Source organism: Orcinus orca, chromosome 5 (genome assembly GCF_937001465.1).
Source record: "Orcinus orca chromosome 5, mOrcOrc1.1, whole genome shotgun sequence".
Taxonomy (NCBI): domain Eukaryota; kingdom Metazoa; phylum Chordata; class Mammalia; order Artiodactyla; family Delphinidae; genus Orcinus; species Orcinus orca.
In genome coordinates, this window is record NC_064563.1 from 69,039,948 (window position 1) to 69,182,416 (window position 142,469).

Sequence of the window (142,469 nt, forward strand, 5' to 3'; positions counted from 1 at the left end):
CTGTCTGTCCCCCAGCTCCTTCCCTGCTTCCTCTGCCCTCTCCTGTCTTTCCCTCTCTCTACAAAACTAGACAACAGAGGAGGAGAGAGATTCTAGACGAGGAGAGCTGTGGGGAGGGCTGAGTAAGTCAGATCTTGTAGCTTGGCTGAGGGTAGAGAAGTGGGAATAAACACGCAGTAGACACAAGTGAGTGCTGAACATCATTGAACTTAAACACTCAAGGCTTCAGAAAACTAATCTAACTCTTAAAACCGTGGGCAGTAATCCATCTATTTACTTACATTCTAAAAAAGCCAGAAATGTCTTTGCTCCCTTCTGCTCTCCCTGCCGGCTCCTCCCCTCTCTTTGCTTCTCTTCTGATGCGTTCTTTTCTGGGTCCTCCCTGCTTTTCTATGCCTTTCACAATTCTCTCTCTCTCTCTCTCTCTGTCTCGTCTCATGCCCCACCAGTTTCTCTTCCTCTGGTTGTATTTGTTTCATTTTCCCCTTAATTTCTCTTCACTTCCCTCTCTAGTTCTCTCATATGCCCTCTGTCTCTTTCTCTATCTTTGTCCTTGTCCTTCTAAGCCCTCTCTCTGTCTCTCTGCCCCTTCTCATTCTTGGTCCTCTCCCCTGCCTGCTCCCCACTGGGCTCCCCTTTAACCTGTGCTCACTCTCTGTGCCCCTTTGGGAGGCTCCATAGGGGAGACCACTCATCTTTGTGTTTGTAGGAATATAAGGATCAAACCCTCTGCTGGGTTACCATTCCACACACCTCGGGGATGTCCAGACTGCAGTCTCACCAGAGCCTGCACCTCCCCTCGGGGATCCCAGTCGGGGAGTTGTCCTCACCTGAGTGTACCCTGGAGGAGGAGGGTGGGTCAGCGCGAGGCGAGACCGGCAGCCCCAGAGCTGCCCAGGCAGAAGTGGACCCATCCATGCCTTCTTCCTCTGTGATAGGGTTAGAGGGACTCTAGATTGCTATTAATTTTTATTATGATGTCAGAGCTGGGATGGACCTTAGGTCATTTGGACTAAACTGGCAGGAAGAGCCATCAGTCATTTCTTCCCTGCCTTTGCTCCCACTGCCAATCACATTCAGTCCATTACAAAATTCTCACAATCTTATTTCTCAATGGCTTTGAATCGGCCTGGTTTCTATTCCTCAGCCCCTGTCCTTTTTTTGAGGCTAATGACTTCCCTCCCCACTATTGCACTATAGCTGCCTCACTGGACTCTTGGCTTCCAGATTCACCCTTCTTTCAATCCATGCTGTCTCAGGAGAGAACTTTCCAGAACATGCTTATAAACCTGGAGCAGCATTCAGGAAAAGATCTAAATTCCCAAGCATGGCACTCAAGGCTTTGTAAATCTCCCTTCTCTGACTCCTCTAGTGTGGGTTTCCTGGTTCCCCCTGGTCCCACGGTGCTGGCACACCCTCACTTTGAGCCGCATGTAAGTGCCTTGTGTTGTAATCCATGTTTAAGGGTCTGACTCCCTCACCCTTCTCAGTGCCAGAGAATGACCAGGGCTCGGGCAGTGTTGTTGGCTGAAGGAGCCAGCTAGAACAGAACACGTGTCTCCTGGCTCCAGCTAAGGTTTCTTTCTGCCACTTTGTACTTCTGGGCCCCGCTACTACTGTGGAAGATTCTCAGTGAAGAAATCTTGTCAGTCTCCAGGAAGAGGGTCAGGTCCCTTTCCTTCTACCCTAACCTCTAATCCTGGGTCCCCCATCCCTTCCACCTTCAACTTACCTAAAAGGGAGCCCCCGCAGAAGGGCTGCCCGTTCAGGTGTGACAGCATGGCAATCCATGGGGTGGTGCCCTTCTGGGCTGGGCGTCCACTGAAGATCCTGGCCATCAGATTCCGGGAGAACTTGGGGATCCCACACACTGCAGCCAAGGGAGGGAGGACAGATCACACTCTGGGCTCCATCTTGCCCTTTGCCAGAGCTACTAGCACATCACCCTCTGTTAGGAACATCTGTTATTTTTGATATCCCAGCATCCATTGCTCCTTTCAGTAACAGCACCCCAATTTTCCTCTGGGGCCCACTCTTCCCCCATTTCTTGTCCATATAGCCTGAGTTGCAGTGATCTTACCTCTGGTTCTAGGGGTAGGAATGTGACCCAGACCTGACTAATGAAAGCCTCTTATACTCTGGTCACAGCGATTGCTCAGAGATGGGAATGTAACCCTGGCCAGGCCAATGAAAGCCTGCCTTGGGAATTTTGCTAGAAGGTCCTTCTCTGCTGGGTTGCTAAGCTGCTGGCTAAAAGCCCAGATTTGCCAGAGATCACTTCATGGAAAGTTTGTAGAAAAACTTGCTACTAATGGAAAAACCAAACCAAACCAAACCAAAAAACATCCTCCTCTCCATCTGCTCCCTCTGTAAACTTTCTTCTCTTCAGAACGAATTCTGCGCTTCCAAACTTTTGGGGACCTGGCTTTGAGGATTTGCACCCCTCTCCTCTGTCTTGCATCTCTCCTTTGTCTATGCCTCCAAAACATGATCCAGACCTCTCATCCTAAAAATCAAATTTCCATTTTCCCTGATTCTCACTCATTCCACAGTCTCTCCCTCCCCTCTCTTCCATAGTCAAGCTTCTGGAAAGAGGAGATGACACCCAGTATCTGCATCCCTCCCTGTCCTTTGGAGGTGGATGCCACGCTCCACACAAACTTGGACATAAAGTGGCCATTTGAATATTTAATAGATCTGTAATCATGGATGGACACAGAATGACTCTGGGCCCATAGCTGGAACTTCAAAGATGATATTTACATGTATAGGAGAACACTATTTCTGAAATTTTATCTCACGTATTCTTCAGCTCTAGGAAATCTCCTCGCCTTGTGGCTGCTGGAGGTTTTTAGGTTTCAAGGAAGCAAAACCTGGAGAACTGAGCATATAAACCAAGAGAAGGGAGGATGTAAGGGCAGTGTGCTATCTCAGGAAACAGATAAAAACCTAGGAGAAGCCTGAAGAGAGAAAGAGAAGGAGGGAGGGTGTGGGAGGGAGGGGGAAAGAGAGAGAGAGAAGAGGGAAAGAAGAAGGAGGAGAAAGAGGTGGTGGAGGAGGAAGAGGAGGAGGATAAAGGACGAGGAGGATAAAGTAAGAGGGAGGAAGGGTTAAGGACTTCAACATGAGCGCGGGCCTGCTCCCTGGATCCTCTCTCAGAGTTGACGGTAGAGACTGGGTCCCAGCACCCGGGAAAGTCCAGCCTGGAAGCGTCCTCTGGACTGTCCTGGGTCATTTGCACTGTTGATCACTTTATCCTTCTTGACACTTTCCCTCCTTGGCTTCTGAAGCTCCTCTCTTCCTGTGTTTCTGATTCCTCTTCCTTGTCTCTTTCTTGGGGTTTCTCTTCTTCTCTCCATGCCATCAATGCTTGTCTTTCCCTTTTTGAGTCCTCAGCCCCCTTTTCTTTTCTCTTCCAGTAGATAATGCCATCTCCTCCCATGCCATCATACTATTTAGACCCTGATGAATTTCAGATCAGTATCTCTAATCTGCCCTTTCCTCTGAACCGATCCTGAAATCTCCAGCTGGATTGCACATAAACTCCTCAAGCACAGAAAACCCAAGTCCTGGTCTCCACCCTTCACCACCCATCTGTCTCCCCTTTGTTATTCCAGATGTCTGTCAATGTCTGCACGGACTGCATCCTCGTTGCCTCCCTCTTCTTCAACACCCGTATTTAATCAGCCACTAAGCTGGTAAAAAAAGTCACCAGAAGAAGCAGAGAGTAATGTCACAATGTGCTCTCCATGCAACCTCGTGACACCTGTGTCTCAATATGTCACAACATAAAGTCCAAATATCTAGAGGAAAGTAAAACTCTGAAATGTAATAGAATACAAGACATGATAATCTTTGAAATCAGCTACATATAAAGTATAAGGCATAATGTAAGATTCTTTTAGCTCTCAATAGTGTAAAAAGCATGACAGTTTCATTATGATACAAATCCCAAACAAAGGCAAACCAGGAGTACCTTGTATGGGGAGCTCTCACTAACAGATTAGCTTGTGTTACTCCACATCTCTGTGTCTGCACTATTCACACGATGCCTCTACACCAAGCCCTGCCCAATACACTACTTAGATGTTTTCAAACTCCCTCACACCCACATCTGCAGTGTCACACCCTAGGTCCAGGGGGTTTTCACCACCTCTCTCCAGAATGGTTGTTGTAATTTCCCAACCGCTCTCTCTAGCTTGGTCCTTCCCCGACCCCTCCACTTTTCACAGCATGTTGCTCACGCTCTAACCTGCTGACTCAGAATTTCCCATGGGTGATACCCAGGAATCTGCATTCCTAACAAGCACTCCAGGTGATTCTGATATACCCCAAACTAGAGAATCACTGGTTACAGGACAGAGCACATAGAATAACATAGAATGATCTTCGAGACTCTGTCCACCTTCCCCTCATCCCCTCTGCCTCCACTCTACTCAGGGCACACTTTCCTGCTTCATCTTTGTCCCCTCTTCCCTTGTCTCCCATCTCCCAGTGCGTTCTTTTTTTTTTTTTTTTTTCCTTAAGCTTTCCTCTAAGATCCTGGGGAGGGGTATTCAATTAAGAGATCACACACACAGGCTTCCAAGAAAAGGCCTTCGCCGGTCCGATTCCTGGCCTCCTCAGTCCACAAAAGGAGGAAATGATCAGTACCTTGAAGGACTGAAGGGAGGGCTAAGCTTAAATTTAGGGATGAGCAATGTCTGTCCTTCCCTAAATCCAGTATTCCCAAAGTACACAGCAAAAGGGGATTGACTTCAACCTCCGACCTCGTGAAGATTACTTTTTGGGTGGGGTGGGAACCGATGACCTCGGAGACTCTGAGCATGACCCAGGCGAGTTCCAAGCCTAAGCCTCACGCCCGCCGAACCCCAAACCTCGCCCAGTCTCCCTCGTTCCCACACGTCCCCTTTCTAGATTCCCCCTCAGCTCAGCCTCCACTCCTTCCACCTTCTCTTTCCGCTCCCCGCCCCCATTTCCGTCCCCCTACGCCCGCCTCCTCCTTGCTCCCGGCCCTGACCCCCGCCCTCCCCCGGCCGCAGCATCCCAGCTCCCCAGTGTGTTCTTTGTAACCTCTCTGCAAATGTATCCAGATCCTCTTCAGCTGTATGAACCTCCCCCTCCTTAAGTTCCCATAATACTGCAATCTCCACTCCTCTAATGACGTTAATTCCCTTCGCCTTTGTGAGACCTAGGTGCACACGGTCTTGCCTTGCGTGCTCATTTGAGCTCTTTGAACTCAAGGAATTAAACGGCAGGCACTTCCGTGATGGAATGGGCAGCCTTCGAGAGGACACATGTCCATAACCGACTCCATTCCTCAACACCCTTTCTTGGATGATGTCCAGGTGACAAAAATTGTACTGTTTCTGCAATGGGAGAGATTTTGGCTTCGTGAGGGGCCAGGTTTTCTTCAAAAAGTCAAAACAGGGCTTCCCTGGTGGAGCAGTGGCTGAGAGTCTGCCTGCCGATGCAGGGGACATGGGTTCATGCCCTGGTTCGGGAAGATCCCACGTGCCGCGGAGCAGCTGGGCCCGTGAGCCATGGCTGCTGAGCCTGTGCGTCTGGAGCCTGTGCTCCGCAACGGGAGAGGCCACAACAGTGAGAGGCCCGCGTACCGCAAAAAAAAAAAAAAGTCAAAACAAACGAACATCAACAATAACCAAACCCCAAAACAAAGGCTGTTGGTTATCCACAGAGGGTTTATTTCCACTTTAGTCCCCTGATGGGAGAAACGGAGTGCAGAGGAAACTTACAGAGGAGTGAAGCTTGTGATATAAAGTAAACAAAATATAGTATCCTCTACATGCACTGTTCATACACATGGGAGTATGCTCCCAGGACCCGACTGGAAAAGCGGATGCTTCCCAACTGCTCTCTTGGAATCCCTCTCAGGGCTTCTTCTTTCTCTGATGGAGAGTCCCCAGGAGAGCGAGCCTGGGGAGAAGGAAGATGATCAGCCCTGTGAGGGCCAGGGAGAGACTGCTGGCATTGGAAGCACCGAACGCTGGAGCTGGAAGGACCCTGAGGGGGATCTGATGCCTTCCTTTTACAGATGGGGAAACTGAGGCCCAGCTGGGGGCAGAGCTGGGGCTAGAACCCAGGACTCTGGGCTCTCCCTCTCTTCTCACTGTCTTTCACGGGCAAGTCCCTGCTTCTCTGGAAGCTGGAGGACTGGATCCCTCTCAACACCCACGCTGGGTGTGTTCTCTGTAGAGCTCAGACCACAGACACGCCGGGCAGTCTGGTGGCACTGGGTCACTCCTATGCCCTGAGCCCTCCTTCTTCTGTTTCCCTGTCCAGAGGCACAGCGGAGCATGGTGTGAGCCTTCTCTCTCTCCAAACAGTCCAGTTGAGGCTGAGGCTTTTCAGATGACACAGTTCAAGGCTGGAAGGTTGCTTCGTGCTCGTCTGGAGTGCCGGGTGTGGACACCCGTGTGGTCAGCTGGTATTCGGGAGTGACGTGTGGGTCCAAATGATGTGCTCTGAGTGGTTGGTGGGAATTTAACGGGCTTGGGGAGCCTCCCACTGCTCTCCTCCTCCCCCCAGTCACCACAGAGCTTCCCAACTTTCTCTTTGTCCTTGAAATTCCTTTAACAGGGAACAGAAGGGATAAGGCTTGGACTGCAAGAGGTTTTGGGAGAGAAAACCCAGGGACAAAAGTACTACAAGGCATTACACTCGGAGAGAGGGGCCTCAGGCTGTCATCCCTGTCTCCCCAAACCTGAGGAGTTTTCGGCCAGAATGTACCCAGAGGGCAAAGCTGGGAGAACACAAGGACTTAGCTCACGGCAAGGAAACATTTTCTAACAGTCAGGTCCAAGCTCAGTTACGCCAAGAGTGAGAGCAGGGCCACTGGGTTTGACAAATAACTAGCAGTGAACGAGGCCCCTGGGGTGAGTACTCGGGAGAGGAGTGGGGGGTACTGGCCCCAGTCTAGCTCCCTCACTGTACTGCGGGGAGAAGGAGGCCTGGAGAGGGGAGGGGACTCGCCCAGGGCCAGAGACCCAGGCCTCCTGTGTAGGGCCTTTTACCTGTACCACACTGCTGCCTCTCAGGGTCCCAGGGGCTGTCTTGGGAGGGTGGGAGCAGCGTGGTCCATCCCACTGGTCACGTGAGTAACATGGAGTGTGCCGTCTTTGGGAGTGTGTGGTGCAGCCTCACTCGGGCTGGCCAGGGCAGGCGCCCCGAGGACGTAACGCAGCTCACCGCTCCACCTGGAGCTCCCCCAGGCCCCGCGGGGAGCCTATCTGCTCCCACACCCAGTCCACGTAGTTGGAGACCTTGGTGTAGACCCCATACACCTGCTTGCTGCCACATTCTTCGGGGCCCCCCCAGGACACCAGGCCTTGGGCCACCCAGCGCTGGCTCGAGTCGTCGAGGATGACAAAGGCGCCGCCGCTGTCCCCCAGGCACGTGTCCTTGCCACCCTCGTAGTAGCCGGCACAGAACATGTTCTCTGTGACGCTGTAGTTGCCTGACCGGGACTCGTAGCTAGTCTTGCACTCGGCGTGCGGCACCACGGGTAACTTGACGTACTGCAGGACGTCTGACAAGGTCCGCGTGCCACTGCTGATGATCTCGTCCACCGTCACGTTAGGATTGGAGATGCCCCAACCAGCTACCAGCCCCAGCATGTGGGGCGCTGGGCCTTCGGGCTCGGGTCGCGGCAGGCAGACGGGCATGATATGAGGCCCCAGGGGCACGGGCTCCCGCAGCTGCACCAGAGCGATGTCGTGGTTGTAGTTCTGGATGTCGAAGTCTGGGTGGAGCACCACTCGGGCGGCCGAGCTGTTGACAGCCCCCGATTTGTCCCGCACGTCATGCAGGCCCAGGTAGACGGTGACGTGCTCCTTGGAGACCGGTGTCACCGTGTTGTCTCTGCGCTGGGAGCGCAGCACGTGGGCTGCCGTGAGGATCCAGGACTCAGAGAGCAGGGCCCCGCTCCCAAACCACTTGTCATTGGGCACCCTTGAGGTGTCCTCCACCACGATCAGGGCCTGCCACGGGAAGAGGCCGGGCTCAGCATTCCGGCCCCCGATGATCCGCTTGACCAGGTTTGGCAGGGAGCGCGAGGGCTGGCCACACGCTGCAAGGAGAAGGAGGGAGCAGGGACAAGGGACAGAGACACGTCAGGTCAGCCAGGTGGAGGACCTCTGAAAGAAATGCACGTCTCACCCACTGTAGATTATGCCACCACGGCCCCTACTCTGCATCACAGAGCCATGCTAGCCTGGGAAAGCTGTGAGTGCGCTCACCTTTGGCCTAAGTCTTTCTAGTCTGGCCCATCTGTAGTTGGACCCTTCTGTAGCCAGGGCTGTCTATGGACCAGACCTTTTTATATGTGGGCCTTCACCATCCTGAACCATTCCAGCCAAGATCACTTGTGGCCTGGATCATCTTTAGCCAGGACTATCTCTAGCAGTGGTCACTTTGCCCCTTTCTTCCCTAGAAAGGCATCTCAGAACCCAGACGTGGTCCATGCCGTAGGTACTTAGAAAACTTCTGAAAACCACAGATCAATGGCTTTGAGAGATGGAAGGAAATTAAAATACTGTCTAGCAAGTCACAGCAAACACTGGACTGGGAACTGAGACACCTGGGGACTTGAACTGGCTTTTCTCTCCTCTGTCCTGTGTGACTCTGGGTTAGGATATTTCCTTCTCTGGATTTCAATTTTTGATCTGCTAAATGAGGCAGTTGGTCAAGATGATCTCCAAGGATCCTTTAAATTCCAAATTCCTTTGATTTTTATTTCATCTGCCCTGGTCACCCCCATTTTATAGGTGAGTAGAACTCTCCAGAGGTTAAATGACTAGCCCAAGGTCACATTGCTATTAAGTTGAGTAGCAGGGGCTTAACTAGATTCTAAGATGAATGTCTTGTCCTTGTGTTCCACAGTGCCTCATTACATATAAAGGACCTTTTCTTCTCTGGACTAAAGGACACATGATGTGAAGGGATGCCCAGGGCATCCAAGGTTAGGGGAAGGTGGCATAATCTACAAGCAATGATGCATAGGCTCTCCTCTACCCATCATTGCACCTGGGAACCCCGTAGTACCTTCAGGGAAAGAAGAAAGGTCTGATCAAACTTCGTTCTACCGAGTTGTACCCCGAGCATGCACATGCACCACCAGCCTCCTGTAGCCAAACGCCTTTGGCCCGTGAGCAGAGGGTCTTCAGAACCAGCCCCCCGCTGCCTAAGAACAAGCTCCCAGGGGCCCCTCCAAGCAGGGTGCTTGGGTCTGGGGGCTAAGCCTGGTATGAGCGTGGACCTCCTCTGGGTTGTGAATTGCCGGGCTACACCCCTTGGCCTGCAATACTTTCAGCAGTCCTTTAAAGACCAAGGAGTATCTGAGTTTTCTTGGCAACTCTGAGAGGTCAGGCTTCCAGCAGCCTAATGCTTTTCAGATGCTCTTCTTCTGGACGCCAGATGCTTCTTACGTGATCCCGAGGCACCCTGCTGTGCACCCCAGGCCAGACGTGAGGTGGTTTTCGCTAATTGTCTGTGGCAGGCCTTTCGGAGCTGAAGGCCAGACTCCCGATTATAAGCGGCAGCCTACCAAGTGGCTTCTCCAGGCAGGTCTGCGACTGGCCCTGCAGAACAGCGCACTGAGCGCTCATAGGCCCTCATCTGGTGAGGGACGCTTCTGTGGCTCAGGCCACGGTCACAGCAAAGCCGGCACTGAATGGTGCCTTTTTCCCACGAAGGTGCCAGTGGCATACTCCGGGTCACAGAGTGTCTGAGCGGGGGAAGCTTGGAGAACAGCTCACTTACAGATGGAAAACTTGAGGTTCAAAGAAGGCAAGTGACACACTCAAAGTTATTGGTGGCAGAGCCAGAAATGGAGCCTGTTTCTTTGGACACTGGCTTCATTTTTTCCCACTAAAGTCTGTTTTTCTTCTTGATACGCTCTTGTCCTTTCAAGAGGTTGAATGACGCAGCAAGCCTTTGAGAGTGCTCATTGAAATGGGGCCATTCTTTTAGGCTGCTACCGTTCTCCATCCAGTCTTTCCTGAGGCAAAGGATTCACCTTGAAATACTAGAGCTGCAGCTGTGCTGAAGTCAGATTTGGGCTCTAGAAGACTGGAGGTACTGAGGGAGGGCCCTAAAAACAGAAATGTGATATTCGAGAATTCGGGGTTCATGAGGATGGCAGAGTCAAGAATGGCTCAGCATTGCTGGTGTTGACATCAAAAGTCTTGGGTCCATCTTCCAGTTCTGCCTCTAACTTTCTGTAGGTAACCCTGGATGAATCATTACACCTCCCTGATCCTTAGTTTTCTCATGTGTCAAATAAGGGGCAAATAATATTTTCTTAACAGTTTCCTTGGAAAGGTGGGATATTATGATGCCAGATGAAATGGCTTTCTCCATTCTGGCTTGCCTTTGGGTTCAATCTTGGTGTTTTAGTGGGGGAGAATTTAGAATTCTCTGGCCTGGTTCAATGATACACGATGTTCTGCTCGATACCAGGTGTTAAAAGAATTTCATGACTCATTGCAAGATGCTTTGTATGAATCTAGAGGACGATGACCATTAAGAGTCATAGAATGTCAGGGATCACCTGGTACTTCTCCTTCACTTCTGAGGTACAAAATCCTAGCCCCAGAGACGTGAGGTTACCTACCAAAGCTTGCAATTAGGAAAAGACAACAGTGGGACCAAGACCCAGGCCCATGACTCCCAGCTCAGTGCCTCCTCCCCTTCTAGACACCGCAACATGGCTGCCTGGGATGGAAGCCACCTGCAGTGCCGTCTTTGGTCCACCTAGTATTTTAGCAAAATGGGGGTTTGGCCTCCAGTTTGCCACAGCTCCACCATTCCCCATCTTCTCTGAGGCTTCTCCAGCCGTGGCCCTTGGGTGTGCTCCTGGCTAAGCCTAACTGAGATGATGGGGGTCAGCAGAGTGTGGATGGGTTGGCCTTTCCCCTGTTTCAGCTCCTCACGAATTCTTTGTGTTCTTTCTTAGACTTAAAGCCCTCTTAAGTGAAGTCTTCCTAACCAGTCCCCATCCCTTTACTCCCAGACAACTACATGCAGGAATTTCCTCCTTCTCTGGGAACTCGTAGCAGCTGCGATGGCCAGGGACGTTTCCTATTACCACAACATTCTTTGTTCATTTTAAAGTGGGGTCAGTAGACAGGCTTGGGGGAGGTAGCAGTCACTAAGACTTGAACGCATTGCTCTTTGGAAGAGCTTGTTGCTCTGTCCTATGGTCATTTGGTATTTGTCTGATTTCCACCTCCTCTGAAACACAGTGAGTGCTTGAGGACGAGGTGTCTACTTTCTCACTTTTCCTGGTGCACAGCCAGGGCAAACACCAACTCTGTGGGATGAAAAACCTGGTGGGAAGGGTGCAGAACTGCAGAGAGAAGAGGCAAGAAGGCTCCTGGTGTGACAGAACAGGTTGAACATAGAGGCTGGCTGGTTTGAGAAGATGTGAGGCTAGGCCTTTCTGACCTTTGCCCTTCTGACGTTATCTCTTAAAAATCAGTCGAAGCATCGTGACCTCCCCACCCCTTACTCCATCAGCAGGCAGAGCACCTGCGGCCCGAGGGCCTGGCATGGGAGACCCTGAGGCAGAGAGCTTGAGGGGGAGGTACCTGGCAGGCAGGTGGGCTGGCTTCTCCCCAGGACTTCATTCATCCAGACTCCTTGGGCAGAACACGTATATACATCTGGGAGAGGGAGAAAAGGTTGAAGAAGAAGGAGAACATAGGTGATTTATAGCACATGGAAAATAGATCTGCGTTTTTAACTCCTCTGTTGTGGATCATCGCAAGCCTTCCAAAGTCTTTCTGCTGCCGTTCTCTCTGAACCAGTCCTGTCTGCAACTTGAAACATCTTTCTAAACTGGGAATCGTTTCATCTCTGCTCAAAATCACAATAGCTCCCCACTGGCCTCAAAAATAAACAGGATGCTCTTCAGTATGGTGTCCAAGGCTCTGAGCAATCTGACTCCTGCCTGTCGGGGCCCCGCCCAGCCCCTGGGAGGCACCTCTCATCATTAGTCACACAGCTCTCTGTGACGCACTTCCTCTGCCCCCGCTTCTCCACTTAACAAACCCTTTCATAAACCACACTTGTGCCCACCATCTCATGAGACTTACGCTGGCTCTGTGAGCGCTATCACTATTCCCTTTCTGGAAGGAGGACTTGGAGGCTTTGAGAAATTAGGAGAATTTTCTTAGTGCTAGTCTGTGGTGGAAGCAGAACTGACTGGCCTTCACATCTCCTTGAGGGTTCCTTCTCTGCCAGAGGCTGTATGTCTGTGTGGGTACGGGGATGTCATGCAGCTTAACTCGGGGTGCAGGCCTGAGGCAGGGAGAGGTGAGGCATGTCTCCAAGGGTTTCTCTTCCCAATTCCTCCCAAACCGTGGCCAACAGACTGGCTGTTTCAGCCCCCAGCCTAACCCTGAGACCCAGAGCGTGTGAGTACGGAGTGCGCTGGTTTAGCGTGGAAGGCTCACCTGTGATACTGTGCAGCATCTTGTAGTAGGGCTGCTGGCAGGAGTATCTGATCTCAGATTTGTATGTGGTAAGGTTGTTTCTGGTGGAAAATGTGACCAGTCCGTTTTCCAGCTCTGCCGGGGCTCCACAGTCCACAACTGAGAGAGAAGAGAGTGAGACCCCTCAATGACCCCTTCCTCTTCTTCCTGGGGCCATCTGGTGCGTGTCTCATACGATGTGCGGCTTGTACACTGCACACAACTCCAGAGAGCAACGTTATAGTCTATGCACATGGTGGCCCTGCATTTGGGGTGTCTCCCATCTATGACTGCTGTGTGGTCAACTCACCTGGCCTGGTGTCAATTCCAGGGCAGGGGCAGGTCTGCTGAGACTCAAGGAGATCCCAGTCTTCTCCCCACCAGGGCCCTTTCCTTGACTTCCAGTTCTATTGTGCAATCCTCTTCTGTCCAAGCATGAAGCCCATGTCCCAGTGAGAAAATTCTGGCTCACATGAACCAAAGAACCTTCAGTTCTTCCAGACCCAACCACATGCTGAGTAAGAGCAATTATTGTGCTCACTTTGGAGCTTGGCATAAAAAAGTACAAACAAAAAGAAACCCAGCTCCTGCATGAGTACACGGCCGCACCCTGCTGGCTCTCTGCAGGCACAGAAGGCAGAAGGGGGGTCAGGAGGGACCAACTTTTAGTCTTCACCTACTCATTTTCTCTGGTTGTTGGTGGCTGGACGTTGGGGCTGGCTGTAGGACAAGACCAAAGATGCCTGCTCCTCAGAGGTGATCTTAGGAGAGCTTGCCAGTCCAGCCAAGTCGAGTGTGCCAGGAGCCAGGTCAGGGGCTGAGGACCCAATTTGTCAATGTCTCTTCAGGGGCCTTTGTTAGAAGATGGTGCTCATGTCTAAGGAAATCCTAATCTTAGTTCAAACAGTCTCTGCCAGAAATGAAGAATCCCAGAGGACTCAGAACTTCGCAGGTGGAAAGGAACCTGAAGTCAGGCAACCTAGAACACCATCTTTACTTACAGATGAGCCCAGGGGGGAGACTTGACTGGTCTAAGGTCACATAGTGAATTACAGTCAGAGAACCACACCTGACCTTAAACTCAGTGTTTTTTTAAGTAAACCAGACTCACAGTTCTTAGGATCTGTTTTCTAGTGAAAACGGCCTGTAATCAATATTAGCTGGGTAATGGTGGACATTAGCTATCCATCTTCTGATAATTCCAGAGGATCATATTCTAAAGCCAGAGTTTCCCTCCTCCTGAATTTCACCTGGTCACCTCGGGAAACAGAGATAGGGGCAATTTAGCCCTGAGACGCTATTCAGAAATTGTGATTTTTAACTTTAGGACTCCAAATTTATATTTTTGATTGAACAGAGAGTTATCTAACTGAAAATACAGATGATTCTAAGACCCTTCAGGGTGGAGGAGAAGGATGAAGCATGGGAGTAAAAGCAGGTAGGTACCTCCTATCTACAAGGAAGGCAAACGCCAAGAGACCTTGTTAGTGTTGTTTCCTGGCCTCCAATCCCCCTGGACAAATCACTCTCATTTGTTTTGATCTCCCAAAGGTAGAGACACCTTTCTACTCTGAGGAGAAAGCATGTAAGGGTCAGCACTATGATAACAAGAGGCAATAATATTTACTATCTAAAGCTATAAACAATTTTAAAAGAATTTTCCTGCAGAGTCTCTAAGCAGATTTTTCTTCCTTTTTTAAGAAATACCATTGATTAGTGCCTGGATCTTTGTATTACTCTTGAGTCCCTTAACTTCGGTCTAGCAATTTATTTTGCCCAAATTATCCTCAAGACCTAATACCTAGTTCTGGGTGGAGGATTCCAGAGTCAGTCATAGACATGGCTAGGTGGTCAGGCCGTTGAGAGCCTGTACGCAGCCAGCACTGGTGCAGAGAGATTGTCTGGACGGACAGCCTGCTTTCACTTTACTCCAGAGAAGTAACTTTGCCCACTGATGAAGCTGGTTTTACAACCAGACAGAGGGGGTGACAGACAGTGGAAAACAGAGGGTCATTTCAGCTTGGGTATAGTGAGTGGGGAAGAGGTGAACCTTCTCCCCAAGTCTACACTGGCAGGCAAAGAGCCATGCGTCTCTGGGACCTAGAGACAGCTTCCCGTTCCGAAGGCCCTTTGAGTTTTGCCTGCCACAATCCAAGATGCTAGATCCAGACCCTGCTTCCTCAGTTAGTCCATCTTCTTTGCTTGGGAAAGGGTCTCATCATCTTCTCTAAAGTGTGTCTGGCCACTTCCACACTCTGGGATCAAAACGCTCTTTCTTTCCCCTTTCCTTTGGCCTCCCATTCTCATCAGTCTCTGGGTTGGGTTGTGCCACCCACACCCTGTCTCCACTGTCACTCTTCCTGCCATTTACTTTCCTTCAGACATGTCTTTCTTGCCCTGCCGCCCTGAGGATACACTGACACAGTCTTGGGGCTTCCTAGGGAACCACAAACAATCAGTTCACCTGGCCCTCAGGTCCCAGGGATGCCCCTGACCTGCCCCACCCCACTTTCATCTTCGTCCCTCCTGCCGTGCCCTTGCATTCCAGTGTCACACACCCCTCACTGTGCTGCTGCTTTCCCTACACAGGAAACCCTGTGGTTCATGCTCTGGCCACCCTCCAGGCCTTGATCGAACATCGCTGCTTCTTGAAAGGCTTTTCTCATTCTTCTAATTGGATAGGGCGGCTTCCTCATTTCTCCTTGCATGGCCCTTTATTCACTGCTCTCTGAGGCATGTACCTTAAGTTGCCTGGTATTGCAATTATTTGGTTTTATATCATATCTTCCATCTAAATTACGATCCCCTCTCTCACACCAAGACCTGTTATACTTTGTGGTCTTAAAAATATTGATCCAACTGATGCTTATCTTTAGTGATTGCCCCATCTCCTCTCTCAAGGGTGCCCTTGACCTAGGATGGCGCTGCAGTCTCCGGACCATTCATTGTCCGACTTTGCAGGATTCTACCTTCATCAAGAGGCCATTCAATCAGCAAATAGACTGAGCAGTCATAATGTAATGCAGGGGTGCTCTGATATGTCTACCCAGATTTTGTTCAGGCTGAAGCAGAGATTCCCACCCTCCACAGCCCTTTCTTTATCATTATTTATGACCCACTGATGTCCCATGGCACCAGAGCTGAGGACTGCTGCTTTCAAGCATGATGCCTATCTTTTGAAAAACTTTAATTAGGGAATTTTCAGAAATGCAAACTTTGTAAACCCCAGAGGAAAGATCTTCTGATGATGGAATTTCAGCCCTGTGTTAGGTACAGGTGGAAGAGAAACTCTTGGGCATGAGAATAGGTCTAGGTTTCCTAAAAATCCATGCTATGAGTTATTGTTAGTTTCACCTACTCATGGTTGCTAAGAAAGTAGCAATGGGGACAAATATTAAAGTCATAAAGTCACAGGCATTTTGGCCCATTTAAACTTGAAGTGTGGAGTGGAAATCAGGGCCCACTTTGACCTGGTCTACCTAAGACCATGTGAATGTCTCTAGAATGAAAGCCATTTTTCCTTTGATAAGAGTATAGTTCACAAAGAAGTGCTAAAAAAAAATCCCCCATTATCTTTTCATTATCTTTTCGGCATAATGTTTGTATGATAGGTGAACCCTCAAAAGGAGAGTTGTTATATATACGCCGTGGTTTCAACTGCTTAGGCCTGTGTTGCCTTGTTCAGCATCCATTCTAATCCGCACTGAAATGGGAAATGGGGTGTTGGCAGGATGGGGAGGGATGGAGGAGCTCTGGGACCCAGGGGTCTTGTGAGTGGTCCATTCCTGGATGTCTGCACTGTGTGGGGTCCCGCCATTCACTCTGCCACTTGCTCTGACTCAGGTTCGCTCTCCACATCCATTTCCGTTTCTGCCACCATGATGAAGATCAAAGAGGGGTCAGGAGGTAAAGAGAAAGGAAGCGGAGAGAAGGAGGGAGAGAGAGAAAGAAGAGAAAGAAAAATTAGCAAGCAAAGCAGAAACAGTTGCTGCAGGAAATACAGAAATCACTCCACCAGAATCGATTAAGAATGCATAGTGTAGGTACAGCCAGTGTGAAGGACAGCTTGGGATTGTGGAATGCGTACCATTCTGAGAATTTGCACAGTCATAAATCCTAGCTCATGGCAATGATAACATTCTGCCCGTGCAGCAAGCTTTGCATTCATCTGGTCCAAACCCTCATTTGGCAGATGGAATCAGAGTAGAGCAGGACTTGTTTGGGGTCACCCAGCAAGGTGGACGCAGGGCCAGAACCACAGCCCATAATTCCCACTTCCTGTTTTGGTGCAAGTTTCTTCACTGTACACACACACTTCTGTCTGTTCCCAACTGCTTTCCCCACAGTCCCTGGGGACTCACAACTTCTCAGTCTTTTTTGTCTTTTTTGCATCTCCCCTAGGACCCAGCACATGCCTGGGACAAAAGTACTCAATGAATACCTACTCAGTGAACAAGCAGAGATGCCGGGTGTGTCTGAGTGGGGAGTCTAATAGTCCTGATTCAGGCTATGCTGGGAGAACCAGGCCATATTAGGGAGGAAAAATTCCTCTTTTCTTTAGTACAAAATGACAGCATACCTTTGTATACTAGCATACGTCACATAAAAGAGCACCAGCAGATACATTAGTGCCTTACTCTATCAATACTTCTGTGACAATAAAAAGTGTGTGTTTCGGGCTTCCCTGGTGGCGCAGTGGTTGAGAGTCCGCCTGCCGATGCAGGGGACACGGGTTCGTGCCCTGGTCTGGGAAGATCCCACGTGCCGTGGAGCAGCTGGGCCCGTGAGTCACAGCCGCTGAGCCTGCGCGTCCGGAGCCTGTGCTCCGCAACGGGAGAGGCCACAACAGTGAGAGGCCCGCGTACCGCAAAAAAAAGAAAAAAAAGTGTGTGTTTCATCAGGGACAAAAAATTATTACCGTTTCCTACTTTCCAAGAGTATGAATGAGAGAAACCAAACCTCTTCCTACGAGGGGGTTGGGTAGGAGAAAGAAACAAGCTTCTGCAGAGCTTTTACTTATTCCTGGTGCTCCATGGGTGTGATACGAACATTAACTCAGTCCACAGAACAATCAAGAATGCAGGAAACTCAGGCCAAATCAGTCTCAGTCAAGTGTTCATGCATATTTAACTGGTGGGGTCTGGATTTGAATCTAGAAATTCCTGTCTCCAAAGCACCACCCTGTCCTCTCTACCCCTCATCCTCTGCCTCGTCCTTCAGACCGCCTCCTTGCCCTGTTCTGCAAAGTGCTTCACACAGAACTTAGTCACCGCACCACACACGAGCCACGTGTTGCAGGAGGTGGCAGATGTATCTGTTGGCATTTAGTTCTTCAATGCCTGGGCCTTGTCTTTTCCATCTGAATTCCCTGTGGACCTCTGCACAGGCATCCAGTAAGTGTGGAGACTTTTTGTTGCAGCCATAAAGTGCACCCATTTCCCACACTGGGCTGACTCCAGCCTCATCATCATATAGAAAAGAAAATTGAAAACAAGCACTTTCTGCTCCAAAATTATGCCTGGGATTTGCCTCAGGGGAGCCCCACCCTGACAGTGTCCCCCTGGGGCAGTGGGAGTGGATCTGCCTGCCTACTGGACCCAAGCCGTTTATTAGAAGGGAAGAGGACAACACTCTAAAGTTTATATGAGGTCATGAAATGGGGCTGGGCAGGACCCACCCTAATTCTCAACTCCGCACCTCTCCATTCGAAAATATATTCTCCTTCCCTCCCTCCCTCTTTTCTCTTCCCTTTCTGTCGCCAGGCCTCCTCTCATCACTGTTGCCACAGATAAGTTTTCTAAAATTGTGGTCCTTACACGTCTTGCACTGAAATCACCCGGTCAGGGGCAGAGGGCGTGGTGGCCGGTGATTTGTATTTTTACAAGCTCACTAGGCGATTTATAGGGATGACATTATTTCCGAACCAGTGGGATATATTCTAGAGCTAATCCAAAATCTTTACAGCTGAGGTGAAGGATCTTGTCCCTGGTCACAGCGTGGCTTAGGAGCAGAGCCAAGGCAAGAACTCTGGGTCCCAAGAACCAGTGCAGAACTGGACCCCCTGCTTCACTGGGTTGACCGCACAGCCCTTCCTGCACAGCCCCAGCTCATGAGCTGTCCCAGGAGACAGTGGATATAGCTGATGGCCACGTAAAGGCTGGCAAGGTCACTGGGCTCTGGGCACCAGTGTCAAAATAGTTTCCTGAATTAGCAATCGCCAGAGCTAGTTTCGAACCTGGAAACAAGCTATTCCTTTAGCAAATCTGGCAACCTGCCTGCAGGCAGAGGTAAAATTAGTATTTAGAAAACAAACTGGGACCCACAAGGTCCTTTCGGAATTCTAACATCTTATTGCTGAAAGAAACATTAATAAACTTTTGTCCAACCCCGATGTGCCTGTGGAATTCCTGCCCTAACCCGCTCAGACTGTACCTGCCAGGTTTCCCCCCTTGTGTGGGCTCTGCTCGGACCCCACCAGTGCTGGGGAGCTCATGAGCCTTAGAATCAACCGATTGTGTTTTCTTACTTTTACAGGTGGGAATCTTGTTACTCCACGTCCCATCCTTCAGACACTCGATCTGGAACGTGTCCATCTCCACATTATCCTGGGAAGAAACATGAAGGAGGTATGGGAAGAAGGAGGAACGGTGGGGTCTGTGGTTTTTCCCAGTGAAAGCAGCTCGAACAGCAAAGGTGGCTGCCCTCCCCCAAGCTTTCCCAACTGTGGGCCTCCAAGGGCTTGAAGCTAAGGGGAAGACAGATGCTGAATTCGTATCCCCCCGCTCCTACTCTGGAGACAGGCCAGGACTGTGTGCAAGAAGGGGTCCGGGAGGCTGTCTCTGAAGGGAAACCTGGACCCATGACTCCTTCAGAGCAGCGGCTCTCAAACCTGAGTGAGCGGCAGCAACCCTGAGCCCCTGAGGGCTTTTGCACAGGTCACTGGGCCCTTCTGAATCAGTGGGTCTGGCCTGGGGACCACAGCTTTGCATTTCTAACAAGTGATGTGCTGATGTCGTGGGGCCCTCACTTGGATGATCGTTCCCTGAGAGCAGCGGTCCACTAGCTTGGCTCACATCAGACTCACCTGGGCAACTTAACGGAGAACAGTCACTGGGACCCCCCTGCCCCAGAGATTCTGCTTGAATTGATCTCAGGTGGGGTTGGGAGGTGATTTTGTTTTTGTTGTTGTTTTTAAGTTAACCATGGGGTTCCTAGGAGAACGACTGTTTCAGAGAGCAAGCAATGCCTACCTGCCACCTTCAAAATCTCTACTTCTATCCCAGGTCCCCCCCAAAAGCCTGACAAACTTTGTTAATGTTGTTTGTACTGGTTATCGGGCTGCATGGATTTGATTTGCTCTGACTTTTGTGTCACCTTCAGAAATGAGAGTCTGGGACACACACTTTGAATTTTCACAAGACTGGAATCTCTGATGCATTTTGGAGGTTTATGGAGAAGGTAGGAAATACTGTGGCGGGACCAGGACAAACTCTAGAAGCCCGCCTGCCCTGGGAGGCTCTGGAGAACTTCTCTGGCCTGGATGACCTCCCTCCCCCGGCAGGACCCTGTACCTTCAGCACTTTGTGGCCTGTGTCACAGCTGATGAGCACCTGGTCTTTGAAAAAGTACTTGGCTTGCAAGGGCTCGATATTCCCATGGACAGGAGGCTGCAGCTTGGGGCACTCATTCCCTGGTGGGGAACAATGAAAGGAGAAGGTGAGAAAACAAAGAAAAGTCTGGTCACGAGAGGCCATTCCTTAGAATGCAAGGCCTGATGAAGGTGGAAAAGCCACACAAAAACCATACCCCCGGGCTGTGGGGGCCTGGACCTACCAGGCCCTGAAGAAGGCTTATTTTGGAAACTTGAGCAGGTCACTTTCCAACATGGACCTCTATTTCCTCATTTGTAAAATGAAGTGGTTGGCCAGATGATTTCATCAAAACTCAGGGTTGGAAAAGATATTAAATGTCACTGAGTGCAACTCCTGTCTCATGTTCCCTTTACATCTTCTATAGTAGACCTCAGACATCTATTTGCATTCCTACAGGGACAGGGAGCTCGATACCTCCCAACCTGTACCTTTCATACTAGGCTCCTTTGATTAAAGGAACAGAATTTTCATATTCAACTGAAATTTATACCCTTGTAATTTTTACTCAGTGGGCATAGTTTGCTCTTTTGGGTCACGCACGATGACCCCACTCTTTCTTCCCAAGACCATTCTTCAAAGTGTTAGAGAGACTGTGATTATATGCCCCTGAGCCCTCTCTTCAAAAGGCTAAATTGGCTAGGATTCCTCCTTCCTGGACAAACTCTCCTTTGTTAATATCCTCTTCCTGCCTCTCCCCACAAGCAGGCACTAAATGTGATGATGCAGGCAAGTCCACGATAGTCTCTCAACTGGATTAGTCACACACAGCTGTGGTCTTGTCACTGATGTCTACCCACTTCTTCCTCGAGTTACTGCAGGCCCATTGGATCAAATACCTCCAGCAGGGTATGGACCAGGACTGAGTGCCTTGAGGTACTGGGGAATGAGGCTTGTGGGCTTTGTCAGTCTGGGGGACACATGGAGGCAGACGGCCATGGTGAAACATTTTGAGCTACAGACTCTCACCCAAATTCCTGCCCCAGACGTGAGGAGGGCTGGCACTGGAGGGGTCCTCCCCACGCCCAGTGAATCACAGCGTGAAGGGGTGAAGTTCAGGAAACAGGTTTTTTTTTTTTTAAATCTCCTCATGTGATTCTGAAGTGCAGCCAGTTTTGAAATCTACATCTAGTCCAAACCCACCATCATTGCTGCCCTTGCACCCATTTTACAGATGGGAAACTGAGTCAGTAAAGAGAATTTGCCTCGGTCCCAAGCTGCTCACTGGCAGAGTTGGGAGTTCTGCCACATCCCAGGAGGAGCCCCAGGCCTGCTCCCCCTCACCACGTGGCCACTGCCCCATGAGGGCTGAGCATGGGAGCCAAGTGTGACCCAGGAGGGGAGAGGCCGTGTTACCTGTTGCCCTGTACAACAGCCTCCAGCCCCGGTTCTCGCCTGAGTTGTCACTGCGGAACAGGATCTGAACGCTGTGGCTCTGGGTATTGATGGGTTCTGGGGCTTTCTCTCCACAGAAGGGCCCCAGAACTTTTGGACCGGTTTTAATCTGTGAGGGGCAAGACAGAGAAAAAGCAGGGTCACACCTGAGTGGCAGAGGCTGCTGCAGGGATTGTCTCTACACTGCACCCGGGGTTTTCTGGAAGCTTCAATGTGAGCCCATGGTGTTCACTCACATTTTTAGTGGGCATTACCATTCACCAAAGGGTTCCATCTCCACTCTCCCATTTACAATTTACAATGACCCTGGAAGTGGACAAGGCAGGCTGATAATCCTCTGCTCATAGATGAATCTATTATGGCTCAGAAGGGAGAAGAGCCCTGTCCAGGTGCACAGGACAGAAAAGGCCTCTGTTCTCAAAGACCCTGCAGCCTAGTCGGGGCAGACTAATGGATAATAAACAAAATAATTACGGGCTTTGGTAAGCATTATAAAAATAATCAGGATGATGTATAGATATAATATAAATATATGCTATACGTTTATGTAGTAAAATCTATGTAGTTTGTATAATTCATCATTAATATAATAGATAATAACTTTAAATAGGAAGTCAGGGAAGGCCTCTTTGAGGAGGTGACATTGGATTTGAAACATGTAGGATGAGAAGGAGCTTCTCATTGGAAGAGGAGGGAAGAATACTTTCCAGGCAGCGAAAACAACTTATATGAAGGTTGAGGCCAAAGGTGGGAAAGAGCCTGGCAAGTATCAAGAACAGGAAGGATTTGCATTTCTCTAATGATTAGTGATGTTGAGCATCCTTTCATGTGTTTGTTGGCAATCTGTACAGAATATAAATGCTGGAGAGGTTGTGGAGAAAAGGGAACCCTCCTGCACTGTTTGTGGGAATGTAAATTGATACAGCCACTATCGAGTACAGTATGGAGGTTCCTTAAAAAACTAAAAATAGAACTACCATACGACCCAGCAATCCCACTACTGGGCATACACCCAGAGAAAACCATAATTCAAAAAGAGTCATGTATCACAATGTTCATTGCAGCTGTATTTACAATAGCCAGGACATGGAAGCAACCTAAGTGTCCATCGACAGATGAATGGATAAAGAAGATGTGGCACATATATACAATGGAATATTACTCAGCCATAAAAGAAACGAAATTGAGTTATTTGTAGTGAGGCGGATGGACCTAGAGTCTGTCATACAGAGGGGAGTAAGTCAGAAAGAGAAAAATAAATACCATATGCTAACACATATATACGAAATCTTAAAAAAAAAAATGGTTCTGAAGAACCCAGGGGCAGGACAGGAATAAAGACGCAGAGTAGAGAATGGACTTGAGGCCACGGGGAGGGGGAAGGGTAAGCTGGGACGAAGTGAGAGAGTGGCATGGACATATATACACTACCAAATGTAAAATAGATAGCCAGTGGGAAGCAGCCACATAGCACAGGGAGATCAGCTCGGTGCTTTGTGACCACCTAGAGGGGTGGGATAGGGAGGGTGGGAGGGAGACGCAAGAGGGAGAAGGTATGGGGATATATATATACATATAGCTGATTCACTTTGTTATACAGCAGAAACTAACACACCCTTGTAAAGCAATTATACCCCAATAAAGATGTTAAAAAAAAATTAAAAATAAATAAATAAATAAAAAAACGGGAAGGAAGCCAGTGGGGCTGGAACAGAGGGAATGCCCTGGCTTGAGGTTGGAAAGGCAGACAAGGGCCATATTGTGTTGAGGAATTTATGTTTACTCCAAATACAATCTTGATGTAACCTGGCTTTCATAGCGTTTACCCTGGATTCTATGTGAGAGCAGACCGTGTAGAGCAAGAGTGGAAGCCAGCAAACCCGCCAGGTAGCTTTGCAGTTGACCGGAAGAGAGCAGGGTTTACACTCGGATGGAGGCATCGGGGATGGAGAGACGGGAAGACGCACTCTGGGCTGGTCCGGATTTCCCAGCTCCCAGGCCCGGTCCTGCCTATGCCTTTAACTCTTTCTCCTTCTACCTCTGAGGACCAGCACTCTTTAACCCTCATTTGATGAATTCTATAATCCTGGGTACATCTTCATCTTGTCAGCCTTACTGTGGCAAGGGGGCAAAGTGAAGCCCCAAGAGGTTACGTGCCTGGATAAGGCTCATAGCATAGCTCCCAGGATGTGCTGTGTGGTAGAGTTCTAAGACGGTCCCCATGACCTTCAGCCTGGTGTTACTTCATGATGATGTTATGTTACCTGGCAGAAGGGATTTTGCAGGTGGGCAAAGGGCTAGTTTGGGAACAGGGCAGATCCCTAGACTGGATCCAATTAAGCTGGTAGATGTTATTTTAAATAATTATTTTTAGGAAGAAACCTGCTTGGCCCCCTCTCCTGGAAGAAGGGAGGGCCAAGAATGTCAATTTTCCCAATTCATCCAAGATTTTCAGCATTCCCAGGGCTTATGCCCACTGTCTTCTTACCTTGATGTAGTCATAGGGGCAGGACACCTCAGGATGGTCCTCAATGTCGAAAATGTCCTCAAACTGCAGAGTGATCATGAAACCCTCCTCCAGCTCAATGGTGTAGACGCATTCGGAGCTCTTAGGGTAAGGGCTGGGGAAGTCGGGGCTGGTGATCACGCCAGTCCTCTGCGTGAAGAGGTTGTCACTGCACTCCACTGTGGGAAACACACCGGAGCAAAGTGGCACACCACACCCATGGCCACAGCAACCACTTTCTTATTGGCTACTGTACAATTTTCCCAGTGGTCCTGAGACGCAAGTGGGGAAGGAGTCATTATCCCCATTTTACAGATGGAGAAGCTGCAGTTTAGTGAGGGGAAGTGATTTAACCAAGGTCACACACCCAGTAATTTGCAGAGTCAATACTCAAAGGCAGTGAGTGTGATAAACTTTCTTGGCAAATTCTCTGGTCTTTGTCGGGGGCTGGAGGGGTCTGAGATGGAGTGGTCTGGTAGAAAGTCTGGTCTTCTTTTGTCCTGCTCTCCCCTCAGCCCAGGACTCCCTGGGGTCTCTGCTCAAAGCCTTCCTGGATCCCTCATATAACACAGGACCTTCACATGTACCCTCACTCTCTGGCCCTGGTCTTGCTTTTGTTTCTCTTCATGCTGCTGACCACTGCTTGCCAGTATGAAATATATTTGTCAGTGGATTTTCCTGTCTCCACTAGACTGTAAGTTCCCTGAGCTCAGGGATTCTGCTCTGTTCCTCACCACAGCTGCAACCCAGCACCCAGGGTCCTGGATCCTGGCCATGGCTGAGCCCTGCCAAGGCCCTGTTGTTTGCCACTGAACCATTGTCCTTGGGCTGACCCATCCTGGATCTGGCATGACAATTCTTCCTAAGCCTTTGTTTATCCTGCTTATTTGTAAACGAGAAAACTGTGGCCAGAAAGGGGGCGTGACTAACCTGAAGTCCCACAGCTATGAGCTGCAGAACAAGGTTTAGAGTGGCTTCTGAATCCCGAAGCTTTCATTTTTCTACACCAACCACTTTCATGGGGAGAATACCGCCCCTAAGGGGGCCAAAATTGGTTCTTTGGGAGGGGGAGTTGTTACTCTTTTTATGCATAATACACAGATAGACATACAGTGCATAAGCATATATACAGTATGTCTGTGGTATTAAAATTTCATGGGTGAGGCAATTAGGAAGAGAATGTTTAAAAAGGCTCCTGGGGGCAGAAGTGAAAATGAAAAACAGGATTGGGAAACATTGCTCATTCTTAGCCCCTCTGTACTCAGCACATAGTAGATACTCAATAAATACTTACTGAATGAAAACCATGGAAAATACAACCCTGTTCAAGAAAAGTCCTGTTATGTGCCTGCTTTGTACTGATGGGTCCTATAGAGTTTTATCTGGAAGTAAGTAGAAGTTTTTGAAGGAGAAAGGAAAAAAAATTCTTGTTTCCAGCCTTTCCCTCCTCCAATGATCCCTCACTCAGCTTCCAAGTGATCTTTCTAAAACGCAGATCCTTACCCTGAAGTCATACTAATCTACTGGCAATTCCCCAAACATTCCAAATTCTGTCATGCTTCTGTATGTTTGCAGAAGCTGTTCTCTCTGCCTGGAGTGCCCTCCTTTCCTTGTTATTTCTCCTTCATCAAGGGCACCATCTCTGAGAAGTGCTTGCTCACTGCTCTGTGCAGACTCAGGTCTGATGGTACCATGTCCACACTTCTTTTACAGCACTTACTACATTTTACCATTTTCCTATGTGGCTATTACCTGCTACCCAGGAGGTCCTCATGGAAAGTGGCCGAGTCCTCCTATTTCTCCACCCCTGCCTCAGCCTGGAGACTGTGGCAGAGAAGGCACACTGATGAGAGGTGAAAGCAAAGGGAGCTAGAAGGAATGGGACGTTTTCTTGCCACCTCTGTCTTTGCCTCTCTCTTCCCTCTTCTCTCCCTTGCACTGAGGTTCTCTCTATCAACAGAGGAACTTGAGGGGCCATGAAAGAGCAGGAAAAAAGGACCTGGTGGGTGAAGCCTAGTTTATGGTTCAGGAATGGGAAACCTGGGTTTTCCCTTGACTTGGCCAGTTACAGTAGAAGAGGAAATAGGGACTAAGGAGCAGAAATTCCTGCTGCCCAGGAAGAAAGATGGACTAGAGCCTAGGGCTTCTGAAATGCGGTCCTCTGAGAACCTGAACCCGACTTCCAGGCTGGTGGGCATTTCAGCATCTTTATCCCCGTGGTATCTGAGGCACAGCTCTCTGATTTCATTTTAAATCATCCCTACTGCACATCTGTCCTTCCTCTGAGCCTCCCCTAATCTTATCGGAAAATATGGCGCATAATGGTGATGCACAGAATCATCGCTGGGCCCCACCTCGGCAGGTCCTGTTGTCTGTGTGGAGGATGTAGCCGAAGCGGCAGGAGCAGTAGTAGCCGCCGATGTAGTTATGGCAGTAGTGGTCACAGGACAGCTCCTCGTCTTCCCGCTCCATGCACTCGTCCACATCTGCGGGGCAGGTAGAGCCTCTCAGTCAACCAGTTCATGTGTGATGGTGAAGACAACAGCCAACATCTACAGAGCACTCAGTATGGGCCACTCACTGTGTTGGGAGGTTCCTGCATCCCTCATTTAAGCCTCTCTGAAGGCCCATAAGTAGCCACTATCTCCATTTACAAATGAAGAGACTTACCCAAGATCACAGAGAGCCTGGTTGAAACCCAGGCAACCTGACTCCTGGTGGTGCCACTGTTCTCTAACAGTTGTGATAACAGTAAGCAGGACCATTATGATCCCCTTTCTATAGATGATGAAGCTGAGACTTAGAGCCATTAAAGAACTTACTCCGAGTCACACCAAGAGTTAAGTGGTGGAGTCGGCATTCAAATCAAGGTGGGCTGGCTCTAGAATCCAGGCTCTTAACCTCTCCTCCATGCTGCTTCTCTCTTTCTAAGTCCCTATGGGGGTCAAGCCCTATCCTAGGCGTTGGAAATATAAGGATAAAAAGATGTATGTTCTCAACCCAGTTTAAAAATTGGAACATGTATTTCTTCCCAAAAGATACAGGAATGGCCACGAAGCACATGAAAAGATGCTCAGCATCACTAGGCACCAGGGAAATGCAAATTAAAACCATAACGAAGTACCACTACATACCCCACGGAATGGTTAAACATTTTTCAATTGATAACATCAAATGTTGGTGAGGATAAGGAGCAGCCAGAACTCTCATACGTTGGTGGAGAGATACAAAATGGTGCAGACACTTTGGAAAAAGTTTGACAATTTCTTATAGAACTAAACATACACCTACCCTATGACTCAGCAATTCTGCTCCTAGATCTATACCCTGCAGAAGTGAAAACATGTTTGCAAAATGGCTTGTACAAAAAGGTTCATAGAAATTTTATTGAGAGCCCAAATATGGATAGAATCCAGGTGTCCAACAATAGGAGCATGGATAAATAGATTGCAGTATATTCATACAATGGAAAATTACTCTGCTAGGAAAAGAAACAATTACTGATGCATTGCAAAAACATGAATGAATATCAAAAACTTTATGCTGAGTAAAAAAATCCTCACCTCACAAAATATATTCTGTATGTGTTCCTTTATATGTAGTTTTGGAAGTGGCAAAGCTAATCTATGGTGGAAAAAAAATCAGGACTCTAAAGGAGGTGGGAGTGGGTTGCAGTTGGGAAGGAGTACAAGGGAACTTTTTGGGTTGGTGATAAAGCTCAACATCTTTTTAGGGGTTTGTGTTAGACACAAATATAAATTTTTGAAAATTTAAATGTACTTAAGATTTGTGCATTTCATTGAATGTAAATTTTACATTAAAAGGAAAAAATGTGAATAGATTAGATAAACAATATACATGCTAAAGTATTTAGGAAGAAGAGTACTGATGTCTGTAATTTATTTTGAAATGCATCAAAAAAGATGAATTAATGGATAGAGGATAGATAGATGGATAGATAAGTGATAGAGCAAATGCAGTAAGACATTACTGGTAGAATCTATGTGGTGAGTATAAGGTGTTCATTTTTTTTTTTTTTTTTAACATCTTTATTGGAGTATAATTGCTTTACAATGGTATGTTAGTTTCAGCTTCACAACAAAATGAATCAGTTATATATACACATATATTCCCATATCTCTTCCCGCTTGCGTCTCCCTCCCTCCCACCCTCCCTATCCCACCCCTCCAGGCGGTCACAAAGCACCGAGCTGATCTCCCTGTGCTATGCGGCTGCTTCCCACTAGCTAACTGCCTTACGTTTGGTAGTGTATATATGTCCATGCCTCTTTATCGCTTTGTCACAGTTTACCCTTCCCCCTCCCCATAGCCTCAAGTCCATTCTCTAGTAGGTCTGTGTCTTTATTCCTGTTTCACCCCTAGGTTCTTCATGACATTTTTTTTTTTAAATTCCATATATATGTGTTAGCATACGGTATTTGTCTCTCTCTTTCTGACTTACTTCACTCTGTATGACAGACTCTAGGTGTTCATTTTAAAGAAGAGAGCACAAGGCACTTTTAATCTTGATAGAGAAAGGGAGACCCGGGGATGAGCCACCCACTTCTCTAACTTACCCACAGCCATGTAGTGGGCCTCAAAGCCTGTGAATCGCTCCTCGTTGGAGAAATCTGAACGGAAAGTGATAGACATGAAGGAGCCAGGGGAGAGGACCACTTCCTGGCCAGGGGTCTGTTCTGTGTCTGTGGTCTCCCTGCCACAGAAGGTTGCCAGCACCTGCTCCTCAGTTTCTACCTTTAGGGTCAAAGAGAAAGGGAACAAGATGAGCACCTTCCCAAATTAGCTCTTCTCTGCTGGTCTCCAGGAGAAAGGACGGAGGGGCTGCCCACAAGTAGACCAGGCAGCCTGGGAAAGCCAGAGAAAGGGGTTTAGGGATTCTGGGATTTGAGGAAAGACACATTACAGGTTATGTCAATGTGGCCGTCCAGCCACTGTTTCACTTGTTTTGTTTAGGTCCATCAAAAGTAGCTTGGCATTTGTTATTCCTGTTGACAACAAAATGGCTTATTTGTTAAAAATAGCTCAATGTTAAAATAAATACATTTTAACATTGGATAACAGAATAAATAAGAGCTAGATAATCTCACAGATTCTATACGCAACAGGAACTTACATTTCCAGGAAAAGAAAGTTTATACACAATATAAGTCATTCATTGAACATTCAGTGTGTGCCTGCCACAGGGCAAAGCGTGGGGTGGGGATGATGGGAGATGAGTAAGACACAGAGCTATCATGGGGAGGCAGTGTTCAGGGGGAGAAAAACAGAGACAGAGCTATCATACAGTGTGACAAGTGTCTCATTGAGGATGCACTCAGAAGGAGGTGAAGGATCCCCGTTAGAATGTATGCTGCAAGAGAGTGAGACTTTAATTAATTACTTGATTACTTAATTAATTACTTATTGATATATCTGAGTTTTATTTATAAAATGATACAATATCTGTATCAGAAGTGGAAGTTTTAAAAAAATTGCATACGCTTTTCATTATTTTTATTGAAGTATAGTTGCTTAATAGTGTGTTATTTTCAGGTGTACAACAAAGTGATTCAGTTATACATATGTATGCATCTATTCTTTTTCAGATTCTTTTCTTCATAGATGTATCTTCAGTGCATGGTGCAGGACCTAGAACATAGCAGTTACCCAATAAATATTTGTCATTAAGAACTAAAAGTGCAAGACATATTCTGAGAACAATGAGATGCCAGGGAGTCTGTGGGGATTGTAGGAGGAGATATATTTGGAGGAATAAGTTGAAACTAGATTACAGTTGACCTTGAATGACATAATAACAAGTGACTCAATTCTGTGAGTAAAGGGAAGACGTAATCAGAACTGTATTTAATAGGTAGTCTTAATAATACAGAAACTACTGGAGTCACCCAGAAATAGGTGCCTTTGTGTTAAGACTCAGATGCAAATATTGCCTATTTGCTAAAGAATTCCTACTTTGCAAGAGTCTGAGGCCCTGGGTAAATTCAGAGACCCAAGGAGAGATTCTAAACAAGATTCTAAATCCTAAGGCAGAATTTATGTGTTTGGTTTGGGAAGCACAGTGTTGTAGCTGGTTGGTATATTTATTTGACTACCAATACTTGGCCTACCTACCACTCTATCATTTACACCTACCGCGATCCTTTTAAAGTAGTGTTTCTGTTTGCAACCTCTAGACTGGTATTTTAACCAAGATGCGAGAGAAAAATCTCTGACCAAGAATGATTTCTGCTGCCTTTCAAAGTCATTAAAGAAAGTTCTCAAAGGCTGCCTATCTCTAGTAGCTTCTAATGAATTCATTGTTTTGTTCATTAGTTTAGTATGTCAGAAGTATCTTAACATTTGACACTTCTGTTTTGAAACTAATGATTTATTTATTTAAAATAAGTGGGAGTTTTAAAGAAAAACAATTTGCCCTGGCAACAAAACACAAGGACAATTAATCACTAACTTTGGGAACTGAAGTGTAAACAGAAAATGAGATCATAGCTTTGCTATTTTTTCCTCTTCTCTGCAGATACTAGCCCAACTCACACCAGCCTTATTGCTATAGAATGTGCCTATCTGCACACAGTTGAAATGTCACTTCCTTGAACATCACAGCTGTTTTGCTGTTTTGCTGATCTGAGTTTTCCAGGTAGCTGAAGTTTTTACCTAGCTATGACTAGAAAAATTTTTTCCGGGGTAGCGGGGTATAATGCTTTTTAAAGTGCTTTATTCAAATCCCTGCTTTCTCAGGTAAAACATGCTAATCCTTCTTGGTGATCCAGGGACATTGTTATGAACATCAACTATCTTAGGGATATTGAGTTATGTAAAGTTGCTTGCCCTGCTTTGAAGGTCCCCAGACTATTATGCCTTTGCAATTCTTACGTCTTCTTTATGTAATGTTTTATTCACTGTTTTAAAATCAGTTTATTAGCTGAAATATGTTGTAAAATAGAAACCAGTTAAGCTGCTATCATTAGAACTTAATAAAAATAAGACAAAACAGATTTAGAGTGAGGGCCTGGGAGAAGGCTTCTTCTATGAGTAACTGCACAAGCTGGAATGCACTATCTTGGTGACCTCTGCTTTGGAGTGTATGGACCTGGCATTTAGAGGTCCTGAGTATTCCTGAGGACCATACTCAGAGGTCCTGAGTATTCCTGACTCCACCATAAACTGTTATGTGGCTGACTCCTGTAGGTATCCACCTGGTAAACTAGGGGTTTCAACTTGCTGAGCTCTACACTCTCTTCCAGTCCTGACATACTAGTATTCTAACAAGTCATCATATCCATACATTAAATAAACCAACTAGAGGATGGTGAGTGGGAATTTCAGCACACAGATTACTTCCTGCTGAAGAACTTGATGAACTTGAACTTGTTTGTGGTCTATAACCATGTGATACAGAATCAATTACTAATGAAGAGTCATGCCTTGAGCATTAACACTTCCAGGCACAGCAGCCTCCTTCCTAATTCGGTATTCCCAAGGTCTCTGGGATTCCATAGTACCTGTAGCATGGACACTTTCAAGTGAAATCAGCCAGAGATAATTTGGATTAGGGAGAGACCTAATGAAAGTCTGTGATAAACAACCTCCCTCCTTGTAACTTCCAGGCTTAAGGACCGTTTATGATGGCAGGTAAACGATCATCACCTGCAGGGCCTCACTATTCCAGAGGACAGGTAAGCACGCCCCAGCTGAGACCCATGGGGAAATCTGAGCCAGATATACCTTTAGAAGCAGGGAAGAAAAGGCCCCAGGGCCCTGGGAATTCAGCCTGCCGCTCCGAATAGAGTCCTGGAATATCAGAGCGTGGAAGGAGGGACCCTTAAGAGCTGTTTCGATCCCCATCCTTCTAGAGGAAACTGAGGTCCAGAGAGGGGCAGTGACTTGCTCAAGAGTAGAGAGATAATCATGATTCCCTGATACTTGTTTTGTTTTTGGAACTGTTTTGACCCTGGTGAAAGGAACCCACCAACCCAGAGAGTGCAAGGCAAAAGACATAGGCACTCTGCCAAACAACTTTTCTGGCTCAAGGGCCTCTTGAAACTTTATCTTGGGTGCATGGACTGTCTCCCAGAGAGGATGTGGCTCAGTGACAGCTCCGGCCATAACCTAAATAGAGGGGGTCACTGGCCCTACTTAATATCTTCAGCCCTTGCTATGATTGTAAAAATCTACAAAAACCATTGACTTCTGAGTACAGATGGAGGATTGAGCTCTGGCTTCTGTTCAGACTACCCCATTTCTAGGGTCATCGTATTAACATGATGGAGGGAAATACCTTATCAAATGAAAACACAAAATTCGTAATATTAGAGAACCATCTGGCTGGGGATCACAGACTCTTCATTTTTCTACTTCTTATGGGCAGCCATGTCCTTTCAGACTATTGTGATTTAGGGCACCAACACATGGATGCATGTCCTCAATTTGCTTTCTTTCAACTCAACTCAGCAAATATTTATATAGCAAGTTCTGTCTGCATTATAATGTGAAGGATGTCAAAAATTACTTATTTGTTGCACGTGCTTAATAAGGAAGTCCCCTGCCTCTGCGAATGTAAAATTTAGTAGGAGAATAAGTACTCAAATGTGTATGTGTTAGGGAATCACCAGATTGTAGTTATTGCAATGAAAGCTAGGAAGCCCCTGGGCTTATAAGATGGGAAAATATTGCATCCAGCTGAGAGGAGTCAGAGAACACTTAAGAAGAAGTGAATGTTCTTTGATCTGGGGACTGAAAGGTGAGTAGAATTTAGGCAGGTAGAAATAGTAGGTGGAGGGTTTGGGGGGCAGAGGGGAGGACATCCAGGCAGAGGGAATAGCGAAGTCCCAGGGGCATTAGGAGTCTCAACTGCCCCTCCCTTCCCACCACCACCTAGGAAAGGGGTTCTGTTGATGTAGGAAAGGGGTTCTATTGAGGACAGGGAACAGGGGAGAGAGATCTAAGGAAAAGAAGCCAGAGCCTGTTTTCTATGAATTTTCTACCTTAGTAGAGACAGCACAAACCTCCTAGGCAAAGCTAAGGCAGAGCAGCAGAAAACTTGGTCAAATTTCTGTGGGAGGACAGCTATGGCTGCTTTCCACATGTCCATAAGGTTACCTCACCAGAGCTTAACAAATACACTGACAGCCACCCAATGAGAAACTTGAAGCCCAGATGATTTAAATGAATCAAGCAAGGTCATGATCTAGTGAGTGGTGGCTTCAGGTTCACAATGCAGCATCCTGACTCCCTAGTCAATAATGCTCATGCTCCTTTAAGACAGGAGGCAAACAAAAAATGCTGTCCTCTACTATATGATATCACTTATATATGGAATCTAAAAAATAATGTGAACTAGTGAATATAACAGAAAAGAAACAGACTCACAGATACAGAGAACAAACTAGTGGTTACCAGTGGGGGAGGGGGCAACAAAGGAGTAGGGGATTAAGAGGTACAAACTATTATGTATAAATAAATAAGCTACAAGGATATATGTACAGCACAGGGAATATAGCCAATATTTTACAATAACTAAATGGATTTTAACCTTTAAAAATTGTGAATCACTGTGTTGTACACCTGTAACTTATATGATATTGTACATCAACTATACCCCAATTTAAAAAAAAAGAGGCCATCCTATAAGCCCAAATGCCTGAGAGCTCTGCTAGTCCATGTTCCCAAGCTTCATCCTGGAGCCCCACTGACATCTTCTCTGGGCCCTTGAAGAGCTTTTCAGATTTAATTTAGGCATTCAGGGAGTGTGCTGAATTGTCCTGCTGTCAATTTAGTTAACCTCGGAACCATGTTCCCCAGAATCTCCTCTCTCTAGTTCCAGGTTACTGTTGGCCAAAACAGGAACTTGTGTGGGTTTGGAAGGCAATAGTCCTTACTCTCTGGAGGTTGTTTTATGATCAGATACAGAGATGGACAGATGTAGATGTGCCAATAGGTTCTAATTGTCTTCACTCTCCTCCTCTCTGCATACAGCTCTTCTTTCCTGCTTCTGGCTCTGATGACTAAGAGTGGCCCAGGCCCATCAGAGGCTTGCAGGTGTCCCCACAGGCGTAGTAGCTTCTCAGAGCCAACAGCTTCTCATAGACTTCTCTCCATGAGCTCCCTCTTCATGACCCAACTTTGGCTTCTTCAATAGGCTTGAATTCTCAGCTTTCTCTGAAGATACCAATATTTCCACCCATGCCAGGGCTTCACGAAAATGGATAAGTGAACTGTCTGTGGTCCTCCAACTCTCTGTCTAGGAGAAGCTGGGATCTTTACTTTCCTAGCCTCTCCTATAATTACATGAGTTCTAATGCCCATAAATAGCTTTTATCTCATAATACTCACAGAGGCTCTGCTTTTCTGACTGAACTCTGACTGATACAGCCTGGAGCCACAGAAATGACCTCAGGCAAATCCAGCAAAAGGACCATCCTGCCAAGTCTAGCCTAAACTTCTGACCACAGAATCAAGAGCAAATAAAATGGATATTGTTTTGGCTACTAAATTTTGGAGTGGTTTGTTACACAGCACTAGACATGTTATAGGGAGTAAGGAAGTAATCTGGGATAAAGAGAGACATTGACCTTTGTGAACTGAAATTTTGAGAATTACAGTCTCATGCCCTCTTAGGGCCTTGAAATTTACCTCATTTAACCTCTTATTTTTCTACCACACCCTTGAAAAATTCACACCACCTTTTCACAATCAGTTGCAGAGATGAAAAACTCACTACCTTCTAAGATAGATGAGGCCATTTTGGATTATCTTTGGCTTAGAAAGTTCTTCCCTGGCCCCATAACTGGGAATATAATTGAGGGGAAGATATTCCAATTGTGGAAAAAATTTATGAACAATGATGTTTCTAGCAGTTATATATAATAATAGAAAACTGGAAACAATGTAAATACCCAATTCTAGGGGAAGTGTTGCATTAGCATTAGCTTAGTTAAGCAGCTATTAGTTATTGCATTAATGGAGAATTTTCAGTGATCTGGAAACATTCTTAGTAGGTTATACTAAGTGAAAAAGCAGGACAAATTGTATATTCAATGTAATTATAACTATGTTGAAAGTATACATTGAAAATAAAAAGTGGAAGGAATTAGAGCAAACAACAATGGCTAGTGAAATGATAGGTAATTTTTCTTTTTCCTGTTTTTCTATTTTAAAAGTATTTTAAAAAGAAATTTGGGCCCACAGCTACTTCCCTCTAGCTTCTACCCAATGGCATAAAATCAGTTGGTTCAGGTCAACCAACAAAGGGAGCACACAGGTGGGGCAGCTGAACCAGCCTGGAAGTTCAGGGTTGGTTTCCAGTCTCTCCATCTCTTATAACCACCTGAGTCTTCCCTTCCTCATGGTCATGTATGGAGACCCCCTCATCACTATTTCACTTCCTTCTCTCATTTTTTTCTAGCCCTTGGGTCCCAACAAAGCTGAAAAAGAGGTGAAAATTTTTGATTTAATTCCACACAAACAATACGGTGAAAAATAAAATTCTGAGAAAACAATCAAGAAACTCGGAACAACTAAAATTCACATATGGCAGGGAGGGTCTCATGTCAGGGAACAGTTTTTGTGATTGTCAAGTCCAAGAGGGACCCAGAGGATGGGGTGTAAGTGGAGGTATGAGGGGAGATAGAAGACATCCTTGGTGTGAAATTCCTGAAGACTTTAGGGGAAAGAAGAGGAGAGGGAGAGAGGGGGCATGGAGGATTGAACATTTAAGAATGTTTGTGATAAGAACATCTCTGCCCTTTTTTGGTTCTCAAGAGAGTGAGTCAAATTGTGAATTGCTTTCAATTGTGTAAGTTTTCTGTTTTTTTGGATGTAACCCCTTACTGAGACTGGATCATGTGGGACCTCATCTTTATATAAGTTGCACATGAGTCTTCACCAATTAGTATATGTTAGGAAAATTATTTAAATTCTCTATGTTTTAGGTTAAATTGTATTCCCTAAAAGATATGTTCAAGTCCTAACTCTTGGACTTGATTTTATATGGAAATAGTTCTTTGCCTATGAAATTATGTTAAGATGACATCATACTGGATTAGGGTGGACCCTAACCCAATGACTGGTGTCCTTATAAGAAATGGGAAACTTGGACACAGAGACATACACAGAGGGAAGTGTGAAGACAGAGGCAGAGACTGGAGATACGTGGCCGTAGCCAGGAATGCCAAGGACTGGCAAACAACCACCAGGCAGCTAGAAGAGGCAAAGAAGGATCCTTCCCTAGAGCCTTCAGAGGAAGCATGGCCCCACCAACACCTTGATTTCAGACTTCTGGCCTCCAGAACTGTGACAGAAGAAGCTGCTGTTATAAACCACCAGGTTAATGGCAATCTGTTATGGCAGCCCTAGGAATTGAATACACTCTGTATATAGGTTTTTCTCATTTGTAAAATAGTGAAAATAATAGTATTTATAAATCATAGGACTTTGTGAATATGACATGAGTTAATATATGTAAAATATTCAGAAAGTTACCTGAAATATAGTCAGCACTCAGTAAATCAGTGAGAAAAACAGGACCACTGAGATTCAGCCAACCTTTCTGGACTCCCAGCTAAGTGGGGCATGGGTAATTTCACATATTCAAAGAAGAATTAAGAGACTGAAATCGTCCCTAGATATTCTCTTGTTTCCTGGTTCCACTCTTTCATTCCTAATCTCACTGGGGTCATCAGCACAGACATCTCTTTTTATGAGTCCCCCCAGATCCCAGGCTGATGGGGCAGGCAGGGAACCCAGGGAGACCTTGCAACCTGGCCTCCTCATTTGGCAGGTGGCATCTTAGGTCCCTTTGGCTCTCTGAACTTTACAAGTCTCCTATCAGTCCTGGGTGGTGGGTGACATGGAAAAGATATTATCCTAATTTTATAAGAGAGGACCAGAGTAATTTAAGGGATCTCTGAAAGCTTCCATCCACAAGAGAATAGTAGCAAGTCCAGGAATCCCTTTACTTTCCTGTGTGTCAAAGGATTTCTCTAGGTGTGTGAATTTAGGCCAGTGATTCAGTGACAGCCCTGGGCCCAGGACCCCTGACTCACAAGTGAGTGCTCTGTGCTCCTGTGGTCGCCTTCACCACAAGTCTGTCACCCTCCAGGGACTGGGCCAGGGGTTAACAGCTCAAACTGCTACTTTATCCAGGTGCCCAAACTGCAGTTAAATATCATGAGAAGGAGCAAAGTAAAGGTACCAGATGCCAGACAAGAACCTGGGTCTAGAAAAAAAAGGAGACGTCTGTGTGTGTGTGTGTGTGTGTGTGTGTGTGTGTGTGTGTGTGTGTGTGTATGTGTGTGTGTGTATTGCATTTCAGAAGCTCTTGAAAGCCATGTAAGTAAAAATAGCACAGCTAGTGGGGTTAAGACTCAAGTTGGCCACATTTGTGAGGGGCTGCAGGTTGTTGCTTCAGTCCTGGATCAAGTCGTTTGGCCATAAAATAATAATGATGATAATAATAATAATAACAATAATAATAATAATTGTAGTAGTAGTGGTAGTAATAGTAATAATTCCCACTCCCCCCCCATGTGGAATTTCCAGTTGACAAGGTGTTTTCACCTTCTTTATTTGTTTCTGACGGCTGTCTTGTAATGATTGCACTTCAGGTAGACACTGTGATTCCCTGACCAGAGAGGTGACATGAATTTCCAAGGTCACATAGCCTAGGAGTAGCTGACCTGAGATAAAAATCCAGATGTTCTGACTTCCAGCCTTGTTCAGTAACTGGAATTACAAGACCATAGAAGGTCTGAGATAGAAAGGACATTAAAGGCTACCTATCATTTTCCTCTCTTAGATGGGGAAACTGAGGCTCAGAGAAGTGAAGTAACTGGTTGAAAGTCACATGGCCAGATAATGGCAGAGCTACCATCAGGGCCCAGATATACTGACAGTCCCAGCAAAGTGTTCTTATACATTTGTTAGTCGGAGTAAAAACCTCCTAACAGAGCTGGGTAAGCCCCTAGGAAGGTATGTATCGTGTACATGCAAATGCTAGATGCCATTAACAGTGTGAGGACCTGAGACCCAGCTGGCAGGTGTTAGAGTCCCCGAATCCCTCTGCTACCAGGAGGATTGCCCAGTCGCTAGGAGGGCTCCGGGCAGAAAAGGAGACGGTCTCTAGGCAGCAGAGCACGGGGAGAAGAAAGAGCTGGTTGGGGAGGGGTGGCCCCGAGCTTGGGAAGCAAGCATCCCGCAGGTGGGAAACTGGAGGCGCCTGGCATCTCAGTGCGGCAGGGCTGGGGGGGCGTGGGTGGGAGCGTCTGGGAATCATGGCTGGGAAGGGGGGCCAGGAAGGGCTTTACTCTCATTGGCCTGTGAATGGCTTAAACTCCCCATCCACCCCTTCTGTGACTTCAGAGCCAGGCCCATTCACATGCAAATACCCTCTGGGACCGGGAAGCTGAGCCCCAGAAGGTTCAGGACAGGAAAATAGCCTGGGGACAGGCAAAAACAAAGCCTTGTTGTGTTCTTCTCCTGCAGAGGCAGCCTGGCTCCAGGTCGGTCACAGTCAGCACTGGGGTGAAAGCAGTGATTAAGTAAGTGCTGAGCGGAGAGAAGGGACCCGCCACAGGCCAGCGGCTCCAGGCACTTTCCAGGAATGTGCAAGCCGGTATGTCCCTCCGCCACTGCCCAGGACCCTGCCCTCCCCAGCCCGAATGCACATCCTCAAATCTTGGAAAATTTTCAAGAGAGCTAGAATAGGGACCAAAAGACCTGGCTTCTGGTTACCGCCCTGCCACTCACATGTGTCACTTTAACCTCCCCAGGCACTGATGCCCTGGAGCTGGCTCTTACCAACTTACAGGGGCCAGTTGTCAACTTTTCAGGGATTTTTGCGATGCTGTTGTTAAACATAGCCATCGTGAAAAACTGTTTCATAAATTTACAATTAAATAAATTATATCAAAAAGAAATAAATTATATAAAAACTCATCATCTCCTAACTATTCTATCATTTTACTATTATCTCAGCACTTGAGTTTACTAATGTCTAGAATATCTGAGTGGTGAATAGAGAGCTACCGAGGTATCTCTTCTCTGCCCTCCCAACCCACCCCCCAGTCCAGACCAGGTTGTTGATCATTGATAAGTGCACCACTGGTTCAGCCTCAGTTTTCACAAACATACTCGGTGGACCTTAATTCTATCCTCTAAGAGTCAGGAGGTCAAATGACACTTGGGTGGGAAAGCAGCTTGTAAAGTCTGCCATTGCCTGTGCGCATTAGGCAGGGACCCTATTTCCCAGGCCCCCTGGTGATGGGGCTCCCACCTGTACCTCTGTCTTCATCTCCCATCCCTGTCCCTCCTGCTCCAGCCACACTGCCAACCTTGCTCTTCTTCAAACACACCAGGTACATTCCCACTAAGGTCTTGGCTGTTCTTTCTGGTTGGGATGCTTTTCCCCAGAAAGCTACATGACTGACTTTCTCAACTTCTTCAAGTCTTTGCTCAAATGTCACCCTTTCAACAAGGACCACCTTGATCAACATATTTCAGTGGTAACATGCACCCCACCTCACGTGGACCCTCTTTACCCTGCTCTGTTTCACTTCTTTGCCTATCACCTTACTACTCATTATATAATTAACCTGTGGATTGTGTTTAGTGTTTATTGTCTGTTCCCCCCAGTGTCATGTAAGCACCCAGCCGACCGGCACTTCTGTCTTGATTACCACTATACCCCAAGCTCTAGTAAATGGTAGGCATTCAATGAATATTTGTTGAATAAATGAATACCTCCCCTTCCCTACTTTTTCTTCTATGAGCACATCAAAGCAAACTCAAGCCCTGCTTTTTACTAAGGTGTGTCTGAGAGTGGCCTGTGTACACATAAGCACACAGATTTGCACACCGGGGCACCTATTCCCCAGAGCACTCCCACCTCACACTCACCCACACTTGCCCACATTCTCTGCCCCAGCGCTGGGAACCTTCCTTCTGTTTTCCATCACCCCAGAGCCTGTGCTGTTTGTACTTCCTTCATAAAATAAGCTTTTGTCACGCTTTTTCTGAAGCTCATTTTCACTTCCTGATTCTTCTGAATCAGCTAGAATGGATTTGGAAACCTGGTATCTCTGGAGAGAAGAATTCCACTAGGGAATACAATTGAAATTCATGAGAAATATTTACCCATTCCTCTTTTCCCTCAGGGGCAAGGCCTCCTGTCTACTCCCAGAGAATGAACAGAGCTTCGGCACTAGTTGAAGGTCGAGGGCACGTTCAGAGTAAACACAGAGCACTGCACAGAAATTAGGAGTCCGGGTTCAGAGGAGTCAGTCTTTGAGCAGGGCCATGGGAGGGACTTATCTGTCAATTACACAGCAGGATGAAGACTGACCCAACGAGGCCTGGGAAGGGAGCATCAGGGCTGGAAGGGCTTAGAGAGGCCAGCCAGTCCAATTTCCTCATTGGGCAGATGGAGAAACTGAGGCCCAGAGCAGACAAGTGACTTGCCCAATGTCTCAACAGGAGTCAGTGGCTGATCTCTAGACCAGAGCCCTTTCCTTTATGCTTACCACCAGGAGATTTTTGCTTTTTCCTGTTCTGCCCCCAGGGCTGTGCTCACTACTAGAAATAAACACAGACATAGGCCCTGAACTCCTGGGGCTGACAGTCTAGTGCAATGTCCTTGAGTTCACCATTAGACATGTGTACCACAAACAGATAAATTGAGCACTTTCCCAACCTTCATAGCTCAGACTCCAATTTTTATTTATTTATTTATTTTTTCGGTACGCGGGCCTCTCACTGTTGTGGCCTCTCCCGTTGCGGAGCACAGGCTCCGGATGCGCAGGCTCAGCGGCCATGGCTCACGGGCCCAGCCGCTCTGCGGCATGTGGGATCTTCTCGGACCGGGGCACGAACCCGTGTCCCCTGCATCGGCAGGCGGACTCTCAACCACTCTGCCACCAGGGAAGCCTGTTCAGACTCCATTTTTATAAATTTTTTTTTTCTCTCAATGTCAGAATAAAAGAGAAAGTTCTTTAACAAAATCTAGACAACACAGGAACCCTCAAGGTCCTTCAGTTTTACAAGATTTTACTAAATTTCTCTTATAGCCAGGAAGCATATCAAAATCCTGAAATCCCTACCAGGATAAAACTTGTTCTGAGAAGGGCCAAATGGAGAAACACAATCATGACTTAGGGGTAAGAAGAACAAGGATTGAAACCTGGCTTTGCTCTAAAGTCCTGGACCACAAATGCACTTAAGCTCTTGATGCTCAGTATCCTTTCCTGTAAATTAGATGTAGTAATCCCGGCTCTCCCTAGTCCATGAGAATCAAAGGAGGCAATACATCAGAAAGTGCCACAAACTTGTGTCACAACAAATGAATACACAGGAGAAATAAACAGCCTCTTGCATTTGATTAGTCCTTTCAGAGTACTTTTCCATAAATTGCCTGAAAAACTGAGTGATATGTGCAAGGTCATAGGCAGCCAGTTAGTGGTAAAGTCAGAGCAGATGAGAAAACGGACACTCATTGAGCATCTGGTGATACCAGCAAGCACTTTAGTGCTCATACCCTTGCCATCATTACCACTCTAATAATGCTTACTGAACTAATTACATAGGTGTTGGGCATATGTCAATACAGCATTTACCTCACTTGACATTCACAATAAGCCCAAGAGATAGGCATTACTGTTATCCCTATTTTACAATAAATAGTGGAGGCAGGACCTGACTCTAGGTCTGAGTGGCTCTAGAGGCTGAACTCCAAACCATTGAACATGTTTGCCTTTTGCAGTACTGATTTCACTCATAGCCATCATTTCATTTAAACTCTTGCATAAACTGCAAGGAAGGTACTGTATCATTAAGTCTTTTTTTTTTTTTTTGGTACCAATCACAAAACCGATGCTTAGGGAGATCAAGAAGTTTAGGGAATTACACTGTTAAATTCCTCTTTACCCTTCAAGACTTATCTCAGACATTAATTATTTCCAAAGCTTTTCTTGAACACCCAGAAATGATCACTCTACAACTTATATACTGCCCCATACTCTTGTGTTACTCTGCCCAGTTTTAGCTTATTAATTATGTACTTGTCTTATGACACACTATGAAATCATGAGTTCTTGGAGGGCAGGTACTGTCTTACTCATCTTCATGGGGCCTGTCTTTGGTGTAGTGTCCAACTTATGGTAGATTTTCAATAAAATTCTTAGACTTCATTCCATAGACAGCGGAGAACAATTGAAAGGTTTTGAGAGTTGCACAATCAAAGCAATGTTTAAGAAGATCTCTCTGGACACATGTAGAGGGTGGACCGGTTGGGGAGAGACCCACAGCTGGTAGACATTTAGGATGGTATTGCAATAAACTAGGCGAGAGGAATAAGAACTGGAACTAAAGGGCTAAAGTGGAGAGAATGGAAGAAATGTTTAATGTATCAAGAATATAAGAGGAGAAAAGTGATGTTATGTCATATGAGCATTTAACAGATGCCAGTTGAGCTATATGCACTCAATAAAAGAAGGGGAAAGAGAGAAAGAGAAAAAAGCCAAATGCAGGCTTTTATTATCTCCTTTTCCAATGAACAGATACCATGAAGTGGACTTGACAATAAGATGTGTGAATCTGCTGCTCCCTTGGTGGTTCTGGTTTCTGAGTACCTTTTTCAGTAACTATAGCTCCAGGGCTCATTTCTCAGCACAAGTCAAACTACTTCATCTGATGCTCAACTAAAGGAACTATATAATTTGTTGCATTTCTGGGAAAAGAAGTCTCTTCTGGACATTCTAAAAGACAGTGCTCTACTATATTTAAGAGAGTAAGTTTGACTATAGACAGTATTTGCCTTACATTACACTTAAAAACCTAGGCATCCGTAAGGTGGGGGACTCCACTGTCACTTAATATTTTTAAAAGAAGAAAAGAAAAGACTGAGAGTTTTGAGATATAAATTCTGGTCCCCGTGTGACCTTGGCCAATGAATTGCCCTTTCCAGGGCTTCAGCATGATGATCATGAAGTTGAATCATGATTCCTGAGGTCTTAGATACATAGAATATCAGGGCTAGGTGGACCTTAGAGAACATCTGGTTCAACTCCCTGTATCTGAGACAGGAGGAAAGAGTCCACTCTAAAAGCAATCACTTGCCCAGGGTTACTTAGTTAGTAGAGAATGGCCACAAGAATCTAGGCCTCCAGTTTCCTGGCCAGTGTCTGTGCTCTGCCCCTCGCCTACAGCATTAACCAGCTGTGATTCATATGTCTCATCTGTGCACTGTAGGAATCCACACATTGCAGCCACATTCCAAGGAAGCAAATCCTGTCGTGCAGATGTGCATGTGCCTTGAAGACCAAAGACTGCGGGAAGTCAGGCTGGAGAGGAATTTTCATAAAATGAGAGCATCCAGACCACAGCCTTGGGGTCCTGCCCTTCTTCAAGCTGCTGATGTGCAGTGTCAGCAATTCCGTCATCATCACCCTGATGGGCCAGGGTGGGAAGGGCAGTCTGTGGACTGGGGCTGGGCTGAAAGGATTCCTGTGAACTGGACGGTCCTTTAAACCCACTCCCAGGCCTGCCAGGGGAGTTCAGTCACAGAATGAAAGAGCCTCAAAACAGGGGATATTATCCCATCAGACGGAAATGAGTGATATTCCAAGTTCCTTGGAAAAGGACAGCACTGGCATGATATATTTACAAGTTTTCTTCAAATGACATGTCACTAAGGCAACTCCAGCAGACTATAGTCTCTTACTGGAGTGCTTATGGCCACGGAACTTCAAGAAGAGGCCGCTGTGACATATTATTACCGTTCTCTGGCATTATCCTAACTAGGATAATGAGGGTTTGGGGGGTCATCTGGAAAGCTCTGGCAAGGAGAATGAAGATTAAAATTCTGGAATTTAAGGGACCTTAGCGATCATCTCATTCTACTCCTCATGGAACAGATGAAAAGACAGAATTTTGTAGCGGGGTATTGACTTATCCAAGGGTGGCATGGCTGGCATGCTCATGCTTCATTCAGATGAAAAGGGAAGAGCCTCCTTCTCATTCATAGCCAGGAAAGCCACATATTCTGGGGGTGGAAGGTTAGGGAGAGAACACAATTAGGAAAAGTCAACGGGTTTCGACTATATGTTGAAGGCGTCTGGGTTTTAGGGTTCACAGGTGAGAGTACTAGTCTTGTCCCTGAATTGGGAACTTAAGGAGTATTCAAGCTGTAATTCCTGCAAGGTGTGACCTTCAGGGGGACCAAGAAGGTTGAGTGAGCAGAGTGAGCTTCTGAGCCACCTTCAACCCTAGCAGCCTCACTTCTGTTTCCTATATCAGGACTACTGGAAGATTTTTAATAAGAAAATGTCCACTAGGGAGAAAATATTTGAAAAACAACAATAACAACAATGACATGGGACTAGGTGGGTCTCCAGAGGGCCCCTGTGGCCTGACATCCTATGAGTTCTTGAGTCCAGGAGGGGAACTCTGCCGGGCACATGTGGGCAAGGACACAGGGCCTGTCTCCACATGAGCACTAGTCATCAGCTGAGCAGGGTGCAGCGTCCTGTGAAGGAAGGCCTGCTCAGGCCCCATGGCTGCTAGAACCTCTGCAGGGAGGCCAATGCTAGTGCTGGGATGGCATTCTGGAAGGAAGTGGGCTGTGCAAGCCCAAGCAAAGTAATACCTCTCTGTCCAACATGCTAATCTCTTCTTCTAAAGGAACTGGAAAAATGTATTGGAATCAGAGAAGCAAGGACTGTCGGGCACTTCAGGTAGGCAGCTCAGTCTCTGTGTTGCCTCACACAGACTGTTTCTTTGCTATGCTCAGAGGTCATAAGTCTAATTTTGGAGCAGAGAGAGTGCTAAAAGATTGCCTTTTCTACTCCAGATCATTTGGGAGTTAGTGGCAGATCTGGGACTAGAACAGGCATTTCCTGAATCCCAGTCAAGAAACCAGGATGATGCTGCCCTTCCAGAGGGCCTAGTCCCATCTCCTTGGGCTTTCAGGAAGGTATCTCACCACCCTAGATAGAAACCATCAATCAATTTCCAAAATATTCTCCAACCAGAAAGGCCAAACTTTGGGTAGAAATTTCAGTGTCCTTAATTCAGTGTCGGAAGAGGTCTTCACAGTCTATTGTTGCCCTTGAAAAGTATCATTTTTTTCCGCTACAAAGTGTAGCTGATGTCAACTCTTTAATCTGCCTTGCCAGGAGACTCAATTTATTTGGGGGCAAAGGAATGAGTTAAATCCTCTATTGTGTGTTTATCATCTCGATAAAGGAGTCCTAACAAGGTCAAACCTGGCATCCATATAAATAAGAGGAAAACTTGTGAGAAATGATTGAATATGAATTGAGAGTGAATTCTTAGGGTGGAGGCAGGGAGGAATAATGAAAATAAGTCATTGTCACAGCTAAAGAAAAAAATTCTAATTTCTGTGGTCTTGAGGCCTCAGCTACTAATAAAGGCAAGTGTTTCTGCTGGCAAAATTTCTAGATGATTGACGTATTTGAAAGTAGAGAAAAAAGCAGTTAGGAAGTTCACATCTAGCCTTGTCTAAATCTATGGAATTTACTCTTCTATTAAGTCACTGTTTGGTCATTTTCCTTATGCTAAGTTCACTCTCCAACCTAAATATTTGAGAATACCATGGTTGTACGGTGAGCATCAGCTAGGGGAATGGGCTGGGGGATTCTGCTAACCTAATGTCCCCTACCCATAATGCATCTGGGATCCTGGAGTTTGGTTCTGCCAGAGGCTAGATTATGTCCTAGAAGACATAACTAACCTGTTCGTTAGAAATTTCAATTTAGGATGATAAACACTTTGGATCTTGGTGAATACTCTCTGCTTGATCCTTGCGAGTCTGAGAAGTTGACTCCATTTTCAATGAATTTACAGAAACTGTCTGTCAATCTAGATTACCAAGCCACATCATCTCTTAGAGCAGCCAGTTTTACCTTTTCTCATTCTTTTTGTCAATCTTTTATTGTCATTACTCTTTTTCATCTTGTGCAATTGCTATTTTTCTAGGCTCATCTCTCTTTTTAAGGGACTAGATTTTTGTGTCCTTAAATTCTCACAGTTTCTAGCACAGGGCATTCAAAGATGGGCAGCATCACACAGAGAGAGCAATGGTTCTCAAATGGAGAGATTTTGCTCCCCTGGGGGTATTGATAACTGCTGGAGACATTTCTGGTTGTCACAACTGGAGTGGGAGTGCTACTGGCATCTAGTGAGTAGAAGCCAGGGATGCTGCTAAAGACCCTACCATTCGTAAAACAGCTTTCTTCAGCAAGTAATTGTCTGGCTCAAAATGTCAACAGTGTTAAAATTGAAAAACTGTCACGGAGCACCAATTTTAGAAAGTTTTCAGTCACAGAAAATGTGCTTTAAATGGGATACTTGATGCATATCCAACATATATAATTAGCAACACCCACCATTTAAAATGAATTAATCAGGGTAGGGGTTCACAGCCCCACTTACCAGGCCTCCGCCCCACCCCATCCCACTGTTCTTTTCAGCCCCTGCAGTATCCTAGGGCTCAGTGTAGTACAGCTTGCGAGCAGTTTGGTGGAGCCAAAAGAACATGGTATTGAAAGTCACAAGACGGGTTTGGAACCCTGATCCATCACTTACTAGCTGTACAACGTTGGGTGAGTTGCTTCACCTTCTTGGGGTTGTTTCTTTGTCTGTAAATGGGACAGTAGTACCTGTCTCACAGGATTGTTTTAAAGGTTGAATGAGATTTTAAGTGTAAATCACCTTGTCAACTCACTTCTTTGCTGTTGATCAAACATTCTGGTAAATACAAGGTTAACTCTTGTTGAATTACAGGCTGTGGAAAAATGAGACTATACTAATACCAAAAATATAGAAAGCCAACTCTAGGGTGGTTTGATGAGAACTTCTTCCAGGAAACCAGAGAGAGTTTATAAAGTAGGTTCTTAGGTCTTCACATCTTTTTGAACCAGATACAACCTTAATAAGTGTCATCTCTCAGAAGTACTTTAACCTTTCTTAGCTCCACTTTTAAAAGAGAACAGCTCCCCACCCATGGCATTGTTTGTGGGCTCTCCTTAAATTCTGGGAAATGTTGTTTTGATGTTGTAATCATTTTCTGCTCCTCTTCCATTTGTCTTTGACATCCATCTGTGTAGTGACCCCCCACTGTTGCCCATACTCTTTGTTGATAAAATCCAAACTCTTTAGCATCATATTCAAGGCCCTTCAGAATCTCATCCCAATCCAACCTTCCAACTTCACCTCCTACTCTCCGCTGCAGCATACTCTACACTTCCCAAACACTTGATCATTACCTAGGGAACAGGGCAACGCTTTCTAATGCCTCAGCTTTGGATATAATGCTAGCTTACTCTGATTAATGCTGACTCTGGCGTATCTGCCCTTTTCTGCTTGTTGAATTAAAGGTGACATTGGAGCAGAGGTTAGTGGAAACGTTAAAGACTTTGAGATCAGAAAGGAAAAGGCAAGGCTGTGTTTGGCTGAGTCACACTTTGCCAGTTTCAGTTTCCCTCAAGGTCTTTTCTAGATCTTCCTACTCAGCCTGCACCTAGCATGCCACCCCCAACCCTCCTTCATAATGTTATAACACTGTAATGTCTCCCTCACTGGACTGCCAGCCTGGGTGGTAAACACAGCATCTAATTCATCTAAGCTCCTCTAACTCCCAGCAGATTCTCCCATAGAGAACCTGGCCCAGTTAGGGAACATTAAGGGTCTCACCTTCACATAGTCGTATTCACAAAGGTAAGAGGATTCCAAGTTGAAGTGCATGAAGTAAAGCTTGATCCGAAATCCCTCTGGGACAGTGATATTCCACGTCACCTCTGAATCACTGGGATAAGAGTCTGGATAGCCAGGCGACTGAATCTGGCCAAACATATTGTTAAGCTCCACTATGTGGGCCAAAGCCTTCAACAAGGAGAAGCACAGAGCATGAGAGAGAAGGAGCCACCTGAAAGACATGAATGGATTCACTTACATTCACAGACACTGGTCCTTGCCATTTAGCTAAATCAACAGCCAGGAGAACAAGTTCCCAGCATGTCTCTGCCACTGACCTGCTGTAATTACTTCGTCCTTATGGGTCTTGCTTACCCAGCCTATAATACTGGAGGGCGGTAACTTGATTTTAAAGGTTGCTTCCAGTTGTGCTCTTTTTAAAGATTTGATAATAGTATTAAACTTTCCCAGAAAATACCACATTTGGGACTCTGAGGCATATCATTTTTTGATTGAAAATATAAATTTCATAGTTAGGTAAAAGCTGATATCATTTCTTTAGCTTAGCTTCATTTAAGAATCATAAACTCTTGATTCAATTTTCTAAAAAGTAAGTAATAGTAACATGGTAATACTGAGATAAGACTTATACTCAATGATGGGATCTGTAGTACCTAAAACAAATTTAACAAAATCAATCAAGAAATGCAAAATTTTGAATTAAGAAGGAATGAGCAAAACAAGGTTTTTCCTTTTGGCAAGTGTTTTTATAAAAGGATCAAAAACATACAGTTTATTTCCAGCTGCAGGAATGAGAGATGATAGACTGTGAAAAGAGTTGCATAAGGGGCACGGGAAATTCAACAAAACTTGCAGAATACACCCAAAGTGGCTGATGCAATAATGAGGCAGAATGTCCAAGGCTTGTCAAAAACCTAATGGTCGGGCTTCCCTGGTGGCGCAGTGGTTGAGAGTCCGCCTGCCGATGCAGGGGACACGGGTTCGTGCCCCGGTCCGGGAAGATCCCACATGCCGCGGAGCGGCTAGGCCCGTGAGCCATGGCCGCTGAGCCTGCACATCCGGAGCCTGTGCTCCGCAACGGGAGAGGCCACAGCAGTGAGAGGCCCGCGTACCGCAAAAAAACAAAAACAAAAACAAACAAACAAAAAACCTAATGGTCAGTACACAGGACAACCAAGGCATCTACTAGATTGCTCCCCCTGTGAGACTCAAGGACCTTGAACTCAAACATCCCAATCCTGGCTCATCGACTTCTCCCTTAAATACTATATGTTCTGCTTCCTATGTCTTGGGAACCCCTCTGCTTCTCTCCAGCCAATTAATTTAAATGTTCTTATCTGGACGGTTGCTATTTCACCCTAACTGATCTCCCTGGCTACCACTTCATACCATTCAGCAATCTTCCGCCAAATTTGATTTTCTAAAACACAGATGTGTCCACACTGCTCCACTGTGCCTGCAGGGCAAAGCATCTGCTACCGGGATGGCTGATAAGCCCTTTTTACTCTAGTGCTGATTTACCTGTCCAACTTCATCTCATAGCAGCCATGCCGAGGCAGATCATTCTGGGAGCATGCCATGCCCATCCAGGCCTTGGTCCCACTGCACATGCCCTGCTCATTCCTCACCTGGTTGTCTTATTTATCCTCCACCATCCAACTCAAAGCTTCCCAAGATACCACAGAGTATCCTTCACTCCAGATTCCAGCTCCCTGTACATGCTTCCAATTAGAGCACTGTTTTAGGCACAGTCCCTGAAGTTAGGTGTATTTGGGGTCAAATCCCAGTTCTCTTACTTACTGGCTGTGAAACCTTGGGTAATTAGTCTCTGAGCTCAGGTTTCCTCAAATGTAAAATGAAGATTATAATCTCTAATTTACAGAGCTCACATGAACATTGGAGATGATGTATGTGAAAGACCTAATATAAAGCCTGGTATATAAGAGATGATGAATGAATGAACGAATGAATGAACGAAAGCATGAAAGTGGGGCCGGAGTCTTGTATAGCCTAAAAAGTAACTTCTGGGAAATTATACCAGCGTCTTAAGATTAAGATACAATTTGGCTAATCAGGAAGTTGTTTCTCCCCAAGCTGCCCCACGCTGCTCGGTAAACAGATGCACATATGTTTATATATGCACACATATGAATTTTTGAGTGTGTAAACACAATGAGATAACTACAATGAGATTATCTAGCTGTCATATAATATTTACATAAAAGGTAAATACGTAAGTGCAAAATGGCCTACAAGGGTGTCAGTAGGATATTAACAGTAGTTATCTCTGAAGTGGTAATATGAGTGTTTTTAATTTTACTTTTGTGTATATAAAATGTTCAGATGTGTCTGGAAGGGCCTAGTGCTATTTTTTCAATTAAAAAAAATAGTTATTTAAATTTTTTCCAAGGCCCCTGCAATAGCAACATGTGAGATGCAACTAAGGAAACAAAATGTTTTAATCCAATTGCCAGGGTCAATATTTTTATAAACCAATCTGTGGAGGAGAGAGAAGGGGAGGCACAGGTCCAAGCTCTCTCGTGAACTAGTAGGAAAGCTTGAGTCTAGAAACCCTGGCTTGCAGGGCTCAGGCAGCCCCACTTTCAAGTGAGGAAATATACTGATGGTACCCGGGCTAGGAGTTCTGGTTCAGTTCCGCTTGGGGAGGGGAGAGCACTGGTCTTAGGTTGGAATAGCTGGATTCAAGTCCAGACTTTGACTTTATTTATCTGACCCATCTTGGGGAAGTCACGTAAGGTCTCCCTCTCAGTTTCTTCATTCTTTAATTGGTGACAATAATGACATCCCCCGGGGCTGCTATCAGAATAAAGGACGATTGGAAAATAAGTACTTTGTTAACTGTCCAGCCCTAGGCAAACATTAGTTATGATTACTCCATCATGCTGCTTCCCGAAAAGCAGGGGTTAGGAATGAGCTTTGGATCCCCCAACTGGACCTCCCTGCAATAGCGACACCCAGATTATGTAAGGCTGAAAGGTCAACTTTCTCCATATCTGCTTTTTCCAGACCACATGGAGGAGACTCTGAGCTTCCTAATGCTGCTTCTGTCAAGGGCTGGCCCAGGCTAACGGCTCCATCTATCCTCAGAGGCCTAGGACCATGTGTAGTAGGCAACTGGTCATCGTGGGAGGAAGGCCTGTGAAGCTTTCTGTTCTATTTTGTTTGCATCTCAAAACAGTTTTAAACATATGAAACAAATCTCTCTTTTCACATAATAAGCCTGAGCATATGCTTGCTTGCTTGCTTTCAGGGCTGCAAATTAAAGAATGTAAGTGGCAGCTTTCATTTCCCATCACACTCTCTGAATGTTTTTGGCTTCTTATCCACCAGGCACCGGCTGTACAAATTCTGACACCTGCTATCTATTCTCCAACTAATCAAAAAGTTTAATTACATTTGCTTGAAATGTCAAAAGTAATATATAATGCCAGGATTTCCTAAGCTCTACTGTAGGAGCAAGCTCTCAGGAATGCCTTATAAAATGCCGGCATATATCCAGGGTTGTGGAATGAGTAGCACTTTCTATCCTTTCCATTCACTCCTCACTTCAACCTACACTACACCCAGACTGTTTTGGGGTAGAAGAGTTGAAATGGACTATATGGATCCCTTTGACAACACCCGTACTTGACAGATGACGAAAAGGATACCCCAAGAGGTGACATGTCATGCCCAATACCATATGGTGAATTAGCTTCAACAGAAGAAAGGAATAACAAAAGCTCACAGAGGATGCTGGGTCCATGCCCATATCATGCCCAAGCATCTGGCCAAAGCAATTAATCCTGTGAAAAATAATTTAAAAACCCGTAGCTTTATGTGAAAATTAAAAAAAAAAAAAAAACTAATACCAAAGCTCCTCCCCTGCAGATTTTAGTTTAATTGGTCTGGAGTGAGGCCTGGTCACTGACATTTTTTTTTGTTGTACACGGGCCTCTCACTGTTGTGGCCTCTCCCGTTGCGGAGCACAGGCTCCGGACGCGCAGGCTCAGCGGCCATGGCTCACGGGCCCAGCCGCTCTGTGGCATGTGGAATCCTCCCGGACCTGGGCACGAACCCGTGTCCCCTGCATTGGCAGGCGGACTCTCAACCACTGCACCACCAGGGAAGCCCTGCCATTTTTTAAAGCACCGCAGATGCTTCTAATGTGCAGCTAGGATTGAGAGCCGCTGGTGCAGAATAATATACTTGGTTGAGAGTCTGGCAAAATACAGTAGAAAAACATGCTGAACTTGGAGCCTAAAGATCCAAATTTGGGTCTGGGCTTTTTCAACATCATCAGTGTGGCTCTGGGCAAGTTGCTAAACTCTTTTATCCTCACTTCTCCATAAATCCTACCTCATCCAAAATCTGAAGACCAGATGAGACAGTGCCTATGAAAGGGCTTTGCAAACTCTGAACTGTTGTGTCTATGTGAGGGAAGACCTTTTATAGACTTCTAGTGGAGCACTTTTCCAGTAGTAGTTTTGCTATTGAACAACTGAATTCAATTCAGCTAATATTTATTGCATGCCTAATAGGAAACAGACATTATGCTAGGTACTAGGCATACAAAGATGAACATGCCATAGATCCTATTCCTTAAGGAACACTCAGTCTTGGAAGAGGAGGTGGACATTTCAACAAAGAGGTATTAAGAAAGGTAGCTCCCAAGGACAGAGATATCACAAAGGAGAAGATGCTGACTCTGGGGATACTGGGCAGGGAAGAGGAGGTGATGTATGAGCCAGCTTGAACAATCGGGTCCTCTAGAAATAGGAGAAATAAGAGGGAGAGCTATTCTGGCTTAAGGGATCAGCAAACACCAAGATACAGAACTGATCGTCGGCCTTGTAGTTTGTTATGGCTGGGGCACTGGGTGGTAGGGTGAGATTTGAATAGTGGACAGATCAATCAAATTGTCATTCCATGTAGATGGGCATAAATCTCCTCTCTTTTAGGAGAAAGGAAAATGAAGTTAGATAGCAGATTTAACATTACAATGGATTTAGAAAGAAGAGAATGATTGGATTAACCTTAAAGACCTGATTATCTCTCTAAACCACAGGTAATCTGAGTTCAAAGAGTTAACATAGCCTGAAGCCCCTCATTGGCCCCAGACCCTGAAAAGTTGCTAGGTGACTTTGCAGAAGAGAAACAAATAGAAACCCTTTTCCAATTGAGAAGAAAATTAACGGGAAAAGATGTTTAGAGGCAACACATCTGCAGAGTGTTTTTTTTTTTCTTTTTTGTATTTTTAACAGTATTAACACTTATAAGTAGTAAAAGTAATTATGGTGGTCGGATTTTGACACTTGGAGAGAAAAACTTACAAGAAATGTCTGGTAACAAGCATCAAGTAACTCTAAGTCTAGGCTGAGGAATGGGGAATATTGAAGAGCTTGGAAACAATTAGAATTTAAAGTCCTAGTTTCAGAACTCCAAAGACTCTTTTTTTTTTTTTTTAATTTCAATTTGTAATATTCCTTTAAGAGCCATTTGGTGCAATTCATAGCCTGATTCACGCCACTGGCGGCCTCTGATTTCAGTAAGAAATGCAGAAATTTATAGTGGAATGTAAAACGGGGACAGGTTTTTAGTTTTCTAAATTGAGGTTTTAAACAAGCAAACTTCTGAAGGTTTAAGAAGCCACATAGCTGAGCTACGGGAATCTGGTTTCTTTTCCGGTCAGAACAAATAAACACACAAACACATATCTAACTCACAAAGTGTTGGAAGAGATAAAGCAATGCTCTTTACAAAGGAGGAAAACAAAAACTCAGCCTTGTGGGCAACAGAAGAAAAGTCACATTGGCCAGCAGACAGCACCCTACGCTGGCAGAGGGAGAAATCTGAGTTCCAGCGGCGTCAGGGGCATTTGCACACAGCCTCCCGTTTCAAGTTGCATGTCTCCGGAGTCCCAGGGAAGGCCCCAGCCTGTCTCCCTTCTCAGAGCCTCAGGGAGTGATGAAAAGCCCCTGAACCAGCCACAGGACTCGCAGGTGAGTCAGCCCAGAGACAAGGTCAGACCTTCCAGGGCTACTTGGCACCTGGTCCCTGGAAGGACCCCCTGTGCCCACTCCTGCCCTGGCACTCACCTCATTTTCCTGCCTTGGGTGCTCCTGGCTGCCTGGTCCCCCCGGCCTGACTTGTCTGCGAGCTCGTCCCCGGTGTGGTGTCAGCGATGCCTTATCTTTGTTCTGAGGTCCCTGTGTGTCTCTGGAATTGGCTGGCATTCTCCATTCAGGTCACGCCTTCCCCTGCCTGCAACAGATCCCCTCTCCCCCTCTCTCCCTCTGCCTTTTCCTCTCTCTCTCCTCTCTGACTTGCTCGTACACACACTCAGAGGAACCTGACAGAACAGAATCTGTCTTCTTCCTTAAAAGATCTGCTTCTCCAGGTCCCTCCTTCATCCCATACGGCTGCTTCCAGCTCCTGAGAGACAATAACTGAGCAGCTCAAATAGGTATTTGTATCACCATGTGTGTGTGTGTGTGTGTGTGTATGTGTGTGGATATATGTGTGTGTGTATGTGTGTGTATATGTGTGTGTGTGTGTGTGTGTGTGTGTGTGTGTGTAAAGGGTGGAGGGGGACAAAGTCTGATCTCTCTGTCTCCCTTGCCAGATGGCTATAGTTTTCTGCTCGTGTTCAGGACACTGGCAAAGGACACCAATTAAACAGGATGATCAACTAAGAGGGCAATTCTAACATCTACACTAGGCAAGAAAATAGAACCAAATCCCAAAGCTTGTCTGTCTGCAAACAACTACAGGCTTTCCTGTGAACAGAGCGGCTGGCCCAGTATGTGAGGGGAGCAGTCAGTCCTGCAGTTGGTTAGTTGTTCTTCGTCACTTAAAAGCAAGGCTTGTGCTGTTTACCAACTCAGAGCATTCAGAGGCCTGATACAGCTCGGGGAGGACCCACTACAGACAGAAAGCCCCGCATCCCATGGTTGTAGAGAAATCTGGGCCTGTAAAGGTGGCTAGACCTGGAGTTTGTGGAGAAAAGCAGCATCAGATATAAGCCAAGCTGAATAAGAAGAAAATTCCTTTCTTCACAACAATGACCACCAGTCCTGAATAGGGAGAGAGACATCTGGGTGTAACAAGTAGATTTTACCGAGAACCTTTTCTGTGTTAGGCACATGGCTAGGTGCAAACATCATCTCAATTACTCCCACAAACCTGTGAGGATCATACTATTATACTCATTTTACAAATAAGAAAACTGAAGCATAGAGAGGTACACAATCTGCCTGGGTCATCCAGCCCTTTATTACTCCTTACTGCTACCACGGCAAACGCAAACAGTTAACATTTACTGAGCACTGTGTGTCAGGTACTGCTCTAGTAATGTATTGATTGCTTTCGATCATCTTTACATTTTGTGTATCTGGGTAGTAATATTATCCCCATTTTCCCGATGAGGAAACTGCCCAGAGAGTTTAAGTAAGTTACCCAAGATCACACAGCTAGAAAGTGATAGGGGAAGAATTTGAGTTCTTACCCACAATATTGTACTGCTTCTCACTAGAATATTATAGTACATATGGCATTTCAAATACACACCACATTCACAAAGAAACTCAATTTGGGGCATTTTGAAAAGAGCAATTAGACTCAGCATCAGAGTTGGCTATAATCTTCCCTTTCTATCCAAGCTGGCTGTGCACTTTGGCCCCAATTGTTAACATCTCTGATCCTGTTTTCTCATCTGGAAAATGGGGGTTGCTTTGAGACTTAAAGGAAATTATCCTTGCCATTTTTTTAGCTGTTCAGTGTACCCAAGAGAGGGCTCCCACCCATTCTAACCAAGGTGGCAAACACATGCATTCTCCACCCTCTGATAACACTGCTTTAGCACATTTGGGGGAACAATGCCTTGCATCTTGCTGAAATTCTCCTGGCTCCATTTTCTCTCCAGTTTCTCTATTTTATCACTTTTAAAGGTCAGCTTTGCTAATCTGGGCATTATTAAGAGGCTGTGTTTGATAATGTGAGTGCAAGTATATGAGATGAGAGAATATGTGTGAACCTAGGCACCATTCTGGCTAAACAGCCTAAAAATTTCTGTGTTAGGCAGGATAGAAAAAATCCCTTTAAAAGTCCCATTAAGAAGACTCACAGCCTCCTCAAACATCAAATAACTCTCACACAACATTTTAATGATTTAAGTGCAAATGAATCAGAAACACATGGACTACATTTCTCTTGGAATATACAAGGGTTTTAAAACCAAGGGATAAAGAACTTGGCACGAAGCATCCTGCACCATGCAGAGGGCCCTGCCCACTAAAGACATTCCCTCCATCAACACTGCAGCTGAGCTGACCCTCTCCTAATTTAGGGCACATCCAGGGAAATGCAGTCATTTGTTATGGGCACAGAGGGGAGAGCTTGGGAGGGAAAGCCATCAGCTTCTCCTTGCAAAGTGTCATAGAGTAACTGAGCCTCCTGGAATAATTTCGTGGCCATGTTTCTTTAAGGCTGCCAGTGCTCAATGGGAGGCATTTGAAATACGTTCTGAGCCAAAGTTCTGCCAATATACAGCAGAGCTGATATGTGCTTCCCTGGGAGTTAGCCAAGGCTCAGATGGAATCTGCATGATAACGGGAACTATGTGGCTCAGGACTGATCTGGGTGGGATTCAGAGCTGTTTCCCATCGTGTTGGGCTGCATTGGTGATACCTTCCTGACCTCTTGATAAAAACTTCCTGGGGTGTCATGAATAGATCACGGGGAGTGGGAAGAATGGAAAAGACAGTGGTTTAGGAATAGACTCAACATGAGTAGGCTAACTCATGGGACCTTGGGCAAGTCACCTACTTTCTCTGCTGGAGGAGGGGAGGGAGTGACACCAGTTTGCTCCGCTATAAAATCAGGGGAGAGGAGTCCATTGAGATCATGGAGTGAGGACTAGGAAATTGCAGTGGAGGTGGGGAGGTGAATTGCTAATGATCTGTAAAGAGAGTCAAGGAGTCCTGAGTGACCTTCTAATCTTGACACTTGTTTTATCTGTGGTCACAATAGCATTACATTACTCAGGATTCAATCATAGGTATTCAGAAAGATAATTTTTAAGAAGGTTCAACTCGTTTTTTAAAATGTTGATGAAAAGGTTAACATATGAGTATAAGGAACTAACAGTATGTCAATTAGAATCACAGAAGTGTAGAATGACGGATGTGGGCTCAACATCTCGTTTATAGTCAGGGAAAGGGATCAGAAAGCTACTACTAAGAAAGTAAATACTACAGCACTCCTACAACTAGAACTGGGCTTGGTTTACATGTTCTACCAAAGTATTTATTACATGCAACTCCTGAGCCCAGACTTTCTGGAATTCCATGAATGCGCTGGAAAATGTAAAATATTTGGGCAATGAGTTTTTGTTGGCAAAGTGTGAAATCCAGGCTTCCTATAGCGTATATGAGAACTGATAAATAGCCCCAAAGATTACACCTTAGAATTAAATTTTAGGTTATTCAACACATTGGCTGACAGTATGCTGGAAACCCTGGCTTCAGAACCTATCGGATCATCAGAATAATATGGGAAATTAAAACAAAAAAACCAGTGCCTGAGCTTCATCTCAGAAGATTCAAATTCAATGAATCTCGGGTGGGGCTCCTGAATCTGTAATTTTAAAAGCTCCCATGGACGATTTTGTCATTTTGGGTACTTATAATGGTGCGTCTTATAATTAATGGCATCTTAGATTTGATGATATAGTCTTAGTGTCTGCCAGATACCTTCATATACATCATTACATGTAATATTTACATGTGTTTAAAGGTGAGGACACTGAAGTTCAGAGAAACTAAGTGTGTCAGCAAGAGGATGATGGACATCTAGAGCCCAGGACTCCTGACCCTAAATCCAGGGCTCTTTCATCTGCAGCCCCTTGATACTGCCTGTGGACTTTGAGCACCCATGAGCCATGCTGTCATGTGACTGCAAGATTTCAGGGAAGGGATACATAATTTACATTCAAAAAATAAATTATTAAGCTCTCTTATGGGCTAAACTGCACCGCTTCAAAATTCACATATCAAACCCGAGACAGGAACTTTAAAGAGGTCTAAGTTAAGAGGAGGTTATTAGCGTGGGCCCTAATCCAATATGACTGATATCTTTATAAGAGGAGGAGATTAAGATAGAGACAATCAGAGGAAAGACTATGTGAGGAGACAGCAAGAAGGTGGCCGCCTGTGACCCAAGGAGATGAGGCCTCAGAATAACAACCTCGATCTTGAACGTCCTTAAAATACCTGCCAATACCTTGGGCTTGAACTTCTAGTCTCCTAAACTGTCAGAAAATGCACTTCTGCTGTTTAAGCTACCTAGTCTGTGGTACTTTGTTATGGCAGCCCTAGCTAACTAATACAGGCTCTCTTACAGAAGTTCTCCCAAAGCGTGAGCGCATACCACCACGGTGTCAAGCTGATTTCAAGCACCGCAGGCACAGAATTAACAAATACTGGGTCAGTTAAGGTTCCGTTTGGTAGGTAATAAGAGAAACCTTGACTAAAGCTGAAACAGAGTTTATTTTCCTCACTTAGCAAGAAGTGAGGCAGTAGGTGGGCCTGGGGACATTTTCTTTTTTTCTGTTCTGCCATTCTTAGGAGCTAGGCTATGTGTAAGGAAGAATCCAGGGATTCTTAAGTACTTGAGATACTTGAGACATAGACCGTTTGTTATGAGCTGAATTATACCCCCACCCCAAATTCATATGTTGAAGCCTGAACTCCCACTATCTCAAAATATGACTGTATTTGAAGATAGGAGCTTTAAAAAGGTGATTAAGTTAAAATGGGGCTGTTAGAATGGGCCTAATCTAATTATAAAAAGAGGAGATTAGGATACAGACAACACAGAAAGCAGGGAGACCATGTGGGGATACAGTAGGAAGGTGGCCATCTGCAAGCCCAGGAGAGGGGTCTCAAAAGAAACCACCTAGACTTCTAGCCTCCAGAACTGTGAGAAAATAAATTTCTACTACTTGAGTAATCCAGTCTGTGGTATTTTGTTATGGCAGCCCTAGGAAGCTAACAGAGCATCCACATCTCCCTTACGTTTGCTCACCTAAATCCATTTGATACCAATTATTGTTGCTATTCACTCATATTAGGCCTCCCCTCCCACAGAAGTTCCTCAGATGCTAAGACTACACGGCCCAAGCAGATTCAGCCATAGGACAGGATTAATTAGGCCTTAAGAAGCAAATGGACAGCTGAGGTTAGACCATGTGAAAGGCAGGATTCAGATCAGGGGAGTCAGTGTTAGCACTTCTCTAACTCCCTAATGCTGTTTCAGTGACCATGACTTTTCCACCCTCCTTCCAAACTCCCTTGCTCTTCTATCATTCTGGCACACTCTACTCATCTCTATTACTGTCACCTTCCAATCTCTTGGTCCCATCCTCTGTTCCTTTCATTAGGAACTTAGGCATGTGGCACCATGCTTACCTCTCCTTCCCAATTCCTCCTGACATCCTGACACTGGACCCTCATTGCTTGATCTCCTCACTTCAACGATGACTTCTTCTATTTCATTGTAACCATCTACTCTACTTAAAGCCACATCCACCTCTGAAATCTTAAACTTGTAACACCCCATTCTCTGACCACCATCTCTTACCTTTCTAAGTCTTTGACTCCTTCAATAACCCTAGACTTCAACCTCATCAAGACATCCAGTCCTCTGACACCACTCCATTTCCAGTCTATCAGATCCTCTTGGCTTTATATCTTTTCTGAATCCCACAACCAATCACCAGCACTCCTGTGTGGATTCTTCTTTCTCTACCAGTTTCTTGACTCTCTTCTTACTTCAGAGGAATGATTCCTCATCTTTCTGGTGAATCACTGAGAATCTAATGAAAGCTAGATTCTCTGTCTGGAATACCCCCAATAAAGCCACGTAATTTACTCCCTCACTTCTTCAATTCTTTCTAAAAATGTCACCTTTTCAGTGAGGTCTTTCCTGGCCAATCTATTATTTCTATTTCCACCCAGCTTTGCTCTCCCCATATCCTGTTTTATTTGTCTTAATGGCAGTAATCATCAGCTAAGATGGTATTTATTTCAAGTTTTTATTGGTTTGTTGCTTGCTCCCCACCCCATTAGAATAACACAATCTCCAGGTGGACAAGTATTTTTATATTTTTTGTTTACTGCTCTATTCCCAGTACCAACAATAATGCCTTTGACTTGCACAAAGTAGGACCTTAATAAACATTTGTGGAATGAGCCATCTTCCAAGAAACATTTAAATAGGCACACATTCTTGAATTTTGGCATATAATTTCAGGGACTTGATGGCTCTTCTGAAGCCATGAAGCTCAGAAGCTCAATTTTTTTTTTTTTCACTCGTGTCCCCTGCATCGGCAGGTGGACTCTCAACCATTGCGCCACCAGGGAAGCCCCAGAAGCTCAATTTTAACCATTCTTCCTGAATATTTCTCATACATCCCACCACTGCAGTTTTAAATACCGTTACATACTGATCACTAGCAAATCTATTTCTTTAGTCTAAATGTCTTCCCACCCTCAAATCAAATGTCTATTCTCGCCTCCATCTGAAAGTTCCACTGGGCCGAGGTCATTATTTTTCTATTCCTGACTTGCTCATTCTCTCATACCAACTATGTCTATGAACTACCATCAACTCAGAAATTCAAGCCAGATATTTGAGTGTCATCCCTGATTTATATTTTCCTTTTCTCCTCATATGCCATCAATCAATAACTCCTATTGTTTACATATAAGTATCTTTCAAATCCATCATTATGCATAACTTCAATTCCCCACTACCGCTGCATTAGTGACGGGATTCATTAGTTCTCACTGGATTATTTCAACAACTTCTCATTTGTTTCTTTGCCCTTAGTACCAATCTTATAAATATACAAGTCTCATTAATTGTCTCCCTTTGTCAAACCTTTCAGATCACTTCTTTGCTTACAGAATAAAATAAAAATATCTTAGAAGAGCATTTGAACTCTGAAGTTTAATGTTGACATGAGGTGCAGTGAAACTGAAGTAGCCTGCAGTGCTGAGCCAACATGTGGAGGACAGCTGCCCTGGAGAATGGCTTGGACCCACAGCAGACTTTGCATAAGTGAGAAAGAAACTACTGTGCAAAGCCACTGAGCTTTTAGTATTATTTGTTACTGCAGATAATTTAGCCTATTCTGACTGACACAATACTCTTATATGGGATTGCTCTTTCACCTCTATATTCTCTCCTACAACCAGCACACTTACATATACAGACTTTTATGTCTAGAACTGGTACCAAACTAGTTGCATATTCCAGATTTTATCATGATCTCTCATGTCTGTATGTACTGATATACTTGGTTCTCTTGTTCTTTAATGTTATTTTCTTCCTCATTTGTCTGTAGAATTTCCTCTTATCTATCATATGAAATCTTGCTTAAACGTCAGCTTCTCTGGAAAATCTTCCCCAATCACTCAACACGGAAGTAAACACTACCTTTGTTCCTTACACTTAAACTTTAAATTATAGTTTAAATTGCATGTGTCAAATTATACAGCAAATTTTTGTCTACTTGGGTCATCCCTTCATCACAATAATTTGAGGGCCTGAACAATATCCTTTGTACCTTTGGCTCAGTAAATGTTTATTGAATACATAGATGTCTAAATAAATTTTTAAAAAGGCATCAAGACATGGGGCTTCCCTGGTGGCGCAGTGGTTGAGAGTCCGCCTGCCGATGCAGGGGACATGGGTTCGTGCCCCGGCCCGGGAAGATCCCACATGCTGCGGAGCGGCTGGGCCCGTGAGTCATGGCCGCTGAGCCTGCGCGTCCGGAGCCTGTGCTTCGCAACGGGAGAGACCACAGCAGTGAGAGGCCCGTGTACCGAAAAAAAAAAAAAGGCATCAAGACAGGTAAACACACAACTAAGTCTATAATTATAAATTGTGATGAATGCCATGTTGAAAGAGAGCAGAGTTCTATGAGAGAGGCTAATAGAAGGGCTTAATTTACACAGAGTGGTTAGCAAAGTCATGGTGAAGTGGTATCTAAGTTGAATAGGATGAGTACAAGTTCTCTAGTGAAGAGCTGGTGATTTCACAGTGATGGACTTTGCTACCTGGACTTCCACAGATGTGGAAATTCCCCATTTTTATAACCCAGTTCATAGAAATAATAAAGATATAGAAATGAGATTAATAAATGAACAGCTGCACTCAGAATCAAGAAAAGGTATTTCCTGTGGGAAAGTCTGCAAAAGGAGGGTGGTAGATGAGAAGCTATGGCAGTGAGTTTCCCACAGTGGGAACCCATCCTGACCATGTGGGAAGTCTTCACAGTCCCGCTGGAAAGCTGGGGGCTGACAGGGCTGTATGTGAAGTCACTGGGGAAGGAGTGAGAATCACCACCACAGAAAAATTGCCAAACAAGAATCAACAAATATTTTTCAAAGCCTGCGTATGGAAAAGGGGTAATAAACTCAATAAGAAAAGGATTTCATGGAAGGAAATAGAGTTAATAGAACCATAAGAATAGGATTTTAAAATAAGCTGTTTCCATAAAGCTAAAGGAGGGGATATCATCTATGATACAAGAAGAGGAGAAAGATTTGAAACAAGAACAGGTTGAAACGCAAAAAGAAGCAATTGGATAATTAATGAAATTAAAATAACAATTTTACATTTATTAAATGGCAGTAATCATCAGCTAAGATGGTATTTATTTTAAGTTTTTATTGGTTTGTTATAAATTATATTATTAAATATAATTTATTAAATATATTTATTGAAATTAAAAATAAAATGCAATTATAAGTATAAACAGCTGAATGGTCACAAATGAAGAATTAATTAACGATTTGGAAAATCAAGTTGAGGAATTCTCCCAGATAAAGAGATCAGAAGTATGAAAAAAATAAAGGGGGTATGGATTCAGAAGGTCCTACATATGTCTAATAGAATTTTCATTAAAAATGGAATAAAGAGGGCTTCCCTGGTGGAGCAGTGGTTGAGAGTCCGCCTGCCGATGCAGGGGACATGGGTTCGTGCCCCGGTCCAGGAAGATCCCACATGCCACAGAGCGGCTGGGCCTGTGAGCCATGGCCGCTGGGCCTGTGCGTCTGGAGCCTGTACTCCGCAACAGGAGAGACCACAACAGTGAGAGGCCCACGTACCACCAAAAAAAAAAAAAAAAAAAAAAAAGGAATAAAGAGGGGGAACAGGAAGTAATCTTTGAAGAAATATTGGCCTCAGTTTTCTAAGAATTGAGAAAAGACAAGAATTCTCAGACTGAAAAGATCTACCAAGGCCCAAGTGAGATACTTACATAAAGTTAGATCTAGATTCCTTGCAGCAAAATTTCAGTGTACTAAGGATAAAATTAAAATCTTAAAAATTACCAAAGAGAAAGAATGAAATTAGATTATCATTCAGACATTCTCACCAGCCACCTGGAAACAAAAGGGAAATAGAGAATACCCACATGTACAAAAGGAAAATACTTTTAAACCTATCATTCTATACTAGCTGAAGGATTATGTAAATGAAGCTGAAATAAAGACATTTTCAGACTCTAAAAAGCCTACCATTTGCAGGCCCTTTCAGAAAGAGTTACTGGATGATGTTGGAGCTGGTTAGTGTTGCTGAAATTGTAGAGAAATAACCACACTTGTACCATGCATGTGGGACTATAAAGTGGCCTGGCTACTTGAAGTACAATCTGGGGGTATTAATAAAATAAAAATTTGCATATCCTACAAACCAACAATCTTACCTCAAGATATCTGTCCTAGGGAAACATTCATTTGCAAACATGTTTATTGTAGCAAAAGTTGCCAAGGTGAAAAATGGGCATCAGTAAAGTAATGACTAAATATAATATGGACATACTATGAAACACAGAGCACTGGTTAGAAGGGATGAGAAAGATCTTTATGCATCAACCTGGATTTATCTCCAAGATTTACTATTAAGTGAAAAGGGCAGGCTGAAGAATGACACGTGCATTAGGATACCATTTATTTAATGAAAAAGCAATAGGCTCAACCAGCAATACATATTTTGCACATACCATAGATATTTTGCATGTATTTTCCATATATCACTGAAAAAAGCATGGAAGGAAATATACCAAACACAACTAGTTACTTGTATGGAGGATGTGGTGAGAGGCTTTATTCATATTTGTAATAAGCAAAACCTTTAGTGTCTGGTCAGAGCTGTTTAGGCAAGGGATTTTAAGGATAAAAGAGGACTCTGGGAAATGCAAATCAAAACTGCAATGAGATATCATCTCACCCCTGTCAGAATGGCCATCATCAAACAATCTACAAACAATAAATGCTGGAGAGGGTGTGGAGAAAAGGGAACCTTCTTGCACTGTTGGTCGGAATGTAAATTGATACAGCCACTATGGAGAACAGTATGGAGGTTCCTTTAAAAACTAAAAATGGAACTACCATACGACCCAGCAATCCCACTACTGGGCATATACCCTGAGAAGCCATAATTCAAAAAGAGTCATGTACCACAATATTCATTGCAGCTCTACTTACAATAGCCAAGACATGGAAGCAACCTAAGTGTCCATCGACAGATGAATGGATAAAGAAGTTGTGGCACATATATACAATGGAATATTACTCAGCCATAAAAAGAAATGAAATTGAGTTATTTGTAGTGAGGTGGATGGACCTAAAGTCTGTCATGCAGAGTGAAGTAAGTCAGAAAGAGGAAAACAAATACCATATGCTAACACATATATATGGAATCTAAAAAAAAAAAGGTCATGAAGAACCTAGGGGCAGGACAGGAATAAAGACGCAGACCTACTAGAGAATAGACTTGAGGACACAGGGAGGGGGAAGGGTAAGCTGGGACAAAGTGAGAGAGTGGCATGGACATATATACACTACCAAATGTAAAACCGATAGCTAGTGGGAAGCAGCCGCACAGCACAGGGAGATCAGCTCGGTGCTTTGTGACCACCTAGAGGGGTGGGACAGGGAGGGTGGGAGGGAGGGAGATGCAAGAGGGAAGAGATATGGGGATATATGTATATGTATAGCTGATTCACTTTGTTATAAAGCAGAAACTAACACACACACAAAATAAATGAATAAATAAATAAATAAATAAAAATAAGACCGGGGAGAGAAATAAAAAAAAAAAAAGAAGGAGGACTCTGGGTATTGTGAGGAAAATGGATTTGGAGGATAGGAGGCAGGGAGACCAGTTTGGAGGCTGTTGCAGTAGTTAGGACCATTAGGCACAGTAGGCACACAGCCTGGGGCCATGAAAATGTTTTAATTTTAATTCTTTTCAAATCAGAATGAAAACTAAGATAATAATGAATATATAATAAAGAATCCATTTACTTTTATAGCAATGAAGCACTAAAATACAATTTCTATTTATTTATTTATTTTATGAATAAATCCCAGATTAGGAGAGAGAATGCTTGGATGGATCAGAGTGGTAGCAAGTGAACATGGAGCCAAGAGGATAAAGACAAAATATATTTTGTAAGAAGAAAAGCCTGAACCTCGCCATAAATTGAGAGTGAGGAATTGAGGGAGAGAAAGACAGCAAAGATAACTCTCAGAATTCTGACTTAAGACGGTGTTGGTGCCATTTACTGAGATGGGGAAGAGAGGTGAAAGGTGAGCAGGGGTCAGGGTGTAAGGAGACTTGCATGCCGGACTAGATGTGGAAAATCTACTAGACAGGACAGGGATTCTCAACTCTGGATGGATGACAGAGTCACATGGGAGCTTGAAAAATTCAAAATTTTGCAACAACTCCCAGACCAGATCCCACCCAGAGTCTTGAAAGGGTTGAGGAACGCTGAATTTTTAGGCCACAGGGAGACAGAAAAGATTTTTAAACAGAGAATGACATGATCAGATAGCGTTTTTAAACAAATTCATATTTGAAAGCAGTATGGGAGCTGGAAACGAGTTGGCAAGAGATTGGAGGATAACCAGGAGCTACAATACCCAATGAACCCAGGCCCCCTGATTCTCAGGCCACTCCCGGGCTCAGAAAAGTTTAATGGAACCAAAGAAGTTTGGAAGAAAGCTGAAAAGACCTCCCAGCCACACCCAGTACAGAGCACAGATTGACTGAAGGCCAGGGACATTTGAAGCACGTGGGCCTTGGGGCCATCAACATTCTCTCTGGCCAAACCACAGTGCTAAGTTAAATGTTCAGTTGTCACAAGACAACAAACCTGAACCACAATTGCTTTTTAAAAGCAGGATTTTAAAACCTGAAATACTTCACAAAAAAAGCATGTCAGGAAAGCTGGCTATCTTTGGGACAATTGTTTTAAAATGTGGACCTCAAAATATTTTCAGCCCCCCGACGAAGGGGCTGAAGAGGGAAGGGGAACAGAGCTCTATGGACCTTCTGTCTTTACCCATATCTGACTGTGAATAAGGGTGACTCTTCTGGAGACATGCCAGCAGACCCTGATAGTTGAGCAGGAGATCATGATACTCAACGCTTATGCTCATCACAACAGTGAGGGTTTTTGAGTAAGCTATGGCAACTCTTTGGGCCTGAGTTATTTTGTTTTGTTTTCCCCATAAGATAGGAGAAATGATAGCACTTTTTTTTACATATTGTTTCAAGGACACAGTTGTTCTTAAAGCCTTTTGAATGAGTAACACCTTTGAGAATCTAATGAAAGTTGATCTTCTCTGGAGTAAAGCATAAAATATACATGTATCTGGGTATTTATAGGACTGGTAATTAATCCTTGGTAATGTTATAAATCACCTGCAAAGCTCCTGGCCCTTTGTGGAGACTCAACTGATAGTAATTATTATTAATATAATTAGACAGTAAGGGTAGGAGGATCATGAAATGTATATGTAGAAAGTGGCCTTCAGGATGGGACTAAAAAGATGAGCAGGATTTCAATAGGCTGAAGGAAGAACAAGAGCTACAGTAATGGCAAAAAGTGAAGTGAGAATCAGTGATAGAGGGATTATGCCTAATGAGTAATAATACTGACCATTTGCTGAGCCCTAGCTATGTGCCAGACGTTACATGCATGATCTCAGTCAGTCTTCACAAGTGAGGTACTGTTAGCCCCACTTTAGATATAAGGAAATTGAGAATTAGGGGGATCAAGAGGGAGGCAAGAGTAGAGGCAGGATCTTACCTTAGAAGTCTCTATTTCTGTTCTTTATGTAATTCTCTTTAATTTTGTGTATGTTCGAAAATTTCCATAATAATACATTTAAAAAGTCTCCCACTCCCTACAATTTTTATACCACAGGATGGCTTAATGGGAAGCCATTAATGGGAAGTAATTTCTTCTAATTATTGAGTTATCTATATATGAGTCCATTATATATACAAGTCCATTATCAGATGCATGATTTGCAAATATTTTCCCCTAGTCCATGGTTTGTCTTTTCATTATCTTAATGTTTTTTGCAGAGGAAAAGTTTTTAATTTTGATGAAGTACAATTTATCAATGTTTTCTTCTATATATCATGCTTTTGGTATTGTATCAAAGAAATCTTTTCTTAACCCAAGTGTCCACCATAATAAAATACCATATTCTGGGGGGTTTAAACAACAGACATTTATTTTTCACAGTTTTGCAGGCTGGGAAGTCCAAGAGCAAGGAGCCAGCAGATTTGGTTTCTGGTGAGAGCCCTTTTCCTGGTTTGTAGACTGCCTTTATGTTGTGTCCTCACATGGGAGAAAGAGAGGGCGTCTCTTCTTATAAAGACACAAATCTAATCATTGGTCCCACCCTCATGATCTCGTCTAAGCTTAATTACTTCCCAAAGGCTCCACCTCCAAATACTATCACATTGGGGGGTAGGGCTTCAACATATGAATTTTGGGGGATACAAATGTTCAGTCCATAACACCAAGGTCACAATACTTTTTCCTGTATTTTCTTCTAGAATTTTTAGGTTCAGATTTACATTAGGCCTATGATCCTATGATTTACATTTAGGTCTATGATCCATATGGAGCTGATTTTCACATATGGCACAAGATATGAATTGAAGTTCATTTTTTTACATATAGATATCCAATTGTTCCAGCAACACTTGTTAAAAGGACTATCCTTTCCCCACTGATTTGCCTTTACATCTTTCTCAGTTGTCCTTATAAGTGTGGATTTATATCTGTTTTCTCAATCTGTTCCATTCATCTATTTGTCGATCTTTATGCCAATACTGCATTCTTAATTACAGTAGCTTTAGAAAAATTTTGAAATATGTAGTGTTAGTTCTCCAACATTGTTCTTTTTCAAAGTTGTTTTAGTAAGAGTTTGTCAATTTCTACCAGAAAGCCTGCTATGATTCTGATTGGGATTATGTTGAATCTATACATCAGTTTGGAGGAAAATTGACATCTTAAGAATATTGAGTGTTCATATTAAATGAACACAGTATATCTCTTCATTTATGTGTCTTTAAAAATTTCTCTCAATAATGATTTGTTGTTTTCAGCAAATAGTTCTTGTCTACCTATTGTCATATTTATCTCTAAGTCTTTCATAAATTTTGATTTCATTGTATCTGACATTTTTATTATGATTTCTGATTGCTTAGTGCTAATATATAGAAATATAATTGATTTTGTAAATTGGTTTTGTCTCCTGCAACCTTGCTGAATTCATATTTTAGTTTTAATAGCTTTTTTTAAGATCTCATCAGATTTTCTGCATAGATGATCATATCATCAAAAGAATAAAGACAGTTTTACTTCTTCCTTTCTTTTCTTTTCCTTATTTTGTTGCACTGACTAGAACCAAAAGTACAATATGGCATAGAAGTGGAGAGTGTGAACATAAATGTTTTATTCTTGATCTTATGGAGAAAGCATTCAGTCTTTCAACATTTAGTTGTTAACTGTAGGTTTTTTGTAGTTGTTCTTTATCAGAGGAAGTTCCACTCTATTCCTAGTTTGCTGAGAATTTGTACCAGGAATAGCTGTTGGATTTTATCAATTGTTTTTTCTGCCTTTATTTGTTAATTTTTTTGGCCATGAGGCATGGCTTGTGGGATCTTAGTTGCTGACCAGGGATAGAGCCCCAGGCCCGGGAAATGGAAGCATGGAGTCCTAACCACTGGACGTCCAGGGAATTCCCTTTTCTGCCTTTATTGACATGATCATATGATTTTTCATTTTTCATTTGTTAATATTTAAAATGTCAATGTTAAAATTTTACCATATTAAAAATATGGTAAATTACATTGGTTTATTTTCTTGACTTTTCCAGAAAGTTAATCTTGCATTAATTCCACTTGGTCATGATATATTATCCTTTTTGTATATTGTTGAATTTAATTTGATAAAATTTTGTTAATAATTATTTTATATATGGTTTTGAGGGACACTGGTATGAAGTTTTCTTATAACATTTTTATCTGATTTTGGTATCAGGAAAACACTGGCCTCATAGAATGAGCTGAGAAGTATTTCCTTCTCTTCAATTTTCTAGAAGAGTTTATGTAGAATTGGTATTATTTCTTTCTTGTTTCTTAATACAGTGAAGCTATGTAGGCCTGAGTTTACCCCTCCCTCTCCTCTGTGGGAAGATTTTTAACTACAAATTCAATTTCTTTAATAGATAAAAGGCTATACAAGTTTTCTGTTTCATCTTGAGTAAACTTTTGTGTTTTTCAAGGAATTTGTCCATTTTATCTATGTTGTCAACTTTATGGATATAACATTGTTCATCGTAGTATTCCTTTATTGTACTTTTAGTATTTGTAAAATCTTTAGTAATGTCACTTCCTTTATTCCAGAATTTGGTATTTGTGTCTTCTCTCTTTTTGTGCTGACCAGTTTATATAGAAGTTTGTCGACTTTATTACCTCCTCAAAGAGGCTGCTCTTGATTTCACTGATTTTTTTCCAACATATCTGTGTTGGGTATTTTGTGGATTTATTCCCAAATCTTTAGTATTTCCTTTCTTCTGTTTACTTTGAGTTTAATTTTGGTTTGATCTTAGTGCTATAAATTTCCCCATAAGTTCTGCTTCAGCAGCATCCCACACATACCTATATGCTGTGTTTTTTGTTTTTTGTTTTTTTTTCCGGTACGCAGGCCTCTCACTGTTGTGGCCTCTCCCGTTGCGGAGCACAGGCTCTGGATGCACAGGCTCAGCAGCCATGGCTCACGGGCCCAGCCACTCCGCGGCATGTGGGATCTTCCCAGACCGGGGCACGAACCTGTGTCCCCTGCATTGGCAGGCGGACTCTCAACCACTGCGCCACCAGGGAAGTCCATATAAGCTGTGTTTTTGTTTTTACTCATTTAACTTTTTATTTTTTGACTTCTGGTTATTTAAAAATGTGCTATTTGGTTTCCAAATATTTGGTAATTTTCCAGAAATTATTCTGTTATTGATTTCAAATTTAATTCCATTTTGGTCAGAGAACCTACTTTGTATGACTTGAATCATTTTAAATTTACTGAGCTTTGTTATAAAGCAGAAACTAACACACCATTGTAAAGCAATTATACCCCAATAAAGATGTTAAAAAAAATTTACTGAGATTGGTTTTAGCCCTGAAATATGATCTATCTTGGTAAATATTTCACATGCACTTAAAAGGCATGTATATTCTGCTGTGGTTGGAAGGAGTTGTCTTTAAATGACAGGTTGGCTGATCATGTTATTTAAGTGGTCAGTATAGTTACTGATTTTCTTTCTGCCTGTTCTATCAACTATTTAGGGAGGAATGTTAAAATCTCTAACCATATTGTCAATTTTTCTACTTCTCATTGCAGTTCAGTCAGGTTTTGTTTCATATATTTTGGAGTTCTATAATTAGATGTGTAAACTTAAGATTGTTATATCCTCTTTGTGAATTACTTCTTTTGTTTACCATTATGATCTTCTTTATCCCTGGTAATATTCTTTGTTCTGAAATCTACTTGTCTGACATTAATATAGCCACTCCAACTTTCCTTTAATTAATGTTAGCATTGTATATCTTTTCCTACCTTTTTCCTTTTAATCTATTTCTATCTTTATATTTAAAATGCATTTCTTGTATGAAGCATATAGTTGGGTCTTGCTTCTTTATTAATCTGAAAACCTCTGCCTTTCAATTTTGTCCAATTTAGACCATTTACATTTAATGTGATTATTATTTGGCTGTGTTTGAGTTTATCACACAGCTCTTTGTATCCTATTTGTCCCATCTGTTCTTTGTTTTCTTTGGGTTTTTTTCCCTTTCAGATTAATTTAGACTAGAATTAGTATATTTGTTTTTATTTCATTTTATCTACTTTGTTGGCTTATTAGCTATAATTCTTTGTTTTGTTATTTTACTGTTGCTTGGGGTTTTAACTTATTACAGTCTACTTTCGAATGACATTATACAACTTAATGTGTATTATAAGAACCTTAAATAATGTACTTCCACTTTCCCCTTCATGTCACTATATGATTGCTGTCATTAATTTTCCTTATACACGTGTCTTGAGCCCCTTGGTACATTGGTATTATTTTATTTAAACAGATAATTATCTGTAAAATAGATTTAAATAATTTTTAAAATCTTCTGTATTTACCCAGGTAGTTGTCATTTCTGGTGCTCTCATTTCTTTGTGTATATTCATATTTCCATTTGGTATTATTTTCCTTCTGCCTGAAGGAGTTCCTTTAATATTTCTTTTAGTGTGGGTCTGCTGGTATGAATTCTTTAAAACTACATATCTGGAAAAGTCTTCACCTTGCCTTTGTTTTAAAAAAATATTCTCATGGAAGCAGAAGGGTCTATATTATTTTGAGTGTGACGAAAGGCATAATTAAGATGACAGTTCACATATATCAAGCACTTAGTTTATGCCAGCAACCTTCTGAGTTAAGCATTATTATTATTTGCATTATACAGACCTGGAGACTGAGGATCAGAAAAATTTAAGTTTTCCAATGTCATACACCCAACAAGTGACAAATGACATTCACATTTCTCTAGAGTCTCTAATGTTAACCACAACATTCTGCTATCAAGAAAATAGAGGACATATAAGTACACACTCCAGGAAATGCCTCATACTTATATTTCTGAGAAAAAAAATTAAGTCACTTGAAAGTCATTCCAGACTCTTTCTGGGACAATGGTCTTAACAGGAAACTCCTGGAGCCCTGTGAAACCATACAACTCCTCAGAGACCTGCTTATAGAGAATATAATCAGCAAAGCTCCACAACACAGCTGGTTGGTCAAGGCCACCCAAAGTCATTCCCAGAGCCTGAGAAATGGCTCTATAAAATTAGCAGCTGGGGGTTGGGGTGGGTGTTGGTTCTAAGGGAGCATTTCCCAGTGGATGGCTATACACACTCATATGAAAAGAGGGCTGCATTGATAGTGCTGGGTAGGGTGTCATGCTCTTTTCTCAAATGTTCTGTGGAAGTAGCATGGACAAAACAAAGAGCACTGGGTCTGCACCCATGCTACCTGGATGGATGGATTTAGCATTAAGAACTTGAGCGTCCTATGTTACTTGCCTGGTCCCGTTTCCTCATCCGTAACAAGAGGACATGAGTGGTCATTCAGCCTACCATTTGGTGCTGTAAAAATGAGAAGGATTATTATTTTTGTTCTTATTTTTATGAATGTTTCAGGATTCTGCACAGGGATACAATGAAAACGTGTTACATCACACACTGAAAAATGAAATATACCAAAAAAGCTGCACCAAGTTAGAATTTGGAACAGAAATTATTTATAAAATAGGCAATGCTACTGGGCATGTTTTGGTCTTCAATTAAATTCTTTTTAAACTCTGGCTCCACAGTGTAATGGTTTTGGAATTAGTAATAATAAAACATTAGTTACACTGGTGAGTAATGGTTTTATTTAAACAGGATGAAATGTTAACCCAGTGGTGCCCAGAACCAAATGTAAGACCTCTAAGTGGCTATCCCGTGAATGTCAGAGGCCAGGGTCATTCCTATTAACCTTTCGGTGGGAGGCTGAGATACACACAGCCCAGCTACCTGCATTTCACATCATTTCACCTCGATGTTTTATCTGTGCCTCAAAATTCTTTTGGGAGCACTCAATATTGACTTTTTTTTTTTTTTTTTTTACTGACAGAGACACTGGGGCTCAGAAAGATTGACTTGGTCAAAGTCTCACCGCCTGTAGGGGGTGCAGAGCCGAAGAGGTCATGACAGTGCAGAGAGCACAGTTTGACTGTGACATGACAGGCGTCGGCTGGGGTGGGTACCTGCATAACTGAGGAACAGTTACTATGTGAGAACGGGGATAATACCTACTTCGTGGAGACTAAAATGTGCTTACTCAGGCCCTGGCACTTACTTAAATACTTAACAAAAGTTGGCTATTCTTCTCCTTCTTCATCTCCCACCTAACTTTCCACTAGAGCACACAGGCGTCTTAACAAATACAGCCACAGGCAAGCTTCTACTTATGCAGTCCCCCAACCACCAGGAACACGCCCCCAACAAACCTGTCCGAAATGGACTCCATTCCACTCCCCTTCCAGCTTGTGAGTCCTGGGCTTTGGAGATGTTCCCGCACTGCTCCCTTTCCCTCCCTTTGCCCTGGCAGTCAGCACTTCAGCTTGGGCCTGTCCTCACCTGGCTCTGGAGACTTCCCAGGGGTGGGAGGGAGGGGTGCAGGGGTGGGGGAAGTGCTTCATTTCAGGTGGGAAGGCAGAAAAAGAAGAAAAGCTGGAGAAACCCCTCTCCTGGGGGTGGGGGGCAGCCCCTGCCCTGATCTCCTATCAGACCCCGTCCCATCTGTCAGGCCTGCATCTCCTTCTCCTCCTTGGCTTCAGGCCCTAGGGCCAAGCTCCCTGGCAAGTCTGCCTTTCCTCTGGAACATGGGGCCTCTAGCTCTCCTCTGGGTTTGCAGGGAACCCCTGCTAGCAGCAGTATCACCTGAGAACTTGCTGGAGACCCACATTCTCTGAAGTCTGGCACCAGGCCTACTGAACGGGAACTCCAGGGGCAGGCCCCAGCAATCTGCGTTTTAAGAAGCTCCCCAGGTAATTCTGATGTACCCAAAGTGTGAAAACCACTGTTCTAGGGAAACAATGCAAAAGGAAGCTGAGGACCTGAGTATTCAGCTCTGCTTCTTGACAAGCACAGTGAGAGCCCCCCAAGTTGTGGTTAAAGGCTATGTGTTAGTTCCAGGCACCGATGGTGGGGAGGGGGAGGGGGAGAAGGAAGGAGTTGGGAGGAGGATGGGGGTGGGTACAGGGAGATGGCTGGACAGAGGAATGCAGACGGAGTGGGGAGTGGGAGATGGAGAGGGAGGGGTTTGTGGAGGTGGATGGGGGAAGGGGGAGGAGCTCAGAGACTGAGCTCTGTTCTGTGGGAAAGGAAGGCGCAAGGGGTAGAAATCCTACACTTATCGAGTACTTCCTACTAAGCAGGTACCTGGCATCCACTGTTTCCTTTCACTTTTAATTTAAATTTTTTTTAAAAAAGTAAATGTTATTTATCCCTGCATTACGGATGGAGACTCTGAGAGGTTGGGCTGGGAAAGGGTAAAGAGAATAGGGTGAGAGTGATACCAATACAGGACCATAAATGTACGACCATAGATAGGATAGGATATTATCGTCTTGTGGAACACCTGCACTGTACAGATGGGGAAACTGAGGGCCAGGGAGGAGAAAGGACTTGCCCAGGATCACACAGAAAGTCAGTGTCTACTAATTCCTAACCCCGTGCTCTGTCCCCAACCCTTTAAAATGCAAGAAAATCAAAAGCATTTTCTTGCATTTTAAAGCTTGTTTTCAAACTGTTTATTTTGAATTAATTTCATATTTACAGAAAAGTTGGAAGAAAGTATAGATATCCTTAAGTCCCTCACTGCTTTTCCCCTAAAGGTAACATCTTACATATGTGTAGTATAGTAATCAAAAAGTTTTGGGGGAGTTAATTACACTTTTTACTTTGAAGTAATTGTATATTTACATTCAGTTATAGGAAATAATACAGACCATCCTGTGCATCCTTTATGGAGTTTCCCCCAATGGAAACATTTTGTCCAGAACTTTTATGCTTGTATGTTTTTGTTTTACCCTTCAGATTCATCCTCCTCACTCAGAAGAAAGTTCTCAGATCTCTTCTGAAGAGACAGAAAAGACAGGATATAAAAATAAAAATGGAAAGGGTTTTCTCAGCAGGAAGGATGGGCATCTGCTTTTCCTGGACCCACTGTTTCTTCTCCAGGGACCGCCCAGGCCTTCCAACAAAAACCTCTGGGTCTAAGCTTCTGCAGGTGCCATCCAAAGATACCTGCGCCGGCAGCAGGGGAGCATTGGCAGTGTTCCAAGAACTTAAAACCTCGTGAAACCTTGCGCTTGGGAGGAATCTTGGAAATCAGCCACCCAATTCTTCATTTGATGCTTGAGTCTCTATCAACCTCTGCTGGGAACTCACCCCTATTCAAAAGCTTTGATAACTTGGAGTGCTAGAAAGTCCTTTCACTGGACTTGAGAGCAGGACTATGATTTCTTGTTTGCTGTGATATTCCTACTCCCCCCCACCCGCCCCCCACAACAGTGCTCAATAAATACTAGTTGAATGGATGGATGAATGAATGAGCTAGTGAGCAGATCTTCTGCCCAGTTTGTGTGGTTGCTGTGAAGGAGGGCGTCAGGGTCTGCCTGGGATGCTGTCAGCGTGACTCAGCACAGCCTGTGCCTTGCTGAGGGCAGATGCCCTTGGAACTTGAGGTGGATAGGAGAGTTCCCAGCTAAGAGGTCCCTGGGGTGGGGAGACGAGTCTTTCCAGTGTTCCGAGTGCCAGGGCCGGGTAGCAGTCTTACTGCATGGCCATGACTTATTACATTCCCGGGTAAATCGAAATACAATCCATATGTTCTGGGGTTATTTACACGATTCTCATCAAGATGCCGCCGTTGCGTAAGAGCCATTTGACATCGATGGCACGGCTTTCTTTCTTCCATTCTGAGAAGAGTCCCTGAAGAAAAGCCAATTCCACTGTCCCCGGAAAGGGAGGGGCAGGAGCACAGGGAACAGTCATCTGGGGCAGCCCTGCTGGCAACGCAGTGCCTGGGGAGACTGTTTTCAGTGAGTCTCATAGGGGAGGCTGAGGAAAGAGGGAGACTCCTGCCAAGCTGCATGCCCCCGAGGGCTCTGCCAGCTGCTGCCAGCACGACTTCAGTGGAGGGCGGGGTGGAAATGGCTTAAGGAGTTGCCAAAGAACAGGGAGGAAGAGCTGGTGCATCGGGAAGATGGGGGCTTCCAGGAAGGACACCTGGGTTGCATTCTGGTGTAACTTTGGGTAAATTACTTCCTTCCCACCGCCCCTGGGCCTCAGTTTCCCCTTCTGTGAAGTGTGAGGCTGCACTTATGCTGCACCATCCTTATGCATCCTGATAGACTATTCTAGGGTCCCTTTTTTATATCTTATTGTGAATATTATCTGGCAATGCCTAGATAAATATTTTTCAAGAAAATATCTTTACCACAATCCTTAGTAAGAAATACATTTTACACAGGAATCTAGTGTGTGTGTGTGTGTGTGTGTGTGTATGTATGTATGTATGTATATATATAAATATATAAAACTGAAACAAAGTTTTCACAAATCAATGCTTACCCTTCCTACAAGGATAGACATGTAGATTAATGGACCAGCAGAAAGAGTCCAGAAATAAATCTACGCATTTATGGTCAAGTGATTTCCAACCAAGGTGCCAAGGCAATTCAGTGAGGAAAGATAGCCTTTTTAGGTGGTGGCACAACTGGATATCCATATGCAAAAATCCACCCAGACATCCATCCATCCAGACATACATATATACGTGTATATACTTACACCCTTACTTCACGTGATACACAAAAATGAATTAAAAATGGACCTTAGATTGAAATGTAAGAGCTAAAAGTAAGGAGCGAACTATGTGTACTTGTTAACCACAAGGACGATCCTCATGAACATTATGTTAAGTGAAAGAAGACGAACGTGAAAGACTAAATACTTTGTGTTTCCATTTACATGAAATTTCTAGAAAAGGCAAAACATTAGGGACAGAAAGCAGCTTGGAGGTTTATTTGGGCTGTAGGGCTGCTAACAGGCATGGGGGAACTTTGTGAAGTGACAGCAGTGTTCTGAAACTGTGGTGATGGTTACACAGCCCTATAAATTAGCTAAAAATCATCAAATTGTACACTTACAATGGATGAACTTTATAATATGTAAATTATAACTCAAAGAGACACACTAATAAAATTAAACCTGAAGGATAAAGATGGTACATGATTTGTTTGTGATGTGTTCTTTGGGTGTGATGAGTTAGTTCCAAACCACCTCTTACTGTCTTATTTGTCTCTCTTCATAACATCCACAGAATCATTGCACATAGACATACTACTCATAACTACAGTCATTTGAAAAGATTAGAAAGAATAGATATACAGTGATTAGATTTATACTGAAAACTAAACTTTTTTAAGAAAAGGAGTTTATAAATCTAAGCAAGTCTTCCAACATTATGCGACACCAACAAATGCTATTAGACCATAATTAGCCGTACTTTCAGGCATGTAGTTTGTCATATTCACCAAAGGCATAATCTGATAGTTCTGAATGATCATGAAGTGCAAGGAAAAACGTTCTGTCTCTCCTTAGTAGCTTAGGATGGGAATCAGACACATCCAAAGACTTCCAAACCTAACTGATCATGAGGATGATTCATGGACAGCTCCACACCTCACCCCCAAGACCTCCGAGGTGGTGAAGTTTTAGGATTCTTCAGTCTTGCAAAGATCTCCCAGGTGGTAAGGGAGGTTTGTGAGTTTCACTTGGTGAAATCAGTGTAATCAGATTTGAGATAGAATACGAAGATTGGTTTCCAATTATAGTTAAAATATCAAGGTTTGCAAATGAACGACTTAAAAATATATATATAAAGCAGCGTATAGATTAAGTTGCCCAAATCTGACCAACTCTGTTTTCTGTTCATACCTAATTTAACTGTCTCATTGAGTTTGTTTTGGGGAACTGGTCTCTCCTTCTGAAAGCACTCTTCCTTTGGTTTTTCAGGCGCTGCTTCTCCCTTCCCTTTCCCGTCCCCCAACTGTTTTCCCTCAAGGACCACTGGGAGGCATCTCATCTCCTTCACTTCCCATCCCCTACATGTTGACCTCCAACCTCTGCTCTCTCCTCCTCTCATTCTCCTCCAGTGGTTTCTCAAGTGTGCCCTTAAGCCATTTGTATCAGAAGCACCCAAAGAGTTTGCTTCTTGCTGAAAGTGCAAATTCCAGGGCCCTAGCCCAGATCTACTGAATCAGAATCTCTGGAGGGCACCTAGGAATCTGCATTCAAGCTGTCTCTCCTAAAATTCTAAAGCACACTGAAGTGTGAGAACAGCAGCTCTACAGACTTCCCCTGGGCCACACTCCTTAATCTAATGTTTCCTGATTCATCCATCCCACTGCTGCCCAGACCCCATCTCATTGTTCTACTCCTTAAAATCTTTTACACAGGCATCTCGTCCCTGGAAACTGAGGCTAAGCTCCCAGATCCTGGCATTAAAGACCTTTGTCACTTGGCCCTTGTGAAGCTCTTGGGTTAGGCTTTTTCTCCCCACAGCTCTCAAATTTCTCTGCACTCCAGGTATACCCTTAACACACCTGCCTGCTTGCACCTCTGGGCCTGGCTGTTCCTGCTGCCCAAGTGGTCTCCACCAAGGTTCTCCTGAATTCACCTTCAAGTCTCAGAAACTGCCTTGAACATTATTCTCCGAAACTACCCTGAGCTTGACAGCCTCACCATGTTCTCTTTTTGCCCTTAGGGTGCCCGTTTGTAAGATTCCTCACTCAGTATTGTCCTGGACGGGCCTCCTACCCACCAGAGCTCTGCACGAAGGGACCCATGTCCATCCTCTTCAGAACCCCAGGAGCATGGGGTTCTGTAGCACAGCAGGAAGACAATGGTCGTGATGACAGGTGCAGCAAGGGTGCTGCTTTCCTGGGTGAGGGGCGACTTCTCTCATCAGTTCACGTGCACTAGGCTCCAGGCTGGGCCCTGTGTTCGGAATGTGAACTGTCTCTGCTCTCAAGGGCCTCTTGTTGAGTGAAGGACACAGAAAAGTTGGTGGGGATAATCTGGGTGCAGAATGCTGTTACAGAGGGAAGTGTGGGGAGCTGGGGGAGCATGGAGGAGAACAGTCAGCCCGGACCTTGGTTCCAGATGAAAAGTTCCTGTCCCAGGAAAAGGGCAAAGTGATAGGGAAGGTTAGACACGGAACAGTGCACAGGATGGGAAAGAGCTCCTGAAGGACAGCGAAGAAGGCTTAAGCCTCAATCTGGGCTCTGCCACTGATAAGCTGTGTGACACATGCTTATACAATTCCTGAGCCCAGACTTCATGTAAGTAAAGGGTGGAGTTTAAACTAAGTTCAGTTCTGAAACCCTTGAAAAGATCAGAGATGGGAACTCGATACAATGTATGTTGTGAAAGGTGCATTAATAGTGTTAGACACCAGGTGGCAGGAGAGGATCTATTTTTGCACAAACTTGGGGCTTTACCTCCATCACTGAAACCTCACCTTGGGGGTGGTTCATTAGAATTGGAGCTGATAGACGCCACCAGCTCCAGACCTGGCTTCTATATAAGAGGCTCTTCTGAGACATATGAGCAGCAATTCTTATTAAAAAGAATTCTCCCTCACTTTGGGGGAACTAGTCATTAGTTGTCTTTAAATATGCATATTTGAAAAGCAGCCCCCGTGATGCCTACTGACATACTTCCGAGGCCGTCCCAGCACTGTTATGCTGCAGCTCTGGTTCTGACCCCGTGTGCTGGGCACATGGAGGGAGGTGTTTTATTCAGGTCCTAGTGGGACAAGCTGCCCACCCCTCACTCTCTGGGGGTAGGTATTGATCACAGGAAATGGATGGGCTGCCTTGCAAGGTATCTATGCCCTATCCCTGGGGCTTTGACCAAAGCTGGGCAGCTGGGGGGCTAAGGAGGTAATTTCTGATCCTCAGTGGCTAGGTTTGGAGCAGAGACCCTTGTGAGGATCTGATGGAAGCCATAGACCCTGTCCTCCAGAACACTCGTAATATACATGTTATTTCAGCAGCTTCTCGGACCTTGTGTCTAGGGACCCTGACTATGGACCACTCAGAGTTCTTCTCAGCCTTAAGAACCTAATGTCATGTACTCACTCTCAGTGGTCAGCTATGCACATTAGCTTTCTAACCTGTGCTAAGACTAATCTCTTGGTTATTTCCCCTAGAGAAGAAGTTGCAGGAGTGATGAATCCCGAGTCTTACCATGGCTAATAACTAAATAGCGGACCATGAAGGATCAGTTAGATATAACTGTAATGCTTTTGGGTCTGGGTTTCCTGTGAGCACTTCAGCCGTGCAAAAGGCTGCATTCTCAAGCTCTGCTCCAGGGGAGGCTGAAGAGCTGCGTATGTTTCCAGCCAGTGCCTGCCTGCTGGAACACACCTTGCTGCACAGGGAGGACATGAAGCTTTTTGCCAGCTATATGTCCACATCTCGGTCCTGAGTTTTCTTTGAATATCTTTCTCTTTGCTAGAAAACCCCTGCTGCCTGCTTTTCTGTGCACTGTACAGCGGCTCCACACACTCATGGCTTTGGGGTTCTTTGCTTCCTGAGGCTAGTGACCCAGAAACATCAGAGGACAGAATAACTAGCAATGACCTTGGGGTGGGAGTCTCTGTGTGGTCCTGGCTCTGCCATTTATTAACTGTGAGTCTCTGGGCCTCAGACATATAATGTGGATAATGATTCCTTTCCTGGCCTCACAGGGTTCGTTTATTTGACAAATATGCGTTAGAGCCTATGTGCCACTCCCTGCTCCAAACACTGTGGATACGATGAATGAGACAGACATGGATTTCCAGTCCAAGCTAGTTTGAAAGTCAAATCATAAAACATAGCTGAACACCTTGTGTTAACTACAAAGTGCTCTGCTGACATACAATCTTCCTTCTGTTTTTGTTTGAATGGTTTTGCGGCCTATTGTGGCAGGAGACACAGACTCAGGGTTCCAAACATCACAAATATGAGGAAGTTACCTTCAGGCAGAGTTGATGGACCTCAGTCCTGCTCGGTGGGAAATTGCAACCAGGCTGGCCCTGCTCATCTGCATTCCTTTTTTTTTACATCTTTATTGGAGTATAATTGCTTTACAATGGGTGTGTTAGTTTCTGCTTTATAACAAAGTGAATCAGTTATACATACACATATGTTCCCATATCTCTTCCCTCTTGCGTCTCCCTCCCTCCCACCCTCCCTATCCCACCCCTCCAGGCTGTCACAAACCACCAAGCTGATCTCCCTGTGCTATGTGGCTGCTTCCCACTAGCTGTCTATTTTACGTTTGGTAGTGTATATATGTCCATGCCTCTCTCTCGCTTTGTCACAGATTACCCTTTCCCCTCCCCATATCCTCAAGTCCATTCTCTAGTAGGTCTGTGTCTTTATTCCTGTCTTACCCCTAGGTTCTTCATGACATTTTTCGTAGTCTTTCTCCTGGAAGATAAGTGGATGGGACTGCAGCTTCCATTATTCAAACAAAATCCAAAGTCCTCCACCGAGCTTTGGGCAGACAAGCGCCATCTTGTGGAGAATGTAGGTGGGATGCTGCTGGCCAGGGCAGCACCCCAGGACACCCCCGAGTCTCATGTCCCTCGTCTGTATGTGTTCTTCCCCACAGTGCCCTAAGCCTCCCAGGCAAACTGATTCCTAAGACAACCAGTTGAAAGTTTCCGTTTGATCTTACTGTTCCATGTGATCCCAAATTTCCAAGTCATATGTTACATACACAAAATAGTTTAATATTAGTAATGGGGAGCTGGGAGACCCTTGATCCTCATTTCCATTCTTTTCCCCTTTCTTCTCCAACAAGGCCCTTTCCTCCGGGTTAGGCTCCATCTGGGAGAAATGCTGTCAGTGGACAGGATGACACTGTGTAGTGGCAGAAGTCCGACAGCCCAGGGGACTCTGGATGAGAAAATGGGGCTCGTCCTCACCCCAAATGCTAAGGAATGTAGAGTATAGCCCCCCTCTCTCCCCAGTAGCCCTCTCAGTCCTTTGAATACCCACCCCTCTCACTGGGTGGGCTTTAAATCAACACTGATGCTTTCAGACAAGACCTGCATGTTGAGGGTCTGAATTCACTCAGGAAGGGGTGTGAGTGTGTGGACATTGTTAAAGTTGCATTTTTATTAAACAATATGTTAGACTTGAGCTATTCTATTCTGTGCAAATTATTCAGAAAATGAATTTTCCTGGACAGAGTAAAAAAAAAAAAAAGACTAGGGAAAGGAGGAATTAATTATTAGGAATTCTGAGGACAAAACCTTCTCTCTTGTTTCTAGGAAAAATTGAAGAACATTTGTCTGTCTGCTTTAAAGAAGACATATTTGCAATGTTTGTGTATAAAACAATTTAAGGCAACCCTTCCTCTGCCCGCCCCCCAGCCATATACACCTTCTCAATACCAAGAGTGTCCTGTGGGTCACACGAGGTGCTATGACAGCTCCCATCTCTCCAGGGGCTCAGCCCCAAAACCATGCTGTCTTTGTGACCTCTCTCTTTCTCTCATACCATAGATCCAACCAGTCAGGAAACCCTATGGACTCTACTTTCAAAACATATCCAGAATCCAACCATTTCTTACTTCTCTACTGTGATCTGAGCTCTCAGGAAGATTAGTGCAATAGCCTCCTACTTGCTCTCCCTACTTCCCCTCTACAATCTATTTTAAAAAATCACAGCCAGAGTGGTCCTATAAAACCTAAGTCACATTCAATCAGTTTCCCAGCAAACCCTTCCATCGAAAAAAAAATTATAAACCATTTGTGTTCTCTACTGACCATGGGAATGTCTGATGGGCTGGGCAGAATCTATGTGTCCTTTGTTCAGTAGTATTAACTACTACCAGCTCTTGGGTTTGGACCTAATTCTCCTATAGCCTCTTAAAGACTGAAAAATCCTGGAAATGAGGTAGCAGCAGAGATGGGCTGAGATTTCTCTGAGGTTATTAATTTCTGTTTCCCACTAGCTAAATTGGGCCTGAGGTTCTCCTGAGAAGCACAGAGCAGTGATTCTAGCAGAGCCCTGCCAGGGTAGGTCCAAGGGATTCATCCAAGTTTGGCACAAGAGAGCAGTCAGAGGAAAACCAAAAGAGTCCATGCAAAGTCAACTGGAAATAAACGAGCCTTGGATAAGCTTCATTAATGGCAAGTTTTCCCCCCTCACCCAGTGTCTTTCCTTTAAGGGGCACTCTGCCAGGCAAGTTCCTAGATCTTCCTGCTGCAAAATCTGATTTCCCGTTCAATAATGCGAGGTAATATTGACGATGGCTAATAATTCTTAAGTACATATTTTGCACCAGACACTATTCTAGACCCTTTATATTCATCCCTTCATTTGTTCACTCATTCAACAAATATTTATTGGGCACTTAATAAATCTATAAATAAAACAAAACAGAAAAATAAACCCCTACCTTCCAGAGCTTACATTCTGGTACAGGGAGACAGAAAATATAGGACCATAATGAATAAGTAAATTATATTGTATACTAGGAAGTGATGGGGCAGGGGGAGGGAAAGGGAGCATCTGAGAGCAGGAATCACAATTTTATAGTTGGTCCAGGTAGGTCTCATTGAGGAAGTGACATTTGAGAGGAGAAGGAGATGGTAATGAAGTTATCCGTGTGGTTACCTGGGGCACCAGTGTTCCAGTGCGAAGACCCTGCAGTGAGAGCAACCTGGATGCTCTGGGACCAGCAAGGACTGCTGTGGCTGGAGCAGCCCAGTGATGAGGTCAGAGGCAATGAAGGGACCAGGAGGCCATTGGAAGGGCCCAGCTTTCTCTCTTATCAAGTGGGAAGCCATGGGAGGACTTGACTTAAGGTGAGCTATGTGTTACAGGACCTGACTGCTGTGTTGAGAATAGAGTGTAGGATGCAAAGGAAGAAATAGGGAGATCAGTTAGGTGGCGGTTGCAATAATCTTGGTGAAGGATGATGATAGCTTAGGAGAGGGGATGAGAAAGGTTTAGATTCCAGATATGTTTTAAATATTGAGTCAGTAGGACTTCTTGGATCTGTGGCGGGAGAGAAAGTAAGGAGTTAAAAACGAATACAAATGCTCTGGTGACCTAAATGGGAAGGAACTCCAAAAAAAGGGGGATATATGTATACGTATAGCTGATTCACTTTGCTGTACAGTAGAAACCAACACAACATTGTAAAGCAATTATACTCCAATAAAAATTTTAAAAAGCAAAAAACAAAAAACGAATACCAGGTTTTGGCCTGAGCACCTGGAAGAATGGAGTTGCCCTCAGCCAAGATGGAGAAGAATGCAGGCGAACAGGCTTTCGGAGGAAGGTCGGGAGTTCGGTTTGGGACATGTTACGTTTGTGGTATTTTTTTGGAGTGGGCAGTTGGTTCCATGAGCCTGGATTTCAGGGGAGTGGCTCAGCTGGAACTATACATTTAAGAGTCTTTGGTACATAGATGGTAATTAAACCCTGAGCTTGGATGAGCTCACTGAGGGGCTGTATGTTGTAGGTAGATAGAGAGGAGGACCAAGGACAGGACCCTGAGTCTGGGAGAAAATGAGGAACCACCCAGGGAGAATGAACAGGAACAGTCAGAAAGGGAGGACAAAGTCAAGAGTGTGTAGTCCCAGAAGTCTAGGGAAGAAGTGCCTTGAGGGGGCAGCAATGATCTGCTGTGTCCAATGTCACTGGTGGCTCAGGTAGGAGGAGGACTGAGTTGGTCAGTGGGCGTAGCACTGTGGAAGCCATTGGTGACCTTGACAAGAACACTTTATGTGGAGTAAAGCGCATGAGAGCCTAGTTTGAGTGTGTTTAAGAAAAGATAAGAGAGGAATCGGAGACAATGAGTATATCAACATAAGAGGTTTTGCTGCAAAGTGTTGCAGAGAGAAGAGTGGTAGAAGGCAGGGAAAGCACGGTCAAGGGAAGTTAAAAACAATTTTTTTTTTTTGAGATGGGACAAATAACAGCCTGTGTGGAGCCGATGAGAACGATACAGTAGAGAGGAAAAAACTAATGCTATAGGAGAAAAATGCTGTTGGACCAATATCTCAGGGTAGTCTAAACGGGGTAGAATCTAGTCACTTTAGGTGACTGAAGGGTTGGCTTTTGTTGTAGTTTTCTAGAGCTGCCAGAACAAAGTACCACAAGCTGAGTGGCTTGTAGCCACTGAGTGGCAGTGGAAATTAATTTTCTCACAGTCCTGGAGGCTAGAAACCCAAGGTTAAGGTGTCAGCAGGGTTGGTTCCTTCTGAGGTCTATGAAGGAGGATCTGTTTGCAGCCTCTCCCCTGGCTTCCGGTGGTTTGCCGGAAATCTGTCATTTCTTGGCTTGTGGGCACATCACCCTGGTCTTACCTTCCTTTTCACTTGGCATTCTTCCTGTGTGTGTCTGTGAACAAATTTCCCCTTCACATAAGGACACCAGCCAGTGGTATTGAATTAGAGGCTCACCCTACTCCAGTATGACCTCATCTTAACTAATTACATCTGCAATGACCTTATTTCTAAATAAGCTCACTGAGGTGCTGAGGGTTAAGATTTCAATATACAGTTTTGGAGGGCACAGTTCAACCATAATAGCTTTCGATAAGAGGTGGAAAATTTATCTTCAGTAACAGAATGGAAGGCAGAACACTGAAAATGCTGGCAGATTTACAGATAGATTTGTGGGAGTCCATGCAAATACCCTTCTGATTGCCTCTGTTTTCTCAGTGATGTGAAAAGCAAGGCCATTAGCTGAGAGTGTGGGTAAAGGCAGACTGAGGAGGAGTTTGTTGTGAAGTTGTTTCTAGCAGGGTGGGAGAGTGGGTGGTCTAAGGGGATACAATACAGCATCTGGGTATTCTTAAGGGCACACCTGTGGTCCTTGGTCCTGCATCTAAGGCAGGTCAGTCAGTGGGGTCCTGAATTTTTCTCAAGCTCCAGTCAGCTGCAGAAGGGCAGGCAGAGAGTGTGAGGAGAGTTATGATTCACTAGGGCGTGATATTGCAAAGTGAGTACAGCACCCAGAGGAGAAGGAGAATCAAGGGAGTTGAGAGTAAATACAAGGAAGTTGTAATGATAGACTGTGGAAAAAAAACTGGATAACAGGGAAGGGAGGATCCTATGTGGAGGTGTTATGATCACTCTGATTTCACAGATGAAGAAAGTGACGGATAGCGAAGTGAAGTACTTTTGGGGGTTCAGTCAGTGGCAGAATCAGAACCCAAATCTAGGCAGTGCATCTCAGAGCCTGTGTTCTTTGAGACAAGACCAGAAAGGTGGGAGGAAGGAGGCAGGAAGGATGGAGCATCAGTAGTTATGAAACTGTTCTCTCCACTGACCCCATGTGACTGTAAGCAAGGCATTCTCATCCCCTGTGACACAGCATTCCATGATTCCAGTGATTTCCTCCTCTTTGGAGAAGAATCTTTTCTCTTTTGTTCTGACAGATATTCTCTTTCATTTAAAACAGATATCCATGCCCCTACTAACCTCCCATCCTCCCTTCCTTTCCACCCTTAAATATGTACACTGTTTCATTGTTCACAAAATACTTTTGTATTCATTTCACACTTTGTGTTCACTGCTACCCTGCTCTGGCAGGGTAGCATTTCCTTATTTTCAAGATAAGGAAATGAGGCTTCGAATAGTAAAGAGATGAACACAACAGCCAGTTAATAGTAGACCTGGGCCTCAAATCTAAACCTTTAATTTAAAATTCAAATCTCTTTCTATCTCCTAGGATACTTTCTTTAAAAATGATGATTTTTCTGATTTTGAAATAGGGTGAATTTGAGGGCAGGTGTATCCCTGACACTGGAGAAGTTCAGGAACATAGATTAGTACTCTTCTAGGATTCTGTAGAACAAATTCAAGCAATAATTATGTTGTTAGAGTACATGCCACTCACATTTTCCACCCTTGACTCGCTGGTAAGTCAAGGAATAAATGCCTATGTTAATAGAAGGAAGGTTAGTTAAATGGTTTAGTTATTGTACACTATTGGTAATATCATGTTAGATATGGTAGGTGAAGCTGTCTTACTTGTTCTTGGGACATTCTTTGTATTTCAACAAAATATTCTTCAAATATTTCAAAATGCTTCTGGAATATTTGCTAAAGCTCCTCAGTGAAGTTTATTCACTCAAACATTCAATCATTCATTCATCAGACTTTTATTAAGCCCTTGCTATGAACCTGGAATTGTGCTAGGTGTTGGATCCTTGTCTTTAGGAAATTCATAATCCATCAGGTGATACAGACCTATAGACACATAAATCCTATAAATGCTGTAGGGAGAAATGAACTAACTGCTAAGGAGCACAGAGCTGAGACTGACCAATTGCCTGGGCAGAGGAAGGAGGACTTCAAGTTGGAGGTGATATTGAAGCTTCTTAGAGGAGTTTTCCAGGTGCTGCAGGGGAAAAACTGCACAGTCCCGCAGCTCTCTCAATTCCTCTCCCCCAGACTGGTTTTAGCATGATCTCTACACCTGTACTAACAAAACACATGCCACACTAATAGTTTAAGACAAGTGAAGAGCCAAATGATTTCTTCAGCTCCTCGAGGTCATGGAATTCAAGAGGAAGACATTGCTGTGACCAAAGAGATTATGGGCAGGAAAGAGGGCATGGGCAGGCAGAATTGAGGGTTCTTGTATGGGACAGTAACTCTACCCAGGCTTGTAGTCAGTCGTGTGTTCCTCTAACCAGTAGAACAAAGCACAGTCTTCCTGTCTCAGAGAGAAGGACAGAGGATGGTATGGAGGACACTTGGTCAATGACCTGTTGACAGGTCAGATTGTTGGCTGACCACTTCTCCTCTGTGGGCCACAGTTCATAAATTATGGAGCTGATAGTGCTAACTGTGATGGGCTTATGGATAAAAGTTTTTTCTTTAAATTATTTTACTTTTTCTGTATTTTCTATATTTTCTGCAATGAGAATGTTTTAATTAACCTTTAAAAATGAGGAGATTGAAGTAAATGGCTTCTGAGACCAATTCCAACTCAAAATCGGATTTTAAAGGAAGAGTAGAGATAGAGAAAATAAGCAGATAGTATTGACTTTTGGTGGCAGTAATACATTATGTTGATGAGGCTTCTTTATAGTAGCTCTCATTTATTGAGTGCCAAGTCTTATGTAAAACACTTTACGTACATATTTAAATATATACGTAGAAATATTTAGTACATATGTCTAGCTATCTATATAGACATAGCACATACCTTATATAGATATTCAGATAGATATCTATATCTATCTATCTATATATCTAGATAGATATCTATATAGAGATATAGATATATTCCTAGAATAAGGAGAAGAAATACAGTGTTTGGGGTCCTTTTGACTTGGAGTTAAGTTCTGGCTGGGTCTATATATTCCTCATCTGTCTCTGAGCCCAGTTCTAATAAAATTAAAAGAGAGACACACTTCCTCTTTATGTGAGCATCAGCTGTATACTTCCCCAGGTCCCGACGGTCTCAAGACCCACTGCTAGTGCTATCCATCCCCACTTCCTCCCTTCAGTGAGCCAACAGCAAGCTGCATGGGTGAGTGCCCTTAGATCAGGATGGAGCCTCTGAGTGCTGGGGCTGCAAAGAAGGGCAGTACCTGCGACAACCAGAAGCAATTGGGAGCTCCCACATCCAGAAGTCTGGCCACAGGCACAACTCATTGCCTACAGCACATCCCACTCCTCCACCACAGGGCTAGAGTCAGATTTTGGTAAAGAAAATGCATCCTCAGGTGGCATTAAAGGCAACCTCTAATAAAAGTTGAGCACGTTACTAAGAACTGCTAAAGATTTAAGGATAACAAACATCATATAAGAAGGGAATAAAACTCAACAAACAGAAAAATTAGCTCCCTGGGAAAGAGAAAGTGGAATAGATAAAAATGGGGAAAAATGTAATTAATATTTACATTTATGAAACAAGAACAAGATGTTATGAAAAAGTACCAATTCGAGATTTCAGAAATGATAAAATATGCTTGTTGGAAAGAAAAAGTAAATCAATGAGTGCAGAGCACATTGGACATAGTTGAAGAGAAAATGAGTGTGTTGTAAGCTGGAGCTGAGCAATTCCACCAGTTTTTAGAACAGAAGGACCAAGAGACAAAACATTCAGAGAAAGTTAAGACATGTGGAAGACAGAGTCAAAAGTCCAATATCTATTTATTGAATATGAGTTGAAGATGGAGAGAACAGACAAAACAAAAGAGAGAAAATCAAAAATATAGTAGAGGGCTTCCCTGGTGGCGCAGTGGTTGAGAGTCCACCTGCCGATGCAGGCGACACGGGTTCGTGCCCCAGTCCGGGAAGATCCCACATGCCGTGGAGCAGCTGGGCCCGTGAGCCATGGCCATTGAGCCTGCGTGTCCGGAGCCTGTGCTCCTCAACGGGAGAGGTCACAACAGTGAGAGGCCCGCGTACGGGAAAAAAAAAAAAATATATATATATATATATATATATTTGAAAAAAATACCCCAGTCCTGGAGATAGATGTTTTTAGATTCAAAAAAGGATACCTTGCTTCTGAGTAAATGAAACAAAACAAAAATTCAAACTTAGGCACATCCAATGAAATTTTGGGCAACGAACAGGAAAACAATCTAAAAGCTTCAGAAAAAATTACCTACAAAGAAGGAAGAATCAGATAAACAACAAGTTTCTGATGACCAATAGTGGCTACAAGAGATAATGGAATAATATCTTCAATATTAGGAGAGGAAATAATTTTGAGCCTAGAATTCTTTAACAACCCAAATAAACATTAAAATGTAAGGTCAAAATAAAAGGATTTTAGAATACAAAGTCTGTACAACAACTCTTATTGTAAGAATTTCTGAAAGCTATAGTCCAGCAAAATGAAAAATGAATACAAGAGAAAATTATTTCAGAGAGACAATTTTTAATTAAATCTTAATAATTGTTGACTATAAAAAATAAATCAATATTATGCTAGATCCCAAATGCAAAATGATTCCTATGTATGATGTGGCGAAGAGGAGGTTACCATTTTTATCATTATAAATAGGGGAAAATATAGACATGGTTTAGTTTTAGATCATAGAAAAATATATTTATTGTGTTGTTTGGACTGCAGCAATAAGTGGATTGCTTTCAGAGTTTGAAAGGAAAATCAGCAAGATATATATAAAAGAAAAATAAGAATCCTTCATCAAAATGAGAATAGCATTCTTAGCTAACACCTCAATTATTGAATCACTCATTTCCTTCTAATACTTATTGGTTGACTGTTTAAAGGTAAGAATGGAGCTGTGAGTCTCACGCTTTGCTGCACATTAGAATTACCTGGGTAGTGTTGATAACTCTCAACACCCAGGCCCCATTCCACATCAATTAAGTCAGTATTGCTGGGGGTGGGACCCAGGCATAAATATTTTTAAAACTTTCCAGGTTATTCCAAACGTGCTGCTGAGTGTGCTAACCAGGGAATAGAGGAGGGTACTGTTAGGGAAAAGGTCACACTTCAGGTGGGATTAGATGGCAGAGTGACTCTGGGCGGGTCCTTTCACCCTCAGACATTCTCTGAGCTGTAAGAGTTGGTATGCAGGAGCTCTATGGGCCCTCCAGAGCTGAGGAACTCTGATTCTATAAGACCAGTCTCAGAAAGAAGAGAATGTGTTTCCTCCCTTTTTAAAATGTACCACATGGGACCAGTATGAGTACAGGGCTCACCCCCACCTGGTCCTCAGAGCTGGCACCACACTGTTGCTCCATTTGCACTGTTGTGGCCAAACATGACCCCTTCTCATTAGGAGCTTGCACACAGCTATAGGTAAAAAAACCTATCAAGGCCTTCTCGGTCTATGATAACGGTTAGTGCCCTTGCTGAGAAGTGCTGCTGGACCCAGTGCCAAGCCTTGCCCAGCCTGAAATACCTTCTCTCTCCTCCCTGCCTGTTCAGGACACACCCGGTTTCTCTAGGAAGACATGGCTTCCTTCTCTCAACTCCTGGTAAACACTATCTTGGCTCCTAAGTAGATGTCAACCTCCTATTTGGTATTTCTTTTTAAAATCCTCCAAATGCTTGTTTGAGCCTAAGTCTGATGCAATGAAGAGGCATTTAAGCCTGCAGTGCCTCAGTGAATTCTCACCATAACCCACCAATGTGTAGGTCAGTCTCCTGAATCTCTTTCCCCCTTTGACATGATGAAATCCAAATGCCTTTGCGTGGCATTCACACTCTTCACAACCTAGTACTCATCAACCTCACGGAACATCACTTTCTCTGCCTTCCAGTTAAGTCCATTCTCCAGCAGTCTCACCAAGGTTCCACACCATCCCTGCTCTGAGAACATGCTACTCACATGAGTGCTCCATTAATGTTCTCTGTGAAGTGTTCCTGGACTCCCCATTCAGAGCTGAGTTCACCTGTCTCTGTGCTCTTATGCTATTGTATTTCTCCCTCTGTGACAGCAGTCATCACTGTGTATTATAATTACAATTCTAATGTGTAGTTTTTCTTGATAGACCAGAAGGAACTAGAAAACAGCATACTGGTCTCTGTCTTCACCCATGGCTAGCACAGTACCTTATGATTAATAAATATTTATCAGATGAATGAATCAATAAATGAAATGATTTAAGACCCTAACTGACCTGGCCAAAAAGAAAAAAAAAAAAAAAAAAAAGCTCTTCAGCTTGGCTAGAAATTCTAGAAATCAGAATTAACATGAAAATTTGTTAAAAATGCTAATTCCTAAGCTTCAGTCCAAAATGATTTTGATTTAGTAGGACCAGGGTGAGACCTGGCAATCTGTATTGTCAAAAGGCCTGTCCTCCCCCCCCAGCACTGAGTCTGATTTGTAAGATCTGGGGACATGCCACGGCTTTGGGAATTCTTCCTTGGGAAATGATGTACTTTTGCCACTGTCCCAGTGCTCAGGGGCCGGAACAACACAGCTGGTTATCAGCCTGGCTCTTCTCTTTCCAAGAGGGCCAATGAGGCCAGTTGCCCCTCCAGTATGCTGACCCCACATAACGAAGAGTCTTTACAGCTTAAAAACAAACAACCCGGGGCTTCCCTGGTGGCGCAGTGGTTGAGGGTCTGCCTGCCAATGCAGGGGACACGGGTTCGTGCCCCGGTCCAGGAAGATCCCACACGTCGTGGAGCGGCTGGGCCCGTGAGCCATGGCCACTGAGCCTGCGTGTCTGGAGCCTGTGCTCCGCAACGGGAGAGGCCACAACGGTGAGAGGCCCGCATACTGCAAAAAACAAAAACAAACGAAAAAAACCCAATCCAAAAATGGGCAGAAGACCTAAATAGACATTCCTCCAAAGAAGATATACAGATTGCCAACAAACACATGAAAGAATGCTCAACATCACGAATTATTAGAGAAATGCAAATCAAAACCACAATGAGGTATCACCTCACACCAGTCAGAATGGCCATCATCAAGAAATCTACAAACAATAAATGTTGGAGAGGGTCTGGAGAAAAGGGAACCCTCTTGCACTGTTGGTGAGAATGTAAATTGATACAGCCACTATGGAGAACAGTATGGAGGTTCCTTAAAAAACTAAAAATAGAACTATCATATGACCCAGCAATCCCACTACTGGGCATATACCCAGAGAAAACCATAATTCAAAAAGAGACATGTACCACAATGTTCATTGCAGCTCTATTTACAATAGCCAGGACATGGAAGCAACCTAAGTGTCCATCAACAGATGAATGGATAAAGAAGATGTGGCACATATATACAATGGAAGATTACTCAGTCATAAAAATAAACAAGTTCTTTGTAGTGAGGTGGATGGGCCTAGAGTCTATCATACAGAGTGAAGTAAGTCAGAAAGAGAAAAACAAATACCTTGCACTAACACATATATATGGAATCTAAAAAAAATGGTTCTGATGAACCTAGGGGCAGGACAGGAATAAAGACTCAGATGTAGAGAATAGACTTGAGGACACGGGGAGGGGGAAGGGTAATCTGGGACGAAGTGAGACAGTAGAATTGACATATATACACTACCAAATGTAAAACAGATAGCCAGTGGGAAGCAGTTGCATAGCACAGGGAGATCAGCTCGGTACTTTGTGACCACCTAGAGGGGTGGGATAGGGAGAGTGGGAGGGAGGCTCAAGAGGGAGGAGATATGGGGATATATGTATACATATAGCTGATTCACTTTGTTATACAGCAGAAACTAACACAACATTGTAAAGCAATTATACTCCAATAAAAGTGTATAAAAAAAAAACACACGGGCTTCCCTGGTGGCGCGGTGGTTGAGCGTCCACCTACCGATGCAGAGGACACGGGTTCGTGCCCCAGTCCGGGAGGATCCCACATGCAGCGGAGCGGCTGGGCCCGTGAGCCATGGCCGCTGAGCCTGCGCGTCCGGAGCCTGTACTCCGCAACGGGAGAGGCCACAACAGTGAGAGGCCTGCGTACCGCAGAAAAAAAACAAACAAAAAAACCCCCACAACTTTCTGAGAGCTGTGTCCTGAATAAGACAGGGCTGTGCCCATGCAATTGTGCCTGGTCATGGAGCCCAACCTGACAAAAGATTTGTATTTTGGCTAACTTCTAAATCTGAGAGGATATGAGAAAAATAGAGCAACATTCTGCTATTGGGGTCCTGTCATCTGTTACTTTCTGATGTGATGGACAACCCTAGTACAAGCAGTCTTCTTTTCAGCCTCTGTCTTCCTCTAAATGAATATTGATGCTGTGTTTACCTTTAATTAATATTCATTGCGATAAAGGAATTACACTCATTCACTTTTAATTATACCCTTCTTGCATAAACAAGCTTTTAATAACAGATTTTCCAGGGTAGAGAAAAACAAGCTCTCTGCCCGCAGCCTTGTTTGATGCCAGGAAAGCTGCCTCTGCAACTGATAAAGGGAATTTCAGTTTGTTACTTGGTACAGTGGGAGGAGCCGTGGTGGAAAGTTAGGTCTTCGGAGTTCTAGCTCCATCCAGCTATGCCATAGCTACTGTGTGTTCTTGGGCCAATTCCTTGCCCTCCTGTGCTTCACCTTCGTATCTGGAAAATGGTGATGGAACCCAACCAATCATTCTCATCCATGGCTGCATACAGGGAAAACCTGGGGGATTATTGAACAATACCAAAGCCCAGGCTGCATTCCAGATGAATTAAAACAAAGTATCTATGGGTTGGGTGTAGGTGCAGGTATTTTTATAAAGATCCTCAGGTGGGATTCTTTTGATGTTGGGAATTATGGGTATCATTCTCACCAGACTTCTAGGTGTTTGTGGCTCCTGCGAGGGTGGCAGGTTGCACAGGGCCCAGAAGGAAGGCCAGCACGGACCCCAAGAACCAGGTCAGCCATGCCCTGGTGCTCCCCTGTGCTGGGTGGGCGCTCACATCCTGGGATTGGCTCAGTGGTATTCTCTAGGAGCAGGGAGGAGGGATAATGTTCACTGAGCACCTGCTCTGTGACAAGGCACATCCAATGTCTCATCTGTCAGTCATGAGACACGTCCCCTGTCTTCTCTGTGCCAGGCACTGGGGGTTTAATGTTGGTGAGTAAGGCAGTTTCTGCCCTCACAGACCTTATGACCTAGTAGGGGAGAAAGACTTCAAAGTGTGTAATTAACAATTACATGAGTTTAAGGAGTTGAAAGGAAAAGTACAGGTTGCATCAGAGCACGTAACAGTGGTGGGGCAGTGTTGTTAAGAGAGACCTGCGTTATGAAGCAACGTCTAAGGTCTGAGGCCTGCGGATAGTAGGACTTACTTCGGTTCATAGATGGCGAGCAGCATTTGCGTAAGAGATAGTGCTTCTACAAGGCAGATGCTGACACTCCTCTTGTACAGATGAGAAACCCAGTCCCAGAGAGACCAGGTCCAACGCAACCTCCCTGGTTCTGACTTTTCAGCTGGGAGGGATATCAGAAATCACTGAAATCACATGGTGGGACAGAGCTCATTAAAATGACCACAGCTGCAGCTGGACAGAGCAGAAATCAGGTTGAAATAGGAAAGGAATGAAGCCATAGGCCTAAGGCACACTAAAGGCAGAAAGTGCCACCTGCCTGGTCAGGCAACAGGCCACATGCAGTCCTGGGAAGGAAGCCACATCACAGGGTCCAACACGGATCTTGGATGGGAGTGGGCTTCTCTGTGAGGCAGATGGAGACTGGTGTGGCATGACCACAGGAGGGGTCCAACAGCAGGGGATATTTTGATGCTCCTAGGAGGTGGTCCAGAGCAAGGCAATCTTTCAGCCAATAGCAGGCCTCTTCCCGTTAGTCTGGAGTTGGGGGATGGGACCCCAGATGCTGAGAAAAGCAAAACAATGCTCGCCAATCATTGCTGGACAAGCCCAGCAGTGCAGCTCCCTCAGGGAATGAGGTGAGACCACATCTCGGCAGCTGGCTCGGGCTCAGGGTTGAGACTAGATCAGGAGGTCAGAGACAGTTCAGCACCGGGGGCTTGATGCCGAGATCCAGAGCTTGAGGACAGGATCAGTGCTGGAGGCTGTGGGGAAGCTTATCCCAAGGGCAAGGATCAAGTCGTTCCAGGTGTGGGGGGAGCAGGTAGGCAGAGGTGGGAGGCAGGTGGCACCTGACCATCCATTCCAGTGGTTCTCAGTGAGCATCTAATGTTCACTGAGAATCTGCTTCAACATAACAGGGTGGGATGTGGGTACCTGAACTTTTAAGAAGCTCTACAGGCAATTCTAGTGTACATTTCTGGTTAAAAATCACTGAGCTAGACCAATCCCTTCAGTTTTCAGATGAAGAACCTGAGCCCTAGAGAGAAGTGACTTGCCCAAGGTCCTACAGCACACTAGCAGAAATAGGACTAATACCTTGGTTTCTTCACTCCCAGTCCACTGCCTATACATTCAAGTTAGCAGTTAACATCAGCAACAGTAGCAACAGCTCTGGAGATGCATACGCCCCTGCCTCTGATATCATCCGATGTTCTCAGTTAGGGAACATTGCTTATTTATGCCCCATAAGCAAACCAAGACTGCGAAGTGAAACCATTTGCTTGCTCAAGCCCATATAGCTGGGCTGGGACTCTTTCCTAGTCCTGAGATCTTTCTCTGGCTTCAAGCACCACATTACAAAGCTGGAGTTTAGGCTTTTCTCCCAGGAGGCAAGACCTGACCTTTTTCAACCTGGATGGTCTAATGGCCTCTAATCCATTTCCTGTGCATGTGGCCAGCAAGCCCTTAATGGAGTGTAGCTATAAGGCTAAAGGGAAGCCTGGTAATTAGAGGCCTAGAGGCATAAGTGACATTTGGACAACTGGCCAGCTGGCTACAGTGCATTTGGCACCCCAAGGGTCCCAGAAACCAGAGCCAAAGTGCCAAGCATATCAAACTCATGTCACCAAGGTCTGCGCTCAGCTGCTCCCTTAGCATTTGCAAAATGTCCTGCCCACACTCTTCCCCTCGCATCCTCCCTTGGCCATTTGCAGGAGCAGATGAGTTGAGGTTACATGCAGCTGATCCCAGACCTGCTGGCTAATTATGTTGGCCTGTAATTAGTGTTTCCTATTCCTCACTCCTTGCCAACTCCTGCAGTTAATGTATCGTTTCTCTCTCTGCAGAGACTCCTTTGGGAGGGTTCTGAGGCCCTGGAATGAACATTTCTGGTAGTGGCAGGATTTTGGAGATGTTCCATCTGCTGCCTGTCCCACCACCCCTTGGCATCATCTCTGCTCCCTCCCACCTCAAAGTCTACATCCATCACCAAGTCTTTAGTTCTCTCCTGAACACTTCTTGAACGCGTCTCTGCTTTTCCATCTTTGTGGCTCTGATTTGATCAGACCTCATCATCCTTCATTTGGACTCCTACAGTATTTTCTTAATGGGCCTTCCTGTCCTGGTCCTGCAAATGTCTCCTCTGCAATATAGGAAGAATAATCTTTCTAAATTGCCAATCAGGCTGTATGACTCTCCTACCTAAAAGCCCAACCTTTTTAGTTTGGCACATAATGTCCTGGGCAGTGTGGTCTGCCTAATTTTCAACTCCCTCTTTCACATGGTTTTTACATGGTTTTAAATTCAGAACTGCTGTAATTTTCTCCTCTCCTCCCTCCCTTACACGTCCCAATACGTATGTACATGTGTGTGTGCACGCACACACACATGCACACACACACGCACTCCATCCATCCATGCTGCTCCATGAGCAGGAGGACAGAAGACAGGGCAGGAAAGGGATCTGATTTACTTGGGCAAGCACCCTAAGAACAATCATTAGGAAAGTGAGAAGGGACTCATTCTCTGTGACTTTGGAAGATGGGACTAGAAACTATTAAGTTCATTTTAATACTCAGAATAGATGTTTAACTGATAGGGACAGAGTAAAGGGACAAAGTACGTGATTAAATAGTTAATCTCACTAGGGGACTGTAAACAGAGAAAAAAAGTATGGGAGAACCCTGTAAGTTAATCATCACTCAAGAAAGTACGCTTTTGTAGCAAGAAAACCATGCAACAAAAGCATGAGACATGCTCTTCAAACAATAAAACAATGGTGGAATGAGGTCCACATCCTGCCCAGTGAGGTCCGTAAGTTATCAATTCCTAGGACATGCTTCTCTGCATGTACTAAAAACAAAATATAGGGAAAAGGTGACATTATACTGAAACCTGAGATGATTTACCATATTTTAGTATGTTACCATCTTTTGGCCCATTTCCATAGCGCCATGACAGTCAGTCCCAGTATGACCAAGTAGGAACAAGAAAACTCCCCCCATCCAACGTGGAGGAGGAGCTGATGATGGAAGTTTGATGTCTATTCAAAAATGAGGAAGGTGCTCTTTTCCCCCTCCTCATTTTCCTTCGATTATAAAACTGTATACTATGACCAACAATTCTATTTCTTGTGCATTTGAGCACAGCATAAGTAACAAGGGAACATCATCACAGTAGAAATGACTGATGACATTTGAGCTGTAAAAAGTCAATGGAAAAATCTTGATAGTGAACATTAGTGCTTGAAAGGTACTGCAGAGGTATGCAATGCCTACCAGCACATGACAAAGTCTCTGGGACATGATAACATTATAGAGCAGAGGGTTACAGATGGCCAAATAGCAGTCATAGGCCATGGCTGACAAGACAATGAACATAAGGAAGAAAGCCAACTGTGTGGTGCATGCATCATAGGAAATGGTATTTTGATCCACAACAAAATTTACCAGCATCTCAGGACAAATGACAGTAGAATTACCAAGATCAATGAAAGCCAGGTGTTTGATAAAAAAGTACATAGGTGTGTGTAGGCGGGAATCCACTTGGATCAAGATGATCATTCCCAGACTTCCCACCACTGTGATTGTGTAGTAATGAGAAAGACCCCGAAAAGTGGGGCCTGCAGCTCAGGATGCCTTGTGACTCCCATCAGAATGAATTTAGTCAGTGATGATAGATTTTGTTGGCCCATTTAGTCCAGTTAGCTTTTCTGGAAAGAAACAGGTTGTTATTAGCTTCCTTGTGGTATCTTCTAAATAAAGTATAATATGTATAGACAGAAAAAAACAAAAAACTGTAGCCCAGTAAGCTCTCGGGGTGACACTCCCTTGCCTACCGCTTGTATTTCTCACAAGTGTCCTATACTAATAAATTCTTTCCTTACCTGTCACTCTGCCTCTTGCTGCTTTCTTTCTACAGCGAGACAGACCTATGCTCTACTGAGTCCCAAAATGCATTCTGCAGTGTCATAACCACTGAAGTTATTTGAGCACAAAGTGGGCTCCCCCAGGAAATAGTGAGTGTATCTGAGCACAAAGTGGGCTCCCCCAGGAAATAGTGAGTGTATCACCTGGAGGATTCGGGCAGAGGCTATCTGTCAAGATGCCACAGGTGCAATTCCTGCACTGTGCATGGTCTGGGAGTCTTTGGCCCTCAAATAACATTCTAATTCCAAGATTCTGTACATCTCTGATACAAAAGCCACATCAAGTTTTGCTGCTTCCACAGAGACTTTCCTGTTTGGGAAAATCTCACCTCTCTGCACATTTGTGTCTGAATCCCGTCCATGCACACACACACACACTCCACACACTGCGTCAAATGCTTCAAATATACGGTGGAGACACATCTTACACTCATTCATCTATAAAAGCTAGAGGGAGAAGAAGAGCAGGAACATAATTTGAATAACATGGGGGTGACTCCTGGTCTTCCGCTCAATAAGCAGAGGCCCCAGGCCAAGCGGAGGTGCGATGGGAGGTGAGCGCCTGCCACCGTATCCTCACTGTGTCTCATTCCCTGTGGGCCGCTCAGAGCTGGGAGGCATCTTGAAGATAGGGCTGCTGAACACAGGCCAGCTACTGCAGCTGAGGCATCACCGAAAAGCAGAAATCAGTTCCAGCCTCAAAGGACCGACTGGCGGTGCTGAACCCTATGAGAGACGTGAAGTCTGCTTCTGTTGTGAGGTCCTCCAGCGGGAGTTTAAACGGAATTTAGGTACTGTTTGATTTCTCCCTCATATGCCGACTTTAGAGGGTACTGAGGTCCAACTCCACTGTGCAAGGCCTAGCACCATGTCTGGTGTGGACCACAGGATGGGGAGGCCCCAGATCTTCTATTCTCATCTTAGAACCCTGAGAGAGCATGGTGCTGGGCACCTAGTTATTGAGTAATTGTTTAGAAGTTACTTTAGTCTTTCAGAACTGGTGTGGTAGAAGAAACACGAGTCTAATGGTTAGTGACCCAACCATGGTCCCTTCCAGTTCGGTGATTTTAGGTAAATCTCTGTGGGGCTCAGCCTCTTTATCTGTGTGTGTGGAGTATGTTGCAGGGGCTGGGGAGTGGGGAGGGGAGAAGAGTATGGATTAAACGACCTCCATTCTTCCTTCCAATGTGAATGTGCTAGGATTCCGATTTTTCTGTTTTAGAGGTTGGCAAACTTCTCCTGTAAAGGGCCAAATATTTTAGTGTCCGCACACCACACAGTCTCTGTAGCAGCTATTCGGTGCTGCCATTATTGCATGAAAGTAGCAATACATGAATGAATAAACAGCTTTGTCTCAATAAGACATCATTTACAAAAACAGGTGGCAAGCTGAATCTGGTTTGCTGACCCCAAGTTTGTGGACTATTGTTCTAGTCTAGTCTATCTATTCTCCACATAGTAGGACTTTCTTTTTCTGTCTGAACTATACCACTCAGTTGCCTATCTCATGAAGAGACTCTCACCAAAGCTCCTTACTCCTCCTCTGCCACAGTGAAGTGGTTCCAACTTACAGGAAGCCTTTCCTTAGATCATCTCAGAGTTCTGCTGAATTCAGAGCTAAGAACCTTGTGGTGAAGCAGGTAATAACAGTTGACCATTTTCACTCTGTCAAAGAAGTCTAGGTTTTCAAGATTTCCCAAACCATTATGATGAGTGGAAAATTTAGTTAGTAACAGATGTATTGAATCTTTTCAATAACAACATCTGGGAAGAATATATCAAGAGCTGGACACACTGGTCCCCTAAGTTTGGCATCCAATATCCTCTTGATTTATCATCAGTGGCTTTTACGTACCCTCCTGTAACCACCACCAGACGTTGTATCAATTCCAACACTTCTAAGCTCTGCGACTTCAAAGAAGCTATTCAACCTCTCTATGCCTCAGTTTTCTCAGTCTAATGAAATAATTAGTTTTAAAGAGTTTGCATAGCACCTGGCATACAGTAAGCACTTGATATGTGCCATTATTATCTCCTTGTCCATGAACATCCCTCATATTTACATGCCTCTGGGCCTTGGCTCACCTTCATCCTGGCACATCTGTATTCTTCCCATTGCTCAGGATTGAGCTCAAATACTGATTGGCCAGGAAGAGTTCCCTGAACCCCTTGGTAAGAAATAACCTTCTCATGTCCTTGATGGGACAAATAACCTTCTCATACCTTGACCTCTCTCTACTTCTCACAGTAATTTTCTACTTTGTCATAGTTTGTTGGCACCTATCACTATAAATATCTTGGGGACAGAACTGTCACCAGTTCTTTTCTGGATCCCCTCCATGATGCTGAGCAAAGTACCTCAGCACATAAAGGATTCTTGGTAAGTGTTGGTTGAATTAATGAATCAAGTAAATCAAGAAAAGTCTCAACAGCCAGATTTTATCTTCCCTTTCATTTTGCATTGTGATACTTGGTTTCATGAGGATGCGACTCTACTGTCAGTTTCCAGTAGAAGTTTAACAACAGGCTCATTAGTTTTCGGAATATACTGGATATGATAACTGACAGAGATGTGATTCTCACTCAGGTTTCATTTGAGTGTGGGTGGATGTTTTTTCTTGATAACTTGTATCCTATGAACTCATCCATTTATACCACATCTAGGCACAGACTGGAGACTGGAATTCCATGCCTATGAGGCAGCAGGAGCAGGTGGGCTTGGAGCCTAGGGCTCGAGAGAGAATTTGTCAAGTTTTGCTAATTAAGCCTGGGATCCATCTCTCCCTCAGCCTGCCAGGATGATGACAATGGACTGCAGCTAGTCATTTTGCTAAAGAATTCCCACTGTAATTTTTTTCTGTTATTAGTGAGAGAGAAGTCTGTGTGCATTAGCCACATATTGAGGCCATACTTTACCCCAATTTGGAATATATATTTGGTGCTACTTGATTTCACATTTATGGAGTTGAGTTTAACTTCAGAGAAATTTCAGTTCCCAGGCCTATGATACTTCCAAGTGCTGGATGAATCATAGACTTTTAGAAAATTGAAAAGGGTCACAGAGATGAATGATTCTAATGTCTGATGCATCCATCTCTCCAACTTTCTCATGCATGCTTCCAGTGATAGGGAGTTTTACTGCTACATGAGACAGCCCATTTCTTTTTTTATTATAACTTGAATTCTTATTGATGTAACATCAGCTTGCATTTTCATGGTGATTTACTTCCAAGAAAGTATCTTCACATTCATAATGTTTGATTTTCACAAGGTTGTTTGGAAGAGGCCTGGACCCATTGGTTCCATCACCCCTACTTCACTGAGGAGGAAACTAGGGCTGGATGGCTCTAAGCCATGGATCTTGTGCAGGGTATTGGAGTCAACACATGAGGTGATTCCCCTATGCCATGAGTTCCCTTTTTAACAAACAGAAGTTATTTTTACCTTCAATTTTAAAATAATGAAATATATTTTCTGCAGAGGTAGAGGGAAAATAAAATACTCTAACTGCATGTTTTGAACTCACTCCGAGTTCAGTACTCTTTTGAGATGGCTTAACCCCTATGACCAAAGTCCAGGGAAGCAAGGAAGCCTGGAAGAGGTCCCACTGGCTTGAGTAGGGTATCAGTTTCCATGGAGATGATTCAGGCAACCACCTGGAATTTGCTTGCAGTGGGTAATGGCTTGCATCTCAGAGGGAAAGGGGTAAAGCCCAGGGAAAGCCAGCCTTCCAGTTAGTGTGCTGTTGACAGTGCCAGGAGGAGCTGACCATCCTGGCACCAGCTGTCCTACGTGGGCCAGTCCTGCTGAGGGGCATCGATCTTTTTCAGTGCCCCCTTTTTCTTCTCATGAACCTGGACAACTTCATGGACCCAGTTGCCTTTCCTTTTCCTAAATTCAGGAATCCTAGCCTGTCTACCCTTTGCTGTTGATCTACCTGGAAAGGGTCCAACACCTTCAAGTCACCAACAGCCTGACCTCAATAGTGCTGAATGAACCTACACTGGCTGATGGTGCTGGTACGTCTAGGCCTGTCTTCATAAGAGATAAAAATACACACATACAGAAGAAGAAGGAGAAGGAGAAGAGGAAGAAGAGGAGGAGGAGGATGGGAAGGAGAAGGCTAAGGAGAAAAAGAGAAGGAGGAAGAGGAGAAAGAAGAAGGAGAAAGAATGATAAGAAGAAGAGGAAGGGGAAGAAGAAGAGAAAGAAAGACTGGAGGGCTTCCCTGGTGGCGCAATGGTTGAGAGTCCACCTGCCGATGCGGGGGACACAGGTTTGTGCCCCGGTCCAGAAGATCCCACATGCTGCGGAGCGGCTGGGCCCGTGAGCCATGGCCGCTGAGCCTGCGCGTCCGGAGCCTGTGCTCCGCAACGGGAGAGGCCACAACAGTGAGAGGTCCGCGTACCGCAAAAAAAAAAAAAAAAAAAAAAAAAAAAGAAAGACTGGAAATTTGAAAGAATGAAAAGCCTAAAAGGAGAGCTAAAACATTGAGAAATCAAAATAAAGTGGAGGCTGTTTAAGTAGAATAGAGGCAAGAGAGCAAGAAAGAGAATTCTCTGATACAAATTTTCAATGAGATTCAAGAAGATATTACCAAAGAGAAAGCTGATAATAAGAAAACTCTCAAAAATTAGGAGAAATAATTTAAAAAACAATTGCTGAAATTAAAACAATCTAGAAGGAGTGAAAATATATGGAGGGACAGAAAACTGAATTACTGATCTCAAAAATAGACTTAAAAATATACTCCAGGGCTTCCCTGGTGGCGCAGTGGTTGAGAGTCTGCCTGCCGATGCAGGGGACACGGGTTCGTGCCCCGGTCTGGGAAGATCCCACATGCCGCGGAGCAGCTGGGCCCGTGAACCATGGCCGCTGAGCCTGCGCGTCCGGAGGCTGTGCCCCGCAACGGGAGAGGCCACAACAGTGAGAGGCCTGCGTACCACAAAAAAAAAAATTATATATATATATATATTCCAGAATATAGAGCAAAAAGAACAAATGAATGAAAATTATTAGTAAAAATAAGAGAGAAATGGAGGAGAGACTCAGGATACATAACTGACAAAGACAAGCAGCTCGGGAAGAGACAAAGGAAAAAATGGGGAAACAATACTAAAAAATAAGAAAATTTTCTGGAGCTAAAAAAAGACCATTTTGTATTAAAAGTCACAGAGTTATACACAAGATTAATAAAAATAATATAAACAAACATTTTCTTGGGAAAATGTTAATTTCCAGGAATAGAAAGCATATATTACAAGCTTTTAGAAAGACAGAACAGCTTATTTACAAGGGCAAGATAATCGTTTTGACACTAGAGTTCTTATCACAACACTGGAAGCTAGAAGACGTTGAGAAATATTTAAAGAATATCACTGGGAAAGGACTGTGATTCTTTGGTTTTCCAACCAAGAACTGCAAGGACTCAAAAAGCATGCAGCCATGGACTTCTTACAAAGGACTTGAAGAAATATGCCTTCTTCATTAAAATGTAATTAGAAAAAAAAATATCAGATTGGGGAAGATAAAATATGTAAGAAAAATACTGATTTTCAATGAATTCAATAAATCTCATTTTTAAGTATAAATCAGGTTTCTTAGAATAGAATACTGAAATAAATGTTTTAACAACTCAGAGTAAAACTTCCAATCATCTTAACAGGCAGGAAGAGGATAGAGTGAGGGAAAGCATTCTAAGAGTCTCTTCTTGAGGGACTATAAGCATATACAATGTACAAAAGTCAAATGTATTCATACATACCTGCGGCAAGCAGTTAAAACATAGAATTCTAAAAGTATGTCATTTATAAGGGCATAACAATGTGAAATATCTAGGATAAAATCTAATAAAAGATGCTCGAAACCTCTCTGCAGGTAAGCATAAAATTGTTGTGACGTTAAGGAAGACCAAACTAAATGGAGAGATACAGTATACTCATGGACTGAAGACCTATTGTAAATATGACCTTTCTTCCAAATTGATCTAAATATGCAATACAATCCCAATCAAAATCTTAAAGCATTATGATCATGTTTATGATTATGATAATCTTAAAGCTCATCTTGATAAGCTGATTATAAAATGTATAGGAAATATGAAGAGTCAAGCATAGCCAAGATACTTTTGAAAAAGGAACCAAGGTAGGAAGACATGCTCTAAAAATATGAAGCCTTATTATGAGGTTACAGTTATTAAAACAGTGTAACCTTAGCACAGGAATATAAACCAAGGGACTAGAATAGAGAGCAGACTCCAGTATATATGGATGTCTGATATGTGATATAGGTGACAATGCAGAGCAGTAGAGAAAGACAGTCTTTTTAGTAAATGGTGCTAGCTTGACCCCTACCTTACAACGTATGCAAAAATTAATTCCAAGGGGATTTGAGATCTAAATGCGAAAGACAAACAAAAAATATTTTACAAGATAAAATAGGCAAATTTCTTTATACTTCAGGGAAAGTAAATTTTTTTTATAGAGGGCATGAAAGGGGAATTCCCTGGCAGTCCAGAAGTTAGGACTCTGCGCCTCCACGGCATGGGGCACAGGTTCAATCCCTGGTTGGGGAACTAAGATCCCGCAAGCTGTGTGGCACGGCCAAAATTAAATAAATAAATAAATAATAAATAAATAAATAAATTAAATGGACATGAAAGCAATGATCATATAATAAAAGAATGAAAAATTTGAGTATATTAGAATGAAGAAATTGCGTTCATCAAAAGACACCACTGAGAGAGTGAAAATACAAGCCATAGAGTGGGAGAATATTTTTTCAAGGAGTTCATATCTAAAAATATAATTAAGAAACAAATCAATAAGAAAATCCAAGAGTTAGCAAGAGTCTGGAACAGGCATTTCACAAAAGACAAAAAATTGTAGGAAATTAATATATGAAAAAGCACCCACTTTCAATAGTAATCCCAGAGATACAAAATTAAAATCACTGGAAGATATCACTACACATTCACCAGAATGATTATAATTTAAAAGACTAACCATATCTCATGTCAGGGAGAATGTAAAGCAATAGGAACTCATATGTGTGGGAGTTATAAACAGGCACAATCCCTTTATATAAGTTAGGCAATCTCTACTAAATTTAAAGATACTCACCATGCTCCAACAATTCTACTTATTGTTACATAGCCAATGGAAATGCGTGCACAAGAAACTTGTTCAAGAATGTTCATAGCAGCATTATAAAAGAGCCCAAGATGGAAATAACCCAAATGTCAGACAATGGTGGAAAAGAAAAATAAATTGTTGTGTATTTATATGATGGGATACTATACAGCATCGCCACCAACAACCAAAAGCTATAGCCACACATAACAAGATGAATAAATCTTTAAAATGTAATACTGAGCAAAGGAAGTAAGACATGAAAGATTTATACAGAATAATTTTATTTATGTATGTTTCAGAAACAGGCAAATCTAAATGCTAAAGTACTGAATATACAGCTTGGTGGTTAAAATATGAAGAGAAAGGAGGAAATTCCTACACAAATCAGGATAATGGTAACATTCAAGGGGAAGGTTGAGAATAACTTTTGGCTTTTAGAGTTCTGTCAATGATCTACATTCAGTTACTTGAACTGGGTAGTGGTTAGATGAGCAATTCTTTAGGCCATACATTTGTGTTCTATGCATCTTTTTCTGTACATTTCATAGTAAAAATTTAATGTATATCCTTAAAATACAAAAAGAAAAAAGAAACACCTAAGAGTGGCAATGTTAATATCAGATAAAGTAAAATTTGAGTCCAAGAGTAAAAATGGAAAAAGAGAATATTTCCCATTTGATTAAAAACACCAAGACTAGAACTCCCTGGCAGTCCAGTGGTGAGGACTCGGTGCTTTCGCTGCTGTGGCTCGAGTTCAATCCCTGGTTGGGGAACTAAGATCCCACAAGCTGCACGGTGCGGCCAAAAAACAAAAAAAATAAAACCCCACCAAGATTATATATTTGTCATAAACTTTCATGTACTCTACACTAAACAGTACTTTGCAAGATATACAAAGCACAACTCTTAGAGACAAAAACAAAATTTGATAAAAACAGAATTGAAGAGTTTTTTTTTTTAACATCGTTGTCTCAGAATTTGATTGACCAAATAGACAAAAAAATATAAAAAGGATATAAATCAGTTTAAGTTTATAATTAGTAGGATAAACTTACTAGATAATCTAGTACTTGATACTTTATAGAGAATATATATTCTCACATGCCCATAGAAGTAGAAGAAAATTGTGATGTGTTTAGTTATAAAGAAAATCCTGAATAACACTTTTCAAAATGTAAAAATCTTACCACATTTTGGGACTATCACACAATCAAACTAGAGCCACATGAATGGTAGATCAAAACAAAACAAAAACCAAACAAATAAAATCCACAATTTCTTTAAAGAAATTGTAAATTAAGTCAAAATCATACTCTGAGATCATCTAAATATCAACAAAAATAAGAACAGTGCATAGCAAAACTATGGGTTGGTGCTAACAAGAACTATTATAGATTTAAATTCTTTTACTATTAATCAAAAAAGGCCAAAGATAACAACCAAGCTTTCAACTCAAGACAATAGAAAAATTAATATAATAAGCCAAATATATAAAATTATATACTATAGTTAATAAAAGCAGAAATTAATAACCTAGAATGCTAAAAATAAAACAGAATTAATGGAAAAAGGAAGTGATTCTTCAAGAAGATAAAATAAGCAAGTCCCTAGGAATCTGGGCTTTGAATAAAGGGAGAAAATAAAAATATAAAGCATTAGTAATGAGAAAGGTATAACTACATTAAGAAGCTAAGTGAAACATATAATTCTTTAGGAAAGTTGAAATAACCAAAATTGACTTGCAACAGGGCTCTCTGGCTCTCCCACCTTGCCTATGTGGGCACAGGGGTATCGGGGGAAAAGGCCTTAGCTCTCCAGTACCTTTCAGTGACTGGGAAGTCAGTTCACCATTAGAGCTGCAGAGCTCCCTATGTTCTTCAGTCCAGCTTTGCCAGTAATAAAGGGTATACTGTGTTTTCATTCCCTCCTAGGTCCAGTGTCTATTTTTCAATGCATTCTGAATATGAGTAGAAGGAGATGTGAGTAATTAGCTTTCCAACATATTTAGAGTGTAAATGAAATGAAAAATTTCTCAAATCTTTTTATGAGACCAACAAAGACCTGACACCAACACTTGCTAAAGAGAGCACAAAAAATTAAAATACAGACAATTCTGGTTTATGAATGTTACATCGTGTCAACTGACTTAAGGGAAAAGGGGAGCTTATGTTTATGTCCATGTTACCAAAAAATATGGGAGTATGTCTTTTGGCACACTAGAACAAGTGCGTAAAGCTTCCCTTTGTGCTGGTTTCATTCCCAATCACACTTCCACCTGGCTGTGGCAAGGTGCTTACCAGTTGTATAAGCTAACATTCTATCAGCTTGGAACTGCAGCAGAATAAGAGAACCTCTCTCCTCACAATTCCAGCACAACTCCTGATAAGGAGTCTCACTGCTCTGGCTTGGCTCCAGTGCCCATCACTGAACTGTTCATTGTGGCCAGGAGATTGGTACTCCAGCTTGAACAAGAGTGGATTATGTGTCCAGTCCTAGAGCAGGGATAGAATTAGCTTGACCTGATCCTCTTGGTCTGGGAGTGAGAAAGCAGTAATTCTCCAAAGGAAAACTGAACCTCTTTCTAAGAGAAGGGAGAATGGGAGAATGGATTCAGGGTAAGCCAAAAAAGAAGAAAGAAAAAAAAAGACACACACACACAACAGACAAAAAATATAAAACAACATCTAATTTAAGATTACTTATAAAATCTTAGCAAATCAAATGCAGCTATATATTCAAGGAATAGTATATTGTCAATAAGAAGAGTTTATTCCAGGAGTGCAGGATGGTTCAGTATTAAGAAGTCCATGAATGCAAATCATAAGATTAATTATTTTAAAAAAACATATGAAGGAAAGGCATTGGACTTGATTCAGCATCTATTTCTGGGTAATTGATTCATTCCTCCAACAAGTATTTCCTGAACACCAACTATGAACTAAACACTCTTCTAGTCATTGGATATAGGAGTGAGCAAAACGGGCACAACTCCCTGCCTTACAGAAGTTACATATTAGTGATTAAAACTCTATACAAGGGCTTCCCTGGTGGCGCAGTGGTTGGGAGTCCGCCTGCCGATGCAGGGGATACGGGTTCGTGCCCCGGTCTGGGAAGATCCCACATGCCGCGGAGCGGCTGGGCCCGTGAGCCATGGCTGCTGAGCCTGAGCGTCTGGAGCCTGTGCTCCGCAACGGGAGAGGCCACAACAGTGAGAGGCCCGCGTAACGCAAAAAAAAAAAAAAAAAAAAAAAAACTCTATACAAAATAGTAAGAATATGAACCATCTTAAATATGGTAAAAAGTATCTGACACATGCTAACAGCAAAATTTACATCAAATATTGAAGATTTAAAGATATTCTCTTCCTAGGATTTCTATTTTACTTATCTTTCAGAGCACAATTTTAATAAGATTTCTGGAAAGAGGCAATGTATATATTATCTGGATTCTTACTTGTTAAGAATATCTTTTCCTGGGCTTCCCTGGTGGCACAGTGGTTGAGAGTCCGCCTGCTGATGCAGGGGACACGGGTTCGTGCCCCGGTCCGGGAAGATCCCACATGCTGCGGAGTGGCTAGGCCCGTGAGCCATGGCCGCTGAGCCTGCGCATCCGGAGCCTGTGCTCCGCAACGGGAGAGGCCACAACAGTGAGAGGCCCGCGTACCGCAAAAAAAAAAAAAAAAAAAAAATAAATAATAAAACATACATCCTTTAAAAAAAAAAAAAAAGAATATCTTTTCCTGCCCTTGCAAGTGAAAATAACTTGCAAGATTTCTCAGTCTTGAATATTTTCCCTTTAAACTCTGCAAATGTTGCTTCTTTTTCTTTGGGCATTTAATATTAATGAGGAATTATCTGAAGCCAACCTAATTTTTGTTTCTTTGTAGGTAAGCCATTTCCTCCCACTCAATTAATTAAGAATTCTACAGGACTCAATTAATTTGATTGCTCTTTATGAAACCTTTCAAACTGAAACATTGCCTTTCTTTGACTCAAGAAATGCTTCTTCTTCTTTTCCTTTTATTGTTTCTACTCAATTTGCACTTTTCTCCTCCAGGTTTTATTTAATAACTAAATGGCATCTTCTAAAGTTTTTCCCTATGTCTTTATCTTCAGTTGTTCACCTTCTTCTCCCTTTCTTTGGATTTGTGGAGACAGTTTTTTTTTTTGTTTCTTTTGCGGTACGCGGGCCTCTCACTGTTGTGGCCTCTCCCGTTACGGAGCACAGGTTCCGGACTCGCAGGCTCAGCGGCCATGGCTCACGGGCCCAGCCGCTCCGCGGCATGTGGGATCTTCCCGGACCGGGGCACGAACCCGTGTCCCCTGCATCGGCAGGCGGACTCTCAACCACTGCGCCACCAGGGAAGCCCTGTGGAGACATTTTTGAAACTTTCCCCTGCTTTGGTTTTCCTTGGTATCCCTGCTGTTTGTATTTTGTTGGTGTTATTCTTTGTGAGGCTAACATAGGGAAGACAGGCCTTCCCTTATAAAACTGCATGATGTTGTTAGAAGAAATATCTATTTTGTTAAACATTCTCGGAATATAAATTAAATACAGTATCCTCTCTTTCTTTCCCTAGCAATTTTATTTAATAGAAAGATGATGCTCTGATTCCAGAAGTCCATGCTTTCTCAATATCAGATGTTGAGGCTGAATCTATGAACAATTATATGCTGACCTTTTAGACATTTAGGTCTAGACCAGGAGAGACCAGAAAAGGTTAGATCTGCAGTACTTTTCCTTTCTGGTTCTGCATTCCTGAAGCCTGGGAAGGGGAAGCGCAAGTCCAGGGGCAGTGATGGTTGGGATCTTTGCATTCTTTGCAGGGCTCCTTTCCTGTCTTGTATTCTGTGGGATCTGGGAGTTAGCAGTAGCCTCATCTGCTCACCTTCAGGGTCCCATGGCACCTGGCTCATAGGTCCTTGGACATGCACCAGTTACCAGTATACCTTTATGTTAAAAGGACCAGGAAACCTAATTCAAATAGTTCCAGGCAATAAAGGAGAATGATGTGCTCAGTTAACTGAGATATGGTGAACTCCACAAGGGTTTTTTGGCTTTTGGGGTTTTCTTTTGCTATGGCCCAGTGATGTTGTCAAGGACCAAGTTCCTTTTTGATCTCCCTTCTCTGACTCTGAAGTGTCAGCTCCACTCCTAGGCTGAACTTCCTTAAGGAGACAAGGTAGCTGCAGCAGTTCCAGACCACATGGCACAGCAGGTGACGAAGCTGACTAGCTCAGAAGAGGGCACCTGAACTTCATGTGACTTCTGAAGGGGAATGCAATTTCACTAATTAGCTTAGACCAATCTTGGCACTCCTGCCCCCATGGCTGGGATGGGCAATTCGCTCTTCCTTACCCCACCACACGGCTGCTACCCAGGGGAAAGGGTGAAACGGGTGGTGAGGCGTCACCCATAATATATTCAGATTTTTAGGGTTCCTTTCAGCGTGTTCTCAGAGTTGGAGACAAGTTCCAGAATTGGTCTAAACAATGCAGGGATAAATTTATTTGGCTATGTAAGTCTATTATATTAATTACTCAGTTTATTAAAATCCAATTTTGAGAGGGACAGTTTGGGAAAGCCCCTTAGCTGTTATTTTGGTTTTATTTCACTTTGATACTCTGTCAATCCAAAATCCATCAGAGGGGAGAAAGGAGACTGGACTAGCAGAATCTCATAAAATAATGCTATATTTTGGACATTTGGATTCATTTATATATATAAGAAATACTTTTGAGCACCTACTACTTGCCAGGCATTTCATTCCTAAATGTGGGGATACAATGGTATACCAGCTAGAAAGTGCTCCTGTTCTCAAAGAGCTTAAGTCATAAAAGAGATGATAGCAAAGTCAATAGATTTGTGAGATAAAAGGAAAAATACCAGCTGCTATGAGACCACACAGGCTGGGTGCCAAATCCAGGCTTGAGGAAGCAGTCAAAGCTTACTTATCAGAGAAAAAAGTCATCTGAGCTAAAACTTAAGTGATGGGTAGGAGCTGGCCAGGTGAAGAGGAGACGAAGGAGCCTTCTAGTTAGAGGGTTAGTATGTAGAAAGGCCCAGAAGTGAGAGAGGCAGCAGAGCAATTCTAGAGGTAGAGCACCTGGGTTTGATTCCTGGCTCTGCCACTGAGCAGCTGTGTGATAGTGAACATTTAAGTTTCCATCTGAGAAACAGATAAGAATGGGAGTGACCTCATGCCATTATGAAGACTGAACAAATTAATATTTGAGAAGCACTAAGAACAGTGCTCCATTTGTTACATAAGCAAAATAAATCTTACATAAACACATCTTTCCACACTGCTTCAGTCAACAACGAGTAAGAAAAAAGTTACTTTTTGGTGTCTTCTGTTCAAGAGAGCCATGCTTTTTCTCTAACCTCCACAATAGTGGGTCCAGCTGCCTGAACAAGACTGTCCACTCAGTCCCCCTGGACTGAACCCCTTATCCATTCAAGAAAGGCTACAGTGTGAGATCACAAGAGAACAGTGAGAGTGGAAGTTGACAGCTAGGGCAGCAAGTAAATGCGAAGAAGGTCAATGAGGAATCCAGGAGAGATGGTTGTATATGTTGAAGGTGAAGGCAGGGGCAAAGCAACAGTCAGCCATCTGGGCAGGTTGTCAGAGAGACTGACAGCAGGTCCTTGTCAACGCTTCCAGACCCCATTCAGAGGCAAGACTCCATCTCTGGGAAGCCTGACCAGGACAAAGCCAGGTCCATATCCAGGGAAACCATAATGCCAGGCAAGTTATCAAAGCAATGATTCCTCCTTTCTTTCATTGATTCCACAAAAAATTTATTAAAATGCTTAACATGTGCCAGAAAACACACCAGGTGCTGGAAGTATTAGTAATAAGACAATGTCTTTGTCTTCAAAAGATTTGAATTAGTGAGACTAGTGAGAGGATAGACTAAATAATGTAGTGTTTTGATAAAACTATTCACAGGGCACCATGGTAATGATCCCCAAATTCTGACCTTACCAAGTCCAGTTGTAAGGGTGAGGAGAGAGGCAAGGAAAGGGGGCATAGAGAAAATAGAGATAGAGAAATGGATTTAGAGTCTTCACTGAGAAGAAACCCAATTATTAATATAAAATCAGAGCAAGATGGCTTCCAGAATGGCCTGTTGAAGCTACTTCATAACATGACTCTGTTTCTAGAAAGAAGGAGTTGAAGTGTGCAAGGACAGAATCATATAATGAAGGTAAGGAAGGACAGTGTCTGAATGAAAGAGGAAAAAAAGCAGAGTACCCATAAAATATGAACAAAACAAACCTCAAAAATATCATTCTATAGAAAACTATTCAACAAAAAAAGGGAATGAAGTACTGATACATGCTACAACATGGATGGACCTTGAAAACATTACGCTAAGTCATAAAATGCCATAAAATTGCATGACTCCATTTATATGAAATGTCCAGGAAAAGCAACTTAATAGAGACATAAAATAGACTAGTGACTGCCTAGGGCTCAGGGGGTTGAAGGAAAATGGGGAGTAACTGTCTATGGGTATGAGGCTTCTTTTTGGGTGATGAAAAGGTTCTAAAATTGATTGTGATGAGGGTTTTACAGCTCTGTGAATATACTAAAAACCTTTGAATTGGTATACTTTGGATAAATTGTATGCTATGTGAATTACATGTTTAAAAAACTGTCACAAATATAAAATAAATTAAAAATGGTTCAGTAGAGGAATAAGGAAAAGCTACTATGGCTAGAAGTTCAACATGTAGGGTGTAGGGTGTAGTGACAGATCAGTCTCAGGCAGTGGTTCTCCACCAGGGTTGATTTTGCCCTCTAGGGTACATTTGGCAATGTCTGTGGACATTTCTGGTTATCACAACTGGGGAGGTGGTATGACTGGTATCTAGGGGGTAGAGGCCAGGGATGCTGCTAAATATCCTAGAATGCACAGGAAAGCTTCCTACAACAAAGAATTATTTAACCCAAAATGTCAGTAGTGTTGATGTTGAGAAATCCTGGCCTAAAGAGGCAAGCAGAGTTCAGGTCATGAAGGGTTATGGGGACAAGTCAAGGAGTTTGGTCTTCCTCTTAAGAGTAGTAAGGAACCATGATGGCGGATTGGCATGGTGAGATCTGAATTTTAGATAGATCACTTTTGGTGCAGCCTAGAAAAAGGATTGAAGAGGCAGGGGGATAGAGATAATGATGACCCAACTAGGATGGCAGGAGAAGAAATGGAGGGATTTGAAAGGTATTAACTTAGGAGAAACAACTGGCGGAATGTGATGATTTGTTTGATTCAGAGTTCAGGAAAAAATGGAGAAAGAGGGGCAGGTTGGCGTCTAGACTTCCAGCTTGTGCTAGAAGCTGGATGGTGGTAACGCTATTGACTAAAGTAGGAAACAAAGGTAAGGGAGTTGGTTTGTGAAATAAAATAAGAGATTATATTCTACATGCATGGAATGTCCTGTGGAAATCAAAGTGGAGATGTTTAGGGGATAATTGAAGATAAAGTTATGCAACTCGGGAGAGACTGGAACTGTAGATGGATATCAGGGTATATAAGGCAATTGTACATGGGAATTCCTGGGATAACCTAAGGAGAGTGAGGCTTGAGATGAGAAGGAAGAACTCTGAGGGATACTAACAGGCACAGAAAAAGGAATTTGCAAAGGAGACTAAGAGAGTAGCCAGAAACTTGAGCAGAAAAACAAAACAACACAAAACACGACTGTATGGTAACATAGAAGTCAAAGGAAGATTGTTTCAAAGAGGCCAAAAGTAGAAAATTCTGCAGAGATCAAATAATATGAAGACTGAGAATTACCCAATGGATTTAGCAACAGGCGTTTGAGGGAGACCATGGTGAGACCAGTTTCAGTGGTGAGTCAGGGATAGAAGTCAGATGTAGTGGGTTGGGAGGTAAGGAAGTGGGTGCAGTAAGTGTAAGTGACTCGGCCATGGCAGGGCAGAGAGAGATCAGTGGTAGCTGGAAGGGAATGTGGGGATCAGATTGGGGGCTTTTTGAGAAAAAAGACTTCAACACTTTAAATGCTGAGTGGAAGGGCTAGCAGACAAAAAGATTAGAGATATAGAATAGAGAAATTAAAATGTCAAGGTTTGGGGGAAGGACTGAAGTCATTGCTTAACTTTGGTTGAAGGACATCTCTGCTATCAAAGCACTAGAAAAGGACAAAAGGATGGATGCAGACAAAAGAGAGTTTATAATTTTGGTGGCAGAAAATTGAGGATATTTTCATCTTAAGTTTTCAAATTTCCCCGTGGATGAGGTAAGGTCATCTCCTGAGGTGAGCCAGTGAAATGGCAGGGTTAGTATTTTGTGGAGAGTGGACACAGTTTGAAATAGCTATAGTAGAGTCGAAGAGAAGGAAGCAGATGGGTAATCTGGAACATGACAAGGTCAAGTACATGGCCATGGGATCGGATGACAAATAAATGGATGTGAAGGTCATTGAAAATGAATGGGGTCAGGGATTTAAGATGGAATTTCTTCATTGAAGCTGACTTGTCTTGGCAGAAGAAAACTATATCATGCTTCTTGGGGTATGTGCAGATTCTAAGTAATGTCTTGTTTTGTTTTTGGTTCTCAATTGGATTTTATCCTTAAATCTAGACTCAACAGTACTTGTTACACTTCAAATCTCTCTAGCACTTATACTTAAGGAAATCATGCAGAGAAGAATGGAAATATTTCAGAAGGCTACAAATGAATACGGACCATGATGTGCTCAATGACTTGAAGGTTGCTTCCTCTTGCACATGAAAACTCTTTGGTCATTCCAGGTAGCCACCCGCCTAGTGCATCTTCCCTTCCTCAAGGTAAGTAGTCCCATTTACTTCACCATTTCTTCCCTCTTCTCAGACACTGACTTGTACATACATGCTGGCTTTCTCCTCTTCCAGCAGGTACATTCCAGATCTCCTCCTTAGCTTACATACTCCCCAGTTTTCTCTAAGGGAAAAGCCTACCAGAAGATACAACCTTCTGGAGGATGGCACTCAAGTTCACTACTCTACTGCACACTTGGGACATTGGGACAACTTGATGCTGTCAACAGTAATAACATGGGACACAGGAGGACTCTTTCACATCCCCTAATGTAGGTCCAGAGTCCTGATCCATCCACAGAATGCCAGAATTGCAACTGAACTTGGAGATCGTCTAGTCCAAAGCTTTATTATACAGAAGGGGAAGCTGAGGCAGGGAGTTGAAGCAACGTGTCCAGATCATGGCAATCAGCTAGTGGCACAGCCTGGATTCAGATCCAGATCCTCTCGCCCCCAATCTGATCCTCTTTATGCTTATCAAATTCTCTGGAATAGTATCTCATTTTCTTCTCTCTAAATATCTATGGCAGAATAACTTTTCAGCTCAGTTCCACATATTGACACTCCGAATATTCATTTCCCAAACCTCAGGAGCTTAACAAGAACAGAAAAATGGATCAAAAAAATTAATCCATTATTGGGTGACATGGATTATAACAAATACAAAGTGGGAGAAAACACACAAGAAAGTAAAACCTCAGCGTGTTTACAGCCTTATGACAACCATCAGGCTGCTACCAAAATTGGATATGACAGAGCATTATAAATCATGGGACTGTAAGGGAAGAACAGGGAGAGAAAAGAGTACAATAGTGCTGATGCCTCAAGCAGCATTCATCACCTATAATCTCCCAGCCTTTCCATCTTCTGAGCAGGTCATGTGCACAGTAGGTTTTGGCCTGAAGCAGTAGCCCTTACTGATCTCTCTGCAGACCTGACACGTTCAACTGATTCCCAGTAATTAAAGGTGATCACAGGGCCAGACAGGCTCCTCCTCATTGAATCAGGGCTATAATGTACCTGGATTTTTTAAAACGAAATGGAAAAAAAATATCTCTGAAGAGTTGGCAGGGAGAGAGATAGCATTGACCTCTTTTTCCCCGACAACAGTGGAAAACCTAATCTTCAGTCTGTGGCTGAGAATGAAGAATGCCCCACAGAGAGATACACAAAACAGGCTATCACAATGGCCTGTCAGAATGAACTCGGGAGAAGTCAATAACTTCAATGGAAGACTCTAGGTCAGACTGTAAAACAACTCCAGCATAAATCTCATGAACTATCCTTTAGGGGGGTAATCCTGAATTTTTGCAAAACACCTACACTGAAGTCAAGATCAGTGACCTTTAATGCACTCACCAAACCACCCCTGGGTGAGTCTGTGGCTTTGAGCCTGCTTGTTTCCTGCTACTGGCCTGGGGCGCTGGTTGCTCTTTGCACAGGTCGAAAGTTCTCAGTGACATCAGGAGGGGCCACAGGGCTCTCAGAGAGGCCCAAGCTGCACTTTCATGGCCAGACTGAAGCTGCAGAGGTGAAAAGCCAAGTCTGGCTCATTGGTGTGAACATCAGCAGGCTGTGCAGCACCTCGCAGCTTCACGTCGCCTTGGCCCCGGATGATCTGCCTTCATTTCTCAGAGCTCCCCTCCCTGGATTTCACTGTGTGCTGCTGTTAATTCAATTCATATATTAGGACCGTCGCCATCTCGTGGCCTCCTTCCATCAGAGAGCAAGCTGCTTTCTGGTGCCAGGTCAACTCAGCCATAATGACGAGACTAATGAAGGCTGACCTTGCCTTCCAGATCTGCATGGTGGAAAAAAGCACACAAGTGGGATTTATAGCACCCAGATTCATCTCCTATCTCTGCCACTCATATGTTAGATCTTAGGATTTGCTCAAGCTTCCTGAGCTTCAGATTTTTAATTTATAGTGATTTTTATGCAGGAGTGTGTTTTGGCATCATTCTTGGAGTTTTCTAAAAATACATGCCTCTCTACCCCCAGACATGTAGAATCAGAATTTCCAAAGGTAGGCCTGGACTTCTGTTTTTTCCAAAGCTCCATTATATGCATCTGTTCTGAAACACTCCTTATTAAGGGTCATAAGCCATTGGGCTATTGTAGTAACAACAAAGATATGGTGATAAACGTATCTGAGAGATAAAGTGCTCTAAAATTTAGTTATTCATTTCATCTTCCTCTTCTCTTCTCCATAACATACAGACACAAACACTTTCCAGGTTCTTGGTCTTATATATCTCTCTCCTTCACATATAAGGGTCCTTATCTCTTTTTTGCCCTTTAAATATCTGGTTCAAATATTCTTTTGCATCCAAGAGCTACTATTTCAAGCCTCTACATATTCTTTCTTTTTTTGAAATAATACTGATGTTTTGTAGTTATGGTTCATATCTATACCATATTAGTACATATACCATTAAATCTAATGGTATGGGTATTATTATTTCCATTTGGTAGATGAAGACATTAAGATTCAAAGATCTTAAGTAACTCAATAAGTGTTGGAGTTGGAAAATATAACCTTGTCTTCTAATTTTAAATCCAATGCATTTCCCCCTGAGTCAGTCTAGAAACAGTATCTGAATTTTTACTCATAATTCAAATGGACACCATTACAAAGCAAGCAAGTAAAGAATAGGACTTAGAGGGTCTTTAAAATCTCTTCCAAGTCTTGGTGGTTTAATGATTCTAGTTGTATATTTGGAAATCTTGATAGCTAAATTCTTTATTCCTCCCCCAAATATTATGAGATGAGTTGAGAATTAGTTTGACCTGTGTGGGACCTGGCACCTCTCCCAGAAGGCAGCACAGGGGTAGCCCTGCCCCCTTAAGTGTATGCCAGGCTCTGCATTCTCGTCACTGCAAGTTTGGTGGGCTTTGTACTCATTATCGATCAGAAAAGGAGTGAAGTCATTCCCATCCCTCACAGTGAAGGATAGAAGGGGCTGGCATTTGGGTATTTCCTTTCCCCCGGGTCAGTTAGGCTTCTGTAAAACCCAGCTGTGTTATGCTCCAGTGCAACAGTTTTCCTTAAAGGCAGACTTTAAGAACAGAGAGTTCTGGGTGTTTTAAAAAATGTTTTTTTCCTCCTTCCCCTGTCAGAAGCACAGGAAGATTTTTCTCCATTTTGTAGTGAGTTTTTCCTGGAGGTAAAACTCACAAGAAGGTGGGAAACCCCCCTAAGACTGGGTCCCCTGGATTTTTTAATTCTCAAGCTTGTCCACTGAGCTTCCAGCAACTGGCCATTGACAGTGTAAACTGTTCCTGCTGGTACTGGTTCCCGCGGGGGCTTCTGCTTCTGAGCATTTGACTGTGGTAAGCAGTGATCCTCTGTATCCACCCATCTGTCCCTCCAGTTTTCAGGGCAGTGGTTTGCCCTGTGACCCCAAATTCTCTCGTGAATCTAAGAAGGGCTGTTGACTTTCAGTTTGTTCAGCTTTTTTCTTGTTGTAGGGATGGAAGTGATGACTTCTAGGCTCCTTCCATGTCAGACTGGAAAATGCCCTTTTTACACATGGGTAGGAAGTGAAGAAAAATTAAGTTGCTCTTTGTCTTGGTTGGGGTTCTTCTAGAAGCACAGCCCAAGACGAGAACTTAGTGCTGGTGGTTAATGTGAGGGGTGATCCCTGGGGGCAGGAGGGAGGAACTAGGTAAAGTGAGTCAGAAAGGAAAAGCCAGTGAGTGGGTATAGCTTCCACGTGCTGGCTTCCTGGCCTGGCCTGCGGCGGCAGGGGAAGGGGGTCTAAAGACCCTGCTTCATCACATCTTCACCACAGCTTTGGAACAGAGCCCAAATATTTCTGACTCTGGTTTTAAAACAACCTGTGCTGAAAAAGAGAAGGTGGATGTCACGAATGGGAGTCTGGGGCTCTATTTGCAGGCTGAGCAGCCTGGGGTTGGCTACTCTCCTCTCTGGGGTCAGCTTTCTTCAAGTTCACAGAAGGTCTTTCTACCCCAAAATATCCAAATGGTTGTCTATCAAGGCAAACCCCAGTTTCCCAGATGGACTGTGCGAGGCCTGACACCAGACAGGTTTTCACAGAAACTGTGAAACAAACTGCCTCTTTGAAAATTTGTGAGCTTTTGTTTCAGTTCTTTTGATTTTACACGTTACTTCTGGTTCTTTCTAAAAGGTTTACTTTATTGTCCTTTGAGCGTGATCTTTGCTGTCTGGAATGGTGTTCTCAGGAGGCCTAGCCCTGGGCCTGAGCCGCAGCAGGCTCTGGGCTTCCTTCTCCTTTTACAACTCTTATTTCACTTTTACAGGGGAGTTGACTATCCAGACAGGGGCTGGACAGGAGTCCTGGGGGAGCACTGGCCCCGCCCAGGGAGGTGCATGGAACAGAGTGGGGCTGGGGATAGATAACAAGGTGTGATAGGAATACATATCTCTGCTCAGACTGGATTCCTAAGTGACTGCTGTGCTCTTGGAGGCCTTATATACACAATTATTTGCAGTTTTTTTCACCCTGTACTACTACAGATAGGTAGATGACAGATAGATAGATAGATGATAGAGAGGTGAAAGACTTTATGGTAACTTACAAAGAAACATGCAACATAGCAACAATAGAAAACTAGCAAACACTGCTATTTGCTTACTAAATGACAATAACTAATTTTTTTTTTTTTTTTTTTTTTTGCGGTACGCGGGCCTCTCGCTGTTGTGGCCTCTCCCGTTGCAGAGCACAGGTTCCAGACGCGCAGGCTCAGCGGCCATGGCTCACGGGCCTAGCTGCTCCACGGCACGTGGGATCTTCCCGGACCGGGGCACGAACCCATGTCCCCTGATTCGGCAGGCGGGCCTCTCAACCACTGCGCCACCAGGGAAGCCCCGACAATAACTATTTTTATACTCATTCAAGCCTCACAACAGCCCTATAAGGTAGGGAGTGTTATTATCCCTACTTCTTTTGATGGAGAAACTGAGGCACAGGGAAGTTAAAGGGACTTGCCCAGGCCACCAAGGTGTACATGGTGGAACTAGCACTCAACCCAGGCAGGCTGGCTCTAGTTCTACGCTCTTAACTAAAAGGATAAGCTGAGAAAAGTGAGACAGGGCAAAGTAAAGCTAGATGCTCTATTATATACACACCTGTCTTTCCTGCTGGGCTGTTCCCTGCCTGAGGACAAGGACCAGCAGGTTATAGGTATTTGATAAATGTGTTATTTGATCTTTCCAAGGCAACGGTCTAATTCTGCTTTCCCTTGAGCTTGCTGGTTCCCTGTTGTGTTTGTGACTATCCATACATGCAGCGAAGGGGCAAGGATGAGAGTAGAAACAGCCCCTTCCATTACCTTCCAGGCAACGTGAGTTCAACACCTCCCTTCCCCTCCAGGATGACCTTTTGCTGAGAAGTCATCCTAACTGGAATGGCAGTTCTTCCTAGGATGTGCCCAGGGGCCCCAGCTCAGAGAGCACAACCCTTAGAGGAGCAGCATGAAGACCCCACTTAGATTCCCCCAAATAGCTCCCCACGCCTTCTGCCTGTTCTTCAACCATTAGCAACTCATTCTTTCTTTAGACATGCCCATTCTTTCATGGGACTTAGTGTGGCATCAGAGAAATTTGAGTCCTGGCCCTGCAACTTACTGGACAAGTCATGCCAGGGTCCAAGAGATGAAGGTATTTGTCTGGCATCACCAACACAGCAGGGATTCCTAGTCCAGAATTCACCTCTCCCTACTCTGAAGCACTGAGGCAGGAGACATGGATTTAGGTTAGGGATCATCCAGCCTCATTGTTCCCCAGATCAATCACCTTAAATTTTTTTTGTATCTATGTTCCATATACCTATAGTATTTGTGCTAATCAAAGAGATATTTTTTAAGTTATTACAAAATAATGAATATAGTTCCCTGTGCTACAAAATAGGTCCTTGTTGTTTATCTGTTTTATATATAGTAATGTGTATATGTTAATCTCAAACTCCTAATTTATCCCTCCCCTCCCTTTTCCCTTTGGTAGCCATATATTTGTTTTCTATTTTTGAGTCTATTTCTGGTTTGTAAATAAGTTCATTTGTGTTTTTTTTTAGATTCCACATATAAATGATATCATATGATATTTGTCTTTCTCTCACTGACTTACTTAACTTAATATCATAATCTCTAGGTCCATCGATGTTGCTACAAGTGGCATTACTGCATTCTTTTTTATGGCTAATATTCCACTGTATATATGTACCACGTCTTCTTTATCCATTCATCTGTCAGTGGACACTTAGGTTGCTCACATGTCTTGGCTATTGTAAAAAGTGCTACTATGAACATTGGGGTGCATATATCTTTCTGAATTAGAGTTTTCTCCAGAAAAGAGATGTTTAAAATGTAAAATTATTACCACATTAAGGACTACATTTCTTGTTTCTTGTTTCTCTCCTTTAACCAAGCCAATCCCTCCATCCCATCCACTTGCAAGCTAGAGTAATTATGGAAATAAAGTATCAAATGGATTACTTCCATAGATAGGGTCTCCATCTCCTTTCTCAGTCCCACCCCCTCAAACCCTATCACTAATGTCTACCCTCCTTTCTTCCTCTGCCTAAAATGTCCCCAAGAAGAACACATCTCTTTGTGTTAAACTTTGTGCTAGACTTATTTGTAATAGGTCATGTGATATTCTGAAAATGGGTACATGCCTAAGATTACAAAAACTGTACTTTAGTCCTAGTTAAATTAAATCTATCTTGGCTTTGGTTTCTGCAACTTGTAAAATAAGGGAGCTGGACTATTGCAGGAATGGCAAAAAAAATTGTCATCTATCAATCAGTTGGCAGTGGCTGCCTAGACCATTGATGAAAGAGATTTTGAAGATATGCCCAGACCCAGAGAGAAGAGTGCAATCATCGATTAGCAATGTCTGCCTTGAAAAAGAATAGGGGAGTGACATCATGTGCCATCCAAGGATTAGATGACCCTGTAGATTCATTCCAGCTCAAAACTGCTGAGAATCTAAATTTTCCTTTTTCAGAACTGACCTGTGCTTTGTGTCCTTTGAGGATCCTTCCTCTTTTCTGACTGTCTCTAATGAACTCTTCAGCCAATCTATGATGAGGCACCAACTGTTGATGAAAGCCTAGACGTCACGACCCTGTGTGACTTGGGTAAGTCGTTTTGACACCTTGGCTACCAATGACATGGGAGGGGGAGGTCACAAGATGATATATGAGGTTTCTTCCAACTACAAGTTCCATGATTTGATTATCCTAATGCCTTGGTACGAGGGAACAAGTGGCTTACAGTGGATCCATGGGGTTTTTAAAGGGCTGTAATTTCTTTCTCTTTCTGCTTTTTTTTGTCATGTGGTGAGGAAGGTAGTGGGCTTCCTCCAGCCCTCAAATCTCAATACATACCCCTGGTCTCCCCATGCCCCTGTCCATTGGACCAGGCTGGCCTGGAGCAGTTGTGTGTGTCAAAGGAAGCACATGAAGCAGAGGCAGAGGGAAATGGCAGGGAGTGCAATGGATCAGTCAAGGCTACATTTTGGGAAAAAAGACCATTTGAGGAGTCAGGAGGCAGGGATGCTCTGAAGATACAGGACAAAAAGAGTGGGCTTGGGTTCTTAAACCCAGCAGAAAGTAGGAGAGCAAGGGTGGGGAAAGAGCCTAGGCATGGTTGGAGTAGGTGAGCAGAGCTCAGAGCTAGGACATGGGATGTTTGGGTTCTGGCCCTCTACTGGCAATAATTTTCTGTGTGACCTTGGGCAGGAGACTTCTTTCCACTTTCTCTGTCTCTATTTTCTTATGTATAATAATCAGAGAGAAAAGAGGACAAGTTGATTCCTAAGGGATTTCCAGTTCTAATATCCCATGGGTTTAATTCCAAGTTCCTCCAACTATCTGTGCAGACAAGAGTTTCCTATATTGTCTATGCAGACATAAGCACCCTCAATGTGTAAAGTTATAAAAGCAGAGAGAGTTTGTACAGAACAGAATATCCTGGGAGAGGGGGACAGGGGAGGGGGTTTCTGCCTCCCAAATAGAACATGTTAAAATCCAGAAAGCATGAGAAGACTTAGGCTTATCCTGTCTGGGACACAATAACTGTAGGGGCTTCTAAGGACGTAAGCATCCTGCTTGTCTTACCTCCCCCATTTAAATTTCAACTCCAGAGGGACAGAGCTCACTTTCTAGAATCTCAGACTCTTTTGAGTTAGAAGTGACTTTATAGGTCATCTAGTTCCAATCCCTCACCCCAGGAATGGGAACTCTATCCTGACATCCAAAGATGGCTCCCACACCTGCTCGTATACTGCGTTACATGATAATTTACACAGCAAAAGGCAGAGTTAAGTAATCTTTTCATTTGGCCTAGAGTCCTGCCTCACGACCCAGGATATCTCAGTAGACCAAATCACTAGGTCAGGGTTTCACGATGGTTCTTCCCACTGGCTCCAGAGTGCCAACCTGGAACCCAAAACACCATTCTGAGCCCCCTCTGAGCTCTCCTCAGGGAGGGAGGTGGCTGGAGACATCACAGGTTTAGAATCTCACAGGACGGGGTTCAAGTCTCACTTATGTTGCTTACCAACTGGGTGGCTTTGAACAAGGGACCTCCACTCTCTGTGCCACTCACCTGAAAAGTACCAGGAATAATCCCCCCCTAAGGGACTGTGGTGAGGTCTCATCAGGTGCACGAAAGGAGCCTTGGACATGTGCTCCCCCGCACCGGCCCCCCCTACCCAGTGTCTACACGAGGGCGTGAGCATCTATGGGCGTAGGAACTTATTCTTAGTCGACGTTACTTGTCCCAATGCCGAGCATAGTGCTTTGCCTAGTGCAAAAATAAGAGAAAAATAAAATAAAAACTAACTTATAGGTGCCTCCAGAATCCAGACCAGAGTTTTGTACTCAGACATCCCTTAGCAAGACCTGTTCACAAACTAGCAAATCCCTGCTGCCCCCTGTCCTCAGAACAAAAACTTGCTCTGTGTACTCAAACAGTCTGAAACAAAAGTCAAACCTGGAGTCTGTCATACAGAGTGAAGTAAGTCAGAAGGAGAAAAACAAATACCGTATGCTAACACACATATATGGAATCTAAGGAAAAAAAAAAAAGGTCATGAAGAACCTAGGGGTAGGACGGGAATAAAGACACAGACCTACTAGAGCATGGACTTGAGGATATGGGGAGGGGGAAGGGTAAGCTGTGACAAAGTGAGAGAGTGGCACGTACATATATACACTACCAAACATAGGGTGGATAGCTAGTGGGAAGCAGCCGCATAGCACAGGGAGATCAGCTAGGTGGTTTGTGACCACCTAGAGGGGTGGGATAGGGAGGGTGGGAGGGAGGGAGTTGCAAGAGGGAAGAGATATGGGGATATATGTATATGTATAACTGATTCACTTTGTTGTAAAGCAGAAACTAACACACCATTGTAAAGCAACTATACTCCAATAAAGATGTTAAAAAAAAAAAGGAGGTGACGTGTGTCCAGACGGAGAAACTGAAACTTGACGGAGAAACTGAAACTGTTTTTTCTTCTTGCTGGAAACTGAAAGTTATTGTCGACATGGACTCCAGGCCTCGGAGCAAGAGAATGGTTTTGGATGTTGGGACGTGGGAGCAGACATTTCAAGAACTGATCTGGCAGGAGAAACCCCAGGCAAGATGGACCCTGAAGATGGATGGGAACCTTCAGCCAGACTGTGCAGCCCCAGGGTGGAAGCAATACAAGCAGAGAGCATTTGGCAGGTATGTGAGAGTCTGTCCAGCCGTGGGTCTTTCTGAGCCAAGAGGTTCAGCTAAGCATTGATGATTCTTTTGAGAGCTTGTTAAAAGAATATGTGTCACCAGGCTCTTCATGCTTTTATAATCACAGTGTTCTTTAAGATGGAAATGATAAGGCTCTAAGCCTCTATTTTGCTTAATGGTAGGAAATTTTTTCTTTTACTAGGCTTTCTCCTTAAGTATTTCTGGAAATCCCCAGGGAATACCATAAATCTGCCCTCCTATTCTCTCACCACAATTTATTCCAGACTGCTTCTATGTAGAGACCTGCTCTCCCCCATCAGTCCTGTCTGGCTTCCCCAGGCTGCAGCAGCCCCACGAGCCTAGTCCTGGTCAGTACCAGCCTAGGAAGACTGGGGCCTTCCTTTATAGCCCCAAGAATTGATTAAGGCCAAGCAATGGCTTTGAACATTACTTTACTGAAGGCCTGAAGATAATAGGAGGGATTGATGCTGCAAGAAATGAAAACCTGGTTCTTTGCGTCCCTAAATACTGCCCCTCCCTTATTGTCTGTCTCCCTCTTTAACTTCCAATGAGCCTCTAAGTTGCAGGAACCAGCTTCCTTGCCCATGCAGAAGGGTAAGAAATGCTGACTTGGACAATCAAGTCTTCTCTTTTTATATGGCATGCAGGGACTTTCGCTTCACTTTCCACCTCACCTGTTATCCTGCTTCCCTGCCTGCCCCCATCCTGCCTCAGGTGTCCTCTGTTCCATTCCTTATGGGTTATTAGCCATGCCATAAATTTTCAGACTTCTATACCCTTGTCTATGATGTTCTGCCTGTTCAGCAGGCCCTTTCTTCCTCCCTCCCTCCCTACTTGTCCCTCAAGGACTAACTCAAGTACCCTGGTCTTCCTAGGGACAGTAAGTGTTCCTTCTTCTCCATTCCCGTAAGACAGTGAATGGTTCTCTCTTTCTTTCTTTCTCTTTCTCTCTCTCTCTCTCTCTATATATATATGTTTGTAATACATTTATAAATAACGTATGTTCACATATTACATACTACAGAACATATATGTTTATATATAATTATTTTTAGCTGCAGAACCCATTGTTTACATGAAGCTTCCCGGGGCTCTACAGAACAGTTTTCAAGCCATTGGCCACAGCCCACATAGCAGTCATTCTGTTCTGCTTGGAACCTGGTGAACTATGTAAGAGTCTCTCTTTGCACCAACCAGAGCTCTTGGAGGGACTCATGATGTCTTTTATCAGTTTGGCACTGCCACATATGGACAGGTGCTTCTCTTGTTCAGATGAATTGACCTGATAGTCATTCTGAGTTGGGAAAAGCAACGGATCAGCATAGTTTTAGAAAAATATCAACCAGCTTTTGAAAAGCACTTTGTAGTTTACAAAATGCTTTCACATATATTGTCTCATTTAATGTTGACAATATAACCCTTGAATATTTTTCCCTTTAATATTTTATGGATGTAAAAATTGAGGCTTAGAGTAGTGCTTTTTCCAAAGTCCCCCTGCTGTAAACTATGGACTTGAGTCTCCAACCCAAGTATTATGGTTCCAGGTCCTAAGTCAGGTACAAAGCTAACCACATTGCTCAATAGAGGTAATGTGGTATAGTAGGTAATGTTGGGATTGGAAACATGGCTCTACCACTTAACTTTGTGTGTCCTTAAGCAAGTTGTGTATTGTTTTATGATTCAGTTTCCTTATCTGCATATTGGGCTCAATAATGCCTACCTCAGAAGAGTGCTTTAAAGATAAAATGGGATAACATCGTAAAACACTGCCTCAAAATAGGTACTTTATAAGAGTTTTCCATGACCTTGTGAAGACCAAATTTCACTGGCAAATGGCAGAAATGTTTTTCCCTCTGAGACATCCAGAGGTGTTTTACTGGCAGAGGCAGACTTGGTACCACATATAGGTGGGAGTTCAATGGGCCACAGGAGAAAGCTTTACTAGAAATGCAGTCCCTCTCATTCTTGTCAAATTGGCAATATCACATACAGTTTTTCAAGTTGAAAGGGTTCTTAGAGACCGAGGCCAGGCCCATTTCCCTGGCCTCGGTCAACAATCAGCTGAGGGCACGATGATCTTCTGTCTGTAGGTTCTGTTGTTCCTCATGCCGTCGAAGCTGGGCTTCCGCCCAAGTGCAGATCCTATTTCACATGTACCTGGAGCACCAGAAGTCCCAGGGAAAGGTGCTTGTGCGGCTCTTTGGTCAGAGGTGCCGGAAGTGTTCCCAGTCTCAATTTGAGAAGCCTGAGTTCTCCCTGGATAGCACCAAGAGGATTCTGAACAACCTGGTGCAGCGTATTCTGGAGAGATTCTACAGAAATGGCACCAAGAAGGTTTTGGAGATACCAGTGATCCAGGAGGTGCCTTTGGATGGGCACCATGATACGGTCAATTGTGAGGCATGTGCTCTGGGCTTCTGTATACAGAACTTACATAACTACATGACAGAGCCAGCCAAATCCTCTCTCTCCTACATGAAGACTGGGAGCTCCTCTCCTCACCCTGGTGACATGTGTGGCCAAAACCAAGCTAGGAACCAGTCAGCTGAGGCAAAGGAGACTCAGGGAAGTGGGTATTCCTGCACCCATAAAGGCCCAGGGCCCAGCCATGCCACTGCTGGGATCCAAGTGGCTGGGGCAGGCCCTCAGCTCAAACGGGAGACAGGCCGACTGCTCACACCAGGGGCATACTGGCAGGCTGCACGGGGAACAGGCCCACAGCCCATCCGAGTAGCAGGATCACTTCCCCCAGGGTGGACAGACCCACGGCCCAGACAAGCAATAGGTCCATTACCTAAAGGGTTGGCACGTTCACAATCCACACTGGGGACAGGACCACAGACCCCCCGGCTGACATCTTCTCAGGCTATAAAGATGTCAGCAGTTGACACAGGACGCACAAGCCACCCAAGGGGCAGGTCGTCAGGCCACAAAGGTGACAGACCCACAGCCCACACGGGGGACAATCCCAAGGGCCACATCAAGGTCAGACACTCAGGCTACAAGGAGGGCAGGCCCCTCACCACTGGGGTCAAACTCACAGCCCACACGGGGAACAGGCCCCACGGCTACATGTAGGAACTTCAGTGAAAGTCAAGCTCCCTGGGGCAGGCAGGAGAGGTGCTCACCTAGAGGGTCTGCTCGAGACAGCTCTTTCAGATTACCTCCTTCAACGTTACCAAATAATTCCTTGAACCAGGAGCAGCGGTTCAATTGGGGCTATGTCTGTGTTGTTGCTCTGTTTACCTTTCTTCTATGTAAATACCTATAAGTAGAACGATGAAAAAAGACTTGTCTTCTCTTGTCTTAATTCCATGGTAATCAATGAACTGGCTGCCATTTTAATATGACAGAATTTGCTTTGGGACCAATGCATGGTCAAATTTATAGAATAAGAACTGGTTCCTGGACCTCTTTTGCAGATTAAAACATGACCTGGCAGATTAATAAATATTTGTTAAATCATTAAAAGATTTTTACTCATGCATTCACTCATTCATTGATATCAATATATAGAGACCATATCTTGACAAGAACTGAGGGTCCTGAGTTTCATCAGAAAGTTATTGTAGTAGGCTGAATAATGGTTCCCCCAAAATGCCCATATCCTAATATGTTACTTTACATGGCTAAAGGGACTTTTCAGATGCGACTAATTTAAGGATCTTGAGATGAGGAGATTATCTTGTGTTATCCAAATGGGCCAAATGTAATCACATGGGTTTTTAAAGGAGGGAGGCAAGAGGGTCAACGTCAGAAAAAGGAAAGTTAACTATAGAACCAGAGGTTGAAGTGATGTGCTCTGAAGGTGGAGGAAGGGGTCACAAGCCAAGGAGTGCAAGCAGCCTTTAGAAGCTCATAATGGCAAAGAAATATATTCTCCCCTAGAGCCCCCAGAAGGAACCAGCTCTGCTGACATATGACTTTAGCCAAGTGAGGCTGATATTAGACTTCTAACCTCCAAAACCATGAGAAAGTAAATTTATGTTGTTTTAAGGCACTAAATTCATGGTAATTTGTTACAGCAGCAACAGGAAATTAATACAGTTATCAGTATCACTGCAGGGATCAGGCAGCTATGTTTTGGGTATGCTTTAGCTTTAACAACAACAAAAAAGAGTATAGATTAGAAATATTGACATACACATCCCCTCTTGTTCTTTTTTCTCTCCTACATAAACCCACCCAAATATCCCCATCCTAAAGAGATTTTCTAAAGCATCATCAAATCATAGGGAATCTATTTAGAATGGAGGTATTTGGGTGGGCTTAAGTAGTTTGGTGACCCTTGGAGCTATCATATTCTCTCACTCCTAGCATTGGATTGGGAATCATGTAAGAACGTGCCAGTCCTGAGATCTTGTGATGCATAGCTTCATCTTTCACTCTCTCTTTCCATCTGTCTGCTAGGCATTTCTACATGGTTCTCGTACTACCACCTCTACCTTCCCACATTCAAAATCAAGCTCATCAGCATCTCTGACTTTCTTGTTCAACTCTGCCCTAGTCACTCAAGCTTATCACCTTAGAGTCATTTTTAACTTCTCCTCCTTTTCACCAATGCTTATTATCCCTTCTTTTGTCAAGTTGCTCCCATCTCTTGCCACTAGGTTTTCCTATCAACCCCTCTCCCCAAACAGTTCAGGGACTTGGATTATTGAAATAATGAGGAGATTTGGATTTTACCTCATAGGCAGTGGGGAGTCATTGCAAGCATTTGAGAATATGGGCAATTTGAGTAGAATAACAGTTTAAAAATATTATATCTGTCTGGAAAAGAATGGAGTATAGGATAGAACCAGTTAGGATTCTGGCTTGAAATAGGAGAGTGGTAAACACAGAGAGGGGTTCTTGTAGACAATAAATATCTTGAAGGAATTTGAAGACAATGAAAGGCAAGATGGCAGAAAACCCAAGGATGAAAACACTTCCTTCTTTTCTGGCCATCTCTTTTCATTGACTCTCAGGCCACTCCCATCAGCACTCTCCATTTATATATGCCCCCATCCCCAAACCACTTTACTAAATGTCTGCATTCCTCCTGTTTTCATACCTTTTTGCTTCTTTCATAAAGAACATACACATGAGGACTAGAGACTTTATTTCTGTCTTGGTTATGAGACATGACTGGTGCAGGTCATCATCCCCCCCTGAACCTCAGTTTCTCCATCTGTAAAATAGGTTAATGACTTCTAATTAAACATAGAGGATTGAACACATGCATTTCCTTCTGATCACTCTTGAAATCCCACTGCGTGACAGTAAAAGGGGGGGAAAAGCATCAATTCACAAGGCAAAGAGCATGGGTGGAAGCTACAAAACAGATGGATTAGTGATGGGTTACTGACTTGCAGAGAGATCTGGAATACAAGTTAGGCAAAGGAAAACCAAGGTGCAAGGCAATTGATGTGGCACAATTTCATAAAAGTTCAAAAACTGTAGGCAACAAGTAGCTCTGAAGGTGGGTGTTAGGAAGCCTGAAGTGGAAGGATTGGTCGAAAGCCTTTAGAAAAAGTTCCATTTCCCCACTCCGATGCAGCCTTGTACCCACTCTTAACTCATTCCAGGGTGAGGAATGGAGGTTTATTCTCCGAAGACATTGACCCAGAGGGACTCTGGGTTTAGGAACTTGTGCATAGTTAAGGGAGGGGGTACCAACCAGCAATCAGAAAGTCTACATACTGACTAGAGGCACTCCCTTAGCCCACTACCAAATCTAGGAGCCAGCATTATATCCTACTAACCCTCCCCTCAAATACACAAAGAATGGACAGTTCCTCATTAGGAAAACTGATCAGCTCAAGAGAGAGAAAAAAATACATATACTGAAATCGGGGAAGGGGGTTCCTCCAATGGAATGACCAACTCAGATCATATAGTACTGTAGTACATATTTATTGAAAAAAAATCTGCGTATAAGTGGACCCATGCTGTTCAAACCCATGTTGTTCAAGCGTCAACTGTATATGTAAACTACTAGAAATAATAAGGGGAAAAATTCTGTATGCAAGGAAAGAAAGACATGTTTTTGGCTAAGAAAAGGTATGAGATATGGAGATGCATTTTTGTTAATGGAAAAGAAAGTAAATTTGTCCTAAAGTAATACTGATTATTTCAGAATTGAAAAGAGGACAACAGAAAAATAGAGGACAAATTATGGACATATCTATATCTGTAACTATAGAGAGAGAGGGAAATTAAGCATGAGCATGGGAAATTTTACCTTGTCTAATCAAGCTGGCTAAAATTGAATTGTTATTAAAAGTGTTTCTTAAATAAGCCTTAATATTAATAGTGTACTTATATAAAACTAAAACTTGATTTTTTTTTTCATATACTGAAAAGACAAAGTTTTACTGGACTGTTGGTCTGCTCCTGATAAGAGACTGTGAAAGGTTTTTCTTTACCTATTAAATAACCTTCCTAAAAAACAGAAGTTCTGTGTTTTATCAAAATAATTTCCTGTGCTTCATGTCATCTTAATCAGGTCTTTGGTAACTTAAGAAAAATGAATCTTCTCAATATTAAGAGTGAAGTTTTGTTAACAACTATGTAACATTCTATATTTGCCTTTGAAACACTTTACTCTCACTTTGTCACATAGATTATTAAGTATTGTTTATTAATAATCTGGGATCCTATTTAGTCAAGTATCCAAACCTTTTGATATTTTTCACAAAATTCCCAAAATTAAATTCTAAATAAAGTCTTTTTGACCTCGAACTAATTTGGGGATTTCCCAGAGGGCCCCTGGAACATCTCAAAAGATTTGTTCTCTCTCCTTTTTTAAAAAAAAAAATTGATGTATAATTGTTTTACAATGCTATGTTAGTTTCTGGGGAACAGAAGAGTGATTTAATTATATATATATATTCTTTTTCGTATTTTTTTCCATTATGGTTTATTACAGGATGTTGAATATAGTTCCCTGTGCTATACAGTAGGACCTTGTTGTTCATCTATTTTATATATAATAGTTTGTATCTGCTAATCCCAAATACCTAATTTACCCCTCCATCACCCCCTCTCCCCTTTGGTAACCATAAGTTTGTTTTCTATCTCTGTTACTCTGTTTCTGTTTTGTATACAGATTCATTTGTATTAATTTTTTAGATTCCACATATAAGTGCTACCATATAATATTTGTTCTCTCTCTTTATAGAGGAGAGATGATGAACTAATTAGGCTTGTTTGATATGTTGGATTATGTGAGAAGCATTGCCAAATAAATGATGCTAAACCTTCTTAGATTATATTTGTGTGGCTACATGTTATTTATATGTGTTCTAGAAATTGTATAAAATCTGATATGTCCTGGTATGTTATCATTTTTAATTCTAATTATTATCTTGAAGTGTTGTGTGTTACAGAAATAAGCACATTTCCTTGTCAACTGCATTATAATGAACTCTCATGAGGTCTTTAAGCATGGCCATTTTAAAGTCTTTGTCATTTACAGAGAGTTACTCTTTTACTTTTATGCTTTTGCAAATATGTTTCATTTTCAGAGAGATTCATGGAGTGGGCTCAAACAAGTACTCTAGAATACAGGTTTCTGATAACTTTAAGATCATAAAACTGAACTGGGTAGGAATTTCCAGAACTCATGGAAAAACTGGATTCAAGCAGAACAAGGATTAATAACGTGGGACTGAATGAACTGATGAGGATGATTATAATTTTATGATTTTTATTTGAAACACTGCTGATTTTTAAAAATGTTTTAGTTTTTCCAGATTTGAGGGAAACCCTCCCTCTTTTCTCTTAAGCTATCAACAAAGATGACTTATTTATCTTTTTCTCCCTTCTTGATCCTTCTATAATTCATAAACTCTCAATGAGTATTCTTATTTTCATGGTAATATATTTATTTGCATAAGTTCAATAAGAATCTGTTCTTATAACAGGACACAGTTGAAAACACTGGTTATATTATCAAGGCTTTGACTAGGATGTTAGGTTTGAGAATGTGCATAGACTCAGATATAACCAGAAAACTTAAAGGAACTAAGGTTGACTTTATGAAGCCAATAAAACCCCTTGGAAATACTGCCCTGCCCTTGCTTACAAGGTTCCCAGCAACCTAATCAGGTGACTAAGGAAGGTCACTTCCTGGTAGGTACAAGAGCCTCAAGATACTCTGGGGACCTTGAGAAGAGATGAACTCACCCAAATCTATATGTATTGCAGGAAATTTCTGAGGGTAAGTCCTTGGCTTGGCTTCCTGGCCTTAAGAGGCTTTTAAAAGTTCAAACTGATATTTCTTAAGAAAAGTTCCAGCAAACAGATTTAAAAGAGCCTCTATGATCAATCACTATTCTTGCTGCACTTATGTAAATAATCAGGTCAATTTTTTGGAACTAGATGTATTTTGCAAAAAAATTAGACTTAATTTGGCTCTCTTTTATAGAAATGAGGGTCATTTTAGAGAGATAAAGTAGGTTTCAGTAACACACCTTTGTGGATATTAGATTCTAGTACTGTTAATTGTCTTTGAGGTTTTGTTATTTACCTGTAAACTGGACTGAATCCTGAATTCTTCTAGTTTCCTCCAATATCTGGCTATAACACCCCAAACTAATGTTTCCAATTTTCTCTTACCCTTTTGACTTGGAATCACTAAGAACAAAAGCTGCACTATTCCCTGAAACCCTGCAAACTGAATGTGAACGACTTGATACAAACTTCAGAGAAACCACCACAACAGCTTATGTGTAGGCCATCTTTGTGTCTGCTGCTGTGTGCACCACTCAGAAAGTTTACTTGAACACATGATGACATCAATAGAGACATTCCAACTACAGAAGATGCTTTGACCCCAACATCTAGAGTATTCTCTAGAAATCTTCTTGACTGACTGCCCTCAGAACTCAGACTGGGTTTTCAGTCTGCTGCAATCATTAAGCTTTGTTTTTATTTTGTTTCCATAGAAATGCCTTATTAAATACCTGATTTCTCACACAATATAGGCCTAATTTGGGGAGCTCAAATACAAGACAACTTCCTGAAACGAGACACGACCATTTAACTGAACTGACCTATTCTCAAGACGGAGATTGGTTTAATGAGATATGAAGCAATCTATCAACTTAGCTTCTGGGCTGTGAAACTTCTTGTTTGAAGTTTCAAAGGCAGGACTGAAGAGGAGCAGAATTTGTTATCCTAAAACATGCCTCTTCAGCATAAGGATTATTTTAAGCTGGCTATTTTTAAGAAACAGCAGACAGAGGAGAAGCTCTGCGAACTGAGTAGAAGTTACCCTTTTGTAAGAGACATTTATATTTATAAGGGAAATCTCCATGTGTGAGAGTGTCTCCCTCTCTGTATCAGGAAGAGAAGGATGATTCTAAATCTCTAGAAACGCTTTGCAATGGAGAAGGTAAGGACTTCAATCTGTATAACAACCTTACTCTTGTTTACTATGTTTTCCTGGTCACCTTCCATAACTGACTCCTCACCCTCAACATCTTCTTTTGTCTTTAGCTGAATATTTAACATGATGATTCTGACCATCTTGGGGAGTTACTCGGTTTCCCTGGGTCTCTCCCACGTATACATGAAGGTATACATGTTATACTTTTATTTGACATTCTCCTGTGAATCTGTCTTATATCAATTTAATTATTAGACCAGCCAAAAACCTAGAAGGAAAGAAAGGGAAATCTTTCCACTCCTATACAGCCCAGGAAGCATTAGTCTACCTCCATGCTTGGTAATTAACTTGAATTATGCAATAATGGATTGGGATGTTACTGGAGGGAAGAAAGAAATGGAGAGAAATTCAGCAGCACCTAACCAAGCCATGAGGAAGTATTATCAGTCAGGCCAGGCAGCCAAACTGGGATCAGAAACAAATGTGTGTGTGTATATATATATATATATATATATATATATATATATATATATATATATTTTATGAACACTGAAAGCACAGAGATAATTCTCAGCCAAACAGAGATCTGACATGAGAGGACTCAGCAAAAAACTCCTGTTAACAAAATCAGTCATCCCCTAAAATGGAAAAGTTTTTCATTAATGAGAGTCCAGGGCCAAAAGCTATGGATTTCAAGGAATGCTAAATGCATCCACTGACCTTTCTTGACCTGCTTTTCTTGTTCTGTGCTACCATCTATCCTTTACATCTTCACCCCTGGTTAATTCAAGGCACTTTCAGCTTGTGCATTATGTCTGAACATCCTCAGGCCAAGAAGTCACAGGGAGGGAAGACTCTGGAGGTTTGGAAGGACAGATTCATCAGATGTCAGAGCCAGAAGCGGGTTTAGAGAAGAATCCTGACCCACCTCTTTGCAGCAGTGGGAGGGAAGGGAATAGCTGTTTGATCCCTCGTCCCTCAGCAGAGGCCAAATGTCATCAATTTTCACTTAGGGATGTCAAAGAGATGAACACTCAGGGGTGAAGCCTTACCCTTGGGATTAAACTAAAAGCTTGCAGTGTGGAACTAGGAATTTCTGAGGTTTATAGTGGGAAGTAGGGAATGGCTGGAGGAGACAAAGGCAGGGGAACGGAGTAAACTGGGTGAAACAACACAGTTTGGCTCCTGGAAACTTCCAAATAATCTTAGAATTGCTGCAAGCAAGCAGCATTCTGGTGTGAACTGACCACCTCTCTGGGGGCTGGATGTCTGGGAGCAGTGCTGGCAGGCACTGATTCCAGCTCTAGAGAGTTAGTGTGGTTCTTTCTCCAGAGACCCTGGGAAGCTGGGAAAGAGGGTTCCAGATGGCTTAGTGGCTCAGATACCTTAGAGTGGGCTCTTAGAAACCCTCTAGTCCTAATGTATTTTTTAACAGAGAAGAAAACCAAGTCTTTAGAGACATAAGATTGCCTGTTAGAGTATAATTTTCGAAAAGGTAAAATCACGTCTCTCATATAGGTGTTAAATGAACAGGTTTCAAAGATTTTACTGAGCTCATTAATTAATGAGGAAAGCAGTAAGATTTAAAACCGGCACAGAGAACATTTGAGAAGCTAGGTATGTATAAGCAATTTAATGGCTTGCTGACTTACAAGCTATCCAAAAACTGGCTTATGTTTAACCGGATCATAAACTGTAAACTTTCAGGCTATTAGTTCCACTGGGAAGAAATTATTTGCATCTTCACTGAACAAAATTTTCCTAATGAACCTTTGCCTTATAGTGAAGTAAAGTCATCCAATAAATTCAAAGTCTGCATTGAAAGAACACTCAATGATTTCTTTTGCCTATTTCCAAGTTTCAGGTAATTTTTAAAAACCTGTCCAAAATAACACTGGTGTTTGCTAGCAGATGTAGGATGACATCTGAAGTCTCTTTATACTCAACCCTGTGTTGTTGTCCTTGCCACACAATCCAGAAAGACCCAGATGTACAAGAGCGAAATTGTGAATGGAAGAAGTATATTCCCTACTCTGGTCTGCCCCACCCATCCACTCACTTAAGGTGTTGCGTATGAAACACTGACCTGTGAGGACGCCCAGACTAGTTCCTTGTCCCCATATTTCCCAAACACAAGGTATGATCTCAATACTCTCTTTCCCTCCAGTGTCTTACAGTAATCCTTAATCACCCTCCCCCACCCACACACACACTCAGTCCTTATACTTGACTGTCTCTAGGATCCTTTTCTGCATATTCTCTATTGGAAACTTCATTAGATGTGTTCCAGTGAGGCTCAGTGACATCTTGGTGGAGATGTTACCTAAAGGGATTTAAGACTGAATGTACTCACTTGGCATAGGTATCCATTAAAGTTCTTCCACTTCTTAAATTCAAGGATTCTGTAATAGTTTTTTTTCCAAGATAGGACTGAGAACTTGCATATAGAACCTAGGAAGCCTCAGGTGGATTTGCAAAGGTGGCATTGATTTTTTGGCTTTAGGGTAACTCTAATTTCTTGGCTCTTCATTAGAGTTAATGCTAATGTCCTTCCTTTTGGGAGGGCTCTGAGTATAAGTGAGTTACTATTTGCCAAAAGATTTGGAAGCCTGAGACAAGTAACACTGAGCTGCTCACCAACAATGACAAGTCATCTACACAAACATCCATCCTTTTGCTCCTTCCAGATCTTTGTGGGTGGCAGAGATTGGAATAATTTCATTACCAGAGTTCATCAGACTTGCCAGTGTCTCTTTAAGATTGCCTTTTTCAAAATTACTTTGTTTGTCTGAAATGGAATTCAGGTAGATAAGGGGTAGCTATTAACCATTCAAAAGATAACATGATGGGGATGAATCATCTTCCCCCAGGCCCTGATTTTGAGGCTTGCTTTTGTATTCTTTTTATCCTCTAGATAAAAAGAAAAAACATTTTAAGAATGAATTTCTTATGGTTAGTGTTAAAAAAAAAAAAAAAAAAAGGGACCACAAGCCCAGAATGGAGTCACTTGTGCTAGGCCCCAGATCAATAAACCAAGACCTAATACCTAACTTAATTACAGTTTCAGCCTTTCCCAGGAATGGAATCTTAAACTAGTCAATCTGGAATCACCTTCACTGGTCAGTACCAGTGAAGAAATCTGCCTGATAGACCCCTGCTGGCTCCTAAAGGAAGGTGACCTCGCCACAGCCAATTCGTTCTTTGCTAGTTTAACTTCCATGTCCTGCTCCCTTCTGTCTTTAAAAGTCTTTGATTTTGTACAGGTCTTCGGAGCTCCTTTCTATCTTAAAGAGCATCACTTTTTTTCAGGTATTTACCTTTCTCTTGCAAAGCTCACTTGCTCCACCCCCAACCCCAAGGCCTGATTTATCCAAGGGAAATCACATACCCTGGACAATGATTGATTCATAAAAGAACGTCGACACAAAGTTGGTCAATAAGATGCAAGGAGAAGTTTGCAGAAGGCTTCTGGGAAATCCTTCCTCACTTTTTAAATAAAATTTCCAAAAAGTGACCCTCGTATATTTTCTGGACAAACCATGCCCATGTTTGAAGTCTGGAATGTCCACAGCTGCCTCACTAGTAGGTTGAGGATGAAAACTCAGAGGAAGGGAGAGCCAGGGCCACAGGCTTATATGCACTCTAAGGTTTGCCTTACTGCTGGACTTTCTTATAGGAGCCAATAAATTTCCCATTTGTTTAAGCCACACAAAATCCAGGGATGAAGACTGAATCATGAGTTAGGCAGACAATCCAATGGAAACGTTATCTGAAAGAGCTGGGTAAGGTAGCAGAATATGCTATGAAGCAATGGGAGAGGAACAAAGATACCAGCACAAAGGAGGATGCTGGGAATCAAGAGTCTGGGGCAAAACTTAAAGAGATTCCTGAGAATCTGGGGCATTGTTTCTGGGGTTGTGTGCTGCACAACTGATCTGCTGGTTATTGCCTTATTGTGACTCCTGGAATTCTCTTTCTTGTCTAAGTCTAAACACCACCCACCCTTCAAGCCCTAGCTCAAAGCTTACCTCCCATGGGGAGTCTTTCCATTTGCACTGGGCCTTGTTTACTGCCCCCAGCTCAGACTTCCTTGGGATCTCTCTTCTCTGCAGAATGTCTGTCATGCAGAACCTCTAAGTATCCTGGGTGAGAGTCTTGTCCCTTAAGGCCAAATGAACTAGTATGTTTCTTTGTTTCTTCTCCCACAGAGCTGAGCCCAGAGTTATTCCCAGAAATCACAAGAAAGTGAATGTGTTTGCAGAATAGTGTGCTGAAGTTTATTAGTGAGGGCATCTCAGTGTTCATAATGAAACCCGTTGTCAGCATGGCTCCTGAGTGTTATCCCTCCCTGGGTGCTTGGTCATACAGGGCTGCCCCACAGCTGAGTTCAGAGGGGGACCCCCTCTTCCATTCTCAGGCTGTACTGAGAAAGACCATAGCCCTAGCTCTCAGAGAAGTTCCCAGAAATGGTGAAAGAGGTGAAGAAATCACTTTGACCTTGTTTAACTTGGAATTGTGGAATACCTGAGCTGAAATGAAGCTTAAAGTTCACAGAGGCACATTTTCCTTTTTCAGCAGGGGAAACTGAGGCAGAAGGTAGAAGGAACCCGCCTAAGGTTCTACTATTAAAGTGATCTTTAAACAATCACCATTGAGTGTATGGGGAAAGCTGAGCAACTCAGCCCATCATTTCCTTAAAGACAACTGCTTGTTTATTACTTAGGCTTCCTTTTCACTAAAAAGCTGGGCAATTTGATAGTAACTTAAAAAGGTGTCTAAAGAAATGGCCATTTTAAAAGCAATAATTACTCATATTTCAATACAGCTCTATAGTTTAAAAAAATTTTTTTTATAGCTTGGTCCTTCTTACAATTGTTTTCTGGAAGGAGAGATTGTTGTTTCTATTTTAGAAATGTAGAAACCAATCTCACCCCACCCAGGTCATACTTCAGATTCAGGCCTGGAATTCCATCTCCTTTGCCTACTCCTGTGTGTATTTCTTTCTGTTCACATGGGATTGAGAAACATGAATTTTGAAAACCAGTTTGATGCCTCCAATGTTTCCAAACCTCAATTACCCTTCACAGTGGCAGAGCCCTGGCTTTTTATCAGCCTAGCTCTAATGCTAGATTTTGGGTCTAGACCCCCCTTCCTTGTCTTTGGTTGATAGTGGAGCCTTTTTAATGAAATAGCCCAGAAAATACTGCCTACTGTCTTCAAATATTAATAACTTCATTTGTTTGCAAAACTTAGGGAGGGTGTCATAAAAATTAATGAGTGTGTTGGTGGAAATCAATTGTCTTTCTGCAAAAGATTCTCTGGAGACATTGTGTAGGAAATTATGTGAATTTTTTTTTTTTTAACTTCTGAGATAGTATATTTCTAGCTAAAGGGTATGTTTTGAGTATATTTATGATCCAGAAAATGGAGACTTTGTAAAGATCTTCTGGTCCTTTGCTTTGAAGAAAGATGAAGTTTGGAGAAAAACAACCCCAAAGAATGAAAACCCAAGGGAACCACTTCAATCAAATATTTCTCATAATTTTGGCCTGGGTATTTGTATTCCTCTTCAGTCCTTATATTTTTACACTCATAACTGGGCTAAGGTAAATTCTTACTGAGTTGGAGACAGAGCCAGGCTCAGAGAGGAGAAGAGATGTACAGAGTCTCATAGTCCAGTTAGTAGAAGAGACTGCTGATCCCCAGCCACAATTTTTGCTGTATTACATTGTTTGTCTTTCCTGCTCTCTCTTAAAAAAGAAAAAAAAAAAAAAAAGGGCATGGGGATTGAAGTTAGCAATGTATTCATTTGTTCTTGTTAATTTTCCAAATTAAGGTAATTTAATTACATCGAGTTAAGATCACAATCTTTTTCCACTCTAAATCTGTGTTCATCTCAAATTTACTAGTGTCAGATGGCATCAGATAGGCTGTAGGCTTTTTGGAAGTCCAGCTATGAGGAAATTGAATTGGAGATACATTTAGCCTGGACTGAATGGACCACACTGATGTATTTCACATCTTGAACATGGATAAAATGCATAATTTTATGAAGAGTTGGTAACATTTAAATACACCATATTAATTGCAATTTGAAAAACATATTGGAACATTTCAGTAAATCAAGTGAGAATTTACTGACTACTGATTTGGACATACATGAAGGGTACTTTATTTTCCTTCGAAAATTATTTATTGAAGAATTCAAGGAAAATTCAGATAAAAATTGGTGGATATTTATTGCAACATCTTTTCAAATTTTTGATTGTTTGAATGTTTTCATAATAAAAATTCAAGGACTTTTAAAAAATTAAGGGAACACAGAATAACAGTGATCAAGACAAGCAAGGAAATCGCCAGAGATTTTCTCATATTGAAAGGAAAATTGTAACAAAAACAAAAATTACCAAAGGAAGTAATTCATTAAGAAGAAGAGAGGGACTTCTTTCGTGGCACAGTGGTTAAGAATCCACCTGCCAATGCAGGGGACATGGCTTCGAGCCCCGGTCCGGGAAGATCCCACATGCGGCAGGGCAACTAAGCCTGTGTGCCACAACTACTGAGCCTGTGCTCTAGAGCCCAAGAGCCACAACTACTGAAGCCCGTGCACCTAGAAACCATGCTCCGCAACAAGAGAAGCTACCGCCACCGCAACGAGAAGCCTGCCACCGCAACGAAGTGTATCCCCACTTGCAGCAACTAGAGAAAGCCCACACATAGTAACAAAGACCCCACTCAGCCAAAAAAATGTTTTAGGGAGAAGTATTATAGAGACATGAGGCTATGTCATTTTTCTGGATTTTTGTGGTATCTGTCAGCATTTTACAATCTGTTATTTGTTGTGATTTCTTTTTTTCATCCAAATAAATATTCACTTTTGCTCCTAATTTTGTATCCTTTTTCTTAAAGAGGGCCTGACCATATTTTATGGGCTTCAGGCCCTCCCTACCAAACCTGTGGTCCTCTAGCAGTGAGATAGGGAGAGGCTGAAGGATGGTACTTACTGAAGTGTAGGTGCAAGTTATGGAGTAAAGTGAAAAGAGGGATCATCTAGGTGGCCGGCGGCACCAAACTGAGAATGTTGGCTAAGTCAGGTTATATTTATCAATAGGAGAGGTGAGGAGCGAATTGGGTGATTTCCAAAGCCTCTTAATAACAATGACAATAATAGGCTCTACTATAACTGAGCACTTACTGCATATCATGCATTACATCAGAGGTCACAAATGATGGCCCATGGACCACTCTGGCCTGCCCTCTGGTTTATAAATAAAGTTTTATTGGAAAACAGCTCTAACTACTCATTTAGGTGCTGTCTATGATTACCTTTGTGCAGCATGGTTGCACAGCAGGGTTGAGTAATCACGACAGACACCACATGGCTTGTAAAGTCTAAAATAATTACTAACTGGCCCTTAGAGTGAAAGTTTGCCGACTTCTGCACTATGTAGTCATTGGCTCTGTGGTACACTGTATTTTCCAAATATGCCCACAAATATATGGGTATTGCCCAACCCACATGCTCTGGTAAAAAATGTGATCTTCTTATCCCACCTCCACCAAGGGGTGGGGTCTACTTGTATCTGGGTGGGTGGGCCAAGTGGCTGCTTTGACCAATGATATAGAGTGGAATTGATGCTGTGCCATTGCAGGTAGGGCCCCAAGTTGCCTGGCAGCTTCTGCTTCCTGCCTATGGAAGCCAGCCACCATGTAAGAAGTGCAGCTACCTGAGACCATTATGTTGTGAGAAGCTCAAATCTCACAGAGAGGCCCTCACAGATGACATGCCATGTGGAGAGAGAAAACAAGGATCATGGAGGTACCAGACATGTGAGTGAAAGAGCCATCTTGGCAGTAGATCCTCCAGCCCCAGTTGCTCTGCTGATACCATGTAGATTAAGACAGACACCACCCAA

General features: G+C 43.4%; 3 protein-coding genes and 1 long non-coding RNA gene across 5 annotated transcripts; 2 read left to right on the forward strand and 2 right to left on the reverse strand.

Moving 5' to 3' along the window:
- Positions 1-5,667: 5,667 nt before the first annotated feature.
- On the reverse strand, positions 5,668-55,015 carry MASP1 (MBL associated serine protease 1). Of its 2 annotated transcripts, XM_004278477.3 has the most exons (11): positions 53,884-55,015; positions 47,765-47,996; positions 28,621-28,798; positions 26,399-26,530; positions 24,027-24,223; positions 21,500-21,647; positions 20,066-20,184; positions 19,021-19,099; positions 12,477-12,614; positions 11,610-11,684; positions 5,668-8,089 (listed from the first exon to the last, which is right to left on the reverse strand). In XM_004278477.3, exons 1-11 carry the CDS (start codon positions 53,886-53,888, stop codon positions 7,206-7,208), a joined length of 2,187 nt encoding a protein of 728 aa, XP_004278525.2. In that variant the 5' UTR covers positions 53,889-55,015; the 3' UTR covers positions 5,668-7,205. The 2 variants fall into 2 exon arrangements, with proteins under 2 accessions (XP_004278525.2, XP_004278527.1); XM_004278479.3 differs by lacking the exons at positions 5,668-8,089; positions 11,610-11,684; positions 12,477-12,614 and adding an exon at positions 15,898-16,364 and having other exon boundaries at positions 53,884-55,013.
- Positions 52,827-77,037, forward strand: LOC125964496 (uncharacterized). Its single transcript, XR_007477562.1, has 4 exons — positions 52,827-53,787; positions 72,883-73,007; positions 73,666-73,798; positions 74,850-77,037. It is a non-coding gene; the product is annotated as an uncharacterized LOC125964496 (long non-coding RNA).
- A 20,601-nt stretch (positions 77,038-97,638) lies between these two features.
- Positions 97,639-98,252, reverse strand: LOC101271381 (olfactory receptor 8K5-like). Its single transcript, XM_012536232.1, is given in 2 exon segments — positions 97,639-98,153; positions 98,156-98,252. Coding segments are annotated over 2 exon segments (612 nt in total).
- A 24,147-nt stretch (positions 98,253-122,399) lies between these two features.
- On the forward strand, positions 122,400-132,431 carry RTP4 (receptor transporter protein 4). Its single transcript, XM_049710233.1, is given in 4 exon segments — positions 122,400-122,566; positions 124,827-125,159; positions 127,271-128,056; positions 128,058-132,431. Coding segments are annotated over 3 exon segments (1,362 nt in total). The 5' UTR covers positions 122,400-122,566; positions 124,827-124,977; the 3' UTR covers positions 128,452-132,431.
- The last annotated feature ends 10,038 nt before the right edge of the window (positions 132,432-142,469 follow it).

Excerpts from the sequence above, each read along its gene's own strand:
- MASP1 (XM_004278477.3), bottom strand. Across the intron at positions 21,648-24,026 it reads GCCCCTATGACTACATCAAG|ATTAAAACCGGTCCAAAAGT; the intron begins GTAAGAAGACAG and ends TGCCCCTCACAG. Across the intron at positions 19,100-20,065 it reads CAGGCCACAAAGTGCTGAAG|GATAATGTGGAGATGGACAC; the intron begins GTACAGGGTCCT and ends GTTTCTTCCCAG.